The following is a 139,681-nucleotide window of genomic DNA, read 5'->3' as shown; positions in this document are numbered from 1 at the left end:
CGGTGTGCACACCCGATGGACACGCACCCCACGGGCACCCACGCCGTGGTAACGGGGGCACAGTGGGGAAGGGTTCAGGTAGCAGCGACCCCAAGGCTTCTGCTCTCTGAAATCTGGCTCCAGGCATCCCGTGAAGAGCGCCCTTTGCCCTGAGGTTGCAGAGGCAGCGGTAGGATGTAGGGCCCTTTGGGTCCCTGCTTCCCAGCCTGCCAGTCATCCCAGCCTTTTGCTTCCCTGACCTGCTTCTCCGCTCTTCTCCTAAAGACACTGCAGAATAACTTTGCAGAAAAATCATTTCTAAGCAAAAGCCAAAAGAGAAGGATCCTTTCAATGCATCTTCCATTGAGCTTCAAAGCTCCTCCCCAGAGATGCATTTGCAGTTCAGCCCAACAGATGTTTCTCATCCTTCAGGAACCCCCTGAGCTCTGAAAGTCCTTGACATCCCCAGAGATTTCAGCTCCTTTCAGCATTGTGCTCATCCAGCTTTCCCCACTGGCGCAGAGCTCTGAGCACGGCTGGTACCCGCGCAGCGGCATCAGGTGCTCGAGCACTCAGCAGCCTTTGGACCTGCAACTTCCAGAGCTGGGTGTTTTCGTGTCAGAGGGACTCGCTCCTCCGGTGGCCACTTCCCTGCAGCCGGGACCAGCGACAGCCTCCAGAGGTGGATGGAGGAGATTTCAAGTTCAGCCCTGGGTTGCAAAAGCCCCGCGGTGCCGACCCCAAGGTCGGCCCTGTAGCAATCCAGACAAGGTTTATTCTTGCCGATAGCTCACGCTGGTTGAGATAGGAAACTATTTTAAAGCAGCTCTAGTCATAAAATAAGAAAAATGAGGAAAAATCAACAAGAAGTTGAGTCAAATGACTCTGCATAAAGCAAATTCTCATCCCCTACCAGCCATTCTAATCTCCTGTTAGCTTTCCAGTGGGACGATTCAATTTGCATTTAAATAAAAACCTCAAGCGCAGGGCCAATCTAACATTAAGATGTTCATTACAAACGCATTCACCTCTTAAGAAATTTTAAAACACCCCATCAAACTGGATTTTAACAGGGGGGCTATTAGCAGTCTGGCATTATTGGACACTTACTATTCATAAGTTATTGTTATTTACCAGACTGTTTACAGATGAGTCCAGGCAGCTCTGAACAAAGGTTTCCAGCAAACTTGCAAGCTCTCCACTTACAATCCAGGAGGTAAAAGAAACATCACGAAAGGTCTTCTCAAGGCACTGAAGAGCTGACTGCAGGCGTGGGGAGGCACGGGGAAGGAAAGGGGAGAAGGCAGGAGACAGCCGAGGGCAGGCTGGCGAGACGGGCTGCTGCTCAAGCCGCAGGGTTGGCAGCTCCCCTCCGTCCCCACATTAAACCACGGGGCTCCTTTGTGGATGATGGTGGAGAAGGGGCTGTGACAGATTGCAGCTGGCCCTTGCAATCCCATTACACAGCGGTTTCCATTTTAAAACTGGTGATAAACTGTGGTTTACAAAACCCACTGATATAAAACAGCAGGCTGGTGTTTCAAACCATTTGGGAACTCCTGCTGTGTGGGCTGGGGTCCAAGCAGGACCTTGGCTCAGGACACCAGGTTTGGTCCCAGGTGGGTTCTTTGGTTGGTTGGTTTAGATTTTTTTGTTTTGGTTGGTTTGTGGGGTTTCTTTTTTTTAGCATTGCTCTTTGATCTTGAGCCCTTTGTCTCCTTTTCATTTTCCTTCCTGCTTTTTGTCTGCTGGTTTCACCCGGTGTTCCGTGGCTGCGGTTGGGCTCCCCGTGCTGTGTACAGCACCTGGGTCAGTCAGGGCCTCTGGCCAGTAGCAGAAATGTGATGAATTGTGATAAAATAGGGAGTGGAGACAGTATGACGCAGACCAGGGCCCTGGCAGAGCTCTGCCAGGAAGCCTTGATAATCCTCATCCTCATAGTCCTACATATCTGATGCTAATAACGTATTAAAACAAACACTCTTTCATCTTCCTAAGCATTTAATTTACCCAATTAAACACAAAACAACAAAGTAACTCCAAAAAACCCCTTGATGACCTTTCGCTGGCCAGCCTCATTTCTTAGATCAACGCATGCAGCCTTACCTTCCCACGACGAACGGTCTGCACCACATCCACACCTGCAAAAGAGAAATGAGATAAAGGTGGGGGAAGAGGGCGAGTTTAAATTGGACAAAAGCACGCAGACAAGTACGGCAGCTTGGCCGTACAGCCCCAGGTGCTCAGTCTGGTGGATGAGTCAGACCCCACAGGCTGGAAAATAACTGTCTGTCTCGGAAGGACGGAGCTTATGCGATGCACTGCAGAGACCCGAGCCCTGGTACGAAGGCAGGTGCTGGCTTCGCTCAGCAGATGCTTTTTGAACAGTGCAAATCGCACAGCACTACGCCTCGGTGGCCAGCGAGCCCTTCCCGTGGTACAGGGCTTGTGCTGGGAAGGAAGGGGGGATGCACTCTGCTACCCACCGACGGCTGGGGAAACAAACCCACCAGCTAACGGCACGAGGAATACGGAGTTTACTCCCCTCCCGATGGCATCTTTTCCTGGCAGTGCCTCGCTTGCTGCCAAGGGGACCTCTTGAGATACCTTGAGGAACTTGTAAGACAAGGAGGAGCCAGGGACACTCCAGATTTGTGCCTTGAAAAAGGAGAAGAACTTTTCCAGGCTGCTTGGAAATGATAAAGGAGGTGTCACTGTTAAAGGAAAAAAAAATAATAGTCCCGAAAACCTGTAGCAGTTCCCTGCAATTCAACATCTGTTTCCATGGGAACAGCAGGAGAGCTGCAGGAATTCCTGCAAATTACACAAACATTTTATTTTCTTCTTTCTTACCTGCATCACTTCAGGTTGAGCCAACTCAACCCAACAAGCACTCTTGACCAGACCACTTCTCCTAAGTGTTTGCAGAAGGTGTGTTGAACTGCAGTTAGCAGGCCAGGAGGTAAGAAAATAGGGAAACAGCAGCAAAACCCACCCCCAGAAGCCTAGTAAAAGGCTTTTCTTTTAGAAGAGCTCAGGATCTTGTAGATAAAGGGGAAAACCATGCAAGAGGACCAAGACCTGCCCATGCACGTGTCTGTGCCAGCAGTGGCTGCAGCACACAGCCCCTGGCACTGCTGACCATGCTTTGGCACAAGCAGTGGAGAACAATGCAGAGGGACCTGAGACAGCATTCAGTCCTCCCCGTCATTTTTTCCAGAGATTTGGTGACCTGACAGTTAATTAACTAGTTAATTAATTCTCCCTCCTGCAGGGCCCTGAGCTGGTTGCAGCACAGATAGTCACCTTAATACATAGAGACAGGAGCCAAGAGCTTCAGGATATCTCAATCAGAATATTTAACCCCCAGGGAGAAGTCCACCAGCTGTGTCTGCCCATTTGACAAACAGAGACACATCATTTCAGGACAGACAGGCACTTTGAAAAGACAGTTGCTGGGAAAAAAAAAAGAAAAACAAAACCACCCACATGCACAGTAGCATTACAAAATTAGCTACAGTTAGCAGAATTTCAGCAGCAGCATGAAAGAGCTTTAAGCTGTCTAACTAGTTCGGCTATGGATGCATCTGGCTTTGCATGCTTTTTACAAAAACAAAACATAAGTCCATGTTTATATACAACTGGGAAAAAAAAAAGCCATTTGTTCCCAGGAAGAGGGTTTATGCAAGACATAGCAGGGCTGGGAATGGCTGATCTCCACACACGGTTACCGGAATACCGAAATAAAGGAGTGATTTGCTGGTATCACCAGCTGCATCTCTCCTGTTTTCACTGAGAGTGTCTGTTAGAATGGCAGATCACATCCAGCGAGAGTCAAGCTATTCCAGCACAGGGTACAAAGTGTCTTGGGTTTTCTGCAGACCACGTCTAGCTCCGAGAGCTGAATGCCTGAGCAAGAAAAGGGACTTCGAACGGCGGCGTTTTGTTCTCTGGTCTTCAAAGGAAGCGAGGGTTAATCATTCATGGACCAGGCAGTGATAAGAGACAAGAGCAGACTGTGTAAAGAATGGATGTGAAAAGGGGATGTGGGTAAAAACCATCAGTGTATAATTCTGATTTCCTATAAAAGTAAGATTTTTAATAGATATTGGTGAATTAACTCCTAATCTGCTCCCAATTTTTTTCATTTAAACTGCAGAGAATGTTGTTTTTCTTTTCTTTGGGGATTAAATGTTGAAGGATTTTGTGCTTTAAAAAGAAAAAAGACCAGTTTGAAAATGAAATGCTTTCAGAACTCAAGATGCTTTGTTTCAGAGGTTGCCATAATGAAACACTTCCATTTCTCAGAATTTTTCTCTTTGTTTTGCTGATCCCCAAAGCTAAGTTCATGGGCAAACACATTAATCTGTAACAATGTTCTTTCGCCCAGTTCCCCCTGGATGAAAAAGTTCTATTCTGGGCTCTGTCACATGAGGCTTTTGTGAGGAGTCCCTGAAACTCTCCATGTGTCCATCCACAGTAATTCATTTCCAGCTTGGCTGGACCATGACCACTTGGCAAGCGCCTCTGACCAGCATCTCCCTTATATGTTCCCCTGCTCCTTACAGATGGGCTGCAAATTGCTTCTGCACCTGCAAGATCTTAAGCACTTTTGCATGTAGCTAAAGGCCAGTAAAGCCAAGGGAGGCACCGAGTGGATCCTGAGCTGCTCGGATCACCGCAGTAGTGAAGAAAACCCATCCCCAGGAAGATCGAGACAGATGAGATTGTCTCACCCATCTAGGCAAGGCTTGTCTTCTGTAGCTTCCACTCTCCAGACATCTCCCAGCCCCAGCTGCTGCCCATCCCAGGGTATCTCTGAGAAGAGAGATGTGTCACAGGCAAGTTGATTATAATTGACCTCACTGCTACAGCACTTGTGCTATTCCCCATTTAGCATCCATTTTGCTGTCATTACTCTCCCAGAGCTATTTCTGCCAGGCATAGATCCTTGCTGACAGGTCTCTAGTGAAGAGGGCTGCAGTGCATAAAATTAGAGACATGGGGGAGACAGCTTCCGACAGCGGCCTGCCAGCCATCCGCGGGGGCTCCGAGCGGCAGGGAAGGTGCTAGATGCCCTGGTGCACCCTAGATGCGGGGCAGGGGTTTGCTGTTAATCTGGAAGAGGTGGGTGGTCAAGGGATGTAATCCTGGCCACACTTTCAAGGGAACTTAGCAAAGCAGGGTAAAAGGGGCTGGGGGCAAAGACTGAGGAGCAAGATAGTTCAGGAAGAGGAAAAAGAGCTCAAGAAGAAGAAAAAACTGCAGAGCAGGAACCAGAACAAGTATTTTCTCTGCTGCCATCTGAGAAGGGTGCCAAGTCCTATTCTCCTTTAGATCTAGAGATGCTGCACGTGGAGGGCACAAATCCCCGTGAGCGATGTGCTCCTTAAATCCCACCCTACTGGAGTTTTCTTTTGTGGGGAAGAACAGAAATACACGTGGGTTTTCTACCTCCTGGATAAAAAGGAAATCCCAGACCAAACCATTTAACTTAAATCCCTCCTTTAGGGTACGGTCTTCTAGCTCAGTTTTAAGTATCACCATCTTTCCTCAGCAGATGATGCCACATGCAGATTTTGTCCTAAATGCCAGCAGCTGGAACTGGGTTAAGACACACAGCAGTCCCCACTCCAGTCCCACAGGGATACAAGCAACCTTCGCCAAGTTTAGCAAATCTACTGCTGGAAGTTCCTACCAGCAACGTGACCCATTAACGCTCCTTACATTCACCATAAGGATTCAAAGCCCTGTCAAACAGGTTTAAAAGAAAAGCCTATCAGTGCTCTCAGGCACTACCATTTTATTAAACACAAACCTTTTATGGTTTCGACTACTGTAACATCTGAATTTCTGAGTGCTGACAGTCTCAGGCAGCGAGTCCACGCCTACGACAGCAAGGTTGCTTCCCAAGGAGGGGTAAAGCCTTCAGCAGTCCAGGAAAAGGGCACCCTCTTTCTTTTTCTCCTCTAAATTCCCAGATACAGCAAGAGCTACTTGAGGTTGCACAGACCTGAGCTAGATTTGTTTGCCAAATCAATTGATCTCATACACCTCAGGCTCAACAGCAAACATCTGCGATCCCTGGCATTAAGCAGGGGCCAGCAATGCTGGTGATGTCTTAAATCACAGTATGCTGCAAGTGTAAAGTAATTTCACATTAAAAAAAAAGAATCAACCCAATCACCTAACATAATACCTTGCCTCCACACCAATTTTAGAGCAGAACAGTTAATAACTGTTCGTTACCTCTGTCAAAATAAAGTGGATCCAGACCTCACATTTGCCAGCTAAAGTCTGTAACCTCTGGGGAGGCAGCAGTGCCCTCTCCCATGTGTCTCCCAAACAGCAAATAGAGCCAAAGCCAGCAGGAAGAGCTGCTCTAGCAAGGGATGCTGTAGGAAACAGGAGCACCCAGCTAGAAGAGGGCAAGAGTTCTTTCAACATCTACACTTCCAAATGAATTAATGGATGTTTTCTAGATGGCAAAGTACACTGTACAGGGTTTTACTTATGGAGAAAAATCGCTGTATTTGGAAGTGTCCCACTGTATCACACGGTGACCTGTGCCTTTATCACTAGCAGTCCAGTGCACCCCTCGATATCCCCTTTTATACACAGCAGGCAAGAACAGAACAGCACCGCATCCTCATTTTCTTACCTTGCATCTTAGCTACTGCTGTTAGCCAAGAAAACATTTAGTATCATATATGTTAAAGATAGCCCCCCAAAAAGTAGGTACTCCCACTAACTGTAATTTTCAATGGCTGGGATTGCAGCTAACTGGGAGCAGAGGTGTGAGATGGGGTGGAATGGGACACAACTTGTCTGTGCTGGGAGAAGGCAATACCTACACGGTGTTTATTTGTTTTGCCGATCGGTTCAATAAGTGAACAAGCACAGTATGTGCTAAGCTCGCCCCCCAGGGAAGGAGGATTGGTTCCTACTCCGTTCTGGCAAGATCGCGACGCTGCCTCACTCATTTCCACTGAGCTGGAGGAGTCTTGGCACAAACTGAACTTCTCTGGGGCGGAGGAAGCTGTTTGTGTCTCCCCATTTTGAGTTAAGAACGCATTTTTAATTCAAACCCAATATTATTGAGACTTACAGCTCACTACAACTTTCTTGAAGGTCAGGCAGCAGCAGGGTTGGTACCACCACCTGAGGGTGGGAGGAAACCAGGGATAATTGACATTTTTGGCAAACCCAGCAAGCCTACCTCCTGCGCTACGCCAGAGCAGGAGTTTCTTTTCCAAGCACGGCTTAAGTTGCAGCACCTAATGTGCCCAGGAGCCTGGTCTAATTTTCCATCTCTTAAATTTAATATATGTTATTAGGAAAATTTGCCCTCTAAGCATTTACATCAAAGAAAAGACCCAATAAAACAGCATTGGGCAGTAACACGCTTAGTTCATATAACGTATCAGAACAGCACATGTCCTTCAACACGAGCACACACACCCCTAGCATGTTGAACAGCAGGAGATTAATGTTTTTGTTATCCATTGCCAGGAGGATTTCAAAAATCCTCATCCCTTGAGCCAATGCTTTGCCATCCTCAATTGAAAGGAGGGACTAGATAATTCACTAAAATCAGGATAGAAAAAACAAAGAGGGAGAACAGCTGTTGGGTCCCCCCCAGTGCCCTCAGCTGAGAGAGCTGATGCTAAGGAGGTGGAATTCCACCTCATTTCATACATGTTCAAATGAAAAGAATAAACGATAACTTTGCTCCCCAATAAGAACAAGGGTCCCAAGTTAGTTAGGAGGGATGGCATGACTACAACAGCCCTTCTCCACCCCGAGTAACCAGACCAAAGCTACGACACATCCGCTGGATGATTCAAGACAAGGTTTTACAGAGGAAGAGCAAGACGGCTGGACTGCGCAGGGGCACGCAAGCAAAGAGCAAAGCCTCCAAGCGTGAAGTAGAACTGATGGGGTCTATCAGCTACTCAACAGGGAAGCAACAGTATTTGCATAGCAATTTGAAGCAGCTAAAAATTATTTTCCTGTGAATGCAACATCAAGTAAAAACAGCACATTCCAGCTTTCATCACACTTGCTAAACTGGAAAGTGAGCTTCACAAAGCAGGAAAGGGAGAATAGAAAGCTAACGCCACACCTTGGTGGAGAGCCAGCTACCTTAATTCCACTTACTCAGACTGTTACAGGAGTCAGACTCCCCTTTTTCACTTATTACTGTTTCTCTTAGAAAAAGAGGTAACCTCTTACCTCCCATTAAAGCCATCCCCACAATTTGAGGTAAAAATTACAAAGCGCACACACCTTCAAGAAGCAAAATATCTTAGAAGTTTTAAGGAAACCATTTGGTATCTCATACCACTAGCTTGCTGTGTTATGACTTACACAGGGAGGATTTTCCTCTAAAACCAAACAATAACAAATCTAAGGATTACAAGTTTTGGCAAAGTGGGCAGAGACAACAGGAGAAAAACTGCAGTTTTTAAATCGAATGCCTTCAGCAATTTTAGGGTGCTGCAGTGCTGTTCTTCAGATTACGTGCCAGGCTGAGAGGTCTGTACTTCTCCTGTGAAAAGATACTAAAAGGCCTCAGCTTGATCTTAACCCACCGGTTTAAATTTAGTGTTACGACTTATGAGAACATTGCCCACAAAATTAGGTCCCCTTCACCTGAAGAGTGGCAGGCCAACAGTGGGAGACCCTCACTTCCACCATTCCCCCCTTTCCAATCACATATATAGACTAGAAGAGACAAGAATGTTTTTCTAGAAGTGGTTAAGATATAGTAACTCCTCCCTCGATGCCTCATGGCTTGCATCATGCTACACCCATTACCTGTCTTGCCAGATTGGCAAGCAAGTTGTTCCCTCAATTTATAGCCGGTGTAAGATAACCAGAGCTCAGAGAAGCTGCAAGCTCTCAACGGTGCAGTAATCCCCGCCACGGGCACCTTAGGAAAACCCAGGCTGTGCAGAACTCCAAACACCTCCGAGTGAATAAACACATCTAGCTGGAGCACAAAATGCGCTAACTTGGCTTCAGCAAAGGAGAAACAGCATAGTAAGTCCCATTTCCAACAATTAGGAGCTACTGTATACAGTGAATGCCAGGCAAAGACAAGTCACAGGCTGTTTTCATCTTCCTACTAGCCTTTTAATTCACTGCCTGAAGAGCTTGTTCACAAGTAGCAGGGAGAAAAGAGTGCATTCTTCAGTTTTGTAGTCACCGCTAAACACTGCTTATGTCATCAGGACAGTGCTTTTATTTGCTTGCCAGGATAAGGTTTGTGAACAGACTGCTTGTATTAGCCTCCATTAATTATGTGCATGAAGATCACAAAGACAAAGATGGCAAATATCACGATCCTCACAGGCATGGGTATCAAGCTTTGAGTGGTCTCTTCCTGGGCTACTTCTGCTTGGTTCTTCCCATTTTCCAGCATCAATGTGTCTTTTTCCACTTCAGCTGTCTTACTATTCTTCCAAGCTGGTGACTGACTCCTCTCTTTCTTTGGCCTTTTTCTGCTGGAGCTATGAGGGAAAAATAAAGAGTTGTTTCAGGTAACCTGAGTTCTCATCACTGACCCTACAGAGCCAACATCTGTTATCTTTTAGATATAGAAACCTACCATTAAGTGAGAAAGGAATCTTGCAATTAGGGCAATATAAAAAAACCAATAAAACCCCACAAACCATAAAGCAAATCTGGTTATAGAACAACAAACTTTTGAAATTAACCCAAGTACCACCTTCCTGCAACTGGCACAGAGGGATAACCCAGTGCTGCTCCACTCTCAGACCAGACACCTCTTACCTAGGTAAAGACGTGCAAGATAGAGCATGCACGGAATTCACAAGCATGGCGTTCTGCGACACGCTTGCTATTTGCTGCTGTAGAATCAATAATGGAGTAGCATTAGAAGCATACTTTTCTGGTTAGCCTCTAGCTGAAGCAAGATCTACAGGTCAGGACCCCATTTGATTCATGTATTCCCATGCAACAAAAAATACACTTTCATGATTCTTCTAACAGCAGCAGGAGAATCTCTCCCAGGGTTCCCTCTTCTGTCCATGCAAAACTCTGAAGAACAGGAGCGTATTTTTACAAAGCTGTAAAAAGGAGCTCAAACCTGAGAGAGACTCTGAGGAATCTGTGGAGACTCCTCTGCTTTCAGCCTCTAAGCAGGAAGCTAAAAAGGCCACCCACACTGAACCATCCTGAAGTTCATCCATTAAAGGAAGTGGTCTCTTCCCCCCACACCCCTCAATTGTTACTATCTCACTTTAACTCACTCTTGAAACAGGTTTATTGAAATGCTGTCCACTCAGACAATGCCTTTATGAAAAACCAGTTTTTTCTGAGCATCAAGAAGTGCTGTTACAGCTCCGCAAGCGTGACTTTTGCTCAGAGGCAGAGAAGGGCAGAAGCTGCTGACTGGCTGGGCAGATTCAGTACTGCATTGCAGTTTTGCTGTTTTAATCACGTGGCAGTGGGCTCACAGGAATCCCAGGTAAAACACAAACGTTGCACTTAAGGCACTCTTCAACTTCAGAAAGTCTTTTTTTATCTAGTTCCAGAAATTTCTCGGTTCATTCTTTTCTAAGCAAGAATTTCCACAAACCCTGTGCTGTCAAAGATGTTATTCTGCAGATAACCATGAAGGAACTTCTCAAAAATAGGAAAAAAGCCAAAGGAAAGGTGGTTGATGACAAGAAGAAACAGGTTAAGTGCATGGTACCTGATTCCTCCTGGAGGTAGAGAGTCAGAAAAGCACATTTCACCTTGGTCATCTTCATCAGGTCCATCACTAAATATTTCACTCATCTGATGGAGAAAGTATAGCAAGAGATTCAGTGAGTTGAATGCATTAGCTTTTCATTTCTAGCAAGCAAATCTACCAAACAACCTGCAGATTACTAGAGCAAGGCCACCCTAATTTCAAGGGGGAGGATGCTTCATCTTTTGAGGTCCTGGTGTTATCAGAACAAGACTAATGAGAAAGAATAAGGGCATGTCAATGATCACAGAAGTCTAATAGGGATGGTGAATAAGACATAAGAAACACCACCATACTTCTTGAAGAGAACTCATTCAGTGAATGGAAGCTGCCTTGAAATAATCTCATTTAAAGTGGATTGTTGTTCTGCAGACAAAAAAAGTCTTTGGGAAATACTTAAAATCACCAAGAGATTAAGTTAAAATAAAGGCTGTTTGCTCATGGTCTACTCTGCCTAACATGGATGCCTCTGGAATATTAATTGGTGTTCAGTATATCATTGTACTTGTCCACTATTTTCTCATCCTGCTGGAAAAAGAAATACTACTTTAAACTGATTTATTGGACAAGGCAGTAATGCACAATAAATGGTATTTTGCCTCTGGACACATCATCTAATCACAGCAGCTCAAACTCATCTGCATGCAAGGAAAAGAGTGCTATAATCAACATCCCCATTACATTAATGCTCCAAGTCCTCACTTGGGACCAGAGTCCCATGTGCTGGGTGTCACCGAGCGAGAGAAATCTTGTGCCAAAGAGACTGATGGCCATGCCCTGCAAAGATTTAGCCACCATCTTTAACATTGTGCAAAGTCCATTTCTAGGGCTGAAGCCCACATGCTGCGCTTTTCAACAGCTTGCTTATGTTTAACATTACACATGTAAGTGCTCGGGCAAAAAGTTCCACTCAGAATCACCCGTTTCAAGATGATCCACGGCTGAATTTTAAATGCTAAGTGGAATTTATCCTACATCAAAAAGCTCTTCTAAATATTCTTTTCAAAAGGGGATACCATCTTCTTTCAGATAGCCATCTCCTAGGCTACACGCTATGCTGAGAAGGAAGTGGAATGCCTCGAGGGGAACATCTGGCCACGGCGCCAGAATTCCTCTGCTATGAGCAAGCTCATTTGCTCAGAGTTGACTCAGGATCAGGATCCTCACACTGCAAAGTGCACACTAGATAATTCAGATAAGATGGAAGACTTCTAAGCTGAAGACCAAGAGACACGCTTCTGTACTGCTGTATTATAAGTGAAATGAGATTGCGGGACTCCTCGTATCATTTGGATGGGGCACCAGTCTGAGGGCTGTACCTTGGAAGCATTTTATGCCCAGAGAGGTGACTATTCTAAGTTAACAATCCCATAATACCCTTTTCCTGCAGACAGCCTTGAGACTGCCATGGGGACTGCTGCCAGTTGATATCTCTTGTCCCTGTGTCTGGTCTATCGGCAATTCATCCTCCGGCAATATTTGTTCTACCTGTTAATATTTCAAGACACTCATTAATGCAGGCTGTGGGCATGTAACTAAAGCCTCTCATCATGAGTTACCACAAGTCCTGAATGCCATACACCACAGACCATGTTCTCGTTATTCATACTGATTTAAATGAGAAACTTCTTACAATTTTTCCACCTGTGACAAAGCAATCCTCAAGATGGCTTGTACTTTATCACTAATTAGTCATCTGATATGTACTCTATTCTCAATTAGCAATCCTTTATCTATTTCTTTTAGATTCAAAAATCTATTATATGTGGGAGGGATGGCCCATCATGAAGTGGCAACAACTTTCATTTCTGTTAGCTACTACTTTCGCAATTATTTATGAACATATCTAGTACACATGGAAAGCTACTAGATGGTCAAAACAGGGTACAAGTAACTCCCGTTTAACATTCTGTTGCCACAGACAGACCTGACTTTCTTTAATAGTCATTGCTAGAAAGTCAGAATTAGGAGACAACAAACCATGATGGAAGTCCAATTTAAGTTCACTTCTAGATTTAGGGATTACTAGATGCAAAGGCATAACAGAATTAGTGTTTAACAAGTACAAATACTTTCCTTTGCTATTATCTCAGCAAGAGTGTAATCTGCATCAGGCAGCAGAAGCTTCAAATGATATTCAGACATTTCCGGGTGTGAAGACTATAAATAAAAGAAAGCAGCAAGATGGACTCAGGAAACACAAATGACTTTTGCTATGGTATTAAAAGTCAATATATTTTGCAATAGCATAACAAGAAAGTGCTTCAGTGAAGCAGCTATAGAAGAACCGAGTTTAACAAATGCTCACTCCTCTTACAAAACAAAGCTCAAAGTGGAAGCAGGCCATAGAAGGATGCTATAATTAACTGATTGGAGGTAATTGCTGCATTTGTCATGAGCTAATACAAAGAACATCAGTTTATATCAACTTGCAATTTCCTTCATTTAGCTGTAGATACATAAAATATTCATGCATTAGCAGATTACTTACTTCAGTATAGCCAGAGGCACAGGCTGCTGTCACTTTGAAGTCTTTTGTTTCAAAGGTTACTCCAGTACTTCTGTCTGAGTGAGAAGAAAGGGGAAAAAAAGGGCCTTAAAATACGAGCGAATTAGCCTGAAATATCTATACCAGGTTGCATAATTTGATACTTAAACTACAGTTCAGGGTACCTTTACAAATCGCATTGCTTAATTATCCTCTTGTGCATTCACTGGAGCATTCTTTGATTACAGATGTGGTTTGCGTACACGTTGCAATGGCTTTGCCACCAACCCAGCAGCGTCCAGGCAGGCACCTACCCAACGCGGGTCCAGAAACACAGCGGGGCTGCAGACAAAGCCAGCAGCGAGAAACAGAGCTGAGTATTGAGACACAGTTGAGTCTCTAAGCTAAAGGAGCGGTTAAGAGCCCATTCATCTGTTGGGGATCACATACCAAAAACAAGTGAACAGTCACTTATCCAGCCCCACAGCCCAACGCAGTAGAACCAGTAAATAATCTTTTCCTTTAAATCATTTTCAATCACTATACAAAGGAGCTGTGTTTGAACCAGCTCTGCTTTTGTTATGACAGCTGCTATACTGTCAGATTAGTCCAATGCACAGCTGTTGGCTTCGTGTTTTTTCAAAACATGTCTAAACTACTCAGGATTTTAGAACTTTTTTTTTTAAACAGCAACAGAAATCACCCCACCAAGCTAATTGCTTAAACAAAGCTGGATATTCATTACAGTCTGTAGAATAAATGGGAAGTTTGGCTTCATCTTTGAAGAGCACTTCAAAGGACATAACAATAAAGAAAAGGTGGGGGCAAAACAGCTTTTAGTGCTAAAGGAACTCCCCAAAAGGCTTTTTGAGATTAAAACACAAGACATTCTACTTGAGTAAAAAGAATAAAAATCCCTTTCAGCTCAGATTTTCCAGAATATTATAAGAAATGGTCCCCCCACTTCATTTTCTTTATCCCGCCTCCTTTATCTGTTCATCCAGAATGCTTCCGCAGCAGGATTTGATTTTTATTTCCTTACAACTCCCTGCTGCAGCCTTTATTTAGTTTATGCTTCAGTGCTGAAGGTATTGCATTCAGATATGTCAGTTTAAAAGAAGCATAAACATACAGATTAAGTTCCACCAAGTAATGCTACCTAACTAAAAGGTAGATTGCCTAAGTTTATTTCACATATCATAAAAGGGAAAAGGCACATAAAATCCACAACTCAAAGATCAGCTTTCTCAGGGCTGCGTAAATACAATAGGTTATTTTCGGCAATGCTCCTGCAGCACATTTCCATATATATTACACAGACTAAATGAATCATTTCTAGCACAGAAATATTGTGCATGACTGCATGCAACAGCTGCTCCTTCATGCATTGGTCTCTAGTGACCTGATTTGATTATAACATTTGCCATCCCGATTAGGGGGGAAGAGAATAAACTCCAGAGATCAGAGACTGTTTTAAGGAGCAAAATTGCCTAAAGCCACACCTCATTTGCTTCCCCTGAAAAGGACAGAGGCTTCAGACCTGCTCTTTAATGCCTTTCTAGATTGTTTTCTGGAACAATGCTCTTTCCTTACTCTGTGTTAGTAAGTAAAGCAATTGGGACAAGATAAAATGAAATGACCTCAGTGACATTCACATGGTCTTTGTATTTCTGTGAGCCACAGATAGGTACCTGTCCCACAGGACACAAAATCCAAGCCTGGGCATAGACAAACATCGCTAGCAAATACTCAGATGAAAGGTGGTTTAGAAAGATGAGGTTTCATATAAACAGAGCCCCTCCAGCATCAGCACTCCCTTCATTAGAGCCTCAGACAAATATTGGCAATTTTCCCATTTAATTTCTCAACATCCCCTAACAAAAGTCAGAAGGAAGCCTCAGGAGCAGCCCAGGGAAGGCTGGCAGGCGAGCCCGTGTCACAGCGGCGAAGCCGTTCACCCCCGGCACCGGTTCTGGGACCTCTTATTTATCCGCCAACAAAATGTGGGAGGAAAGAAGAAAGATGGGCACTGCCCCCCACAGATCACGGCAGGAACAGACCACGTGGATCCCAGGAGATGCTGTTGCAGTCTGTATTTACTATATTTACCTTTACATTTAATTTTTTCCTCTGATGAGACTAAAGAAAAAAATCTCATAGCATGGTACATTTGACTTCCACAAGAAGTTCCATCCCACCGGTGCCATTCTTTTCCAGAATATTTAGACCTTACCAAGCTTAATCACATCACCACTCTCCAGAAAGACCACTTCAGCCCCAAGCACTCACGAGTTTGCCCCGACCAGCGGGGAAAGTCCATCACCACCGCCGCAGCTCCGCTCCAATGGCCCGCGGACCTCATCACAGGTAGGGACATTTATGCAAAATAAAGGGTTCCAGTATTTCAGAGGAAGCCACTTACCTCCTCACATGATCAGCTCGAGTCCCGATTGCTAATTAAAGCAGTGAGAGAGGGTGCTGGAAGGGTGTCCTTTCCCTTACCCCGCTGTTCAGTGTTAGCGACTACTCTGTGATGTCATAACTTCCCACGGCAACCAGTGGTGAAGTCAATCAGAAAGAAATTTCACTTAGATGGTGGTCTGGTTTTCCTTCTTCTGGAAGAGCAAGAGTTGGAAGTGTGATCAGTATCATACGACCTTAAATATAAAAGTTACAATACAATTTAAACAAGTTTAAGAAAAAGCTAATCCTCGTCTCTTATGGGAGCAAAATTGGAAAGACACAACCAGCAATTTCTGGAAGTAGTCCAATGTGATGTATCAATAGGCAAAAGCAACATAAATACTTATTTTTTTCTTGTTTGAGGTTTGCTTTGGGTTTTGGGGGGTTTTGTTTGTTTTGGTGGGGTTTTTTAATGACAAAAAGAAAAATGCCATTCTGTGGGTGAGGGAGAAGTAAGCCTGTATGACACCACAAGGAATCTGGAATATGAGGTGGTTCCAGAGCTGCAGCTACCAGGACCCCGCCTGGCTGGCAAGGGCAGGGTGCAGTAGAGACACAGGGAATGCAAGAACACATCGAAAATAATTAACAATCTAGAGGGATTTATTAAGGTGGCAAGGTGGAGGGAGGTGAGTAGGAACAGGATGACTGTAAATAAATTCTTTCAGACTGATTACACTATAAAAACTAGTCTTTCCAAAAAAGAGCAAGAGACCCTGTGCTTGAAACCTGTAAGGAATAAGACCAATTCCTGAAGATCACACGAGAGGGAAGATGTTTGCACCATCATACTCTCAGACACCATTAGCTGATGGAATAAAAAAAAAGTCACAGCAACGCTGTATACCTATTCAATTTAAAACATTAAAAGACAGGAAATAGAGCATGGAAAGCCATTCTGAAGCACTGATATTCCCTCAGCTGCGTACTACCCAAGCACACTGGAGCTAGCTCAATTTAGAACAGCTTTAAGTGAGGAAATCCTGGGAAGAGATAAATTCTGCAGAATTTATTAGAGGTACTTTTACCCTGACACAGATGTAATTTCTAAACAGGGGGGAAAAACCATTTACCAAGCACCTGGCATTAACAAGTACATGCACACAGAAGCCTTTTCATTGTAATTGTATTTTTAAGTACTGAGTAGATAATTTTCATTTGCCATTGTATTAAGTCATCCTGTTCAGTCAGCACTGACCACTTCAGTGAAGACCTCAGCCAAAGACACAGCAGCTCCAGAACACTCCTTGTTTCACAAACACATGCGTAGAACATGCAAACAAGAGCCAGGTATTTTGGTATCACATGTGGTATTTAGAGCAAGACAAATGTTAATCATGAAGCCACAAACAATATCTTCCTCAGGAAATTCTCATTAAACAAGCATCTTCCCTTTAAAAAAAAACCAGTTGCCTCAAAGGAAAAAAAAAACAAAAACATTTAACAGCAACCTGAGTAGCTTTTTTTAAAAAAAAGCAACAAAAAACACCAAACAACAAACCTTACTTACTAAATAGTAACAGAACTCCGAGAAGATAGAAGACAAATACTCAAGTTCTACAAGTTATCCTTTCAAGGGGTTCCACTTAGTTGCTTTAAGCCCATCTATCCTTTCCCACAGCACAGTTAAGTCCCAAACCAATTACACATGTTGTAATTAGTAGCCACCTAGTGAACACATGCAATATATTTATTCAAGCTTCCAGAGTGAGGGTTAAACATATCCCGCTGTCACCCTGCGAAGGGCTTTAACATTGCACGTTTCAGGGAGCACATCACTGTGGATGTATACTTCCAGGTATGAGGTTATTTTTTGCCCAGCCATTTTTCCTTAATTAAAATTGTGTCAGTGAAGGCGGTGCAGGGCAATAAAGACTCAATTTCTATTTCTTTTAGTCCAGTGCTATTTTTCAACATAAAGATAATCTTTGTGGCAACAGAAGCTCAAAGCATCGTTCCTATGCGCTATTACAAAGAAATGAGGTTCAAAAGAAAAGCTAGTCAAGACAAAAGCCATTTAATAGAAAGAGATCAAGACTACAGGAACTCAGGTGTACACAACCCATCATCTGCCAAACAGGTTAAAGCAGTTAATCACCACTGCGAAGCTTTATCCATCCTGCAGATTAGACTCGGCTTTATTGTTCCTTCCAAACGTAAAATAGTTTAAATAACAAAGCGCAGGTCTGCTTCAAAGCTAGAGCTACTTCTACCGTCACAAAGGCAGGAGAAAAGTAATGTATTGAGCACTATGTGTTATATTTAATTCTAAAAAGTATCCAATTCAGCTACTGCTGGGGTTTCTTAGCAGGAAGAAAGGCACTACTTACTTCACGCAGCATCACAGGAGACAGACATCGGCACCCAGGACTGTTGCTCCCGTTACTGGTGGTTCGGTTTCATTCACGTGCTCTGTACAACACAAGCGCCTGAAGACAAAAACATTCCTAAAAATATTCCTTACCCCAGCAGGAGGATCCCAGCTGATGCCATCTCTGCGGATCACTCCTCACCCGCGCGTACGGGACCTCAGCATCCCCCGGGACCAAACACCGCTCACATCGCCCAAGCACTTTGGGGTGACACCTGTGCAGGATTGGTGCACTGAAGGGACTGGGTATCTCCCAATGGTATCAAAGCAGTTGAACTCTGCCATCTTTGAAAAATTATTCTGTCTAAAATTGTTTTCCTACGCTGTCCTTGAGAGTAGTGCCTGCAGTTGGAAAAAATAAAAATAGTGAAATAGTTCTGTCATCCAAAGTTGCTTTACTTATGCCCCTAGTAGCAGCACTTAGTAATTTTTACTGGTTTCCCCTGTATCTGGGGTTGGTTTCTGTCACTAAACTCTTTGCTACCTTTTACCAAAAGGACGCACTTTTAAAGCTGCCCAAATGGGCCAAGGAACCGGAGGGTTGGGACACCTGGATGCCACCTTCGCTCTGCAGCCAACTCCTCTCACGGGTGACGCCCGGCCTGCGGCTCGGGCTGGTGGGGGGGGGCACTGTGGGAACCCCCTGACCCCACAGAGGCTGCCCCGCTCCCCTTCCCCCCCCCCCCGGCTGCAGCACCCGCTTGGCTTCAGCAAGGTGAAGCACAAAAACTTTTCGGTTTCGTTAATTCTGGGCGAGGGTCCGCCAGGCCCCTCCGCCGGGCTGCAGCACCCCGGGAGGTCGTGGGGCACCTCACACCCCCCCACAGCAAGAAATAGAGCCCAGGAGGGGCCCTCACGGCCGGCTCTCCTCGTCCCCCGGGCCTGTACCTTCCCCACCCCGGTACCCCACGGCTTCGCGGCCCGCTGCCCCCCGGGCTGCCCAAGGCCAGGCCTGCTCTGCCCGCACAGCTATAAAAGGGAACCCCGCAGGGAGCCGTGACCCCGACGTGATTCGAACACGCAGCCTTCTGATCTGGAGTCAGACGCGCTACCGTTGCGCCACGAGGTCTCGGCAACAACACCGTCGGCCTGCCTGCAAGAGTCTGCGCTCCGCCCCGCGCATGCGCGCTCGGGCGAGCCCGCCTCCCTCCTCACGCAGGCGCCCGGTACTCCCCGGTACCCGGGGCTCCCCCCCAGGCCGATCCCGGTGGCGGCGGAGCGAGTGACAGCCCCTCACGCCAGGCCGCCGAACGGCTTTTAAGCCTCCCGCCCGCCTCGGTCGGCCACGCCCCCCGTGGGCTGTACCACCGCCCGGGGAGGGGTTTCCCCGCGCCACCTTGCAGAGCCCACCTGCGCCCCCCCCCTCACCCCGGCGGTGGTATGGCCCAACCCGCGCTTAAAGGGCCCCACCCCCGTGACATGCGCTGAGTTGGGCCGGGCAGCCGTCCTCAGCTGACGGGCTGCCCACGGCCGCAGCGGTAAAGCGGTGTATATGTTGGTGTGTATGTTGCCATTACGCTGCGGTGTGCTCGTGCTGCCCGAGTCCCGTGACCGCCCCACATTCCCACGTGCATCCGTTAAAAGTTCGAACAATTCTGACTGCCCTTGCGAGCGTCACCTCGGGGCTTGGGAGCCCATCCCAACAGCCGCTTTATTGCGTATTGCTAGAGCTGCCACCGCTGGATTTTACTGCTTTGCACGGGCTCTGTGCGCGTGTAAATGAATGACTTCGCAGCGCCGACGTTCTGGCTGCGCACGGGGCTCGGTGGGAGGGCAGCGGGGTTGGGGAAGTCCATCTGCCCCCGTAACCACACCAAACCCACCTCCCCTTCTGCTCCCGCCCCAGCTCAGGGCTGCCAGCAGCACCCACGAAATGAAACCCGTCTCTCAAGGGGGGGTACGGTAAAGCCGGTTTATTACAGCAGCTGCCGTAGCTGCTTCCCCGCGTGCTCGTACAGTCGGGCCGGGAAAGTGCTTGCTCTGAGTGCAGACGGAGAGACGTACAAATGACCCAAACCAGCGCGCTGCTTCCGAAAGCAGGGCCGTGGCAGTCCCGAGTGTTAACCAGCAGGAGACGGATCAATAGGCGAGTCTCTCAGTGCAAACCGCAGTCATGATATGCATCTATAATTTATAGTACAATCTTGTAAACTAGATACGTTACAGCAAAAGCCGTCGGGCTCGGTGTATTTACAGCTCCAGGATACCTGGCAAGCATTAAAAGGAGACGTTCTCCATCGTCTCCGCTCGGCAGAGGTTTGCTGATCCCTTCCCACGGCGCTCCCCGAGGACGCGGTGCCGGCCGGGATGCTCCCGCACCCCCAGGAGCTGCCCCAGCACTTGTACCCCCACGGAGGGCAGGGAGCAGCTGGGGAAATGCCCCCGTGGGCCGGATTCTGCCGCAGGACAGCCAGGAAGGGGGAACATCCCGGGAGACGATGGGTGTTGTAAGAAAACCCCCCAGGAGAACGCTGCTCTGCCCCAGCTCCCTTCCCTCGCGCTGAATTACCCAGCCAGCGCTGCTCATTAGCGTGTAGCCTAATAATTACTCAGACAAATGTGTTTTTCCATCTGACTTCAAAAGCCTTTGGCTGTGAGTCTTACTGATATCCCAGGAATGAAAGGCATTGTTGTGGGGCGGATTTATGCTTTAAGTACCACCGTGCCCTTACCCGCATTGATTGCATTTCTAAACACTGGTAATTTGTATTACCGGGGCTTTTGAAGAACCGGCTCAGAAAAGGAGGAAGCTTGTCATGTACCAAAACCCCTGATCTCCAAACGTCTATAAAACCCATGCTCTAAAAATTCTTATAAATATTTTCTCCAGCGTAGGAAATACCATAGGAAGCGATCGGCTCTGTGCGTAGATATGTGTGCTTATTTACAAATGCCACATTTATTTTCTCAAACGTACAGTACGGGAGAGGACGCCTGCCTTGCCGGAGATGCTCATTTACCATCCGCCAGCACGCAAGGCTGACCTGGTCTTCTGTCTCTCCAAAGTAGAGAAAAAGTCATTTACTGGCATCATGAAAACAGACTAAAAATAGCCAGTTTCTATGGCTACTGGGGCTGGGAGACTCCTGAGGAACATGTCTGGGTAGGTCCCTTCGTGATGAAATCCAGACAGTGGGATAAAAGAAAAGGACAATAAAAAGAGGTTTAATGCTTTGATCCTCGTTAGGCGACATTAGGGAGATGCCGCAAGGACGGTTCTGTGCCTTTCCCCCTGCTTGGTCGTTGCGCACTTCTGCAGGGATCAATAGAGGTTTATTAGGGGGAAATTAGGCAAATTTATCGGATCGAGCGAAATCCCAAAGCAAACACTTAAATTTCAGCAGGGCTTTGTTGAGTCAGGGCTTCCTTAGCGTGTGCCCGCTGCGAGCCTGTCCTTGCCTCCTTGTGCTTGTCGTTTACGTGCTTTTGCATAGGGATGGGGCTGAGACACATCTAGGAGAAATCTGAGGGCACTGGGGTCCAGTCCAAGCTCATCTCCATATAATTAATGTTTTTGTAGACATCTCAGTATACAGACTGTCTCTCTGGATTTATACCGGCATAAAATGAAGGTTGATTTTGACCCGTATCTTTACACTTGTAATAAACTCCAGCGCAGTGATTAATCCCTAGTGGTTTAAGTCCACGAGTGTGTTACTGGTGCGGTCACCACGCGTTACAGGGGGGGCTGTGCAAAAAATAAAGTTACATTCAGGAAATACACTTTGTGTTTCACCAACTTTCTTTTTTTTTTTTTTTTTTTGGCCCAGAGATCGATCCAAAGGTCCTTGCCAAGGACAGCACTGGGGCTGCAAACCCTGAATTCGGGAGGCTGTGCTGATGTGCAAAAATAGGAACGAAACAAGATCAGCATTTTCCCAAAACAACGTGAGCTTCCCTGTGCCCACCTGGAGCTGCCTGCACTTTGTCCTCAGAGTAACCTTCTGAAAAACGTGGTGTTTTGGGGCAGCCACAAAGACCGGTTGGTTTTTGAACTATGGGAAAACAGACGCATGGGGAGGCGAGCGGGCACGGGCTGGGAGGACTGAGCCTGACCATGAACTGCAGATTTTATCAAGCTGCCCAAGATATTTCTCTGTGCAATCCCCCAGCGCTCGCTAGCAGGAGGGCAGCAGGTCAGCACGGGAACGTCAAGCAGCTGGAAGAAAGCCCTGCCTGCGCGAGGGAGAAAGGGCGGCTTTGACCAGGTGATTTCTGGAAAAAAAGAGAAACAAAAAAAAAAGAAAAAAGGTAAAAAAGAAAAAAGAAAAAAAGAAAGAAAAAGAAAAAAAAAGAGAAACAAAAAGGTGTTTTTCTCTGGTTACCACCTGGGATGCAGAAATTGCCCTGCCTGTAGCAAACACAGCACTCGTCTTAAATCCAACGCGCTACGTCAAGCCGATGCTCGCGGGGCGTTTGGGTGGAAGCCGTCTGTCCTGCTGCAGAGCATCTGCCGTGGCATCGCCTGGGTTAGTCCTTGGTCCTTCTTCACATCTCCAGCAAAAGGACGTGTTACAAGAGGAGAGTTCAAGCTGCAGCTTTTTTTTCCTTGGCTTGCCTCCTACAATTTGTGCGCGTACGCTTCCAGCTCGCTGCACAAACATTTCTTCATCTCAAACCCGCGCGGCGCGGGCTCCCCTGACAGGACCACCTCCGTCACCAGCCCGTCTGCCCACGGAGGCTGCGCCCCGCGCCCCCACACACACATGTTTTGGTCCCCAACCCGGCTATTGTCATGCAAAGAAACATCTGTAGGCTCCCTCGCTCCCGAGTAAGCCAATATTTACAAAGAGGCTACACTGCCTATCTCGGAAGTGAGCCTGAGGCGATGCTCTGGTTATTTTGATCATTAAATCTGATTTTTCCCAACGCTCCAGCATCAGCTCCAGACCCTGAAGCCTTGGTACAGGCAGCTCCTCATTTCAGACGATGTTTCTGCTCCATCCTCAGGGCTGGTGCATGGGTGTCGCTGGCTCCTGCCAGCTTCAGCCTTTTGGCACTGCAGGAAAAGTTTGGGGTGCACGGGAAGGGGCCGAGCCGTGGTCCGTCCACCCCCAAAGCCCCGGCAGGGACCTGGCCAGGCCAGACACCGGCTGCAGCCCTCCTCCGTGCGTCCCGCCATCTGCTTCGAGGGAAGTTGGATGCTTTCCTTAGTGTAATAGGATTAAAGAAGGATTATTGCTGGGGGGAACAAATGCATCTTTTGGGAGCACCGCTCTCCTCTTCCTGAGGAGGGACAGAGGTGGGGGGTCTCTCTGTAAACCCTGGGAGCCCAGGGTGCAGATAAGGCTTGTGTTGTAACGGGGGGTCGGGGAGAGCCCAGCTGTACGCTGAGCCAGCTGTGTGACGGAGAGGACGAGTTCCATCTCGCACCCTTCTCCTGCACCCCTCACCCCAAGGATGCCCGCGAGCAGCCAGGACACGGGCGATTTTACAGCCTCAGCTTCAGGCTCACTGCTCAGCCGTGAGGGGTCCCTGCGCCTCCATTCCTCTCTCCAGAGGATGGAAAACCCTCGGAAAAGCACTTGGAAAGCACTGGACAGACAACTCCAGCTTATAGCTCGTTGCCACCAATATTTGTAAGATTTAGCTACTATGGTGTCCCTCCGGTGCGGTTGCTTGTGAAGTGGAGAAGCAAAGGCCGGGTGAACGAGTCAAAGGCAGGGTGTCTGTCACTCGGGAGAGCAAGAGGAAATCCTGAACAATAAGCAAACTCCTGGTTTATAAAATTGCCAGGAGCTGTGGAAACGTGTGGGGGAGAAACACAGAGAGTGTTTGTACCGTGACAAGAGCTGTCAACTTCCCAGCCTTCGCAGTCTCAGAAGCATATGCTGCCCTATTAAAATGCTGCCGCTGGAAAGGCAGAAAAAAAAAAACCCAAAAAACCAATGTTCACTTTTGCCCGCTGCAAATTCGTCAGTGGAAGCTGGCTGGGCAGCTCGGAGGGGCGAGCGGCATGGGGCTCAGCTCTTGGCAGGTTTGCTACAGAAAAGCAGCAGGCTGGAGTCTGGTGGGAAATAGTGTGCAGATGAAAGGACCTTCAGCCATAAATCTAGAGGTCAAGTCATTATGATGGGGGAATCAAAAAGCACCACAAGCCATTTATGAACACAATAGAGGTCAATCCAGGAGCAAACCATTTTGCTCGGAGCCATGGTGAAAAACATATTGTTGCTTTGAGAGCTACATCCATCCAGGGAGGTGGGAAGTTCTCTTTAAAAATAACTGTAGCTCGAGCGCTTTAACATTCATACTGCACTTGGTTCATTTATTGTCTTTTCAAATGCACATATAATGGTGTGGGTGAGTGTCTGCCTGTCTCGATTTTATGTGCTACATTCATTAAGCACCTGACTTGGGAACCCCTCACTGGAGACAGGAATATTCGAGACAGGGAAAACCTGGACAGGCACAGAGCTGGCACACACGCCCAGCGTGCAGCGAGTCCAGAAGGTGCACAGTGTGTGTATGGTGTGTGCGATGCGTGTGCAGCCTGTGCATAGTGTGTGCACAGCGTGCCACGTGCACCATGTACAGCGTGTGCACTGTGTGTGCACTGTGTGCAGTCTGTGCATAGTGTGTGCACAGTGCGCTGCGTGCACCATGTACAGCGTGTGCATTGTGTGTGCAGTGTGTGCAGCCTGTGCATAGTGTGTGCACAGCGTGCCGCGTGCACCATGTACAGCGTGTGCATTGTGTGTGCACTGTGTGCAGCCTGTGCATAGTGTGTGCACAGTGCGCTGCGTGCACCATGTACAGCGTGTGCACTGTGTGTGCAGTGTGTGCAGCCTGTGCATAGTGTGTGCACAGCGTGCCGCGTGCACCATGTACAGCGTGTGCACTGTGTGTGCAGTGTGTGCAGCCTGTGCATAGTGTGTGCACAGCGTGCCGCGTGCACCATGTACAGCGTGTGCACTGTGTGTGCACTGTGTGCAGCCTGTGCATAGTGTGTGCACAGCGTGCCGCGTGCACCATGTACAGCGTGTGCACTGTGTGTGCACTGTGTGCAGCCTGTGCATAGTGTGTGCACAGCGTGCCGCGTGCACCATGTACAGCGTGTGCATTGTGTGTGCACTGTGTGCAGCCTGTGCATAGTGTGTGCACAGTGCGCCGCGTGCACCATGTACAGCGTGTGCACTGTGTGTGCAGTGTGTGCAGCCTGTGCATAGTGTGTGCACAGTGCGCCGCATGCACCATGTACAGCGTGTGCACTGTGTGTGCAGTGTGTGCAGCCTGTGCATAGTGTGTGCACAGCGTGCCACGTGCACCATGTACAGCGTGTGCACTGTGTGTGCACCACATACGGTGTCTGTGCTGTGCACTGTGCGTGCATCAGGTACAACTTGTGCACAGCACGAGCACAGGGTGTTTCCAGCAGAGCTCCCAGCTCATCCCAGACCAGTCTGGGGGACGCCCACCACGACCGGGAGCCCCTGAAGCACCATCCACCCTGTCGTGCACCAGCCTCATCTCCAGGGCTGCTCTCAGTGCAACGCCACCTCGACACAAAACCTCGGGGCGGCCGTTAGCTGCACATCTTTAAGTGCCAAACCGTGATGGATGTGTAATCCAAGAGGTTTAGCAGCGCAGGTTATACGGTAATGAACTGGGCCAGCCTTTGCAACCCCACGGTAATAATTTAGCTTCTGTAAAGCCTGAGTGAGTGAAGCTGCCCATGATTTTCCCCAAATCTCTGCTTTTGATGGTCTCCGCAGAACACACGCCCGCTGCCAGCACAGCCCCAGCTCTCCACGCCGCACTCACAGGGGTGATCCCTGCCCAGATCATCATTAGCAGGGACCCAGTTTGTGTCCCCCCGGGAGCGGGGCACCTTCAAGCAAGCCAAAACGTGGGTGCATCAGCATTAACCTCAGCCACGCTCGGTGCCTTGGCAAAGCAGCTCCTTGTGCGCTGCTTAAGTAAAAGGTTGGTGCAGCCCCAGAGGTCCCAGAGGAGACGTTACCGCTGGCACTAACCACGGTGTTTTCCACCGACCTGTGCACATCAGGCTGAAATCTGCTGAGCTCGATGGGGACAAATGACAGGGAAGCCAGGCTGCTCTCCTGGCCGGCCCCTCGCAGGGCACCTCACGTGCCACTGCCTGTCCCCTCCTGTGCCGAAACCTGGAGCCCAGCTAGGAAATACCTGGCTGGGAACGCTGCCCGTGGGCTGCACCGCTGGATCCCACAGCTCACATCACTTGGGTTTAAAGAGGGGAAAAAGCAAAGTGCCACGAGCCTCCCGACCCCGGGGTCTGACACATGGAGACCACGCACAGTCTGTGCCCCCGTACCCGCTCCCAGCTGGCTGCCACCTCCGGTCCGGCTCCAAGCAGCACATCTGACACCAGTCAGCTGCTCCCCACTGCAGCCCGGACAACCGGCACCCAGCAGAGAGGATTTAAAGCTCCTCAGCTGCACCTCGTGTTATTGGTGCTCCTGGCCAGGCTCAGGTTTTTGTGCTAAATCCTTTGGACGAGAAAATAAAATAATAGCCTTGTTGGTTCTGGATGTTGGCTGAGCCAACAAATCTCCTCCGAAGGGGAGCTGTCAGTGGCACGTACAGCTCTGTTTGCAGAGTGCGAATCTGGTCTGGAGCGCTGGGTGAACCCGGGAAAGGTGGAGCCAGTTAATCACGGGGGGGAGGATTTGTTCTCTGAGTGTGCTTGTCCCCCTCGGTGGGGCATCCTCGGGGGTGTCAACCTGCTCAAGTCAATACCCCCCCCGTGCCGACGGGCATCGGGCACGGCTGCCCCTGAGCGTTTACCCTTTCCCAGGGGCTGTCCCTGCTGCTCTCCAGCACGTCTTGCAAACGGGAGCACCGGGGCCATTGCAGCTGCTGGTGCCTGAAATGAGATCTCGAATGCCGGGTGCATTCAGGGACGGGGAACCGGGCACCAAGACCCAAGCAGTGGGGAAGGCACGGCACGCAGGGAGCTCCCGTATGGCTTCAGCGGTGGGTGGGAAGGACGCACAGACAGGGTGGGGGAGAGAAGGGGACCATGGGGACGGCCACGTGGCACAAGGTGCTTGACCGCTGCAGGAGGAGACCATGGCAGGAGCAGGACTAACCCTGGGCGTTAGACCCCCCAGGCTCAGGGGGTCTCCATATTGAGAAGGGAAGCGCGGTATGGAAGAATAAAAGGATTTCTACTCCGGAGGACACATTTGTGCTAGAAATGTCCCTGGAATGCATCTCAGGTGCCCCAAGCTCAGGGATTTTGACCCGTTTGCCAAACAAGAACAACCTCCTGCTGAGCCATGTGGCTCAGGTGTGCAGGGGGTGGGGGGTCAGGCACCGAGGTGTCCCCCCTGCCCAGGGCGCGAGAGTTCTCGGTCCACACCAGTGAGAAAGGGAGCAGCGTCCGAGCAGGGTCCATGGGTCCGGTGCCTGCGAAACGCTCCAGTGTGCTGCACCCATGGGACCAGGCAGGGCAGAGGCACGGAGAATGGCTTCTTGGAGTCACAGACATTTGCTTGAGACAGACTTAAAAAAAACCCCAAACCCCAAACCAGCTTGTTTTTACGTTCAGCCAACTCTGCAGCAGCAGGACAACTTACCAGCCAGGGGCCAACCTCTCCGGCACTATGACTCCAGGAAGGACAAAATCTGGCCCCGGCTTTTGAAAACCCCTCCAGGTTCTGTCTCTTGAGACTTTCTGGAGCAAGGGCAGGTCGGCTCGCTCAGGAGGGAAATCTCTATGCCGCTGGGATGCAGGGTCCCTCCAACACCAGCTGCTCAGGTGCCAAGGGCTCAGTGCCCAGCCGGGCTGGGGATCCGGGCAGAATTGCTGCAGCACCTGGATAATGGCCGCAGCATCTGCTTCCGCCTCTCGACAAGGTCATTCCAGTGCTTCGGATCTCCCCTCGCCAGACAAGCCTGTGGGGGAGAGAAAGGGGAGAGAAAGTGAGAGAAGCTGCAGGATAAGTGTGTTCGAGCAGATTAACCGGCTCCCTCCACGCTTTTCCCAGCCCACTGCTGCTATCGATGAGTAAAACCGTTGCTCAGCCCTGGGCTCCCCTTCCCCTGCCAAGCACCATCCCAGGCACAACAGCTCGGCCGAGCAGCCCCCCCAGCCCCCCGAGACACCCCGAGACGGAGGGTGATGCCCAGGGCGGGAGCTGATCCTTGGAGAGGCGAGAAGAAAGGAGGCAGCAAGTATCTTCCCCCGCAGCCCCAGCGTACCGAGGGGAAGGGGATGGGGTCTCGAGGCACGGCTCAGCGGGGCACACACGAGTCTGCTCCTCACACTGCTGTCTCCTGCTCTGCGCTGGACTCTTCTTTCTTCCTCTTCATCTTGCAGAAGCCATGGAGCCCGCAGAAGCAAGCAAAGGTGAACTGGGGCATCACCTGGAGCAGGAGAGACGTGGGAGCACCCCCGGGAGACCTGGATGGGGACAGGGAGAGGAGTCAGGGCAGCTCCTGCAGATGCACGGGCAGGATGGAGGGTGTAGGACAGATCCCCCAAACTGAACCATCACCCTGCACCGGCACACATCTCCCTTCCCCCTCTTTTCCCACATCCAAGGCCCCCAGCCATGCACTCCCAAACTCCCCACCCAGTGAAAGACAAGGAGATTAAAACTCCCCCCCCAGCCCCTCTCCTCAAAAGCAGTGAACAATCGGGACAGACGCGGGGACAGCTTGCAGCGCCTAATGCATATTCGAGGGCCCGGGAGGTGAGGTGCCCTGGGAGCACCCCGGTGCAGAGGCAGCACCAGCGGTTACGGCACAATGAGGCACAGCTGAGAGCAGAGTTCACCCTCTTTGTGTCCGTTTTCAACGGATAAAATAATGCCCCAAAGCACAGCCCACATTATGGCCCAACAGCTGCAAAATGTAATTATGCAAATGAAAGGCTGGGATTTTTTTTTTTTAAATAAATAACAAATACTTGCAGAAATACTATCTGAAGTGAAACCTTCATTTTCTCCCTATTTTAATTTTTAGCTGTTGTACAGTTTGCAGATGACCAGCTCTAACTCTGCCCCAAAGAGGTGACGCCAGTGTTCAGAGGCAGCTGTGCCCAGCCCACGCGGCGCTGCCCTGCCCAGCAAGCCACATCCTCACCACCACAACTGTGCCAACCTCCGGCCATGCAGAGAGCAGAGGAACCACAGCACCCACAGCACAGTCACTGCCTGGGGCTCCCTGCAGAGCCTGGACTCTGCGTCTGTTCCCCGTCAGCATCAGCACGGACAGGGAACAGCTCAGGGCCTCAGTTTACCCATCTGTGAAATGGGCGTGATGCTCCAGCTGTCTGAGGACCGAGTGGCAATCTCAGTGTAAGAGGCACTGTCACTTCCTGAGGCTCACAGTCACCGGCAGTAGCGAGCAAAGTGTGACACCCCCCCCTCATCCCCCCACCACGCCAACAGCCAGGCACTGCTGAGCACCCCCAGCCCGCTGCCTGCAGCCCGCAACCCCGGCAGAGTTTGGAGCGGCCCTAATTCGCAGCAGGGACAGCTGGTAGAAAATTAACCAATAAGCTAAAGCAGGTGGGGCCCATGGCCCCCCATCTCCACACGCTCTTCACCAGCGGTGATGTTGCAGGGGGGTGATGCCACATCCCTGCCTTCCCGATTTCCCCCTTTCCAAGGGGCCCAGCTGCAGCACAAAGTGAGCGGCAGCAGCGAGCGCCATCCCGTTTAATTCACTTCTGCCGCTGCCCCCCCTCCCCAGCCATCTGCGTACCTGCCTAGTAGCTCCCAAATTAAATAAGGCTACCTCTGGAGCTCACAAATAACGACAACAGGCTCTTTAATGAGTCTCTCGTTCTGAATGGCTTCTCAGCATAGCGGCAGGTCTCCGCGTCTCTCTTTGTGCTGCAGCTTTTTGTTACCAGTCTGAGAATGGGATTCTGGAGGGAACGGCTGGTGCGGAGGGGCTGCGCGGGGGCCAGCCACTGGGGTGGGGGGCCGCTCACCTCCCGGCCCCTGCGCCCTCCCGGCTTTGCACCGCTCCAGCGGAGAAGGGATGACGGGAAGGGAGAAGCCTCTGAGAGCCAGCACCCCAGTTTGGCCAGCACCGCCAAACCCAGGTTCGGCAAACCCCTTCCTCACCCGTGCTGGGCTCCCACCCAGCACCGGACCCCTCCGTTTAACACTCTCCGCATTAACCAGGCGAACACGTCTGCACCAGACCTCCCAGGCAGCCCGGGCTGAGCAGCTCTCGGTCCCCGTGGGTGCCCGTCCCCGCTGCCCCGTGCCACCCCACGTCCCCTGCTCCGTGCCCGTCCCGGCCGTCCCCCCCTTGCAGACACAAAGCCGCCCCGAGAGCCTGGGCGGTCCGGCTGGGACCCCAGCGTCCATTAGGGAGCTATTGATATATTTAGAGGAGCTTGTAACGCCGAGGCTTTTCAGGCTGACCCTCTGCCTCCCATTCAGGCAGCAGACAATGATGAATGAGCCCCGGAGAATAGAGGCAGCCCAGCTGAGGCTGACGCTCCTGTTCTTCTTGAAAAGGTAGAAAAAGGATCCTGAAGGAGCAAGGAATAATTAAAAAATAAATGAACTGGCTTGGGCAGTGATGACAGAAGCCCTGCCTGATTTGCAAGGGCTGGGCATGCTTCGCAGACCCGTGCTGCCCTTTCTATTCACGGGAGAAGATCCTTTGGATAAAACTCCACTGCAGCAGAGAAAATGCGAGGAGCATTAAAAATGTAAAGCTAGAGAATTCTCTTTAGTCAACTGCATAACCCCGGGCCGTGTTTGTCACTGTCACAGTGATGAATTGGGAGCTGTCTGAAATCAGCATGCTCACTTTAATAATGTCACTTTCCCTGAGCCCTAAAAAATGTCTTTCTGAACCAGCTGGACGGAGTCTATTCCTTAGCCCAGCAATTACCCATTTCCCCGGGCTGCGCTCTCAGCAGCACGGCCGGCAGCTGAAACGGGACAGCTTCAGCAGGGGAGGTGCTGGGCAGGGAGAGCCCTGGGTGCAGGCAGGGGTGCAGGCAGGGGTGCAGGCAGGGGTCAGCACATCCTTGCTGCAAGGACAGGCTGGGGCTGCCGGGTGATGCCGGTGGCCGCTGGACCCGGGACGGGGTGCTCAGGCATCAGGAGCTCTCGTTTCGGTTGGTTTTCTTACCCTGCCCCAGCTTTTCTATTTCTGAGAAACGCTGTTGAATTAACTTTTAGCTACTTGGTTGGAAAAAACAACATTAAGTTTTGCATTTTAATCCCTGAATTTCAAAGCTGCCTTTTGCCACCAGCGTGTCGGGTTTTTTTTCCTGGGAAATGGGATCATTTGCAAGGGAAATGGGTCCCATATTTTTGCAGGGAACCGAATGGAATTAAATCATTTGCAATGAAATGTAGAAAAGTTCCCAGAAATTTCATTGCATTTGCCTTTCATGATAGCTAGTCTCTCCATCTCTACAGCCAAGATTTTCAGGAGTGACTGATGATTTGGGGATCACCAGCCTGGTTTTCTAAAATCCGCTGAGCAGACACCCTCGGAAAAGTCCCCGGAGAAGCGGCTGGGGCCGCAGCGCTCTGCTCGCGGGACTGGCAGAGACGTTCTCCTGCAGCACGGCAGCTCTGTGCGATGCAGACGCTCCCTGCACGGAGGGATCCTTACCCGGGACTTTCGGTCCTTTCTTTTTTACGCATCAGAGATGCGGGTCCCACATCCCCAGCGCTCGCTGCCTGTCACACGGAGGGGACATAACCGCTTTCCCACACTCCCTATCCCCCTCCTCCTCCCAGCCACAGGATCCATCCAATTTAGCTATTTTTCAGCCAAGCTTCCAAACCCATTATTTCCTAGGGTTGCTTTTTTTTTTTCCTCCCCCCTCCAAAACTTGGACATCTCGCTGCTTACAACCAGACCCAAGATAAAACCAACTTCAAAGCAGTTTCTATAATGAGCAGCAGTGCATTAGAAACCCAACAATAGAGGAGACGAGACCGGGATAAAACTAACCTGAAAAGAAGCACCATCCCTTTAAGGAGAGATAATGAACGAAGAAGCTGTTGCTTGGCATGTTTGCAGAGAATCGCTAATTAAAACATCGCTTCTGTAAAGTATGCTGATCCCATTGATTCTTCCCCCCACACAGTTAATTTGCTGCTAGGAAGGCAAAGTCGCAAGGGTCCTCATTATAAAAATTTCACTGGCTGCAGCTAATGGTTGTAATTAATAGGTGCAATAAATTTCAAATGGGCAGCCAGGGTGTTCATTAGCTGTGGGCTGACTCAGCAGCAGTGGCCTCACCAGTTACTAAATAACCCATTTCCAAGCAGACGGGAGGAGGAAGGTGCTCTGTGGCACAACCGGCACATCCGTAATTCCCCGCCGAGAGCAGAGCTGAATAAATAATTCCCGGCAAGTCCCAGATTTGTCTCTTTTTGTCCTGTTGGTGAATTGTCCGTGCAAACCTCCTCCAGCTCTTGGCCAGCTCACTGGGGGCAGGTTTTCTCAAAAGCGCTGGGGCAGCCCAGTGACCTGGATTTCGTGTGGGCTCAGCACTCGAGGAATCGAACCCTCTGATGCAAAGGGCGGGTGAATACCCAACGACAATATCACGCAGCCAGGCACGGATCAAACCCCGGGCAAGCCGTTCATGCAAAGCACAGACCCACACTTGGGTGGGTCTGCCTGTTGGGGACGTGGGCTGCAGCGCGATTTTTAACGCCCTCATCCTCCTCTGGGAATCCTATGCAAGAGCTGAGCTTTAAAATCCCCCCAGGCTCCCGCTGAGCATCGTCCCCTCCATAGGAGGTCCCGGTGCCGCAGCCCCATGTGTGCACCAACCCTCCCGGGGGCTGGGTGCTGCCAGCGAGGCGCTGGGCATCCTGCTAGGGCTGGGTGCTGTCACGGCTTTGATTAAAAACCCCAAGCTTTTCAGTTCATTATCATCTGGCTGTAATTAAAATATTAATAATTGGCAATCTCTCCCTGAGTCCTCTTCTGGGAACAGCATCCATGGGGCCGGGCGACCCAGCAAGACGCTGGTGCTGCTTCTGCTGCTCTTCCAGCGCACCATCAACGCTGCACGGAGGCAAACCCCATCCCGAGCCCTGCGCGGGCAGCAGCGGGCAGCGACCCCAGCCCGTGGGCTGTGATGTGGGAAGCAACCCCCGCTCGCCCCGGTGGGATTCGGGACCTGGTGTCCTGTGCACGAGTCGGGTGGCCCTTGCGTGCTTGAAGCCAAATTTACGGCCGCTGCCACGAGGGATGTCGGGGGGACGAGACGGCAGCGCGGGGGCTCGGTGTCGGGGCACGCGGCTGCCATTTCCCCTCCCTGCAGGGCAGTGCGGGACGAGGCTGTGCCTCACCCACTGGCACCTTTGGGATACGGGAGCTCCACGCCCGGCTCCCGGAGGAAACCGGGGACGATGGATGCCTCACTCATAAATGGCAGTTATTATCTGCAATTAGGGACTTGTCCTGCTCTGCACATTCGCTCCTGGGAGCTCAGGAAGGACCAGGCACTGCTGGAGGGGTCCGACTGCTCCAGCATCTTTCCTTTACCGGGCACTTTTGGAGACGGAGCTGCCCAGGAGCACCCGTGCAGCGGCTCTTCTTCGAGCTCGTCTGGATCAGGGATGGGATTTTAAAAATAGGCATGTGTCTAAGTTCTTTAAGATGCTTTGAAAATGCCAACCTGATCTACTGTTTTATTTAATGCTGTGAATGTTTTATAAGCACGGCAGCTGAGGGTTTTTGCTTTGCCTGGCCCTGGACGTGGGCAGTAATTGCAGCTGCACGGGGCCGCAGGCAGAGCTGCGCTAATTGAAAGGTGACTGGAGCTGCTGCTGGGAGGCGGATGCCAGACAAGCCGAGAGCTCACCTGGCGCTGGCAGCATCTCCTCTCCACCATGGACCTTTTCCAGGGGTCTCTGCCAATGCCTTCTGCACGGCAGGGCTTTCATAGGAACACATGTCCCGTGCATGTCTGCCCCCTCGCCTCCTGCAAGCCCCGGTCGGGTGTCCCCCCGAGGATCCAACAGACTGAAAACCACAAGTCAAATCTCGCTGCTTAAGCCCTTGTGCATTGCCAGGGAGTGCTGGAGCTGGGCAAACAAGGGCAAGAAAGAGATTTGGCAGAAAGTCACCAGCCCTGGCTCCTGACCACCAGACACCCCGACCAACGTGCCCACTCGGTTTCCTCCTGTCCCGGCTGCTCTTCAACACAGCACCGCAGAAACACGGTGGCTTGTGCTCCCTCCATTTCTTTCCTGCTTAATGCCTGCCTTGCTAAAAGAAAAATCAATAGCATAAAGGGTAGTGAGAGCAAGTCTCAGGGGTGGAGTATCTCGTCGGCGTAGCGCAGACAGGCTGCCAATAATCCTGCGCTGAGCCGCTTTGCCCAGCCGCCACCAAAATATTAATGGGTGCTGCTGCCGCTCCAGCGTGGGTGTTTGCATCCCTCTGCGGTCTCTCGATGAGAGGCAATCGCCGCTCAGGGATGGGCTCCATACCCCTGCACCAGCATCCCCGCTCCCCTGCGGCTCTTTCCCCCAGTGCTTGCCGGAATGCTTGCGGCGATGGCAGGGGCTTTGCCAGGGGGCTCAGGGCTGTGCCCCCCTTGGGGAGCCACCGCAGCGCCCACCAACCCACCAGGACCATCCAGAGAGGACTTTGCTCATCACTTCCCCAACACAACATCTTGGGTTGCAACGAAGTGAATGGCAAAAATGGCACCCCTCGTGTACTTTCGGTTAATTTGCCCTGTTCTCCCCTTCCTGGCGGTTAACGGCACCCTCGGTCCGGGCTCCCCATCCCTGGCCTCGCGCCGGGGCCAAGCCGTGCGTGTCTGCCACAGGGACGGGCCCTGCTCGGCGTGAATGGCTCGGGGCGGCCATTGTCGGGGGTGAATTTTCTGAATGAGCAAATCCTCATTAAAAAATAATTAAAACAGCCTGGTGAGATTGGCTTAATTCCTTTCATTTTGACTGATGGTGTTTAGTTTTGATGATTTATGTGCCACAGTCTTGCCAGCTCTCATGCTTTCATTGTTGGAACTCATGGGATTTCATGATTTTCTTCCTTCCACACCTCCTTGAGTCATGGGATTACAGCTGAATCTCAGCTTTCATTTTTTTCAATGACTATTATTTTTAAAGATGCATTCCAGGCTGGTGAAATAAAGCCTGACACCTAATGACTCAAAGCTCAGGAAGTGAGAAAAAAAAGAATAGAGAAATTGCTCACTTCCTGCTTGGGGAGGGCAGTTTGCAACCCCCTGACGTTGTTCAGGTGTTGACGAAGGCAGCGGGGTCTGGGGTGGTGGGGTCTGGGGTGGTGGGATCTGGGGTGGCGGGGTCTGCGGTGGTGGGGTCTGCGGTGGTGGGATCTGCGGTGGTAGGGTCTGGGGCGGTGGGGTCTGGGGTAGTAGGATCTGCAGTGATGGGGGCTGCACCCCCCTCTCCCACCCCTCCCAGCCCAGCTCTGCCAGGCTGCCATGCTCGCAGGCGTTGCCTTTGCACATTTAAAAAGTGCAAATTTGCCGAGTCCTGCTGTATAATGAAACCTGTCCTTCTCACGTGCTCCTGGCCACCACCTCCCCTCCGACGTCCTCGTGGCTCCGGGCTGGCCATGACCCCGTGGGTGCTGTGGGCACAAATCCTGCCTGATGCAAACTGGGAGACTCCAGGCTCTGCACATCCCGCGGGGTCGGCAGTGTCCCCGGAAGGGGCACGGTGCGGTGGGGAGACGGGGCTGGAGGTGCCTGGGCTTTTCTCAGCCCCCTGCTCATCCCCGCTCGGGAGAGCCGACAAGAGCAGACAGGGCTCCTGCCATCACCTGGCAGCCGTTTCGGTGCCGGGTTAAGGCAGCAGCCGCAGCCCTTGGAAATGCCCTTGGTCTCCGCCTGACGCTTTTGTTCTGTGGGGCTGCAGGTGGGGATGCTTTGAACCGTGTGAGAAAAGCTCGCTGCCAAAGAAAAGCCGCTCCCGCCGCCCTCGCAGCCCCCTTCGCCGGCACCCGGCGCCGCTGAGCGCCCTTTCAGCTCTGAATGGGGACGACGGCGCCTGAAAGGCCGTGCCCCCCGCCATCCCCGTCCCCCTTTGTCTCTCCCTCTGCTCGCCACCCCCTGCCCCATCCGTCTTGCTAAACCTCTAAGGCCCTGCAAGGCTTCAATGCCCCCTTTCACTTATTATTTGTTACCAAATAAATATGGGTGATTAAAAAGGGATCAGGAGTCCGTGCGGTTTGCAGAGGTGCCTGGAAGGTGGAGTCCCTCCTCTGTGTAGCCCATGGCTTTTCGCCCTACATGAGTTAGGAAAAGCAATCACATAGGAATAAAAAGCCATAGACCACAGCAGAGGGCTTACCCAGGATAAGCCAGCAGTCTTTGGGAAAAGAAAAGGAAAAAGGGAAAGGAGGGGAAAAACCCAAAGTAACCCCTCCGTCTAAGTTGTCCTCCCTCCCCGTGCCCAGCTGGGTGCATGACCTGCTCCCTCCCCAATGGGGACCGCAGCCCCCCAGCTCGACCCTACAAAAATAAGGGAACCTCCCACCCAAAACACCCCTCAGCACCACGGCATCGCAGGGTGGTTTCTCCTGGGCTGCTCCTGTGTCAGGAAGGAGAGAGCCAAACCCACCGTGTCTGTCCCCTCAGCAGTAACCTGCCAGCGTGGTGGCCCGACCCGGGGAGGAGGACTCAGCACCCGGCCGTTTCTGCTCCGAACGCCGCAATGAACTGTGAGTGCAGGGACAACAGTCTCTTGCAGCAGAGGTGATGCTTAAGAGACAACATGCCATAGCCTGAATCAATGGCAGCGTGCCCAAGGAGCAGGCAATGAAATGGTTTATTTTCACTCTCCCAGTGTCCTGGCCACAGCTACACCTTATCTCTGTCAGTAAGATGGTATTCCCCGTCACATCTTTCTGTGCTGCTTTTAAGGATCCCAATAAACCAGATAAACCTCGGGTTATAAACCAGGTAGTGGCTCTGGTTGCAAAAGGAGCAGCACAAATTTACACCCGCAGACCAAGCGTCCCTTTCCGTAGAGGACCACCTCGCTGCTCGGCAGCCCAGGAGCCCACAGGGTAAATCCCTTTTGCAAGCAAGGGGGGAAGATGCTCACCTTGGGGTATAGCTGCACCCTGTCCTGTAGCTGTTTTGAAAACCTGAGCCTTCGGGCCACTGTGGCACTTGCCCACAGTCACAGAGTTGCTCGGCGGCAGAACTGGGAACAGAAAACCTTACCCTGGCGCCAGCCCCTCTGCCCCCGCAGCTCACCTGGCTGCAGAGGCGGCGGATGGATGCTCAGCGGCGAGAGGTGCATCCAACAGACCCGCCTTTGTCGGCTGAGACAAAGGGCTAAAGAAAGGTCTGGCTGCAAACCCGCCTCCCGCTCGCTTCCCCCGCTGCTGCCTTCCCCTGCCGCCTTTTCGGGGGAGCCTCCGTCTCCGTACCCACAAAAGAGGCAGCTCAGGACAAGGTGACGTGTTTCATGGGGAGCAGCTGCTCCAGCAGCTCCCCTGAGAGCGGAACACAGACCTTATTCTTTAGCAAAAGCCTCTGCACCTCCCTGCACCTGCGGGAGCTCCTCCGGTGGCACCAAAACTGCCCAGGTCGTCCCTGGGAAAGCGCTGGCCTCTGCCTTTATTCCCTTCCCCTGCCAGGACGCCGGCTTGTTCAGCAACAGTGATTGCTAATTGCCGGGAGCTGATGAGGTCAGCTCTGCTATTGAGTCTAGGAAACTCCCTTTCTTGTTGCCCTAGCAAGAATCCTTGGGAAATTCAATGTTTCTAAAACTATACAGCAACCAGGTTTGGAAGAAGGAAGGATTTTGCACCCTGCAGTTCGTAATAGCAGTGAACGTGACTTTGACCTACAAAGCAAACTTCTGAAGCACACAGGTAGCTCTGAAGCGGTGTTTTCCCAAAGTCTTTCCTCTTATATGAATGGTGAGAAAAAAAGGCCGCCGTGTGCCCCACCTTCTGACACACTCACACTCCCTTCCCGGCCCTTTTGCTCTGCGGGAGGCAGCCGCAGGACGGTGCAGCCGCGGGCAGCCCGAGGCACCGAGCTCTGCAGGAGCATCGTTTGGTGCCGGCGTTCTGCCCTTGGGTGCGGGCGTTGCACTGGGGAGCTCTGCCGGCAAATACCCCAGAGCGTGCCCGTGGGCGCTGCGTGCACACCAGGAGCCCTGCATGGGTCTCTGCCCTCCCGGCTCCGGCACCAACCCACCCCCTGGTCCTGGGGGTGCTCTAAGGAGACAGCCCCAATTTCAATGCGCGTCGCACGTTCGAGGGGTAAATCTGTCGAGCCGGACTTACTGGCTCTTTGGGATATGGCCCTGCAGCTCTGCTTCGGCACCCAAGACCTTCCCAAGGAGGTTGCACCCAACGCAGGGCAGCTCCAGTGCCAGGCTGCTCGCCCCAGCATCGGAGCACGAGGGCACGTGCCTGTCCGAGAGCCGCCAGCCCCACACCACACCGCGGGGACCCGAGGACAGCCCGGAGCCGCCGGCCGAGCGCAGCTGACCTCACCTTTGGCAGCACGGCATCCTCTCCGCGGGAAGGGCACTACGCCAGCGGGCACGGGCCTTGGGATGGCAGCCGCCGCGGCATCGCCTGCACCGTCCTCTCCTCCCCGCTCCGCCCTGGCCCCTGCCAGCAAAACCTGGGCAACCGCAGGGATGCTCGGGGAAGCGGGTGCTCGGCGCTGCCCGGGGTGGCTGCCCCCACCGCCTCCGAGCCCCGGCCGGCTGCGGGGGGGGAGGGTGTCTTATTTTTGAAGCCCTGACCCCTCCCTTGGCGGCTGCTCCCGCTGCCGTCCCCAGCGCCCCGTCCCCACGTCCCCGCCGAGCCTCGCTGCGCGGTCGCATACTTGAAATGGTTGTGCACCAAGGGGCCGGGAGCGGAGGGAGGGAGCGAGGGGTCAGGTATTTCTCCATCCCCAGCTCCGGAGAGCCGGTAACAAAGGCGCTATTGAACTGCAGCCTCTCTGGTCTGTGAAGCAGAAACCTCTTGTATCTACTTCACTGCCTTTGATCTAACTCCCCCAGTGGGATGGATATTACTCATGTCCTGCTGCTCGGGTACTGCTGCCAGAGCAGGACGGGGGGGACAAGCCCCCGCTCGTCACCCTGGGTTTGGGAAGCGTCCCGCCGGCACCGGGCAGGGGCACCCAGCACCCGCCTCTGCTGCTGCCCTTCCCTCTGCCCCCCCCCCCCAACTCCGACACCCTCCCAGACCCCAAACTTTGGGGGATACGTGCGGGCGCCCAGCGCTCAGCCAAGCGTAGAGGCGGGAGGAGCAGGGCTCTGCGCCTCGCATTCCTCTCCTGTAATTAAAGCCGGTGCACTGGGTGGAGGGGGAATTTCCCAAAGGGTTTTACTGGCATCTGGACAAGGGTCAGACAATGAGAACATTTGACAGGGTGCCCAAATCCGCTGTATCTTGGATACGCTCAAAGCCTCCCCCGTGCTGTTCGTCCCAGGCGCTGGTTTGCCAGAGGTGGGGGCCGTTTGGCCAGGTTGGGCGGTGGGGAAGGCGGGGGGGAGCTTGGGGACTCTCTCACAACGTCCCCGCAGCCAGGCTGTCCCAAAAGTGCAAACGTTTGAGCAGCACCAGCTTGCTCTGAAACCACATCCCCACCGGGATCCCCCAGAAAATCCTGGGTAAAGGCATCGAAAGCACCTTAGAGACTCACAGGACTTAGAGCGGTGCTTTAAAAAGTACTTTGCTGCCTTCAGCAAGCTCCCTGCTGTGCTCCCCGGGGAGCCAGGGGCGCTCGGGGCTTAGCCTGGTTTTGGCAGTCCCAGAGGGCACCGGGATGCTGTGACAACCTGGCTGGAAACCATCCCAGCTACCCAAAAGCGCTTGAGTGCTTTTGGAAATCTTATTCTTTGGCCTTTCCAGCTGGGTTGCAGAAATCCCTGCGCCTGGCAGCTCCCACCGGCACCCAGAGAGGTGCGTGTGGGCATCGCCTTTGGAGCAGGCAGGTCCCCGGGGTGCCCACATGACAGTACCCAAAATGAGAGTACCCAAAATTACAGCTCAAGAGGAAGCCTCCCTGCAGCCAAGGGCTCTCAGCGCTGCTTCGCCTTCTCCCAGGGCTCGTCCCCTCTTTCCTCAGCTCCCTGCCCGTGTCTCGGTGCGGGGAGAGCAGAGACGTGCCCAGAGCCTCTCCTGGCTGCCTCCGTCCCGGCTGCAAGGTGGAGAGCAATAAAACATACCCGACAACTGAAACGGAAAGGATGGACGGACAGATGGATGGACGGATGGATAGATACGCAAGAACAGACACCAGCCAAGCTGGGTACACCTGAAGGATTTTGTTTTCCGCAGAGATCCATACTAGTTGCAGCCCCAGAAGGTGCAATCAGCCTTTCTTTTAGGGGTTCATCTGCAGTTCCCCCCAGCCCTTCTCTCCCCAGCTACAGGCTGGCTCGTGCCCCAGGGCAGGGTGTGCAGGACCCGACTCTTGTTTAGTTTTTAAACATTAACTCTTAGAACTTGGGGAGCAGTTGAAGTCAGAGTTGGGCAATGATCCATTTTTGAAGCTGTCTTGACAACTGGCTCCAGCACAGCAAGATTAGATCTACTAATCACATTTATAAGGCGCCCAGGATCATGAATTCGGTATTCGGAGAATATTTGTCATTGTAACAATGTCATTTCCCAGCCTTCAGCGTGCATTACCTTGTCCTCTGAGTTGTTACGGTTGGAGTTTTTGGCTTCACAGAAACATCTACTTGGGGCAGAGGAGGCTGAAATGCATTTGTTGTATCGGTGCTCTGTGCAGGTAAAGGTGCACGCTGTCTGTCACTTGTACGGCCCATGGATAGGGTAATACTGCGGTTATTTATGGATTTTAATCAGCTTTCTCATCACCTGATTTTGTATTGATAGCTGCTTTGACAAAGCAGATATAACCTAAATCTTTCCAGAATGCTATATAAATCCCCCAACCCTTACAGGCAATAAAAAGGGGGGGCAGGTAAGCTGAGCAACACCCCAGATCAGGCAGCGCATCCTTAACGGTGAGCTCAGGAAAGCGACGCAGAGCTGTTTCCCCGTCGCTCCCTAAGCAGGCGTCTGACGATGAGACCACGCTGTCTGCAACACCCTTATCAAGACATGCTGGAGAGATGTGTTCAACAAATCCATGTTTGCAGCAACAACGGCAATCGCAGCATCGCAGCCTGTGCACAGCAGCTGCTGCTCGGCTTCAAGCGCTGCAGCATTGCACTAAGGAGGGACCAGACGGAGCCCAGGCTCCCTTCACAGGATGCTCTGGCAGCCACAGAAAATCCACAAGCCCAGGAAGGGCCAAAATAGTCCTAATTTTGCAGGTGCACACGCAATCACACGCTCCTTCCAAACCACAGAATACAGCATAAAACTGGTCTCATTTGTTTTAAGGAGAGAAAATACATCCTTTCATTTTCTGGCTACTTTTGCACTTTGCTTTATGCCCATAAGGATGCTCAGACCACCTCTCTCCAGGACAGCAGACATTGCTCGTGCAGCCTCTCCCCGACACCCTGGCAGCCCATGAGATGCGTTTTCCCCTTCCAGCAGGTACCCGTGCTCCAGGGCTTGGCTTTCCCTGCCTCAGGGATGTGTGCAGGAAAACGGGGGCTGGCAAGGTGCCGAGGGGGCCGGGGCATGCAGAGCCCCGGCACAGCTCAGCCCAGAGCCAGGCTCTGCAGGACTGGCTTTTCCATGGGTACCTGGGGTTGCTTTGGAGAGCAGAAATGTTCTCGCTGGAACAGGTAAGTTTGAGCCAGGAGGAATGTTTTACAAATCCAGTTAGTTTGTACTAGTTGGCATTGGGTACAAAACCAGCTCTGAGAAGTTGTAATCTTCCCTTCCCTTCCCTTCCCTTCCCTTCCCATCCCTCCCCTTCCCACTTTTCCATTTGGAACAGCTTTTCTTTGCTTTTACCAAAAATACGTATTTTAGGTGACTGGAAATGTAACTAAAGGTTTTTTCTCCGGATGTTCTCCAACCCTAGATGATTTTGTTTCTCAGCTTGTCGAAAAAAGAATAAATTCATTTTGGCTTGACCCCTCGGTGCTTCTGTGCTCTGCAAACCGACAAATCGGTCCTCAGCAGAGGACCTGCACCTGAACCAAGCGACCCTTGGAGAGGCACGTCTGGCCCCAGGACCCCAAGACCATTACTTGTGTGTCCCGGGTCAGAGCCCGTATGATCCTGCTGAACCCCAAACCCCTCTGCTCTGCCTCTGCTCAGCCCCACTGCACGCTGAAAAGCATTGCTGTCTCCTCTGGCTTTTTTTTCAAGGTGGAGGACTGAGAGAGGCAGAGAGGGAAGGGACGAGATAATGACCCAGATCTGTTCCTGCAAACTAGCCATCAATTTGCCACACAGCCCATTAAGAGAGGGCAAATGCAACTCAGGAATCCAGGTAAGTCACTCGCTAACAAGATCCTCCCGGGCCTTTTAGCACATTCCTGGTCACAGATATTTCAGCTCCCGCAGCCCCAGCTGTAATTAAGTCTGGGCTGCGAGGCAGGAGACGCTGCAGCAGCCAGGAGGGAATTTGTCTAGATTTGCCGGAGGAGCGCACAGGGCTGGTGAGCAACGGGGCTGGGGGGGGTGGGCTGCAGCCCCAGCATCCTGCACGGCGCAGGGGCCGGTCCCTCGCTGGGACGCGTGCGAGGAGGGCGAGCAACTTGGACCTGGTAATGGAGGGAGAGGGAAATCGCCAGGCTGAAGGGTACGGTTCAGCGATCAGGAGTGACTGGAGCAGAAGGAACAAAGAGATGGAGGAATTAGAGGGGGAAGGTGAGGAAAGAACCCCGTGAGGGTACGGGGGCACTTTGTGCAGAGGTAGAAAGCGAAGGCAGGAAAACCATCACCTCTGCACCAGCGTGGCCCCTTCGACTCCCCTGGGGAGCCGCTTCCCCGGGCTCAAACCTGCCTCAGGTGACTCCAGTGACTTCAGGGCATCACCCTGGGCACAAGCTTGGGAAGAAAAGAGATCAACCCAAGTCCCACCATCATAAATTGGGGCTGAAGCCACTGACAACAGGCAGTGCTGGGGGAAGCAGACCCACAAAGGTGCCCTTCCCCTTCCCTCGCAGACCAGACCCCAAACCCCCTTTGCACGTGGCTTCACCATCACGCGCACAAGCTCAAACAGCTCCTATAAAGCCACAGACCCAGCTCCCTCCTGGGACAGGAGCAGAGACCCCCACCAGCGCTCAGCTAGAATTCACACCACAGCTTCACACCACGTTTGAAGAGGGTTTAACCACCCATATCCACTGAGACTCCTTCTCCCCGCTGGTGTGGGGGATTTGCACTGGCACAGACAAGGGAAATTGCACCCTCCTTTACAAACGCCGCTGCCCCACTCTGTGCTCCCTCCTCCTGCACAGCGGCTGCACTGAACCCCCAGACCCCCCCTGACTTAACCTGCACAGGCGAAGGAGGATTCCTGTAGATACACCTATCCAGGCTGTCCTGTGCAACCCCGTCTGGCTGCAACACAGGACGCTGGCGTGCTTCCCGCTGGAGATTCCCCTCTGGATGCACGGGCGAGGCCGGTGGGGCAAGGAGAGGTGGCGGATGAAGGCAGGGATGCAGGCAGAGCCGTGGGGCTGGGGCCGGGCCGACCCTCCCCACGTGCCCGCGCTGATGCTCCCCATTGCTGGCTAGAGAGGATTAGCCAGCACGGGGGTGACTTGGATGGAAACGGGACGGGTTGATGGTCTACCCACACGGGAGCTGCTGATGTGTGCCTGTGCAAGGCAGAAGGGTGGTTAAGCCCCACACAGCTATTCACACCCACCCGGGGTTTGGTGAACCTTGTCTAGGCACCGAGAGGTCAAGCTTGCTCTTGCTTTGAGCTTTGTGGGGTCTCTGCCCTGGTCACGCTGAGCTAGCAGCCCCAGAGGGAAGATCTCCTGAAAGCCAAGCTTGGGCCGACCCCGGCTCATGGGCTGTCCTCTGCTGCGGTCGGTAGCTCGGTGCGACAGGCAGTGTGCAAGGGCAGCGCACCCTGTGAGTAGGGAACGTGGGGCTGGAATGAGAGGCTGCACATGGGTTAGCCCCTGGAAAGGGAACGGTGGCATCCGTGCCTAGAGGCTGGTTTGTATGGCTTGAGTGGCAGGGTTTGGGGAGCATCGTGGATGCATCCTCCGTGTCAGGTCCAAGGTGATGCAGACATGAGATATTTGTGTTTCGTCTGCTGCTGGCCCTGTTATTCACTGTTACTAGTGATTTGTCATGTTCTGCTGACAAGTCATCGGGGACGCGTGACATAATGTGACACCTATTAGCACGAGGAGAAATTCTGGTGGAGAAAGTGTCTCTTTTCCACTTTGGAGACCTTTCCTCCATTGCTCACCCTGCTGAACAGAGCACCGGGGCCCCACCGCTCCCTCCCAAGGGACAGCCACACCTGGGGGGAAGACGAACCCCACAGGGAGACCCATAAGCACAGTGTGAAGGTGCCCACACCCGTACCTGAGCCTCTTCCCTCTGCCTGGAGCTGTCCCAGCCCTGGTCCCACCCAGCCCTGCTGCTGAAGGTCCCCACCGCTCCCTGGGGACGCACAGACCTCTGCAAAACCCAGGAGGGGACATCCCTTGGGTCCCTCCGGGCACCCCCAGCCCGCTCCTTGGAGGGGGGCTCGGGGGACTCTGCCGCCCTCCCTCTCCTCGCTGTCGCTGAAGCTTCCAGCAGAGAAAAATTATTATTCTGTTTAACGGGCTATCACAGCCCAGACAGAGGAGTGCGCCCAGGCACTTGCGTGCATGCACACGCGTGCCCCCAAATCACTGCACAAGCCATTGGGAACCGTTCGGCCTCCCCAGACCCTGTCAGCCCCCAGGACCCCATCGACAGAGTCCTTGTGGTTTCACACCCTGGCACGGCAGGAAGCAAATGACACCGAAATCAAGGCAATTCCTATCTCAAAGCAATTAATTTCCTTTCCTCTCGCTGACATCACCGTTCAGGTTACTACATGCACCACTTCCCTTATCTTTCTTCGGGATTACCTCATCGGAGAGAACCCGGAGAGCCTCCCTCTCCGCTGTGCCGAACACCGGCACGGGTGCTGGAGCTGCAAGTTTGCAGCCGGAGGAAGGATTGCTCAAATGCGGTTCCGCCAGCACGCCCAGCTCTGCCGAGCACACCAACACTTCGTGCTGTTTTCTTACAGGATTCAGTGATATTCAGCAAGGCACAAGCGCTAACAAATCTCCTGCTCTCCGCCCTTCGGTTCACACTCATGAGGAAGAAAAATACACTTGTGCACCAGGCAGAGTTTCTCTTTGCAATCGGGGGTGACGCACGGATTTTGTACACATTACGAACAATGCAGAAGTGTTTGCACACACACAGGCATGCCCAGTCCTTCACAAACACCCCCACTTCACGTGCGGTACCCGAGTACGACGGAAAACTTATCATATATGTACACGAACTTACATTCATACACAGGAACACTCATACAAGCGCACGCTTCATACTGAAATCCAACAGTTAAAAAGCTCACGTGTAATTTAGCTGATAAGTACGTTAACATGTGTTGCATGGAATTGTGTGTCAACATAAGTAACGTATATACACGTGAAAATATATATATCCACACAGCTTCACAAACATTCATATACTGATGAATTTTGTCTATTTGGTGATTGTTCTCACCTAAAACAAAGAGAATTATTTTTTTCAGCTAATCACATACATATCGACGAGAATACAACTACCGCAAGCAAACGCCGCGCGGTAGCTACAACAGAGCGTGAGCAGATGTAAATATATATATTCACATTCGCATACATAAACACCTTTTCAACAGACACAATAAACAGATAAAAGGACTTGAATTTCTTTGGGAGAGAAATACGCGGGCATCGCGGGCAGAGTCGAAGTCCCCGGGGGAGCTGCGCAGGTAAGGCATGCACGGGGGAGCTGAGGGATGCAGGTGTCTGCGTGTGGTTTGCGTGTGCTCATTACCGATGCCCATCGTACACCGAGCGTGCAGCCCGTGCTCCCGCTCCTATTCACCGCCTCGCTCTCTCACACACACAACTCCTCCAGGCAAGACTTCAAACAAAGAAAGAAAGAGAAAAATGCCGTCTTACTTTTTTTTTTTTTCCTCCTTTTTTTTTTTTTTTTTTCCTCCTCTCTCCTCCCCGCCGCCTCAATCGCGGGACTTCAGCGGGACCGCAATTCTTTGGTGGAGATTATGAAAAGCAACTTAACAAACCGCCGAGCGCTGCACACAGCCGTGCGGAGGGGAAGAAGAGCTTTGCCGGCAGAGAAGAGAAGGAACAAAAGCCCAGCAATGCCAGAGCGGTGCTGAATAGGTGTCTTCCTAATTGTAAGGGGATTGTGTGGCTGTGTGTGGTTGCAGGGCGGGAGGAGGCGGGTGGAAGGGGTGATGGGAAGAGGCCTCCCTCCCACGCCGGCTGGGGACGGCCGCCCGCAACCCCAATCTGAGGTTAGTGCATAAATTATCTCCCGGCTCTCGCGCTCTCCACATTGGGTCGCGGAGCCGCGCGCACGTCTGCATCCCTCTGCTCCGCTCCGCCGACAGCTTCCCGTTCCCCACACAGCCCGATCCGGATGCTCGGTACCCACGGGGCACGGCCCCCCGCGTGCCCCCCGCCCGGGGCAGGGGTGCCAGCTCTCCCCATCTCCCCTCTCTCCCGCTTTCTCCCTTTTCCGCTTTGTCTTCGGCCCCATCTCCCAGCCAGGCAGACACAAAAGAGCCTCTGACCTGAGAGGAGAAATACCCGTTTCTAGGGAAAAAAAAAACAAAAAACAAAAAACACCAAAAACCACCTGAATGTGCCGGTGTGTGCTTTCAGCAGGCAGGGAAATTAAAAATAGCTGGTATAGCTTGAAATCAGAGGCAGCATTCCTTCTGTAATGAGTGTAATTAGCGGAGTGAGGATGGAAGCGTGTTTCCCTGGCTGTTCCCTGCATCTTTCCGTGTCTCCGAGTGCCAGCCTGCCTGTGCTCTTCCACGGGCTTTTGGGAAACGGCGTTTTTCCACTTCCAGGAGCTGTCGGGGCAGGAGCTGTGCTTGGATGCAGCTATCGACAGGCACTTCAGCTACCTTAAGCTTTCCCTCCACCTCTGTCTCAAAATAGAGGGGTTCAGACAGGATTAAATCCCCAAACACACATCCTGAGTCCTCTGTGGCTTGCAGAAGCAACGACGAGTCAGATTTGGGAGCTTTTTCTTTTTTTTTTTCCCCCTGCTCATTGCTATCCATCCACTTTAGCTCTCATAAATCCCGAGCTGTCAGTGTAACAACGGGTGATTCAGTGGGGATTTAGCCAGGCTTCAGACCCGTGGAGCGAGCCAGATCCTCCTCCCGTGGCAGCGCCTGACCCAGGATGAGCACGGCATTACCTCACCCCGTGCCGGGACACGGGGCGTCGGGCTGCTCTCCTGTGGGGAGCCGGGAGGTCCCTCGCAGGGGACAAGGACCCTCTCTGCTCTCTGCCTCGTGGGTAGCTCCCTCAGCAACCCTGTAAATCCGAGTTGTGCCTGGGATTAGTCTGACCATCAGTTTTGACCACATTGGTGTAGGTGAGAGCACTGAGTGCCCGCGAGGGGATGAGGATGCAGCAGGGTCCACCGCGCGCATCCTTCCCCCGAACAGGGAAGGGGCAGCAGACGAAGCCCCATGGGAGGGCAGCGCTCTGGGAGACGCGTTGGGCAGCTCATTAACTGATGGGCCTAATGACCTGCTCGGTTGGGTTGGCTGCACAAGCCGGAGGAGGAGCGGGAGCAGCTGGACAGGGCGACACGTTGGATTTGGGCATGGGGCTGCCTGAGCAGGAGGTCCAGCCGTGCCGCCGGGCTGCGGCAGGCCAGGAGCGGCCGGGGAGGGCTGCGTCGTCTCTCAGCATCTGCTCGGCTCTGACATTGTGCTCACTTGGGCTTTTTTTTAATTGTCTTGATGTCCCTCATTTGCATAATCCCCATAATGCAGCGCAGCAGGACTTTTGCTCTGAGCTAATAAATAGATGACAAAAATAAATGTGTCATGTAAGATTTGCTTCCATTTCTTTCCTTTGTGAGCGAGCAATCACCAAGAAATGATGCTCGCGGGGCTGATCTCACAGGAACTGTCAGCCTGGCCTGCCATAAGCAGTGATGTTCGCTTTGCCCGTGGTACGCAACTTTGCCAGATGTTAGGCTGAAGTCGTGAGCTGGGAGCAGGAGGAAAAGGTTGCTGTGAAACACGAGGATGCGCTCCTCACTGCCTGGGGTTTGGTCGCCGTCAGCCCTCCAAAGCTCTTCCCCAAAAGTCATCCCAAATGCAGGCTGGTGAAGTGCCGGTGGAAGGACTGCAGACCGCAAAAAGGTTCATCGTTGTGTTTGTAGTATGTTTGCATCCAGTAATAGCCAGGTAAGTATCTGATGTGCCCTATTTTTAGGTGTATTTTCTTCAAAATTACACAGTGCTGTGGTTTCCTCTGCTCCCTAACGCCGTGGCCAGCTCTCCGCTTGCGGTGGAGTTGCACTGCTTATGAAATTAGTTCTCTTAGCGGAGAGAAAGAGTAATCACTCTGCCGTGAATATCCAAGGGGACTCATGAGGCTGGAAGGGTGCCACATGTTTGCTACGGGATGATTTCCCCCTTGGTTTTACAAGAATTTATTTATCACCTCAAAGACCTTGGCTGGATGGTGCAGGGACATCGATGGGAACGCCAGCGATCCCTCCCCAAAACAGCCTGAACAGGCTCAAAGTTTTAAAACAGAGGCTGCAGTTGTCACTGGGGCTCTGTATCCCGGGAAATCTTCACTCCAGGACTGGGGGTTTTCCTAGGCTGGAGCTCAGCTGGAAGCAAGGGAGCTGCTGAGCATCATCCCCGCTTCGGATCAGGCCAGAGGATCCCTTCTGGACATCAGGTTTGTGAAGCGACGGGGTCTGGATCTGATGGAAGATAGCGGTCAGACTCGCTAGGTGTCTGAGGATGCAGCAGGAGATGGTTACTTTGCAGAGGGTGCTGGCAGCTCTGGAGATTGTATCTCGTGCATTACAGCAGTTGGTATTTTTTTTCCTTCCCGCAGCCCTGTGATTCTGGAGGATTCTCAGCTCTTATATAAAAACGCTTTAGCATTTCTAACTGTGGTGTTTGTCGAGAAAAGCCTGAAAACATGAATCCTAAAGGGTAAAAGCTACAAGAGAAATAAAGATCTGATAATATATGAGCTTTCTTTTTTTTTTAAAAAACCCTGACCAATTTTAAATCATGTTTATGACTGTACAAAACTGCCTTCTGGCATGCAAATGCTTGAGCGTGGTGTTACCATAAAGACGGATTCACAACTGCTGGTCAGCGGAGGAGAAATCACTGCCTGCGGTTTCCAACCCGCTCAGATCAGGCTGTGAAAGGAGCTCATCAACCTCATAGAGCTGCACTTAATTGACAATTAACAGGTCCCGGGATGAGGCTTTCGGCTCACGCACAGGGCTTCCCAGCGGGGCCGCTCTGCGGAGGTCTCCCCCCGTGCTGGATGCGGGATGCGTGTGCAGGAGGTTGGGCTGGCAGCCGGGCGCTCGGGACCGTGGGGCTGCCTCACGCACGGCAGCAGCCCCGAGGAGGAGACGCACGTGCAGGTGGGCGCTTACGGCGGGGAGCAAAGGCAGGGGGTGAAGAACAAGGGACAGGGAACGAAAGCAGAGGAGCAGGGAGAGGTGAGCTGTGGTGTGAGGCTGGATCATGACTCTGGCTGCGGTGAGCCCCGGCGGGAGAGTTTCCCACCATGGGCAGCCAAGATCTGCAACAAGTCCCCTCTCAGCTCGTCCCAGCAGTGAGGTCTGCACCCCAAATGGTCTGGCCCAAGCTCCCAGCATGAGCACCACGTCCCCCTCCCGGTGCCTGCTGAGATGGTGGGGTGCTGGGACAAGGGAAGGCAGAGAGCCATAAGGATGGAAAGAAGAAAAAAAAAACCAGCGACAGAGGTGGAAATTAGATGAGGTACAGTAGCGAGGCATGGAGGATGGCGGAGCATCCCTCCAGGATGTGGCAAATAATTTTCCCCTTCCCCAAAGCATCGCGGCGAGGGGACGGGATCATCCGTCTTCATTACATCACCAGAATAGGCTCTGTCAGGTTACACTGTAAAACTAATCAATATTCCCTGCAGCCTTGCTGGCCGCAGCTCCCACCACACCGGCAGGCAGCCGCGCAGCCGGGGCGGGCACCGGGGCACCCACACGCCGGGTCGTGTGGCACACACGTGTGCTGGCACACCCAGGCACGGCTTCCCTGGGCAGCACGGGTCCCCGTGGTATGGGGGGCGGGCAGAGACACCCAGTTATTGCCACACACTGTCTACACATGCTTGATGATTTTTTAAACAAGTTCACACTCTTTCTCATCCCGCTACCCAGGTATTTTATTTTCCCCTTGCCGTAATATCCTGGCATCTGGCTGTTTATTTTCTGCAGACAACTGAACAAACCTCCTCCAACAAAATCCCACAGAAGTGCATCTACTCAGGAAGCAAAAATTACCACGGAAAGCCTTATTTGCCCAGTTGCAATCACAGAACCCCACTTAGGCAAACCTAACTCACACGCAGTGTCCTAGAGCCCGTGCACAGAGGAAGGCACTTCAGTGACATTCCTCTAGAGCAGAGAGAAGCGAAGGGTTCTGCTATGAGCATTGCTCAGCTCCTCAACGCAGTTTGGACCAGCTTGACCAAAGTACTTAGTACCCAGCACCTGCCCTTGTGCCCAACGCACCCAGCCCTCGCACCCAGCCCTCGCACCCAGCCCAGCTGGGTGCTGCTTCTCCCTGGTGCAAACTCCCAGCAGTCCCGAGGCAGCACTGGAAATGCTCCTTGTCTCATCGCTGCCTGGCCCTGCTCAGTCCACACGTACAGGGGCAGGGAGTTAATAAACCCAGGAAATAAAGGTCAGGATTCAATCATCGGGTGCTGCTGAGAGCAGAGCAAAGATGCTAAGGCTTTCAATTGCCTGTGGTTGAAAAATGATAGAGGGGTGCAGGGAACACGCCTGTGCAAGCAGAGCTGTCGGAGAGTGAGGTGGTGTGTGGTGCAGAGGGGTTAACCTTATCAGTGCTGCCTGGACCGGCTTCAGGGATCCCCGGAGGGTGCCCTTCCAGGGGGAGCGCCTGGCTGCACCGAGAGCCAGAACTCAGCAGCATTCCTGCTGTCCGATTGCTCCCAAGAAATACCGGGGAGAAGACAGACCCCCGGGATGGAAGACCCTCAGGGCGGACGAGACCCTGACCACTACACGGGGCTTTGGATTTTACCGGGGGATGCTGCGAGCAAACTGTATTGGGGTCCCTCGTTGGAGGTAACCGCAGCAGCAGGCAGCCTGCACCAACTCATACCGGCCTCACGCCCAGCACGGCCCGGTCCATGCCCACCCTACGGACCGTTCTCGGGGCAGGAACTGGGACCTGGTGAGCTCCCTGCTCTGCCCCAGGGTGCTTCACCCCAGCTGTTTTCAAGGCAGCTTTCAAAGCAGTCGCTCCCACCCCGTGCCTGGGCTCCTACTGCAAGCAAAAGTCGTCGCCCAAGACAAGACCCATCCATCTTGCTCTCAACCTGGCCGCGCAGCTAAAAATAAGCCAATAAAGTAGCAATCACCTTGGAGCAGCAGCAGCTCTATTAAAGCGGAGCGAGCTGCGGCACCTGTGCCCCAGCTCCACGGCGCGTGAGAGCCGGAACCCCAGGAGCCTCCACCTGCCCCACTCTGCCCCACTCTGCCCCGCTGACATGGGGTGACGGTGGCAGGAGCCGGCATGGCAGCACCCGGTGCTGCCCAACGGTCCCACGTTCCAGCCAGGCTCCGGCTCTGCCTCGCTGGGCTTCTTCAGAGATGCTCCTCGCTGTCCCGTGGCACAGGCAGAGCTACACGTGCCGGCAGAGGATGCAGGCAGCTCTCCGCCTCTGGCAGCCCTCCTGCCTGCTGGGAGGAGGAGAGGAGAGGGGCTTATTGCAGCAGCCGAGTGGCAGCGATCGCTTCGCACCCCTCCCCTGTCCCAGCAGCTCTCATGGCCCAAATTGCCCGTCGGGGCTCCTCCACCCGCCACGTGCCCTGGCTGCAGGGAACCCACGCTCGCTGGCGTTGCTCGTGTGCCTCTTCCCATGCAAATGTTGGCCAAGGGGCAGATCCATACTGATCTGATGCGCTGGATGTTTGCATCAGTTTCCGTTGCAAATGCTCATTTGTCATGTAGATCTCCTGGCATTTTTTTAAAGGGTAGATTAATTTAGGGGAGCTCTCAGATCCAATTTCCTCTGGCAATGGCTCTATTAGGCTGTGCACAGCAGAGATACAGGCTCCCGTCCTCCTGCTGCTACTGATGGAATTTGATTCCGCGCTGCCAAATCTGCAGGGCTGCAAACACATTCTCACTCTTGATTAATGTGAGTAATTTCTGCTTGAAAGAAGGTTGAAATGAGCAGCCAAGGGGAAGCGAACGGTGAGGGTTCCCCCCACTACCCCTCCTCCTCCCCCATCCCTCGCTGCTGTTTGCATTTTACCAGCTCTGGCATGGGCTAACAGATAAACAGAATCGCTGGCCCCGTTTCAAGAGCAGCAGAAGGTGCGGGAGGCGGGGGCCATCTCGGCGCAGGCGGGATGCTGCTGTGCTATGGCTCCCGGAACGCAACGGGAGAGGGACGGGGTCGGCCGGAGGCCCCAGGCGGGGATCGGCCCCCCCACACCCCCGGAGCCTGCTGGGGCAGGGAAGGGACCCCAGGCTTGGGTCAGCGCTGCCCCGGGGGGCACCCCACACGTGTCCGTGCGTGGCAGGGAGGGGGGCTGCACGGGGGGTCAGGACGGGTGTTACATGCGGGGTGCACGCGAGGTGCACGCAGGAGGCACGAGGGCATTGCATGGGGCCATTGCACGAGGGCGTTGCACAAGGCGTTGCACGCAGGGCTGCACGCGGCAGGGGGGTGCGCGAGGGCGGCAGGTGAGTCTGAAGGCAGGGGTGAGGGGGCCATGAGGGGCAGGGGGGTGGAAACGGGACGGGAAGGGGGGGTCCTGCCTGGCCCGGGTGGGTCCGTGCGTGGGGAGGGGGGTCCCCAGCGCCTGGCTGCAGCGGGGTGGGGGTGCCCTGCCTTCCCCTCCAGACACGGGGCACAGAGGTCCTGCCCGCAGCCTGGGTTCGGTCCCTCCCGCTCTGAGAAGCGATGCCATCCGTCTGCGGGGCCGCTCCGAGGCCAAGATGTTGAACATCTCCCAGGCTTTCCGTCCTGCCCCACCCACGGGTCCCCGTGGGTCCAACCTGCGCCCCGTGGGCCAGCCGCTGCAGGGACTCCCCGTTTCCCTGCGGAGCATTCACACCGTCTGCTTTTGATTCCTTCAGGCACATCGCCTGGGGCTGGTGTGGGGACCGGAGATGCCTACACAGCTCTCTGCTTGGTTTTGGAGAGGGAGAACCAGCTGCCACATGCCAACAAAGAGTCCCCCCTCCCTCAGCATCCCTGTGGCGCCTACCACACGAAAACCTGCCCGCAGTCAGGGCCTTTGTAGGACACCGTTGTAGCAGCAGCAATAATGGGAGTTTTTCCCCAGCTAAACCCCGTCCCCTACGTCCTCTCCCTCAGGAGCAGTGGTGGCTTTGCATCTCCTTTCCAATTTATTTTTATAAGGAAGGAGGGAGAGAGAGAGTCACATCCTAATCTGGCAAAATGTCAGGGAGTGATTCAGAGAAGAGGCGAGCAGCAGAGAGAGGCAGCCCACACAGGAGAGTTGTTTCTGATTTCCAAATGTCAGCATGTCCTTTAATTAAATGCTGATTAACAGGGGACGTGCTCCCTTGCGCTGGAACCGGGGCTGCTGCTGGTAACATCGCACTCCGCAGAGAGCCCGGGCGGTGCCGCCAGCCTGCTCGCACCCATGGGATGAGCTGCCTGGCACGCCGGAGACGTGGGAGAGCCATGAGAGCCGGCCCTGCCTGAGCAAGGCAGCCTTGCCCCGTGGTTTGCACCGCACTGAGGGCACCAAAAGGTGCCGGTTCAGCTGCCGCACGGCTCGGTCATGGCAGGCAAGCCTTTTGCGCCCAGGTGCCCACCGTCTTGTCTAGCCTCTGAGCAGGGATTGCGCCTGTGATTTTTTGTCTCCAAGTGGAAGTGGCGTTGGATCTAGTTTAGTTAAAAGTGGATGCAAACCCTGATGTGGATGCTCTTACTTTAGTTTGAGCAGCTCTTTTCCTCAGCTTCTCTCTGTTCTCTATACACTTAAGCTAGGCTGCAAAAATGCTATTGCCTTTGAGATCTCCAAAACCAACTTATGTACCCAATAATGTATGCCTAATAATGCATGTACCTCTCAAGCACACCTTGTCTTTGGAGTCAGTGGAAGGTTATCCTTGAGGTTAGGAGGGCTGTGCTGTGCTCTGGGCTGTGCCTGTGTCCCGGGGGGACAGCAAACCCTCACTGACCCTGGAAGCGGCGAGCAGCACCGTACAGAGATAGCCACACTGGAAGGTGGCCAGCTGCTTCGGTCCTGGCTGCCACCCAGCTGCCTCTGCCTGATGCTGTCCCCAAGCACCGGGGTCGATTCTCTCCCGTGGTGTGGGGAGGTGGCACGTGGGATGGAGCAGGTACGTCCGGGCAGCACTGTGTCTCGCTGCGTGCTCCCACAGCCGGTCCTGCCCTGGGGAGCTTTGCGTGGGACCTTGCTATGTGTGGACCCTCCTGGCGGACTTCGCTACGTGCCCTGGGACGGGTGGTTGCCCAAGCCCAGCTCTGCTTTGGCCTTTGGGGTGGTTCGGGCTGGCCCAGCTGCAGGTTTTGTTCTGGGCGTTCCAGGGTTGGGCAGCCCCACTCCAGGAGCAGCAGGTTTATGGAGACAAAAGAGGTACGTTCTGCTCTGCACCGCATGCATCTGGCTGACCGTAAAAGTGTTCCCGAGTGTACAAAAGCTCTCGAGACTGCACAGAAACTTTTACCTTCAGAGACCTGTGTCACACTGCGTGCATGGAACCACTCGCACAAGCAAAGCCTGCCAAGGAGGTTACAGGGCTGAAGTCGCATGCCAAGGCTAAACCTGAAGAAATAGTCTATAATTAAAATCACGCTTTTCAGTGTGAGAGCTGAGAGAAAAAGCTTTTCACGCTTATCCTCCCATCTCCACAGCCACGACTTCTCCACATATCCCTCCCAGCGCCTGCAGAAAGTCTTTCCTCCCTCTCAGCAGTCGGCGGGGCTGGAGGCGTAGGCTTGGGTGGCCAGCGGCTCTGGGTGCCACGTTTCCCCGTGCCCCGTGCAATGTGCAGCTCACAGCAACAAGTGTTTGCTCTCCGGACTCCCACAGCGACGCTGCCTATTCCCAAGCGCCACCTGACGGCATCATCTCCAGAAAGGGTTTGTTAGACAATATTTATACCAGCACAGCCACAGAAACCAGCTCCGGCACCAGGGAGGGTGGAAAAGGACAATAGGGCCGCTGGCTGAGAGCTGCCCTGGTCTCAGCACCCTGCCCTGCACCCGTCTCCGGGATGGGACAGACCAAAGCTGAGTTCAGCGAATGCACGTTCCAGCTGCTCTCATCTTCTCAAGACCACAAAAGTTCTTCCACACTACCCAGGAGCCAGGCAGACCCTGCTAACCCTGGTCAGGAGATCCCCACAACTCCCCCCTTTTTAATTCTCCTTGACATGCCTGAGAAAACAGCTCTGTGTTTAAAAACGTGAGACCGAATTACACAGAAAGCCCGGGGGCAGCAAGCCCTGAACACCTCCCACACAGCAATGGCAGAGGAGTCACTTTCTTCTACCGCCAGACAAGGGATTTTGCCACGCCGGTGTCATCTCCACCTCCCTCTGCCTCCCCAGGAGGTGCCACCCAGACGTTTGTCGGGGGCCTGAATTTCGGCTGCAATAGCCAAGCAGGAGGTCGGATACTCTCCCACCTGAAAGGAGAGGGTCTCCCCTGACTTGGCAAACAGCAGCCCTGGCTCGCACCGCCAGCAATAGTGTGTCGAAGAGTCATCCTGCAGTCAGGCCTCTCTTCCTCCCCTCTCCCCAAACTGGTGCCCGTTCAGGGCAGGGGCCTTAGGTGACATGAACACGGCGCTGGCTCAGGGTCCTCCTCGGGCGTAAAGCCCCAGGAGGGGGGACCCTAACTCTGCCGATGTCCCTGCGTCGCTGCCTCCCCTCCCAACCCTCCCCTCCGCCCCGCTGGGAGCACCGGGCGCCTGACGTTTGTCGGGGGAAAGGCACCCGTTTGGGTGAGCCCCTCGTTGCATCCCGAGCGCCCGCGTGCTGAGCGGGGCAGTGCCTGGCTCCCCAAGGACGGTTCTTACCAGCCGGGATCCCTGCTCAGCGTCTGGCACAAGCCAACCTGCCAGCGCCCCGGGTATCAACCCCGCGGGTACCACCCGTTCTCTCCCGCGGCTCTCCCCAGGTCTCGCTTAGCCTCCGCTCCCGACTTCGGCACACGCGGGAACACCAAGACGCCCAACATTGAGGCACCCAGATGGAGAGGCTGCAGCGAAGTGTTTTGTGCTGGGAGGGATGGGGAGAGGACGCAGGGGGAGGGGAGGTGGCGGTGGTGGGAAGGGGGGATGAATCATTTTGAGGGAGCCAGATTTCCATATTCCCCCTGCTGGAAAATTAAAGTCTGCTCTGAGTTTGCATCCCAAATGTGATTGCTTTCGGATCCCTGCCTTGGAAGGCACGTACCTCTCTCAGCAGCCGGCCCTGCCGGGATCAGTGTCCATGCTGTCTACCTGTCAGCAGGCTCTTCCTTCTGTTCACGCTGAGCATCATATTTTCTTTGAACACTGAGGTAGTTAAAAGCTGCAACTTAAGGACTCGAGGGGGGGTGGAGGTGGACGGACTCACTGAGCATGAAAAGCAGCTATTGGCTCTGCCTCTCCGGCTGCTCTGCCACTGGGTTGGGCTGAACATGTGTCATCCTTCCCCTCGGTTCCCCTTATTTCCCCGTCACTGTCCTTCCCTGCTCGGTGCCGGGAAGGCGGGGGAGGGAGGCGAGTTACTGCCGGGTTATGAACCCCCCCGCCGCAGCAGCGTGCATCGCACCTGCCCCCTCACGGGGCTGCTCGGGCAGATGCAAACGCTGCTCGAGACGCCCCGCTCCCTGTGCCGCGCGGCATATGGTGCGTGATTTTTAATTTCCTCGGGACGGTGGTTCGTATGGCGACTGGCAGGTTTCTCATCGCGCTTTAGCAGGCCTTTGATTAACCCCCGGTAGATCCTTACGTGCCAACTGTCCGTATGGGCTGAACAAAGCACTTCTCGATTCCACCGCTCCCTACTTCCTCCTCGTTAATGGGGAGCTCTTTGTTTGAGCCCCAGCCAGGACAACGAGATCACCATCCTGCCCTTAAAGCTGCCACTCCCCATGTTATGGCAGGTGAGATCTGTTGCTGGGAAGAGGAGCCCGGCTATAATCCTCCTTCAAACCCTGCCTACCTGTTACATGTCGGCCCCGTGCAGGACCGATCTTGCCAGGTGCAATAGCTGAACGTTTAAATGAGCGGCAACGTGAGAATCCAGGTTTTCTGCAGGGCTGCTCTCTCAGGCTCTCTGCAAACACAGGCGGAGTCGCTGAGTTCCCCTCGGGTCCTGCTGGGAAAGCTTCCTCTGCAGCTCTAGCCACTTCTCTTGCAAAATTTGAGGTCCTTAATAACATAAGAAGTTAGTCCAGCCCTTTGACAAATCCCTGCGTGATTACAAGGAGCTGTGCTATGTCTCTTGGGTAACAGACACCATTTCCAACAGTGTACAGTGTGCTTGCGGATCACCCGCAGGTTTGTTCACTCTTCTGCATTAATTACTGATTCCTCACGGGAACAGCTTTCACTCTGCAGACTGTTCAAACTGAGACTGGGCCGGGGATCGGGTGTTTGAGGCAAGGAGCAGCCTGGTTGTCTCTTCTGCTGAAAGGTCTCTAACACGTGCTGCGTTGGCTGTGACGGCAGGAGTGTCACTGCTTTGTGTCCATCTCCTACCAGCAAGGCCCTACCGCTTCTGCGTGTGGTCCTGGGTGCAGCGGCAGCACGGGGAGCCCCTCACCCGGTGGGTTGTGGTCGATGAACAGTGGAGAAGCAGCTTCTGCCTCTTCCCACCTCTAATCCAGCTCTGCCGTCTCACTGCAGCATCGCCATGGCACTCCGGTCCTCTCGCTGGCACTAGAAGGAACAATCACGTTGCTTTTTGCACATAAGGAGCATGGCAAATGGATTTGCCATCTTCATGGACTTTGTTTTTTAACAGAAGCAAAAACTACTAAAAATGTAATCACTTTAGGCTGCTGCTGTTACAAAACAAAGCTGAGTCTCGCTCGTGCCTAGCAAACACTCATTCACCTTTGTTCGGGCAGAGAGGGGATCGTTAGGACAGCAGATGCCATCAGGGAAATCCTTCTATTTGTTTTGTTCTTCAGTAGACCCCAAGGTTGCAAGAGCTGCGTGGGAACTAAGGGCTTTGCTGTTTGTTTGATGCACAGGATGAAGATTCCGGCAGCACATCTGGACCTGGGACACTGCTTCCTGGAGTTAAAGACCTTGGTGCCCTGGTTAGAGGTGAACTTCCAAGAACAGGTAAAGCTGCCGACAAACCGGCATTTCTGATGCTGCTCGTGAGGGGCAGATCACATTAGCACAGCACTTGGATGAGCGGTATGGTGAGTTCCCACAAAATTGCAGTGTAGTGCAAGAAATCCGGTAACTCACGCGATCAGAAATATGGCTAGACTGTGTTTGCTGCTGGACAGGCACAGTCCAACAATGCATCCCTGGCTGCAAAAGTGTTACAGCCTTGCAAGCTACAGGAGAATTGCAGCTCAGCTGTAGTTAATGTTGAGAAAACTGTTTTAAAAGAGTGGTTACATCCTCCAAAATACACATATTGAGCTGGTTTTGTATAGCACTTGCTGAGCTGCACAGAGGGCAGAAATGAGGGATAGCGGTCCATCCTTGGGGATATTTCAGGGAGATACAGCTGCCCTAAACCACGGTGTTCTCACAAAGGCCCACCTGGTTCCTGTAGCAGCACGTGGGGGAAAGCGCTGCCAGGTTTTTAAGTCTTTTTCAAAAATCCACCCTCTAGCGAGCAGCAGGATGGGATGCTCTTTATGGAGAAATGAGATGTTGCCTGAGAATTGCAAAAGATGGATCGTTTGTCTTAAAAACATCTAATGTGAAGTGTAACGGTTGTGGCCCAGAAGAAAGATGCAGATGTTTCACCCTGATCCTGTGCAATAACCACCCAAAACCTGCGTCCTAATGGGAAATCTGTGTGCAAGCTGAAGTTTTTTCCCTGGAGCATTAAAGCCCAGGTAGCTCCCGCGGCGGAGCAGAAGTGACTTGCCCAGCGTTTCAGGCAGCGTTGGTGGCAGAAGCGGGATGGGGACCCACACAGGGGTGTGACCCCCGCTCCCTGCAGCGTTTCCCATGGGCCAGAGAAGATCTCATGGTGAAACCCTAAATGTCGCAAGGTGCCCGGCGCTTACCACCGTGCGCTCCAGGCTTTTCCGCTCCTTCCCCACCCCCTGCGCAGGCAGATTTTGGAGGGGAACCAGGAGTGGCGGATGCTGTCCCCCGGCAGAACGGGTTTGGCAGCACCGGTGCCTCGGGCTGAGCTTTTGCAAGCACTTGTGTGTCTGCATGTGTGCACACGTGGGCTGGGAGGACGGTGTTTTAACAGACCGAGGGCTGCTTTAACTCCTCCTCAGCCCTGCAGCAGCAGGGCAGCCCTGGAGAAGTTCGTGCCTATCCTATGGGATGCTGGTCCCCGCACGCTGGGAAGCCTGGGCTCTGCTGCCTGCAGCCTGGCTGGTGTGTGCATCGCTGGCAGGGTGGTCTGCGCTGCCGGCAGCACCCGGGCAGCGCCAGGGCTGAGCAAGAGGTACTGGGCACCCCAGTTCAGCCTGGATGAAGGCGGTGGAGTGAGCGGAGAAGATGGCATGGCCTTGTTTCTGTCTGTCCTAGCTGGGTTGCATGGGTGCAGCCTGGCATTTCCCAGCCAGTCAGTTCTCCAGAGGGCCACGAGGTGGAAGCATTTTCCAAAAACTCCTGCGATGCCCTGGGAGCGTGGGGCTGCCTGCAGCACAGCCGAGGAGCTGAGGGGTGCCTGTGTCGTGGAGAAAAGAGCTGAGAAGGGATCGAATAGAGGCACAGGTCACAAGGGCAAAAGCTCCTTCTCCAGGAAAAGGCTCCTGCAGTTATCCATGATGTTAGCTGCCTGCTACCTGGAGGAAAATGTCTTGTATTCTGCACCTCAGAGGCTGAAATGCCCGAGCACACGCTGCAGAAGGGCTGTGCACCATGCTCTGGACCCCCCCATGCTTGCTCCACGCAGATGGCCTGCCCGGTAGGCATTTGTGTGTAACTTCTGGACCCCAGATGCTGAGCCCAGATATCCTGGACGGATGACTGGGTTCATCTTTTGCCTCCTCTAAGGAGAACTCCTGGACACCTGGATTTGTGGCAGCTCTGTGCAGCCCTCTCCCCTTTCACAGGAGGGCCAACACAGACATCCCGAGCCAGCAAGTCCAACCAGTAGCCCCACGGCCACAAGCCTGGCAGGACCTGCCTCTGCCTGCTTGGGAGAACAACTGCTTTCCCGTGGGCTCTGCCAGGGCCAGGTAACACAGCCAGGAGCAGGGTTTGCCATTTGGCATGGCGTTGCGCTCAGCCCTTGTTCATCACGTTTGACACAGGCTCGGGGTGCTGAGTCACGGCCGATCAGCTGTGCCTTATCTACCCCAGTGAGCAGACAGCTGCTCCGTCCCGCTCAGCCCTCCCGGCCGGGCAGGAATCACTGGCACGCTGCTGAATGCCAGGCACCAGCTCACAAGAGGTTGTCTCAGCTCACGGGAGACGCCGGGTCAGAAAGTTTGGCTGCTGTGAGCCACGGTCCAGCACAAAGCAGGCAGAGCCCCCGTAAATGTCATTCCCTGTGGCCGTCAGCCTATGCGATAATACTCTGCTCTCCTGCAAAACCTCAGTGCCTGTGCTGAAAGCACACATTTCCCTGAAATATTTTGTAAGAGAGGCACTGAGGCTAAAGGGCTTAGCAGCAGTGAAATGGCACAGAGATTCGCCTGTCGTAGAGGGCTCCTGGTCCGTGCTCTGCTCCACCACGCGATCCCATCAGCCTTGGGCAAGTCCTTTCACCTCTTCTCCGCTTGTGACACTGGAGTTGGACGTTTCCTTGTTAGCTGCGGGTGTGGAGGGGTTAAATATGGTGAAAACCTGGGAGGAGATCATCCATAGAGCCAGCTAAATGGGTATGGCACTCCTTTGACAGATGATCCCGCAGTCAGGAGGTGCTTGGCTTCCAGATGTTGGCAGGGGGGATTACAAGCAGCACCAGCTTCTAGGCAGGACCCACATTCCTTGGCTGGCCCTGCTCCACCCCCAGCTCCAGAGCAGAGAAGTAGTTTGGTCCAGCATCCCTGTATGTGACTAAATAAATGTGCAGAATCTAGCTCAGTATGCAAAAATGCCTTGACATTTAGCCTTCCCTTGTGTTTGTTTAATAAGTAAACAGCTAAAAATAAGTTGGTTATACCCAAGGGGCTTTTGAGTAGCACTAAACCAAGAGAGTAAAGGCTGTATGCTGGGTAACAGAACTGGTATTTTCCTCTCACTCTCAGTTCTACATCAAAGTAGTTTTATGGACTTTATTTATTCCTGACTTGAATCAGCATGAGCACAAGGAGAATCAGCCTCAGCATCTGCAAACGCAGACTTCTTCTGTGGTGCTAATTGATTGAATCTGTGAGACAACAACAAGAGAGCAGATTTATCCAGAACAGTCCAGCCTTAAACCTGCATTTTGCTTTTTTTTTACTTTTTTCTTTTTTTTTTCTTTTTTTTTTTTTTTTTTACAGAAGTGCCTTACTTAGTCAAAAGTAGTGGCATCAGTGGCTGGCCTCCAGGAATGCCTGTGCTGGCAGATGGTGGGTCGGTGCCAGATCTCTCCAAGGCATGGCACAGGGGAGGCGAGAGCAAAGCGCAGCACCGGGGTTGCTCTGATTTCCGAAGCCTCCTGAGGGTTGCGCTGGCAGTGTGCCCTTACGGGGTCACACACGTACCACCCCATCCGCCACTTCCAGCCCGCTCCATCTGGCAGAGGAGATGTGGGGCCCTTTGAAGTCCTGCTGTGAGACATCTTGGATGCTGCTGGAGCCTGGGGAGAGGTGATCTCTTTGCCTGTTTTGCTGGGCTTTAAATGACCAAGTGCAGCCTCCAGTCCTAGGACATCCTGCTCTGGTTCAGAGCAGCTGGATTGTATGAAGCACCATGACTGGATGAGCCTCCAGAGTCCTTTTTCTGAGCTTCAGGATTCTGGTCAAGTTATTTGATACACAGGGATGGTACGCAACGGAGCGACCTCATGCTTTACCCCAGAGCTAGAAATGACTGCGAAGACAGTGTTTCCCTGCAGCTACAAGCGGAGCATCAACAGTCCTGGGAACCCTTTGGCGATGCTGTGGATGGGATGCCGAGGTGAGGAGCCCTGGCTCCCAGGCGTGCTGTGCAGACACCGGGGATTTCACTGTGCTGTGGAGGCTCAGCGCTCACAAAACGAGACCGACCGAGGGCAGGATCAGGCTGAGACTCACGGAGCGTGCTGGGCTGCAGCCGCCCCGTCCACAGAGCGCTCAGCATCTGTCAGAATGGATCTTGAGCCTCTTCCAGACAGAAGAAGTCAGCGGGAAAGTTGCTCTGCAGCCTGTCAGGGAAGATGATTTCAGGCTGTGTTTATAGCAGGTGTGCAGCATGTGAGCAGAAGAGGAGACTCAACATGCCATTAGAGCACTTATTGGCTGGGGAATTACAGCGCTAATGAAATAATAGGTGCATTCAGCTAGGAAGAGGCTTGTGTTGTAGATTCTCCCCAGAGACTGCCTCGCAGGGAGCTGCCTGCCACCAGCCCACTGGTGGTTTTCTCCTGGGCAGATGCCTCAGCACCAGTTAGAGCAGGTTCTGGGCCGCACCCTGAAAGCCCTTTCCCGGCGGGGAAGGCAGCCCATCTCCCCTCCCCTGCACAGCGTGCAGCAGGACCTGGGCCGTGCCTGCACAGTGGCGTGTGCCGTCCCTGGGATGCCCGGGGTTTTCCCTGGGGCACAGGCTGTCCTGCAAGGCTTTGCCACCGAGTCTCACCTCCAGGAATTTCTCTCTGCCCATCGTAACCTTTGCTGCCGGTGCACGTGTGTTTGCTAACTGGGAAGGAGGGGGCAAGGTCCTTGACTGCCCTGCCTGCGCCAGCCAGTTTTGTTTTTGCCCAGGGGAAAAGCAGCACAGAGCAGCGTGCAAATGTTTATTGTGGAGGCAGAAGACTGGAGCAGTGCTGTATTCAAGCGCAGGTTTCCTTAAAGCCTGCTGGGACAAAGGAGCTGACACTGAGGTGCAGGGACCTGCAGGAGCTCACACAGCCCCTCGGGGCAGCAAGGAAGAGGGAGACGGGGGCTTCCTCGGTCCCACGGGTGCCCTGTTCCTGACCATGCTGTGGTTCACACCCCGTGCCCGAGGTGTTTGGGCTGGCCTCCCAGCAGCCCCCAGCCCCCAGCTGGGAGCCTTTGGGGGATGTTGTCACTGCAGCACCCTGCCCCAGCATCTCCCCGCCCCATCACAGGAGCTGTCATCCTCCTGACTTGCCGAAGAGGGAAGGACTTGCTCACAGCAAGTAGCAGCTGTGTATGAGATTTTCCTCTTTTCAGCTAACTCTGCTGCCATCTGCTCCAGTTCCCTAATTATAACAGCAGAGGTGGGGGATGTCAGACTGGTTAGCAGGAGATGTGGGGTGAACATCAGCTCCCACGGCCTCGATAGACCCTTGTGGGCCGGAGCAGCTCCCAGACGAAGGGAACTCGGCTGGCACAAGCATGTGCCTGAAGGTGGGACTGCGCCCACACCACTCCCAGCTAAGCCAAGCATCTTTCCTGGGCATATCCCTACCACTCCTGCCCTCTCAGGGATGCTTTGCTCTGTGCCATGTGTCCAGCACTGCAGTTCAAGCCCTTTCTTGGCTCTCTTTTTTGGAAATGTTCTCGCATTTATCATCCCTCTAACGCCCGCTGAAGTTTCTTCCTGCATCAATGTTTTGGGAAGCCAAAGCTGGGTTGGATTCCTCATTCGGGCTGAAAATAGCTAACAGACTGCGAGGCAAGCAGCAAATCCTGGCTTAGCATCCTGAGGCTGTCATAGTCAGCAGCGAGGGAGTCCCTTTCTGGTGCCACCCAAGCTGTTCTCGCTGAATAGTGCCAGCCCGCTGCCACGGCTCCTCCCTTTCCATCCATCCATCCATCCATCCATCCATCCATCCCTGTGGATAGGAGAGTCCTTATTATTCTCTAGCCAGACCTCCTGCACTGCCTAGGCCAAAGGATTGCGTCCTGCTCATAGAGCTCTTACTGGTTTGGGCTGGAAACCCCTGTCTGATGCTCTGTTCTTAATCACTGGGTATTTCTTGTACAGCTGGTCTCAGTCCAAGTAGGGGCTCCCACTTTCTGTCAGCAGGAAAGCAACAGGCACTTTGCCGGTGTTTCTGGTGTACACTGGCAAAGAGAAGCATCTGGTCTGCTGGGTTTGCCCAGGCAGCTCCCCTGTGGTACTTTAACCCCGGTGCTCCTTGCTCCCAAGAGGAAGCAGAGATTGGAGCCCTTGCTGCGCTTACTCACCTCTTCCCAGTGAAGAGGACTGACTGTTCAGCCTACAGCTCACCCCATCAGCTGCCGTGGAAAGGGGAAGCTTGTCAGTGACTCAGTGGGAGAGACATGGATTGTTCTCTGAAAAAAATAACTTATCTCCTCCCTGCACTTGCTTCACACATGGCGATGAGGGACAAGGTCCGCTCACAGGAGCAAACTCCTTTAGGGACGGCTTTTGAACTGCAGCGCTAGCGCCTGGGCTCCTCTCTGCAGAGCTGAGATGCTTTAACCCCTGTGAAGCAACTGCTAACCCCCCCTGGAAACCTTCAAGCAGAGCAGTCTTGCTCGGTTTCTCCAGGTCCCATGGCTGGGTGAAGATCAGTGGCGTTCAGGAGTGTCAGCCCTGATTCTGCATGCCGGCCTTCCCTTTGCGTTGAGGCTCCCTCTCTCTGCTGTGCAACAGGGAGGAGGGTGCACGCAGCCCTAAGTGAAATGCCAAAACCAAAAGGCCAAACTCACCTTCCAGTGGCACCACTGGCAGGGCAATGGATGCTTTTGTTCCAGAGCTACTTGCTGGGGGAGAAGTTCTGTTACCTGTTGCTCTCTGTGCATTTTTCTGGCTTCGCCCATCGTGCTGCTGGAGTTTTGTACGCTTACAGTAGGATCGTGGAGGAAATACTTTGTGCATATTTTTTACTTTTTTTATAATTTGGCAGCTTCCGGTTGCTAAGTGCTTGAATCTCTGGTGTGGATTGGTGGATCTGTTGTTATGGTGATGCTCCATGGGCAAAATTAAGAGGACATGCTGCTGGATTCACCAGTTCTTAATTGGCCTGATGGTTGCCATGCTCAGCGGTGTTTCGGCCAACTGTACTTTGTGGATGGTGACTTTATTTTGCATGCGGCAGACTGACTTATGCAGTGATTTACACTGAGTCTAGTTTCAGGGTGACTGGTGTTCACAGGGAGTCAATTCTTGTGTGGGACAAGAGTAGGTTGCAGTTCATCTGGGCTCAGTTATGAATGTTGTTAGAGATCTGCAGCGGGACCCTGAGGAACTCCCTCAGCTCTGGGAACAAGCACTAGTCTGTGTTAACAAAGAGATCTGAACTTGTCTTCATTTCTCCTGCTCCTCAGTTCACCTGCCTGTAAAATGGGAATAAGAATATTCCTTTCACCTTGCCCATTTACATTTTCAGAGTCAGTGGAGTTGCAGATGCCCAACAGAGATGTGGCTTGTTGGGGATGCTGATAAATGGGGTGACCTGCAGGCATTGCACCCCTTGCCAGCACCGTGCACGGTCACAGGCACTCTGAGCTTTGTGATGCGGCAGCAGCCACCGTTCCAGGGACAGCATTTGGCCTCTCCAGCACTTGGGATGAGCAGATCCTGACATGCCAGGCTGGGCAGTTAAGCATGGGGCCCATTTGCCAGTTTTCCTTGACTTAGCAGCCAGCCTTTAAACTAAAGCACTCCGATTGTTGCTGAAATGCAGCGCTGGTCTCCGGGCAATGATTTCCGCATGCCTGCGTGTGCACAAGGGAGAGCTGTCCACGGGCAGGGGAGGCATTGAACACATTTTCTTTCCATGACTCGGTGCCTGCGTTACTATTGAATGTCAGGGCAGCAGGGAAGGGAACTGCTGCCTGGATGCAGTGACTGTAAAATATTCCCTGCAGACCTACACACAGCCGCTTGCCTTGGAGCAGCACACATGCATGTCCATGTGAGTTTAGTAGTGGAGAAAACGTGCCTGCGAGCTTCTGGGGATCTGGAGGGATCTGCAACTCCAACACTGCCCTGTGCAGGAGGGGAATGAGGCCAGAGGAGCTGCAGGAAGAAAACAGGTGAAACCCCCCTGGAGCTGACCTGCGTTTCCTTGAGAAGTCAAACACATTCACGTTGCTGCCGTTTCTCTAATGCTCCGGTCTAGGCTGTCGGGTTTAATATACTTCCCACATTTACTGGGATTGCCAAGCCTCTTATGTGAGAGCGCTGGGATGCAGATTGGAGCTCCGGACCTCTCTCTAGGGAGACAGTGATGCCTACTTGGTAGACCACTGTTCGGTGGCCGTATCTTTCTTAAGTGTCTCTTACCGGGCCTGGGACATCATTGCTTAGTGCGTTTTGACATCTTCATTCCATTCAGCTCCCTGCTAAGCACATCCAAATGACTCCAGTCCCCCCGGAGACGTGGTAGGTGAGCTCCCGCCTCTCCGCAGGGTGCTGCACAGGGCACGTGCAGTGGGACAGGCGGGCAGGGCTGCCCCCCAGTCTGGGGACAGGTCCTGAATGGGGGCTAGCAGCTTACAGCAAAAATTACGTGTTCGTACACCAAAGGATGCTTCGCACGGCTGTAGCAGAGGACAGGCTGCTTCCTCCCTCTTTTATGCATTTGGGGACTGCTATCACCTCTGCCCAGCACTTTGCCCTCGAGGCTAAACAGCCCGAACTGCCTTGGTCTGCTCCTAAGGCAGGTCCACCAGCCCTCTGGCTGGCCCCCGCAAGCTGCCCTGGTCCCTCTCCCTCCTCTCTCCCGAAGCTGGGTGGAGTGTCCCCGCCGGGGCCTCACCGTGCGAGGGAGAATCGGGAGGATGCGATGTGTCAGGCCAGGAGCCACGCAGGGCGCATGCCTGCGGCAGGGTGCAGCTTTACAAGACCGGCACTGCCTGGGCTCCAACTCCGTGTCAGTCCAAGCGCTGCTCCCCTAGCCCCGTCCTTGGACAGGTTTGCACAGGAACAAGGGGTGCACAGCGGAGTCTTGCACCCCGTGCTTGCTCTTGTGTCAGCCATGGGGCTGGGACTGCTCTCCCCACCGCCCCGAGGCTGTGCTGACCCCTCGGCATCCCGCGGTCCCTCTCTCACATCTCTGCAGTGGTGTTTGCTGACAAGGAAGGTTCTGGAGAGGAGCAGCCCTAGCAAACCCCTTGGGTCTGTGATTAAAATGCTGCTCAGGATGCCGCAGCCTTCCCTGCTGCTCCTGAAAATCACTCCAGCCTGCGAGCCGCTTGCAGCCTGTGAAACAGAGGCAACATTTTCCCCTGGCCTAGCAAAGGGGCCCATCAGCAGCTGTGGCTGGGGTGCTTCTGCGGGTGGCTTTGCAGGAGGGGTGAAGGGGGTGCCTGATCTCCTGGTGTACAGCAGAAACCGGATTGCTTCTACCTGGAGGAAGTCCTAGGACCGTGCCAATGGCACGAACAGCTCAGAGCCGTCATCCCGGGTTATATGCATCACAGCCCTGCTTGGTTACAGCATCCAGCCAGCCGTGCCCCTTTGGACAGAGGCAGACACGAGCGTGCAAGTCTCTGTCAGGCCTGATTCTCCGCTTGCTGCAGCCCTCTCTCCTTCACACCTTCCCCTTCTTTCCTCTCTTTGGCCAAATGTGCAGCTGGGCTGAGGTGCTGTTTGCAGGAAGGTGACAGCAGACGGGGTCAGGAAGCACAGCCCCTGTATCTTCAGAGATGCAATTTATATCAAAAGGGAGAGCAGCTGTATGCCGCAACCCAGCACTCCCCAGCACCAGGCGAGGGACACCCTAGGATTTGCGCAAGCGGAGGAGGAGGACAAAGGAGAGTCTCCCCCAGCATGAGCTGAGGTGATCACAACCATGGACTTACACAAAGTCTTGTAGTTTCCCAGCCAGACCCTTTTTTTTTTATAAAACACTCCTAACTACAATGAGCCCATTTTCACACCTGATTTCCCCTGGAACTCCATGAGGCTATGTGATTTCACTGTGACAATACAAAAGGAAAAAAATAACCAACACCAGAACCCAAAGTAATTTCAGAAAAAAAAAAAATCACAAAAAGCAAGCACGCCTGCCTTTTGCTCAGCCATTAAGTTGGCATGTTTGAAAAACGCCCTGCAGGCGCTGCCTTGCAAATGCACTGCTCAGTATTGCAGAGGCATCCGCCGGTGGGTGCCAAGTTCAACACCAGCGACCTCAGCCCATGTCACCCTTCACAGAGCGCACATTAAGGGACAGTTTGCTTTGGGCTATTATTGGTGGAATGGACCCAGCCCCCGTTACACAGTGTAGTCTCTCGTTAGTACCATGTCAGTCTGCCAGGGAGATGTACCGTGTTCTTGTCCCACGTGCTGGTGAACATCCATCACACCGTAACGCAGCTCGTCTCCCATACAGTCTTTGAACATCCACGTCTAGGACTCCCTGCTGGCTGCAGCAGCGGGGTGGTCTCCCTCTCCACATCCTCCTCCCAAAGCCATCCCCGTCAGGCTTTCAGCAATCCCTTCCTTGGCATGTTGATTATTGTAATTTATGTTTATGAGGAATGTTACGCACTAATAAGCAGCTTGTGTGACACAGCCACTGAGCTCGTGTCTCAGTCCACTAATTGCTTATAACATTCTTGCCCCTTGCATGTCGCTGTTTCTCTTAGAGCTGGTTTCTCTGTCCATGTCCAGTTTGGGGGCTTCCTCTCCCCTAGTAGCCACAGTTTTTGCTGGGGATCTCCTTTGCTTTCTGTTTTAAAATGGACTTACAGTGCCAGCTGGTCTCATAGCTGTGGTATGGAGCGTGTGGCAGCAGTTGTTACGCTTGAGGGCTGCACTGTGCTGGGAACGGCACATAAGTGTTCGAGACATCTCCCCGCCTGGAGACATCTCCTCTTTAAATAGAGGGGATGGTTGAGGATGGAAATCAGGAGCGTGCCAGAGCCTGGCTGGACCGCGGGGCTATGGAAAATGTGCCAGTTTCTGCAGCCAGTGGCGTAAAGGGAGCGTGATGGCTAACATCACACGGAGCTGCCGCTGACTTTGCAGCCCACATGACCAGGTACTCATTGACCAGGGGTTAGGGGAGGGCAGTCGTTCACGCGAGCCAGGAGCCAGCCTGCATGTTGTGCCTCTGGGTCTTATCTTTTGCTGCTCCTCCCCGAGCCCTGCAGAGCAAAGGATGCAAATCCCCACGATGCAAGTGAGAAACAGGCTGCTCAGGGCAGTGAGAAACAAGCTGCTCACCCTGTGTCACAGAGGACTGGGTCTTACCTCTGCTGCAAAGTCATCATGCCCCAACTGGGGCAATGTGCCTCAAGCCTGAACTCCACGTCTGCTCCTGCAGGGGCAGTTCCAGTTCAGAGCCCGTTTCCAGTTCAGAGCCCGTTCGTTCAGCCCTGCGTGCTCAGACGAGTCCTAGCTCACGTGCTCACTAGATGAGCTGACTGAAGAGCTGGTGTCGAATGTTTTACCCCACTCACAGAGCAAACCAGCATTACTAAGGGCTTCATGTCTTGGCTGGGTGTTGCCATGGGACAAGCTAAAGTGAACAAACAAAACGGAGCCTGGTAAAACATTGCTTTCCTCCATGGGGGCTCAGCTTTTACGCTTCTGCAATGCCATCTGTGAACCACTGCCCTGTTTCTTGCAGCATCTCCCAGCAAACTCGATGGTTCTAATAGAAGAAATGAGAGTCAGCAAGTCTCCCAAGACTCCCACGCTCAAAAAGGAAAAGGGGAAAAGGAGTTCTGTCAGCAGCAGAAGTGAGGCAGCCTGCATTTGTGTTTTCTGGACAGTCTTCCTTGTGGAATCTCAGATATCTGGAAAGGAGATCCTATATGCTTCCCCCCAGGAATTCCCCCCACAGAGCTCGTGCGCCCTTTCCTCCTCCTCACCAGCTCTGCAGTGTCCTCTGGGTTCCCACTCCCCACACTCTGCGTAGACGGATTTTGTTCCTTCCCAGCCCAGGTGTCCTGCCGGCATCCCTCTGCCTTCCCCCGCCACGTTAAACCTCCTGCGCATCCCCCAGATTTAGGCATAATACCCACTAATTACAAAAACTCTACTGACGGACAGGATGGTCTGTAGAGGGAGGGCGAGGATTAATATAGCCGGGGATATAAGAAATTAATTAGTTTCAGTCAGACAATGTTGGCACCTCCAGTCGGCCTGATTTATTTCCATGGCTGGTCTATTTTTGGCAAACTGAGAATGTTTGGCTAAATATAAGACAATAAATAGCTGGAATGGATGGTGAAGCTGCTGCTAAATACATAACCCCACTTGGAGTGACAGAGGCTGAAATTTCCGAGGCAGCCCATGGGAAGCAGGCAGCCCACGGTCCCTGCCGGGTCCCGAGTGTGCCCCCCATTTCACGGGCTGCCCCCGCTCCGTCGCATCTGCCAGGAGCCTCAAGGACGAGTAGGAAGAGCTACGGAAGGGAACTCCCCCGACTTGTGTGCTGAGGCTGGGATCCGTGTCGGTGTGTGCGCGGCTCCCCAGCCTGCAGAGCAGCTCGGCTCCCCGCCCCGCAGCCTGAGCAGGGCCGGCTCCCGCCCGCAGCGCTCCCGGCCGTCCCAGCGCGGCCCCGGGCCGGCTGCGAGGGCAGCGGAACCGAGCGGGCTCCTTATCCCGGGGCTGCGGCGGGGAGGAGCCAGCGCCGCACCGAGCGAAGCGCCGGCACCGCGCCGGGTCCCGCACCAGCACCGCACCCGCACCGTCTCCGGCACCGCTCCAGCCCCTTCCACCTCCGGCACCGCTTCTGCTCCGGCATCGGCACCGCTCCGGCGCTAGTACCGGCCCAGACCCTCTCCGGCACCGGCACCGCTTCTGCTCCGGCACCCGCTCCGGCCCCGGTGCGGCTCCGCTCCCACACCCCGACCCCGGTGCGGCCCCGCGGCGCCCGGAGCGCCGCCCCTGCTCTTCCCCGGGACCCGGCGTGGCGGCGGCAGGAAGGAGGAAGGAGGGAGAGCGACCTGCTCGGCGGCCGGTGAGTGCCGGGGTAAACACCGCGGCGGGCCCCTGCCCTCCCCTCCCGCAGCCCCGGCGGCCGGGCAGCGCTTGGCCGGGGACTGTCGCTGCCTTTGGGACTGTTTGGGCAGAAAGTGCTAGGGGAGGGGATAGCTAAAGTTGGAGATACGGTGAGGGAGGGTTCAGCTCTATACCAAGCTCAGCAGGAGTGTATACCTGTCAGTTCCCTGATGGAGGAGATCCCTGCGCATGTTTTGGTCCTAAACGTGGTTTGGGGAGCCCTGGTCAACCCTTCACTCACTATTGACTTCTCCAACATGCACCGTTTGGTAGACACCCCTGGCATGGGTCCCTCTGTGAAGGACCTGGGGGGTCCCTTCTGTCTGCAGTGTGAAAGTTTCCAGGGTGGCTCACGGGGAGGGGGCTGACACCTGGGTCTGTCTGGGACGTTCCCCTGCTCAGGCTGGAGTCCTGCTGCTGGCTGGCCGGCAGCATGGCATTCTCCTTGCGCTGCATTTTTCTGTGGCTGTTGTATCAGCTGCATCTCTCCAACATGCCTGTTGCTCTGACGAGTTCCCGGGGGTGTGGAGAACTTGCCCCCAGAACGCCTGGTCCCCTCCTCGCTGGCAAGGAGATCCTCAGGCAAGACTGCCCGTTGAGAGCTGGTCTCCCTGTCGTGCCAGCGCTAGCTCCTGAAAAGTCAGGCTGTAATAAACTGGCTCTTCTCTTCATGAAAACAAACTGGAATGAGCATGCTGGCTGGTGGGCACAGTGATGGCATTAGCTCTGAAAAGAAGAAAGCAACAGGGTCAGGCCTGGGGCTGCTGGCATTGGGTTTTTTGTGCTCTGCATCAACCAAATGAATGGTGCAATATGTGCGTGCGGGGGATTGGAGAAGGGGAAGGGCTTTGAACAAGCAGCGGGCAGAAAGTTAGTGCCTCCGGATGAGATTTGTCAAAGGGCAAGTGCCTTCGGACAGGACCCTCTTCTTGCAAGGAAATAGGATTAATTTCCTCCTCAGTGGTAATGGGGCAGCATGTAGATCTGCAACATGTGCTAACACACAGAGCTGAAATGTGGTAAATGCAAGCAGAGTCTTGTTTTCCAGCCTTACGAGGCATTGACAGGGCATCTGGGTCACCCCGTCTGTGGAGAGGTCGTAAAAACCAGTTCCCATGATCCTGAAAAGATTCCCTTGATACAAACACCAGGCCGTCAGATAATTGGTCAGTTAGTGTCAGCGGGAACGCGTCAGTGGTGGCATGCTGAGATCTCAAAGTGCATTTGTAGTCTAGAGCATCCTTTCCTCCCTTGAGAAGATACATCGATGGGATGTGACATGTCCAAGAGCCTGATGTGAAGAAGGAACAGAGGCAGGAATAGGAGGAGGGCACCTGGTTCACCAGCTGGCACCCCATCCATGAAACTTCAGCTGTGTGTGTGTATGTGTGAGGCATCCAGCTCATGGTTTGCTGATTTTTAGACTCTCTTTGTCATGCCAGAAGACTTCTGTGCAAGTTTTGGTGCCCATTCTCCAGGCGGGACCACTTTGGATGGGAGGTTTTGCAGATTTCACAGATTTGTTTCCAAGTGCTCAGGCTTATTCACTAATGCAGGAAAGTATTTGCCCCATGTCCAAATGAGGGCAATTAATAAATGAGTAGTGGAACAAACTCCCCAGCAATGACTGGGAGTTCCTCCTCTCTTATCCTGCTTGGAAAAGAGAGGAAATTTTGTAACCGAAGAACAGGACCCTGGAGATCTGACCCTGTCCTTGGCGTTGCCACAGATTCTGTCTGACCTTGGACACGTCACCGTATCCCCATGTCTGAGTTCCCCCGTCTATTAACACTTGACCTTGCTTTGTTCTCAGAGGTTTGCTCCCTGAGATCTATAGAGCTTTGGGATGCTGGCAGAGATAGGCGTGGAAGCACTAAAATACTTGTCTCGGTGCTGCGAAGGCCCCTTTCACGAAACAAGCACTCTTTGTGGTCCCTTGAATGGACCCTTCAGACAGGCTTCGCTGGCAAGCGAGGGACAAAGAGTGAAGCGGTGGTGTCACATATTCGTACGTTACAGGTGACTGTGATGCGGCTGACGTGCCCGGCTGCTTTTTACTGGCTTCCAAACTAGCTGCTTTAAATCTTTAGCTGCTGCCTTTCGTAGGCATTTATTGCCGCTGTTGCTGTCTGGTTTATCGCGGGTAGGCACGGGCTGGGGTGCACGGGTGCGGGGGGACAGAGGTTTTGCCTTCTGTTGCTGCCGCTGTAACTAGACAAGATAGATGGAGGCAGCTTCATTTTGCATATGGGAAAGTGGAGAGACAAAATGGCTCGCTCAAGGTGCTACAGGGAGCCTGCGGTAGCCCAGGGAATTGAGTTTTGGTCTCCCAAGTCCATGCGCATCCCTCCCTTCCTTCTGTCCTTTATGCTGCACCCTGCCAAGAAAGGGTGAGGCCGAAACCTGTGTATGTACTTTCCGTGTGTTGTGCATGCATTAAAATATCCACGTTGCAGTTTCCACTGAGACCATCCCCTTGGTCTGGCCTTCTGGAGAGAAATGAATGTTTGGTCAGTCCTTGTAAACCCTGAGACATTCCTCTGGCTTCCATACAGACCTGAGGTTTGGGCCAGAAGGTCTGAGAATCTCCAGAAAATCTGGGAGACATGTTTGGAGTCCTGTCCAAGTAATAGCAAGAGTTTCCAGGAAGGTTTATACTCAGTAAGAGCCTCCCAAATTCTCCTTCCATGCTGAGGGAAATTGAGGCAAACTTAAAGCAGCTTCTCCAGGCAACAGGACAGGGGATCTTGACTCTGCGGTCAGCTTCAGAGTTCAGAAAAGATCCCAACCCAGCCTGGAGTGAGTTCCGCTCTGCGTAATTACAGTACTGAAACCCTGAAAGGTCAGCTCTAGTTGATGACACAGTCTCAGTTTACATCTTTACAGGTAGAAGAACAATAAAAGGTCTTTATTTTAAAAAGGCTCTTCAATGGCTTTCAGCAAACTCTGTCCATGCAGAGGTTTGACTTGTTGGGTTTGCTTTTCTCTGAATTAAATTGCTTGTGCTGTTTGTAAAGGGAAAACTGATAGCAGAAAGCAACCTGTTGATTAATGTAGATGTGAAAGCCCAGATTACAATCTGGTGAACAATTAACTTTGCAGAGTCGATCTGTAATCAGAAGGAGCATCTCTTGCTCTCTCTTTACATTTCTAATGAAGGTTTCTTTTCAGGTAGCATTTTGCCTGCAGCCGATGTTGCTCATCTGCTGCTTGCTTGCTCAGTCGCTCACAATCTTAGCTCGTATCTTCGTCTAGGCAGCCTGGCTGGAAAAGAAGCTGGTGTGAAATTATTTTCAAGCCGCAGAACAGAGCTAGCAAGCCTTCAGAGATGGCTGGGGTTCATCTGTGCTTCTGACACCACTGCAATCTCTCATCTCTCTTCTTTCTTTGCCTCCCTCCTTTCGTGTGGCTTATTCTTGTTGGATCTCCAGTCACAACTTGAGATCTGTATTCTCTTGCCTTCTGGGTTTCCTCACTGTTTTAGGGATGAGCTCCAAGCCACCACAATTAAGGCTAGATTTTTGCAGGCAGGCTAGGCACGCCGCATTCCCACTGGGAAATGTCCACATATATTCAGAACAGCATGCCTGCCCACCGGGCTGATCTCTGCTGAAAATCTGACCGTTTCTTTTCACACCTGAGCAGCAGCTGGGCTCTTGTTAAAATTCTCACCCGTGTGCTGAATGCATAATGCGCCACAGTTTGAAGTGTAGGCAGGACCCGCGGGAATACAGCTCATGAAGCGGAAGGATGCTCCACGCTTTGGGGCACTTGCTTCAGAGAGTTGGGTTCAGATGCCAGCACCAGCTCTCCTGGTTTTGTTTGCGGCTTTTCTGTGCTCCCATCTTACATCAGGTACCGTCCCTGCCACACCGGGGTGCTGGGAGGATAAATGACTCTAAAAGTGTTCACACTGTGGAACAGGGGGGGATGTTTGACCTGGCGTTTTCAAAGATGGATGCTCATTGCTTTTTTGGGGAACCAGGTCTCCCAGAGCAGCTCAGGTGGAGCCATTTCAGAGCAGTTCAGGCTGTGTACAGACAGCCTGGGTCTGACGCCGACCCGCTGTGAGCCTGGCCCAGTATTCTGCTTCCCTTTTATCTTCCTTTGTGGGTTTAAATCAGGGGCGTTTTGAAGCAGAGACAATTTCTCATCGCTGCCTTTTGCACAGCGAGTCCTCAATCTCCGGGGCCAGCAGGCACTACCGTAACAAAAATAATAAATTATTTGAGTAGCATATTTCTGATACAGAGCTGTCAGTGCCTGGCACCAGCGTTGCAGGGACACATGGTATCATCAGAGCTATTACTGCTTGTGATGCAAACGGGATGGAGCCGTGTTGGGTTTACTGCCCTTTCGTTAGTGCACGGGGAAGGGAAAGTGTGCAGCTTCTGTGTGCGCCTGGAAGGGAGGGCACTGCAGATGAAGACACTTCATTGCCCGTTAGTGGCACATTCAATCCAATTAGTTTGTTACTTTTTAATTTTATTCATCACGCCTGAACAATTCACCCTCAGAACACCCTTGAGCTAATACTGTCATCTGCATTTATCAGGGGGGAAACTGAGGCAAGGAGCACATTCCTGGTGTTAGCAAGGTCCCGCGACTGGTGGCACTGGATGCCAAACCCGAGGGCTCGTACCCTCTCCAACGTGTGCTGCTTTGTGCTGGTCTGCAGCTAAGAGCCCGGCTCTCGCTGTGGTCTGGGGTGACATGGATTTTATTTGTCTTTTGAGCACCCTTTCAGTTTTTGCTCATGACCTGCCATACGGTAATGTTTTTATTAATGAAGACTTCTACATGAACTCCAAACCCCCGCCTTTCTTCCCAACCTCTGAAACGCTGAGGTGTTTCCTTTAAAACAACCCAAATTTCCCCAGCCAGGGGCTTTGGAGTGGGGTCGGGGGCTGGATTTGACCGGTTTCATGGAGCGCTGCTGCTGTTTTGACGACTTTTAATTGAATTGCTGAATTAAGAAGAAGAGGCTGTTGAAGCTGACCATAAACACTGCAACCTCGGAACAAATTGAAATGTGCCTTTTTTGGGAAGCAGAAACATTCCAAACGTTCCGTTTATTTCTGCTACTTCTCTATTTTTATTTAAATAGTTTATTTTTACTCAGTAAGTGTTAATTATTTGGTAAGTGTTAATTTTGCCGGTCACTCAGGGGTTATGATTCATGATCCCAGTTAGATTTGGTTGCAAACCCCCCCCCTCCCCGCTGTCGCTTCTCCCTCGCACTCGCTTCCCCCCAGCACTGCCCACTCTTGAAGCCGCATCTTTTTTTAGTTGCTAAACCTGACAGGGTTTATGAACAGGAGCCTTAACTCTGCGCTTGTGAACATGCACATGCATATAAATTCATGGGTGGATTATTTTCTGTATTCCAGCATGGAACATAACCTGGAGCTTGGGTTTATGCCTTCTAGCATGACTTGAATTATTTGGTGGAAAGCCTCTTAGGCTGGCAGCTTACGCACTGAGCCTGTGCTGGAGCAAACGCTGCTGATCTATAGATACCCAGAGATGCGGCCAGGGACCGACAGGGATCTTCAATAGCACTTGGGGGTTTTTTTTGTATTTTAGACTTTAAAAATCCGGTTTGAATGATGTAATAGCAGCCAAAGTCATCTCTTTTCACCCTGAAAATGCATCCTCCTATTGCATCTGCCCGTATCAGTAGGTTAAATTCCACTTCCTGCCTTACTTCACCAGATGCTCAAGTGGTGTAAATCAGCATTGCTCCCTGAAGTCAGTGGACCCACAGCAGCGCGAGACACGGCAATTTTGTCACCAGCCAAGGCTGCCAGTGTCACAAATCCTCTCTAGTTTTGTAGTAGGATCTCTTCTGTCATGTGTGCTTGTGTCGTCTCTGCTGTCACCAGATAACCCAGAGAACTAGAAAGTGCCACTCATTTCTGCAGCACCAGCATCGCCAGAGACCTGGCAGAGTGTGTGCTTCAGAAATCCAGGATCCAGTCCTGGTACAGCAGATCTGGGCAGCGGTGATCTATAAGCAACAGACCGAAGGAAACGGTGCTGCAGCAGTGGTTTGGAGGTAGGACCCAGGGCCAGATCTCCTGGACTCTTTTCCTGGCTGTGCCATTGACTTGTTATTTGACCCTGGGTGATTCCCATCCCGTCTCTGTATTTCCTGCCTCGGTGGGGGGGATAATAGCCAAATTCACGGCTGAGCTACGGTTCGTATTAGCGAAATGCTTGGCTATCCTTAAACAAACAGTGATCACAGGAGGGTGAGGAACCGTCCCTGTGTTACTGTCGGCATAATAACCTTTCTGGCATCTGTTCTCCATGCCTCAAATTGGAGCAGTGATTTAAGTGCAAGGGAGAAGCAGTAAGGAAAATCTGCATTCAGCCTAAAGCATATATTGCTCCTTCTGCTACAGATATTCCTGAGGGTTGGTCGGCTTGTAATTATTAACTTACTACTGCGCAGTAATCACTGCGCCACAGGATACAGGAAGTGTAGGCAGTCGGGAGCAAACCGTATCTCACAAATCCCAGGCTTTTCTTATTCGTCCTTTGTATTTTGCCCATCGTGGTGGTATCTGACTTACAGCCCTGCCCATCAAGCTCTCAGAAGAGACATAATGAGCCAGCCTGTGGCTGGAGACCTCTGTGCGCTGTTTGCTTTTCACGTTTGCAATTAGGGGACTGAAGGCCAGTGTTAGTCCGGAACAGGGAACAGCGACGTCCTGGCCTGTGGCTGCAAGGAGGACCTCTTCTGCAGGTCTGCCAATGTTCCCCCTCCTGCTTGGAGAAGACCACATCTAGGGGCGAGCCTTTGCAGCCCTCGCGACCTGCCTCTACAGTGAAGGCATTGATACTGCCTATGTCCTGAGCGTGGCACTGGCCAGAGGAGGTGAATTACCAGCCCTGGAGACTGAAAGCCTCTGTTTATCCCAGGAGCAGGTTCGGCACGGACGGGGAGCCGCGCTGCCAGGATGCGATGGAGTCGGTCCCCATGGCCTGCTCGGGATGGGTGTGCCGAGCAGAGCTGCCTGTCGCAGGGGGGACCTGGGGGACAGCGCAGAGCCCATGTCACCCCTCTCAGCATCCTCAGACGGAGCAGGGGCAGAACCTGTGCAGCACCTTAGTCCATCAGCTGGCAAAACCCTGGCATGTTTTCTTTTTCGAGGAAGAGCTAGAGTCTGAAATGCTGCCCAGTGCGGAGGAAGCCTCTGCAGGGCCAAGTCTCACTGTAAGCTTGTGTGGTCGAGGCAAGAAACCTCTAAGGGATGCCTCCGACTGCCCTGGTCAGAGGAGCCAAGGGGTTTGTTTTTCCGCTGGTTTGTTTTTTGATTCAAGGCAGAAAACGTCTCTAATGTGGGTCTGCGGTGAGGGAGGATGGGCTGTCAGGGCCACCACAAATCATCGTCAGCATCAGGAGCTGCTGCTGTGCCCGTAGCCGAAGGGAGATGGGGACGCAGGGACCTGAAGCTGCAGGGGCACGGAGTTTGAGCCCCGTGGTCCTTGTGTTGACCAGGCGCCTCGGAGCCGTTTCAGCTCTTTGGAAGGGTCCCAGAGAGGCTGTGGATGGTCTGGAGGCACCTGGGCAGCCTTCCTAGTACTGGGGTTTTAGGGAAGAATTTACAAACACCATTTGCAATGTAAATTGGTGTGTGAGGGACAGAGAAGCAATATTACCTGGCTGGGAGTCTGAGGGGGAGGCAGAACTAGCAGTTTTAATGCTCTTTTTTTGTTATACCGAGGAGTTGTGTTGCCTCTCGTCCAAAAGACAATTAAAAATGCAAAGAGTCTGTCTGTCCCCCAGACTGCTCTTTCCATAGCACCCCAGCACGCACCTCCCAGTACCACCGTCACATCCCTCCCTTCCACCATGATCCTGCTTTAGCAATAAATCTCAAAGCCCCTGGAAAGAGCAAGAGCATTGAGGAGCTTTCCCGGCACTCTTGTTGCTGCCCTGTCCCTGGAGAGCCGGGGCTGGGATGTGCAGAGGTGCCCGTCACGCTGTCGAATTCCTCTCAGACCCCGGTTGCAGCTCTGCAGCGATGGAAACGGGTATTTCCTCTGTGCAGGAGGTGCAGAGAAGATCCGATTGAGTCATTTTAATTCCAGGAAAACATGACACAGTATCTGAGGGAGAAGGCGTGTTTTTATAAATTACCATTAGCAGCATGTGTTCTATTTAAGTACTTAATCCCTTTCAATCCCTTCTTATTAACGATTAATTGTGCAACTAATCGCACTATGATAGCAGCATTGCCGGTGCAGTTAGTTGCGGTGTGTACAAGCAACCCCCGCCAGTATTAAACCAGATAAGAATTTGGTGCGGTGCTGAGAGGGGGGCACCTCAGCTCGGCTGATGCTCTGCTGTGTGAACGGGGGCCAAATCTCTCGTCTCTTTGGGTCTCAGGATTATAATCCTTCCTTATCTCGAGCGTTTCCTATGAAGCATACAGCTTATCAGCTTGCGAGGCAGGAGAGGAGTAGAATTGAATACAACCAAGCAAGCTTTGAACAGCCCTGCTTGATGTAGTCCCTTTTCATCTCACTTTCTGAGCTTTGAGTCTCCTTGACTCTCACGGCCTCTTACTGAAAACCACATGGAAATATGTCTGTGTTTTGATTTGGGGGGCCGGGGGGGGGGCTATATTTGAAATTATTTCCAGATGTGCTTCTGATATCTCACAAACGGGCGGTGGACTGCAGGCCACGGGTCACCGCATGTTGCAGCCCAGCACCTATCTCTTCCTAACAGTGTCCAAGGACCGGCGAGTCCAACCATATGTTTTCCTGCAAGAGATCGCTCTCCCTCACTCTCTTTGACTCTGTTTATCTCCCGCTGGGCTCTCTTATCTCCCCCAGTTTCCAAGGCTCGTGCAGAAACCCATCCAGCTTGTCAAGGACACCAGAGCTGCGGGCAGCTGTGTGGGGGACTCAACCAGTACGCGATGAGAGTTGCGATGGTTGTTAAAGCGCAGGGGGGAGGTGGGCTGGGAGTGAAGAGAGAAGTGGAAAAATGAGTTTAAAAAAAAAAAGAAAAAAAAAAAGAGATACATTCTTTATTTTAAAACCCACCAAATATACTTGCTTTGTCTGCCATTCCCATGACTGACATTGCAACTTTCAGGACACCGAGTGGCAAGCTGGGGCTTGGCTTGGCTTGGCAAAACAGATGTTATTTACAGTTTAACAAGGAACAAGGTTTATCTAAACAATGTGTTCTCGCCGAGTGCCCAGATATGCATGAAATGTTGCCCTCCATAGGGAAGTGAGCAAAGGTTCGCAGGCACTGCGGCATGCTTAATCTGTTTATACATGTTTCATCTGGGATACCTCTGTTTGGTATCCAGACGTGTCCGTGTTTGGTTTAACATGAAAATGTCGTAGTCATGGTGGTGCTTAGCTGTGGTGGGGTAGGGATATTAGGGAGGTAGGTGTCCCCAGGCAGTGCAGAAGGATGGCGGAGGATGTCCTGGAAGCGTGCGCTGCTCCCAGGCACAGAGGTTTCCTGGAAGGCAGCATCTCACTGGGTTTGGGATCCTGGAGAGATTGCACCATCACAGGGCCTGGGCTGGGCTCTTGGGCAATCCCACAGCCTCCTTGTGGCATCCCTGTGTTTAAGGAAAATGGTGGTGCTGGTGCAGAATACCTGATAAAGAGCTTCCTGAGCAGAGGAGGTACAGCACGGACGTACTGGGAGAGTCTGATCTGCAAGCACATCCCTGTCCTGGGCTGCCCACGGGTGGGAGGTGCCCCTGAGGACGTCAGGGTGAGGAGCAAAGGGAAGGATGTGTCTGCATCTCAGACCAGTCTCCTGCTTTCTTCTCTCCCAGCTCTTTCTAAGGAAGCTGGTGGAGGAGGCAAGACAGTTACTGAGAAGGTTTTTGCAATATGGGCACGCGTCCAACCCGGTTGGCATTCCCAGATTTCAGGCGTGCGAAGCTGCCGCACATCTGGGGGAGGCCCCCACGTAATGTTCATTGTACTAGTCAGATCCTAAGCGGAGCGGGACTATTTAAGGATCTGCTTCATTTGCTTTCACTAGTTGTTCCCTGAGACATTTGCTACTGTGAAAATCTCTTTTGGAGTTTGTTTCTGCACTATTCCTTCCCTGCACGTGGCCCAGACAATGTCTGGTTTTCACCGTGCTGCCCAACCCCTGGCTCTCTGCAAAGTGGAAATGCTTCACGTGCAAAAATAAGGAGTGTAGTGTTATTGGCGGTGGTATCAGCGCTGAGATCGGAGAAGCCAGAGAAGGAATAGCAGGGACACTCGGCTCCCTTCAGATCACAGAGAAAAACTTGGGATGTTGAAATGGGGAGAGGGAGAGAGCACAGGGGACAGCGGAGCAGGCGAAATCCTTCTGTACAGGAGCAGCTTTAAGAGTTTGCACAGCAGGGCACAAGTCGTGTGTCCCCCGAGGCAGGCAAAGCACTGTCGGCTTTCGGGGTGGTGCATGTGCACGGGCCAGGGGCAAGGGAGAACCATCCCTGGAGGCTGTTCGTGCTGATGCAAGAGTGTCTCAAAGCCTGGCGTCTAGGCAGCAACGCGCAGCTCTTGCCAAGTTTGCTGCCTCAAAACAGTGCTCCTATCGCACTGGGATCCCTGGCAGCCACCTCTTGGTTCAGGAGGCTTTTTAAATCTCCTGCCTTCCTCCAGCCTTGATGGCAGCTTAGTAGAGGAGATGTCCCTGAGCACCAGCTGGAGCGAGGAATTGAGCAATCCCTTCTCTCAGCGTGAGGACAAAGTGGGGGCTCGGGGTCTGGGAAGCAAAGCCAAGCCAGGAAGATCACATGGATGCCCACCCGCACGTCTCACCCCCGGCTGGGGCTCCAAGCACCACTGCGGTAATCGTGATAAGGAAGGGTCTGGATAAAAGACATCGCAGCATTACTCTTCCCATTATGGGGGAGATGGGGATGCCAAAAGTAATTACAGTTTGTGCTGTGCTTTGAAATCCTCTGGTTCCTCAAGCGTTGGCTCGTTCTGCTCCCTACCTGTGGGGCTGCATTTCCCTCACATCTGAGGGAGAAATCCATACACACACGTGCGCAAAGCCCTCCAAGGATGGGTGCACAACTGGTTTAAGATTAAATACCAGATTAGTGCAATCCTTGGCAGAGTAGACTTGCAGTGTTTGCTCACTACCTTACTACCATGTGACTATTCCAGAGCTTTAAATAAAACAGATTTGAAACCCTGCTGCAAAGAGTTTTATGTGCCTAATGCCAAACAGTGGTACCGCTGCTCCAGAGCACGGTCCTGGGGAGAAACCCCGTCCGTAGCTGGTACTGTAAACTGTGCCGGGGTGGGGAGCAGCAGGTCGGGAGCACCGTCCCCTTTCATTCCTTTCTTTTCCTATTGCTGCAGAAAGATCCGTCCGAGGGCAGCGGGGGCTGGTTCATTAGCGGTGTGGGCTCCGAAGAGCTGCTGGATCTGAGCTGGGAGCTTGCCGGGGGAGGAAGGGGTGTTAATCCCGTACGAAGCTGGTTGTACAGTCTCTCCAGCTCCTCCTCCCGTTGCCAGGTATTTACCGATGGCAGAGCACAACTGGCAGGAGTCTCGGCCCTGTTGTAAGTGCGGTTTATCAGGGTAGAGCAAGGCAAGCTGGACTCCGTGCATTGCAACTCTCCCAGAAAATGCATGGCGAAATGCCGAGCTCTTAATTGCTTTGAGTGCTTGTGGTGGTGCTGCTTCTTATAAATGTTGTGCTTCTGTTTATATTAAAACCATTTTCTGTTTTTCTGGGAAATTAGGTCCTGACAAGATCCTTTGATACCAGGTTCCCTCTGGTAAGACTTTTCGCGATGCTCTGGGTTTCATTTCTTCCCTTCACCTTTCCATTGTGCGCTGGTTGCTGCCCCCCTCCTTTTCTTTGCACCAGAGGTAGCCGCGTTTCACAAATTCCACGTGACTATTGGGTGTACAGGATGTAATTTCTGTTTCTTTAAATACCCTCCCTAGGAATGCTTTCAGAAAGGGGACCCGGGCAGCAGGACTGTGCGATCCCTCTGCTCAGCTGTCCCCGTGGAGCTGAGGCAGCGTGGTGCCAGCTGAGCTGTGATCGCACCCCTGGGCAGCAGGTCAAAGCCGAAGAAACCCATTTCAGTCCTCATTTTGCACTGATACCATCCTTTCAGCCTTGTTCTCACGTGCCAGAAAGAGAGGTCTTAGGTGGAAGGTGAAATCATGGGTCACAGGAGGAAAATTCCAGTATTTTCTGTTGGAGAGAGGAGGAGGCAACTTATCCTGGCTCGTCCTGACCACTGCAGGGAACGTGAAGCCTGGCTTTCCACGAGCTCTTGTCTGCACAGCAGTCGCAGACCAGCTTGCAGCTCTGGGAGCTCTACGTGGGCTGGGGAAAGAAGGAAAGCTCTAATTAAAAAAAAAAAAAAAAAGGAAAAGGAGGAAAGAAAATAGCAATTAAGAAGCCAGCAGAGCTTACATATGCCATGCTGTGGGAGCGTGGGGATGAGAGCGTTGCACAGCTTCATCCAGCCGGACGGAGCTGCAGGCGTGGTGGGGACGTCGCTGGGGGACTTGGTCGCTCAGTGGGACTTGGTCTCTCCTGCACCAGGGATCTTCTCCTGCAACGTAGATCCTCCTTCCCATCTAGCAATAAGAGAAGGGCAGGTGCTGACAGCCTCAGCTACAGGTTAAACACTCCTGGGAGAGAAAATAAGAGGTTTTGTGTTACTGAGAATGTCTGTCTTTGGCAGCTGGAAGCTGGCACCCTCTTTGCTGTCTCTCCCAGCCACCTGGGAAAGCTGGCTGCCCGCCGTGGGGATGACAGGGCTTGGGTTGTGTTTCTGGAGTGTCTTTCATTCAGCAGGATCCACCAACGCTTTCTTGGTTGTGCTTGTATATTCAGGAGCCTCCGTCACTTTTGGGGTGTGACATGACAGCCAGGTAACGGGGAGGTGATGCTGGGAGAGGGAAACACGGGACAAAAGGTCTCCAAGGAGCTCATGAAGAGCACGCAGGCTTCACAGCGAGGTCCCTGCGGTGTAGCAAGAAGAGCCAATCTGCCTCGGATCCAGCTTGGATTGTGTTAGTTAATTGTCAGTCAATAATCGGTTGAGTGTCATAAAAGGCAAGGACCAGGCTGGCCTTTGCTGGTAACGTTCCTCTTCAGTAATTACTTGTGTTGATATTGCAGTAGCTACTCACTGCGTTAGGAGCTTGGTGTACACATAGCGTGATGCTTGTTGTGAAGGACGCGGCTGCTGCGTAGTAAAAGGATGAAAGGAGAAAGTGAGTCATGGAAAAGGGCAGAGAACGGCCAAATGTCGTGAAGCGGATCAGCAGCACCTCCAGGAGCATACCTGAGCTGGAAAGCGGTGCTGCCCCAGCAATCCCAGCACAGCTCTTTGCTCCCAAGCGTCACATCACAGCCCGGGTCTCCTGGGTCGTGGTCTAGCACCGCCGTACGAGCGAGACAGTGCTGCTGTCACGGCGAATGCTGCCAGTGGGACGCGCACCCTGAGCTCCCGAGCGACCATAAATTAAGTCTCAGTAACTTAGATAGCTGCCGTAGCAAAACTGAGTCTCGAAGGGAGCGTCTCTGTCTCAGAGCCAAACGCAGTTGCGTTGGGCTCCAGGGGAAAGCCATGCACTTTTCCTGAGACTCATTTCCCGCTGCCTGCCCTTCCACTGGTGCAAACCAGCAGTGATGGATGGGTTGGAGCAGGGGATCTGCTGATCTACAGCGGCTGCGAGTCCGGACCGCTCATCCCCTGAAGACGATGGACGTACCATAGAAACACTGACACGACCACCTTGAGGGCTCCCAGACAATGTGAGCACTGAGCTCCCACCCGTGGCTGGGATGGCTGTGGTGGACAAACTGGCTGTTAGCAGTCTATTGTTGTTCCAGCCGAACACTGGACACTTTTCTCAGGTTAGCCTCGGCTGAGGAATAAGTGCCTAGTGTTTTGAGGCTGCTGGAATAATGACCGTCATTTTAATGCCTTCCTCGGAGCTGCCCTGATCTCACCAAGAGCCGGGAAGAGCCAAGTGAGAACTGCTGACTGCACCGCACAGGGCTGCGGACACAGAGAAAGGCAAAATACACAAAGGCAGAACAACCCTCCTTTGTGTGCTCTTGTTACTGGGCTCATTGTCAGGACTGGGACAAACGAGAGTGGAAATGCGCATCTAGCGAAACGGCTTTCCTTCCCACTCTCACCCGTGCATCAAGTACAGGTTATAAAGTCTCCGAAGTCTGGGCTTGCAGGAAGTTTTCCGTAGCATTCACCCTTCCCAGGCTATCTTCGTGTCTGTTTGAGTCTCAGAGGTCTGTACGTGCTCCATGCGGCTTGTGCTTTGCCTGCGTCATTGTCTCTTAACAACAACTTACCGAGGAGTAATTGCAATGCTGCAAATGAGGGATGGAAACGCGGTCGTGCTGGGTGCTGTGCACCCCCCAAACCAGGCTTCTGCCTGCAAGGGTCTCACAACCGAGGAAAATGCAAACAAACTGGAAGGGAGGAAGGTTGTGTCGTCATTCTTGATTTATAGCTGGGGAAACCGAGGCACGCCGAGAGGGTCAGAGCCAGAGTGGAAGCCAGTCTTGTGCATTTGCTACAGGATCATTTTTCCTCCCAAGCCTCCTCCAAACTGCAGACATGAGAAGGGGCGACAGTGATCTCCTGGCTGCCGTAATCACGTTCCTAGTGCAGTGCATTTGCTGTAATCATGGAAGCCAGTAGTACAGGAGGAAAAAAAATTGCAACGCGAGGCTGGACTGACTCCCTGGAGACCCAAAGTTCCCTTTTCAATCATGCCCAGCAGCCGCTGCCCTGGGATGACGGTCTGGCTGTTTGCTACAGGCCTCCTGTAGATTAATATGAATTGATTGCACTCCCTTCCCCGCAGGACCTTGACCTCCTGGCGTGGGCTTTGCTCCCCGTGTAGGAGGGAAATGTCGGGCCCCCTGAATAGCGGAGCTGAGTGGCGGGAGGCAGATGTGGAGGGAGGAGAGCTGGCCTGGCTCTCTCCCCTCATCACTCACCTTTTGGGGACAATAATTGTGCAAATCGCTCTATCTGATGGGCAAGGTCCTCTGCCCAACGCGGAGGCTCTCCAGGGCCATGCCGGTCCTCGCTGCAGCTCAGAGCAGCCTGTGTCCATCTGAACTAATCTACCCCGGCACTCGGACCGTGCCTTGCAGCGTGTGTCGTCGGGAGGGAGCATCTGGGAGCTTGTTACCCCAGGGAGGATTTCATCCCGACAGCTGAGCAGCCGAGGAGACGTTCATTTGGTGGTCGGGGGCTGATATCCCTCCCTGCCCCTCCGACCTTGCCCCGGTAGGATTCCCAGCTGCTGCAGGAAATTCAGCATCGCCCCTAGGGTATGTTAGAGTAATCCCCAGCGTGCTGTAATTTCCCTCTGACTCCCCAGAACAGCCCCAAATCTCTCCCCATGCCCTTCATACACCTCCAGAGGACCTGGCTCTGGCGCTGCCGAGGAAATTCAGAGCGGAGGAGGAATTCGAGTTGTGCTGAGCTCCTGTTTGCACAGGAATGCGCACCATGGAAGGGATGAAATCTTTCCCATCGCTTGCACGCAGCGATCTTGGCAGCTCATGCTACCTTCCTCTGCCCCTCCTCTGTGCTGGAGCCTGGCAGGGAGCACATCAGCCGGGCAAAGCAGAGACCTGCTGCTGGCCGGAGGAGAGGACTGCTTGGCACATGGGCTGCGCTGGTGAGCTTTTGTCGGGTCTGACTTTTGTCTCCGTGCCTTGCCATGTGAGGAGGGGCACGTATTCAAGTGGTGCCTCCATTCCCTGTTTGTTTAGCCCTGTAACCACATGCAGCGTTGCATGATAGCCGTGTTTGCAGAGCAAATAAGGCTCTACAAGCAGAATTCACCATTTCTCTGATACTTGCAGGAATGAATCAATGCTACCTAATAGCTAGAAGCGTGAGCCGTAACTGCTGAATAGGACTGTTCATTTTGCCCTGTAAACACAACTGTTAATCTCTCTGGGGATAAAAAAAAAAAAAGCTTAAAAAAAGCATACTATTTCCTCCAAGCCTTCTACCCTTTCAGCTGGGAAATGGGGACAGGAGTCTGTTAAAATGGTAAGAAAAAAATGGAGCCACTTATCATTTGTGAAAAGCAATAAAGTGGTTATTGCTTGAAAGCCTTGCTTCCGAGTCCCTGCAGTATGCTGAAGGAGAAAGGGGACAGTTTCATACGCTGATGAGGGCTTGTCTGTGCCTAAAATACCTGTCTCTTGAATTCCACAGCAGAGAGCCAGAGGGTTTTGCTGTACAAATGCAAGAGAGATTCATGTGGACAGTGACAGCCCGAATGCCTATGGGAATAGTGCACTGAAAAATAGTGAGCGCGGTTATTGCTAGTGCAGCGGATACGGCTTTGAATGCAGTGTTTAAAGAATCGTTAACATCTTGTCTTGATCATGTGATGAGCTTTCCTGATGGGATTCAGCTTTGGGCTCTTTGAAGTGTTTTAGCCAAGTATTTACTATCTGACTATATTACAGTAAATGCAGATCATTCACACTGCTGGCTTTAATCCCTGTTCCTTGGCCAAATACCATCCTGAGAGATTTCATTTTTGCCCGTTGATGCCTAAATTCCTTATTGCCATTTTAGACTGCTTCTGCCTTTCATGTCCTACCATGCAACGTCATGTTTCTGCATGTCGTTAATCAGCCGGCTTCTTCCATCCCAGAGATGACTACAGTTCAGAGGTTGCTGTAATTCCCTTTGAGATCCTTCAGGCTGTAAAACAAGTGATGTCATTGCTTTGCTTAGCAAGTGTCACTTTCTCTCAGAAAGTCAATAAATGCCTCCACTTCCTTTAGTACACTAAATGTGGTGGAAACAAGAGGCGGTCGCTAGCAGTTCTTCCTTTGAAATTTGTGCCGGGGGAGAGGGCTGGGCTGCTCCGTTTAGCTGTAAAAGGGGACGCCTTCTCTCTGAGGAAATGCAGCTGGAGGGAGGATGAAGCCCCTCACACCCCGGGGTGCTGCCCAGGGCAGCGTTTAGGGAGGGGTGCGCGCCGGGGACCCCGTACCACCTGCCCCACACGACGTGCTGCAGCCTTCTAGCACGCAGGTTGTGGGAGGGGAACAAATCCCAGCTTTAGGGCACCTGGATCCCAATGGTCAGTCAGGACAGGCTGGATTCCTCTCCGGGAGGAGTGGAAGGCTGAGAACAAGAGCAATCCCAGAAATTCCAGCTGACAAATACATTAATGTAAACCCCGTCACCAGCTGCCGAGTAGGTCCAGGTCTAGCTGGAAAAAACGGCCACAATTGCGCAGAGCCGTAAAGATAATGAGCACAGGGCAGGCTTGTGCATAGCAGGAGAGGTAGCTAGCGATGTCGGTGCTATTTTTACCCCCACCCCACTTCCTCTCCAAGGAGGTTTATATTTAGCAGCCTGTAGCTGCTGGCATTGCAGTGGGTGGCAAGGAGGGGAAGGATTCAGACTGCAATTTGTGGAGCACAAATTTTTGTTGGCGCTAAGGCGTTTGCCTTCTAAACCATTCGCACTGTTTTGAGAAGGGTGAGTGTACGGGAAGGAATCTTCCCCTCATCCGCTTCTTCATTCACCTGCACGTGGAGTATCTTTTATATTCCCTGTATCTTTCCGGTCCTGGAGTCGAGGGCCGTTACGGATTGGCGGGGTGGGGGATTGTCAGAGCGGGGATTGTCAGAGCGGGGATTGCTGAGCATCTTTCTGCGGCCGCCTGGTCCTGCGCTGTGGCTTGCTCTCTTGACCATCCCGTGCCACTCCCTGCCAGGGTGGAACTGTGTCCCCAGCGCGGCAGGGTCACTGCTGTCCTTAGGGCATGGCAGGCGTGGGGGGGTTGAGCAGCTCTGCAGCAGCCCCCAGCCCTCCAGCCCAGTCCCTCCCAGTCCCAGGCAGGGTGCCCTTTCCAAAAGGGCAGGAAAGGGGATGGTGCTCAGAGTTGAGATTTGTCCTCCTTGGTCCCGCGAGTGGGTTATCCAGGATTTGGATACACTTCTCTCATCCACTGTAAGGGCTGCACAGCATTGCTAACTCTCTCGAAACACCAAGCCTTCCTCTCCCAGCTGTGATTTAAGCATCTTGGGGGACTGGTGAGGGGCCATCTCGTGCAACTCTTGCTCTCTTCCCCAGTTTCTAGTGAGGGCAGCCCGGTATCTTCAGGTGGGTTTGAAGTCAGGTAATTGCAGCACTTGCTGCTGCCAGCGTGTCCTTGCACTTCCAGTGTTACGGACACGTGCAAGGGTCGCTCAGGATGCTGCCAGAGTGCAGTTCATTAGTGTAACCTTCACCAGAGATGTGTGGAAACTTGCTTATGCCCTCATTTGAAAGAATAATCACTGGGGCTTATCTGAACATTAATGTGGAAAGATTGTCTTCTGTTTGAGCCTCTGATGTACCTGCTGGGAGCATCATGGATTTCCCCTGAGCTCCTGTTTCCTGTTTGGGAGTAAAACAGTGCCTAGCACGGGAGCCTCTGTAGCTTTTACTGGTGCCACTTTAGCAGTGTCAGCTCGCACAGCCGGAGCAAAACGCTTCAGGTCCGTTTAGTTCCTTGGGTGCCTGCAACACTAGCGGCATTTCCTGCAACACTAGCGGCATTTCCACGCACCGGCAGTGCCTCGGTCAAAACTTGCTTAGCTTGCAAGGTAGGGAGCCAGGTCAGAGCCATGGGCTGGGAAATGGTGTCCAAAGCAAGTGTCAAGCTCTGCTGTCCCCTCAGAAGGAACAGCACTGCTTGGAGACTTTATTCCTGGCCGTGAGGAAAGCACCAGCATGGAGACTTTGTTAATGCAGCACTCACTAGTGCCAGCATCTTTGTTGTCAAAGCATGTTTCTGTAGCGCTGAGAAGACATTTGAATGTCTGAAGCCTGAATTGAATGTGTCTGGCATCCTCCTGCCTGCTTTGCAACTCAAAGCAGCCTCCAGCCTCCCTTCCCACCCCCGGCCAGATACCCCAGCCATGATTCCAGGTACACAAGCATTCCTGGCGAGCCTTCAGCTTTAGGTTTTTGCAGCATTAAAGGTGGGAGATGAGTGGGGATAGTTGAGGGGTGTGAGTCCCCAGCATTCAGGTGTATCCCAGGGATTTTCAGGGGATTGCACCCACAGAGGGTGCCACGGCTCACAGCAGAGCATGGCAGACACACAAACAGAGTGTTTATATTGCTGACAGATAATCTTTTAAGCTTTCAGATGCAGGCATGTCAACCCAAGTGTTTCCGTTGCCCTGGCGACGCGATGCATTAGCCCCGGATGCTATGTCTGATCGCATCAGTCTGGAATGTGATCACCGTTTGTTTGTGCTGATAAGCCCCAGAGGGGGCTGGGAAGGAGTGGGGAGAGCCAGGGAAGGGGGCTGGCTGCTCAGCTGCAGGGGGGACACCCAGGAGTAGGGGGGACAACCTGCTCCAGGGGTGTAGGAGAAGTCATGGTATGTGTCTGTCGGTGCAGGAAAAAACGGCTCTGTGTAGCTTTCGATGCCTGTTTGGTACCAAGGGATGATTTTCCCCTTAAGATCCTCCCTTGGGCTGGTGGATGAGAGTAGCATTAAAGGAGTCCGGTGCTGCCCAGTGGAAATCCCCCCCAGACAGGGTAGAGGAGGGTTGAGACGATAAAGGCTGGTGGAGGAGCAGCCCTACGCTCCTCAGACTGGGAAGGGGAGAGGGGCAGACCCAAACCTCCTCGGGCCTGGGACTGGGAGGGGCAGAGCTGTGCCTGGGTGGGGGTGAGACACTGATGTTCGCAGGTCCGGGGCGCAGGGAGCGTTGGCTGTTTGCTAGGTCTGTGCTGGGCAGGAGGAATAACACCGAGTGCCGCAGGGCTGGTGCTAACGGCCAAACCGTGCACAGACGGCGCTTGCAGCCCGGTCCCGTCTGAGCTGCCGAGCTACAGACAGGCCTGGCAAGAGCCGGAGTAGGAAAGGCAAAGCGGCGTGTGGCTCCAGGATGCCCGGAGTGAGCTCCCTCAGCCTGCTTGTGTGGCTGCTCAGACCCAGCACGCTTCGCCATGTGCCCCTTGAGGGTTTTCTTCGTTTAAGGGTTTTATTGCTTTAATCAGATCCCTGGCTAAGGCAATTCTAATGCCCGTACAGGGTGAGTCATTCAAGAGCTTGTGAGCGAGCTGTGAGCTCAAAGCATCTCCCCTCGCTGTGGCTCTCAGGGATCCCCCCTGGCCGGTACTGGCTCCGCTCAGCGTTTTGCTGCGGGCTCAGGAAGTCTTTCTTGCAAGGGCAAAGCAGAGCCCAAACTGCCGGGGGAGAGGTGCCTCCTTGTACAGGGATGAGCGCGGTATTGAATCTTTTCCGTCACCGTTTACTTTTTCTTGCTTTCCTTCTAGTTCTACCCTGCTTTTCCCTGTTCCAGGCATTCCTGGACTTTCCAAGCATGCTGTAAGGCACAGCCTGTGTTGGTTTTCATGGGTTTGGGCTCATCTCCGGTAACTCACTCAGAAAAAGCCCCCTGCACCTCTTGACCACAGTCAGCTCTTAAATTCATGAAGAACCTGATTGCCCTGGTGACCACGTGGCTCCTCTTTTGCTCTGACACAGCAGCGGTGCCTCGGAGAAGAGGATGTCCCCAGGGACCCCTGCAGATTCCCAGCGGGGGAAGTTTGGATCGGGGTGCTGCCAGCCCCAAAGAGCAGGAGCTGTGGGGCTGGGGGCCCATCCTGTGCATCGTCCACCCCTCTCAGCCTGCTCTCTCCCCTTCCCCACAGGGCTCTGCCATCCCTCGCAGCACAAGGTAAAATGAACAAGATGAAAAATTTCAAGCGGAGGTTCTCACTCTCGGTTCCGCGGACAGAGACCATCGAGGAGTCACTGACGGAGTTCACGGAGCAGTTCAACCAGCTCAACAACCGGAGGAATGAAGGTAAGGAGCCCCCGGGCCCCTGCCACGGTGCTGGGGCTGGTCGGGAGCATCTGGGGTCAGCGCTGCCAGCAAGCATCTCCACGCCAGCCCCTCCAGCCTTTCTCTGGGTGTGTTGACGTGTGGAAAGTTACTGCCCCTTTGTCTGTGTTGCTTTCCCCATCTATCCAGCAGGATTAATAACACCTTGTCATTAAATCTGATCTGAAGAGAGATTTATACTTGCATAAGGAAAGCCTTAGAGGAGGGAAAGGTATTTGCACAAAATGGAGAGGAATGACGCATCTGCGGTTAAGGTCGGGAGGGGGAAAGCGTGGGATCTCCTCCTGCCCACCCAAAAGTAACAGCGGGGTTTGAGCCCTCTCCAGGGCTGACACTTCCACCACGCCAAAGGGGCTGCTCTCTCTGTTCAGGGCAGCGTCTGGGGCTCACTGAACCATCCTTTGCTCCCAACGCACAGCCTTCTCCTGCGGTTTTCAAGGTCCCAGGGAGCAGGGAGGTTTAGGGTTAACACCTCCGTGAGCTGAACAGGGCACATCCTTTGTGCAAACAAAGCAGCCGCCTCACTGCAGGCTGGGACAGGCTCTGCTGTCTCCGGCTGTGGGTATATCAAGGCAGAGCTGGGCATATCAAGGGAGAGGCAGTGCTCGAGGCATAAACTGGGAGCAGATCGCGCCAAGGTGGCCGTGCATGGACAAGCAGGCAGAGCCGCTGAGAGGCGGGCATTTGGAAACCTGATAAAGTTAGACTTGATTCATCCAGGGGTAAATTCGCTGCTGCGGGTGCAAGGCTGAACCGCTCCTGGTGATCACGTCGTGTGTTTGCTGGTGCCTCCTACCAAAACAACTCGCTTTGCCACAGGCCAGCCCGTTCATGTGTTGGTGCCCTCAGCTCCACTCAGGTCACGGTCAGGCTCTTTTTCCCCTCTCCCTGCGGCCACAGTTGCTAGAAACTTTTGCTGCAAGCAGGGGCTGAGGCCGTGATGTAATTGCCTGGCACTTGCACCTGCCCCAGCAGGGAGGGATCGTGTCGCTGCCAGCTAACCTGCCTGCAAGGAGAGATGCAGTAACCTAATTTAGACCTGTCTTTCCTCACTGCTGCAGCTCCTGACGCTCTTCTTCATCCCTCCAGACGCACAGGCTGCCCTGAACAGCATCCCTTCATGGCTTCCTTCCCCGTTCCCCCACACACACCTCCCCTCACACCCTAGCAAGCAGTGAGGGCTATAATTAGACTTGAGCCCTTAATTAGATGTGCAGAAGCTGTGGGGATAAAACGGTGCAAGGCCAAGAAAGTCCTGGGCACTGACAGCTGCTGCTGCTGTTGCCTTCCTTGGGAGACCTCTGCTCTGGGATGTCTGAGCCTGGGCTCGTTAGCTCCGCTGTGCAAACCAAGGCTTTGTCAGAGAGGTGATTTCCCCCTTCTGCTTTAATGAAGCTTCGGTCACGGTTCTTCGTTTGCCCTTGAATGGCAAGCCAATGCATGCAGCATCTGCCTATCCCCCCTGTCCCCGGCTTTTGGTCTCGCTCTGGAGGTAGCCGGGAAAGAGTAGGAGCAAAGTCAAAGTGGACTGAGCCTGGGGCCGGGACCGAGGACATTCCCAACCCTGTGGGTAGAGGCTGGACCAGTACCTAGACCGTGCCGTGGTATGAATGGTTAGGAGATCCTCCTGCCTGGACCCAGGAATGCATCAGGGGCACCCCGTGGGATACGGGACGTGCTGCTACGGGACGCCCCGGTGCCAGCCCCACCAGTCGCTACGTCCGTCCCCACCTGGCCCCTGCCACAGCTCCTGGTGCCCCCCCACCCTGGCGCGCGGTTCCCCGTTTGCACCCGAGCCCTCTCCCACGCAGCACGGGCAAAACGCGCTGCCCCTGCCGTACCCACCACCCCGAGCTGCTCGCTCCTGCCCAAGATCTCTTGATTACGTTTCCCTTGGGGATTGTAAACAACCCCGAGAAGTCACCTCCACAGCGCCCTTAATCTCCATCTCCTGCCGGCCGCGGCTGTTGTTTACGAAGAGCCCTGACAGCCACATTTGTCTGAGGGATCTCTTCGGCCGTTTAATAAACCCCTCGTGGCTGGGAGCTCTTTGCCCACAGCCCTGTGCCAAGAGGACTTGGCGGGGGCTCAGCGGAGGGAAGGTGGAGGCACCGGTGCCGGGGGGGGCGGGCAGAGCTGGGGGGGACACGCGAGCCCCAGCACCCCGGGGTGAGGAGGCATTAGGGAGCGTGATGCTTCAGATGTGTAGGGGGACGGGATCGTTTTGGCGGTGCTGGAGGGGATGAGAAGGGGGGGTTATGTGCAAGGTGCTATTTTGCAGGGTTTGGTGGTGAGGTTTGGACCTCCTGGGAGCTGCCTGGTCTGGAGAGGGCTCTGACTTCAGGGCAGCAGCAGTTACCTCTGAGGTGTTGGTCTCCTCCATTTCACAGATGGAGAAATCAAGGTGCAGAGAGGCAAAACGACTTTGCTACGGCCGTACAGGAAACTGGTAGCAGAGCTGAGACTAGAGCCATGGCACGCACTCTTGTGCTGCTTCTCTTCTCCATGAAACAGGGGAAGGCTTTGCTTCAGGTTTCACCTTCCTCGGTCAGGATCTCTGAACGTGCCCCTGGGGCTGTCTCTGCCGTCTGCGTGGCAGGCAGGCTCGCTGCAGTGAGCTTTTCCTCCATGTGAGCGGATGACCCACGACAGTTCGGGCACTGTGATCACTCGTTCCAGACAAGAGTGCTAATCACAGCAGAGATCAGCACATCATTTTTCCTTTCATCACCTCACACAGCTCCTCAGGCAATTGCTTGCAGTTTTTATTTTTCCTCCAGCGTCAGAAATCACAGGTTATCAGCATTCACAGGTCATGGCCGTCTGCAAATCCTACACCTGGGTGGCTGTGAGTGCCTGCGCCTGTCCTTGGGGAGGGCAGTGATGCAGAGACGAGAAGACCTTCTCATGAGATGCTCCAAGAGCATGTGCAGAGCTGCTCTGACTCTGGCAACGGGACAAGGCAAGGCCTTCTCGTGGGTAGAAACCTGCCTCGTCTGTTGGTGGTGCGGTGGGGAATCCCCAGCTCTGTCCTCTGCATCCCGTAATTCTCGTGACCTCACCCACAGAGGCTGATAAAATGAGGCCTGAGAGAAGCAAGAGCTGGCAAATGGAAAAGCAAACAGCTTTCCAGCCTGGACACTTCCCGTCCTGGGCAATGTCACCTTGATGGAGTCTGACAATGCAGAGAGACAAAGGGGGTGCCTCTGGTCGGAGCCTAACTTGCTCACAGCCCACCGTGGGGTGTCCGACACCCCCCCACCATGCCGTGCATCCCTCCCCGGGCAGCACAGCCTTTCCTCGGCCACGGCGGCTGCTCAGTTGCAGAGGCAGAGGTGGAAGGAAGCCCCTGGGTTAAGGAGAGCCCAGGCTGGGCACTGTGCAATATCTGATGTCCTTGACAGAGGCCAGCACCATCTCCACATCCTCGGAGACAGGGAACCTTCTCCATGGCTGCTCCAGCCTCACGTTAAGGGCTCTTTCCTTTCTTCCCAGGCTTCCCCAGTCACACATTCCTCTCTGTATTCCAGATTTTCAGAGGTATCAGGTCTTGGTGGCTCCCATTTGCTTTGATAAGAGCCGGTGGCATCCAGCGATAGCTCATATTTATGCCAAGGCTTCGCCCCAAACCAGCTACTGCCTGGTCTGTCCTCTGAAGCCAAATAAGGTCTCAGTGTTCGGGCTGCAAAGCCTGCGTAACTCCCAGTTTGCAATGGCATAAATCAGAGCCAAATCTGGCCTTTGGAGTCCAAGGCCACAAAGAAGTGATGATGAGGGGGAGGAAGGAGGATGAATAATCCAAGAGCTGAGTGCAGCCCTGCCTCGTGAGTGTAACAGAGCTTTGAGAGGAGAGTTCACACTTAGCAAAGTAATTAAAAGTTATAAGTCAGGCAAGCAGTGAAGGGTTCTGGCCCCTTTCCTTGGGAGATCAAAGCTTCTTTTGGCAGAGACAGTGTTTAAATATATTTATAAAAAAAGGCGGGAGGCTCGTCAAAGGCAGCCGCTGTGTCTGTGGTCTCACTTTAATTTGCTTTGATATCCCATGCAGCCTCATTATTTGCAGAGTGTCAGGGCTCACCATAATCCACATGAAATGCCGAGCAGAATCAAACAGGCCCTCACGTTTGCACGCCCACAGCTTCACGTCTCCTCCTGTGAGTACCCGACAAGGTTCTCCAAGCCCGGGGGCAACCCCAGCCCTGTGAGAGCATCTCTGCGGGACGGGGTATCCCCGGGTGCTGTGGGCACCTCACGGTGGCACAGGATGCGCTGGGCTGGCACATCCCGCCTGGCCCCAGGGCAGCCAAAACACCATTCCCCTCATCTCTGCAAGTCTTCTGTGTATTTTTATGCATTTGTCCCATCCTGTGCTAGTTCACGTCTTCTGCATACCCCATTCCCCCTTGCATGTGCTAGAATGTCCAGGTTGTCACCTTATGTCTGGCTTTACCTCTAATGCTCTTGCAGATGAGGAGGGATTGACACTGACCTGCCTGGGCTGCTGGTTCAGAGGCAGTGCTGCCGGTTTGCAGGTTTTGGGGACAGGCTGCATCTTTTTCCAAGACTCTGGGTTTGTTTACCTGTGGGAACCAGCACAAATTCGCCCGAACTATCATTTAAAGTGGATTAGTTGAACTCTGTTCACTCAGATTTTAAATGGCCTTTAAGGGGGTTTTTTCCGATAATTTGCTTAGGAAGTGAGCAAGATAAAAAGATTTGATTCAGTTTAATTGATCCACATTAATTTTATACCTGTGCTTAATTCAGGGTAAGTTTCCTAACTGTTCCTGCACAGACAGATGGCAGAAAGGGACAGGGACCAGAGTCCCACGGTGGTCCTGGGAGAAGGGGATGACTCTGTGCCTCATTCTTGTTTGTCTGCCCAAAAACTCCCGGCACTGTTTCAGATGCTCCCGAGCCCAGAGGCGTGGGCTGAACCCGTCCCTTAGGTGCGGGCTGTCTATTGAGGACACCCTGCATCCCTTAGCTCGCAGGTCCCCTGCTCCCCCAGTGACCATGGCACAAAACCGCATCTTTTCCCAGGTCACTTGCCTGCCACCTCTCATCCATCAGATGAGCAAACTGCGGCCAGGTCCCAGCCCTGCTCACTACCCCGTGAAAGCCAGCCCTCCCTCTCCAGTCTTTAGCAATGAGATCATCGCTGGCTGCCTGAGCACACTGGGATCCGTGCGCTGAAATCTGCGTTAGGCGTAGCAGGGGATTGTCTCCGTGCAGCTCAGGGAAAGGGCTTGGCAAGGGGCAGGACTCGGTGGCTCAGGCTGGGACATCGCAGGGCCTCCCTGGGGAGTTTCCCTGCTGCAATGTTCCTCCTTGCTCTGGGGAAGTCACTGCAGGGTGCCTGGACGCATGGAGGTGCTTTATGGCCGGGCCCCTGGACCCTGGAGGCCTTGCTAACTTGGAGGGTAGCTGCGAAGTTTGGATGAGAAGGGAGAGAACTGCATGGCCACCGGGAAGGGGACAAAACGGTTGTCCCTGCTCAGCCCCACACCTTTTCAGAGGGAGTCAGAGGGAGATGCATACCTCTCTTGGGGAGGTGATGCTCCTCCATCCCAGCACACCCAGTTAGCACTGCCTCCTCCATCCCAGCACAGCCAGTTAGCGCTGCCTCCTCCATCCCAGCACACCCAGTTAACGCTGCCTCCTCCATCCCAGCACACCCAGTTAGCGCTGCCTCCTCCATCCCAGCACACCCAGTTAGCGCTGCCTCCTCCATCCCAGCACAGCCAGTTAGCGTTGCCTCCTCCATCCCAGCACACCCAGTTAGCGTTGCCTCCTCCATCCCAGCACAGCCAGTTAGCGCTGCCTCCTCCATCCCAGCACACCCAGTTAGCGCTGCCTCCTCCATCCCAGCACACCCAGTTAGCGCTGCCTCCTCCATCCCAGCACACCCAGTTAGCGCTGCCTCCTTCTGAACAGCCCCTTGGAAACAGCACCCCTGTGTATCGGGGGAATCCACTTCGCCGGGGTACAGGCGACCTGCGTTGAACTCGTCAGTGTTTTTCTGTGCTGCTGTCAGAGTCTCTGCATGCCAGAATATTCCTACCAACCAGCTGTTAATTACAGAGTGAGGAGGTTTAAGTGCGAGCCTCAAACTGGAGACCAGAAGGAGCTCAATGGCTTATTTTGTTCTGATTTCTTGCTCCTTTCAGGGTTTCTTGGGTTTGGTGAGGCTTCACACCTGGAGTCCCAAGAGTAGAGTTATTTTTCTGAGCTGCTTTGGTTTTCAAGAGAGCTTTTGTGCTTCTCGGGACTGTGTGTTTGGCTAAGTGCTGCAGGTTGGGGCAGGAAAGCCTGGAGTGTTTTGTTTTGCAGTAAGTGACTCTGCAGCCTTTAATCCCAAACACCTCCTTCTGAGAAATGGTCACATCCTTGGAGGAAAGTACCCTGACGTCTGTTAGTTTTGGTGGTTCCTGAAGCAGATTAGGGACGTGTGCTTGGAAGCTCCCCAGAGGCAGGGCGCTCTGTTTTACTTTTGTACAGACCTAGCACAGAGGAATCCAGAGCCGCGGTCAGGCGCCTCGGTGTTCCTAAAGCGCAAATCGTGTTTTGTCTAATGTGATGTTAGTGAAGATAAGGCGGGGAAGGTAAGACGAACAGTCACCTGTGCAAAACCCCGTGTTGCTGCTGCGGAGGGGCAATGCTGCCACGGGGGGCTGAGCACGGGGTTGGGATGTGGGACGTCTGGGTGGCCCTTGGGTTGCAGCAGTTCCCCTCTCTGCTCCCTCCTCCCCCCCGTCTGTCAAATGAGACCTTCATTGCCGGGGGCTGCATCAGGGTGCTTTGGGGGTGCTGCTGAGCAGAGCTGTGTGGGTGGCGATGCACCAGAAGTCTGGAGCAAAAAGCGGGTGTTCCCTCTGCCTCCTGGATGCAGAGAAGGAAGAAGAGTTTGCCACCGCCCCAGAGCATCTCTGGACCTTCCTGCCCTCCTCTTTCTTTTCTCCAAAGCAAGTGCCTTGGGCCTTGGCACTTCTGCTACCACTCCAGCAGCTCACTCTCCTTTCTTTTTGTCCTCAGACCTGGCTCAAGGGCACCTGCAGCTGGGACACCTGGGCAGGGACTTCCGAGCAGACACCAGCCCCATCTCCCCCTCCGAGGTGGAAGGCCAGTCCCCGATGGCTGTATGCTACCGCAACAACAACCAGCGTCGCTTCTCCATGGAGGCAAGTACCGCTGCAGGCTGGAGCAGGCAGAAGGGACGTGGCAAGTTCTGGCTGTCACCTGCCTGCTGGCTGGAAGAGCCGGTGTTTGATTCACGGGGACCTGGCAGTCTCAGACACGAGCCCTCTTGGGTGCACTGAACATGACTCCCATGGTACCCGACGAAGCCCAGTGCATGTCCCCGTGCACACACACACACCCGCCTTCCCTTTCCTTTAGCTGAGGGTCCCACAGATGCTGCCCCCGTTGCTTTGCCATTAATACCGGCTCTGGTTAGAGAGCACTTCCCCTCGAGTGTCTCTGTACAGTCCTCCTTTCGTCACATGTGTTCACCACCCGCTCTTTGGGCCCTCTCCGCAGGACGTCAGCAAGCGTCTCTCCCTGCCCATGGACATCCGCCTGCCCCCTGAATTCTTGGAGAAGCTGCAGATGGAGAGCCCGGAGTTCCCCAAGCCCCTCAGCAGGATGTCCCGACGGGCTTCCCTTGTAAGTCTGACCGTGCAGAGCGAGCAGCGCCAGGCACAGCATCTCGCTTCCTGCATGCAAGTCCCAGCCAGCAGACGCACGTGCTGATTGCCACCCACCCATGCAGTTGTGCCCTGCTGTGCAAGCTCCCTTGTTCCCCTGCATGTCACTGAGATACACACACACATCCCTGCCCGTGCAAATCCCTTTCTGCACGCTCCCGGTGGCACGCATTCCCCCCACCATGCACATATGCGTCTCTTCCCCATGTCGCGCCTACACACACACACTTGCATACTGCTGCGCAAATCCCCAGACCTGCACATTCCTCCACTCACCTCTGCACATCCCTGACTTTCCTCTTGGCCTGGCTCCTTCCAGATGGGAGGAGGCGGAAAAGCCTCCTGCGGTTTAGCAAGTGCTGGAACCTCTGCTAGTTGAAATGCAAATGCCGATAAATAATGAATTAGCCTTTGCATTAGCGTTGGCATTTCAGTTTCTTTACTGCAGAGCATCAGCATATGTAGGAGCAAAAACCCGGTGCCCTGTTTACAAATGTGCAAGCATGTGTCCTGCTGCCCAGAAGCGCTCAGTGCTACACAGATACAACAGCGAGGTCTCAGCAGGCGTCTTCAGATCTGCCATGCCTGTTCAGGGGGAGGGAGGAGGAAAGGAGAGCTTGCATTTACTTGCCTGTTTCTGTCTAATCAATAAAATAGACACAGCCAGAGCAATGTGCTTTTAATATTCATGGTCTCCTCCATGAATAAGACATGTTCCTGCAGAACTTGCAGTATGGTTCTTGAGGGGGTGTACTGCACCTCAGATTGCAGCAGCCACTTCATTTCCCTGCTCAGGACACGTCTGTTCCCGGGGTATGCAGAGGGTTTGGGGAAGCCGAAACGGAGTAAAAACCACTATGTTCCCCTGGGATTTGCTGGTCCAAATCCAGCCTGCGTGAGCAAGAAAACAGCTTCCTCGCTGCGTGCGGCAGCTTGTGAGAGCTTGGTGGTCTGGGCAGTGCCTGTAGCAAGGAAGAAGCCTTCCTCTGGGGAGCAGGGGAGGCTGCAAGAGCCCCCCGGACCTGGGGCTGCTGGTTCTCCAGGCAGAGCTCTTGGGCACAGCGCAGGGGACTCCTGCAGTGCCTCCCCCAAGGGACCCTTTCCCTGCACAGCCCTTGTCTTTGCCTGCTGATTGACAGCTGTCCATCCAGCTCCATCTGCTGATGGCGAGCGGCATGGCAGGAGCCCGTGGCTCAGGACGGGGGGCAGCGCTGCGGGGCTGGGGGGGCTTTAGCTGGGCTGGAGTCAGAGCTGGCTGCTGGCCTGGGACTGCACCGATGCGAATGTGTTTTCTAGGAGAGCGACAGCGGTTTATTAAGCTTAAGGAGCAATGATTTGCCCTGGGCCTGCTGTGCTGGGCACCACCCCCTGCCCTGGCACACAGATAATGCAAACGAACCGAGGAGGTGTCTCTGTCCCCACAGAAAACTGCAATTTAAATCTGTGGCTTTGCAGCGGTTGCCCTTCTTTCACTGGGTACACGAGAGCAGGTCTCAGCAATACATTGAAGACTTACTGTTCCAAATGGGAAAATGTCCCTTTCACGCTTGATTTGAACAGCACACAGAGAAATGAACGGAGTCACAGTAAAGACCAGGACGTAGGAAAGCACTCGAGAAAGCACTCGAGAAAGCGCTGGGCATCGGCAGTAGAATCCCGTGAGGCTTTTCTGACAAAAAGGGCATCGGCTTTTTGCAAGTCACAGCTCGGCCGCTGCTGGTGGCGTGTCAGGGTGGTGGGTGAGAGGAGAAGGGATTTGCAGGGGCGGCAGCGGGACGGGGCAGCCGTGCAGGATGCAGCTGCCCTGGGGTTCGGGGTGTAGGTGCCGTCCGTTTCGCTTCAAGCAGCCAGTCAGTTGTGGAGATTTCGTGATCGATTGCCTGGTCGCCTGCACGGCTTCTCCAGGAAAGTAATGGACTTTATGTGCTTAGATTAGTTGGGCTGCTGCATGCAAACACCTGCCTTGATTGATGTGCCCCCAAAGCTCTTACTGTCCAGGGTCCTTGACCTTCCTCCCCAGCGGTGAGGCCATCTCTGGATGAGATCCCCCCCAGTGACGTTTTCCTTTCTCTCTTACAGTCAGATATCGGGTTTGGGAAGCTGGAAACTTACGTTAAACTGGATAAACTGGGAGAGGTGAGTAGACTACGAAACCCCTGTAAGGATTTAAATCAAGTTAGAAGGGCAGCTTGCAGTGCAAAGGGCAGACTGTAGCCAAATTTCTTCAATATCTAGCAATTTTTAGACCAGGTCTTTCTATGGACTTCAGACTTGGCCCACTAGCTTCAAATCATCCTTCCCGCGAACATTATGGAGTATATCGGCATTGTTGCACCCTGATAAATGGTCTGCATGGCTTGTATTTCCTCTCTCCCCCCAGGGCACTTACGCCACTGTCTTCAAGGGACGCAGCAAGCTGACCGAAAACCTCGTTGCCCTGAAGGAAATCCGCCTGGAGCACGAGGAAGGGGCACCTTGCACGGCCATACGGGAAGGTGAGGGCAGGAGGGGCTTTTGCCATCACAGCTCTCATGAGCAGTGCTGGGTCACAGGCAGATTTGGGATGGATGGTGCAGGCGGACACGTGTCCCTGCAGTCCCACCAGCAGATCCTGCTGCCCCAACCCACCATGTCCTCGTCTTGCAGTGTCGCTGCTGAAGAACCTGAAACACGCCAACATCGTGACCCTGCATGACATCATCCACACGGAGCGCTCCCTCACCCTCGTCTTCGAGTACCTGGTGGGTTTGGGGGGCTTTCTGTGGGAACGGGGGGATGGCTGCCTTTCTGCAAGCGGGTGATGGGGGCCAAGGGAAGGAGAGGCTGACGTGTGCTTCCCACTGCAGGACAATGACCTCAAACAGTACCTCGATAACTGTGGGAACCTGATGAGCGTGCACAACGTGAAGGTAAGACAGTGCTGCCTGGCAGCCTGTACTCCTGCCTCTCCCCACGTGCGGGGAGCGCACCCTCAGTGCAGTCCAGGGTGTTGCAGGGCTGGGTGAAGCTGGATATTCCTCCTCTCTTCAGTTCAGCTTTCTTACTCTTCCTTGACCTTTGTCAGCCTGCTCTGATGTTCCACCAGCTTTTCTCAAGTCACTGCCACCCTAAATAAAATTACCATGCATGCAGACTTTGTTCATCCCCTTTTCTGGATTGCTGGTGATGGGCTTGAATACTTGTCTACAATGCTTCCCACCCCAGGCCAGCTTCGAGGGGTCTTTCCTGGCCATGAGTTTGAGGCAGACTCATTTTTGGTGCCCGTGTTAAATGCAAACCTCTTCTTCTCCCTACAGATCTTCATGTTCCAGCTGCTGCGTGGCCTGGCATACTGTCATGGGAGAAAGATCCTGCACCGAGACCTCAAACCCCAGAACCTGCTCATCAATGAGAGAGGAGAGCTCAAGCTGGCTGACTTTGGTAGGTGGGCCTCGCTGGGGAAGATGCAGCATTGCGAGGAGGTGCAGCTAGGTGCAGCTCCTTCATGCCCATCCCTTTCCCCCTCAGGACTAGCCAGAGCCAAGTCAGTCCCTACGAAAACGTATTCCAATGAGGTGGTCACACTGTGGTACCGGCCCCCCGACGTCCTGCTGGGATCTACCGAGTATTCCACACCCATTGACATGTGGTGAGCTTCCCGGGGTCTCCGAGACGGTGGATTGGGCATTTCCATCCATCTGCCAGTGCAGCACCACACATGCCCACGGTGTTGGTTACACCAAAGGGTGGTGGGCTCTCCCAGAGGCCGTGCTGTTTTCCATGTCCCCTGGGGCTCAGGGTCTTTGGAGCACACTGTCCACATCAGGGGTGGATAGTTACCTGTAGCAGAGAAGGGACACAGCTCCTGGAGCTCATTTCCCTCTCCAGGAACCTCAGCCCTGGCCAAGGGGTGGTGGGGCATCCATAGGGCTTCTCCCTCACTAATCCCAAGGTCTCTGCTGCTGCTGTAGGGGTGTTGGGTGCATCCACTACGAGATGGTCACCGGACGGCCCATGTTCCCCGGCTCCACGGTGAAAGAAGAGCTGCATTTGATCTTCAGGCTGCTGGGTGAGTCTTCTGCTGTCCCCCAAATCCCCACGCGAGGGCAGTGGCTGACTGCAGGAGCCGTCACTAAGCGCAGCCTCGGCAGCCCGGAGGGAGCCTGCTGGCAAAGCCTTGCAGTGGCGTGGGCAGGCGTGGGCAGGCGTGGGCAGGCGTGGGCAGAGGCTGCCCGCAGCCCCCCCCCAGGCTTGCAGTCAGTGAGGGCGAGGAGCTCCTCGCCGGCTGCCCGGTGGGATGCGCAGGTGAGTCCCAGCCTGACGGGGAAATGGGTGCCCTCTCTGCTGGGAGGACACCGGTGCTCCCATGCATGACGTGCTTCTCTCTGCACCAAATGAGCATGACAGGTTTCCCTCTCTCCCACTCGCAGGAACCCCAACAGAAGACACCTGGCCTGGAATAACATCCAACGAGGAGTTTAAGGCTTACAATTTCACGCAGTACCGAGCCCAGCCGTTAATTAATCATGCCCCAAGGTACCTAATCAAGCGGGGACACATAAGCACGGTGGGCTTGCGCTGGTTGTAAACGGGAACCTGGGGTCACCAGTTTCATTTCCTGCTTGTGGTGCTGGCAGCTTCTGCACGCAGCTGTGCACTGGAGGTCCCAGCTGCCACTTGTCCCTTGCATTGACTATTGCAATGTCTCCTGGGTGCAATAATGCTCCGGTTTTTATTTCCTCCTTCTCTCAGGCTGGACTCAGAAGGCATTGACCTGCTGATGAACCTCCTTCTGGTGAGTGATAGAGAAGTCCAGGTGGATGGCAAAGGGATTTGCTGAAGTGAAGGTACTCTGGCTGCCCTCACACTGATTCTGGAGCCAGGCAGGAGAGGAGCTGTGACTGCAGAATAAGCCACGGCCCTGCAGCTACAGCCTTGTAGATGCTATTCCAAACCACCTCCCATTAAGGACGGTGAACCATCCTTCACCCTGTGTCCTCTCACACCAAGTGCGAGGATACAAACCTGATGATCCGTAAGGTACAACATGGCCGGTGCACTCTTATGGTCACGCAGTGTGTGCTGTCCCTTCTGCACATGCCAACGGCACCGGTAATTGCCTGCACACTCCCATGGTGTGCACAGTGTTTGGACACGCTGTCACCCGCGCAGCATATGAGATTGCTTGGGCACTTACATGTGCAAAGGTGCACAGATGCACACGCACCCTGTACGGGGCCTCTGTGGCGTCTCGCACATGCAGACTGTGTCTCATTGCCTTTCTCTGCGGCTTTGTGCAGTACGAAGCCAAAGGCCGGATTTCGGCGGAGGCAGCCTTGCGGCACGCTTACTTCAAGAGCCTGGGAGAGCGGGTGCATCTCCTGCCTGACAGTAAGTGCTCGCTGTCCTCTCGCCTGGGGGGTGTGGAGCACAGAGCTTCTGTGCAGCCGAGGGTGGGGGTTTGCAGCCAGGTCTCTTCGGGTGCCTCTTGTCTTTGCTCACTCAGAGGTGCTCCTGCAGCAGCGTGGGGTGGGAGCGTGGTGGCTGTGAGAGCAAGAAACAATTTGGGTAGGACAATGTAGTGCAAGAGAAAAGCTCTGATGAGGTGCAGTGCCGCACTTGGGCACTGCCGTCCCTCCCGGCTCTGGGTTTGCAGACCGCTGCAGACAGCTGGACTGACCTCTCTTTCTCTGCCCCCTCTGCCTAGACGTCTCCATCTTCTCCCTGAAGGAGATCCAGCTTCAAAAGGACCCTGGCTACAGAGGCTCGGCCTTTCAGCAGTCAGGTAGGACTGGGGAAAATCATGCTGACCTCTCCCAGGTGGTGCCACGGACCGTGCTGGTACTGAGGTTACTCCCAGTGGGTCCTGCCTAGGAAAAAGCCAAACCTGCTCCCTGCTTTATTCCACAAATCACCCCTGGGGCATCCTTGTCACCTACTGTGGTAGCAAAGTCACATCTAGGTGCCCTGAGGCGCAGCTCCCTCCTGACTGCCGTGGGCTTGTAACCTCCTAACCCAGAGCACCGCAGGGCTCAGCTTCTCTGCGAAGCACCGGTCTGACCTCTCTGACCCATCTCTCTCTCTCTCTTCCTCAGCCCGAGGGAAGAACAGGAGGCAGAGTATATTTTAAACTTGGATCTCGTGTTCCCCTTGTCACCATGGAGATCAAAGCACTGAGAAAGGAGATGGCGACACACTCCCACCCGACCCACCACAGAATTACCGACTCGAGCAGGATGATGCTGAAGCGCCCTCAGCCGCAGGCTCTCCCCTGCCCGTGCCCACAACCACAGCCCCTACCAGCTGCTCTTGATGGACCTGTGGCCTTTTTCTCCTCTTATTTTCATGTTGCCCAAATCAGACGTGAGCTGCCACTCTCTGTGCCGGTGCTCTAGCGAGCAGCTGCCCTGGGCACTGCCCGGAGCGAAGGATCCTGTGCTGGCCCAGGGAACCGCTCGCTGCCCTCGGGGGGTGAGCGAGGCACAAGGAGGTTTTGTGAGCAGAGGGTCGTATCTCCAAAGCTGGGCTGTGGATTGTAGCATTTGGCCCAGGCAGGCATTTCTGAAAATGTACCTTTGCTCAGACAACCTGCTCTGCACCCCCTATTTCTTGGGGACACACTTTGCAGCCACGTTACGAGTTGGGGCATGACCCAGCCTGGCTCTGGAGAGACTGCACCTGAAGCACAAAAACCAGGGCAGCTCTCCCTTATTTGCCCTTGCCTCTGCTTACATAACCCCTTTTTCTCTCCCCAACTTTGGTACCTGAATCCTGACAAGGATGGAGCAGCTGGGAGGAGGGGGCTTCCCATTGCTTCCCCCAGCATCTCCCCCTCCTTGCCACCAGTGCGTTTCCAAATTCGGTCAGCTGGCTGCTCCCTGGGGATGTCCTCAGCTGAGAGCAAGAGCTGGCTTAGCCCGCCCGGGTGCAGGTACCTGCTGGTAGAGCTGTGCAGAAGTGGGGCCGAACGAGCATCAGCTCTGTGCTGCCTCCCGTTGCTGCCCGAGCCCTTCAGCCAGCCTTTCCCAGGCACCGATGGAGCAGCTCCTTTCTCATCACCGAGCCTGCTGTCCCCCCAGCCCACAACCCTCTCTGCCATCGTCACAAGGGGCAGGACGCGGTTCCCAGCCGGAGTCTCAGCAGCGCATCGCCCCCCGTCCCGTCGCTGAGCCCCGCGCGATGTGGGGGCGAGCCGTGCAGCATCTCCGTACCGAAGCGTTGCGCACACCCACCTCAGTGCATTTCTACCCAGAGGAAGGGGGAGAGGTGCCAAACCTCCCACAGCTCAGCTGTGGGGACCAGAAATAGACCCGGAGAGAAGCAAATCATCCCTCAAACCTCATCGCCTGGCCTCTACATTTGTAGCCAGTGCCAGATCGTACCAGCCCTGACTCAGATCGATGCTGCGGGACTGAGGTGCGTGCTTAGATCTGAGCCTGCGTTGCTGGCCGAGGACTGCTCCTGGTGCGTTTTCCCCTCCGTACACTTCAGGAACGTGCCAAATCCATCCTGAGCGAAGAGGCCCTGCTGCACCTCTCCCCCACAGCCTGCAAACAGCCTGAAACGTCTTCAAGCGTGTGAGCGTTACAAGATGTCTCTCTACTGTATAATATTCACATCCTTTTCTTGGCTGTCCCGGATGACTAGTCCTCTCGCCCACCGGTCCTCCAGCCCACGGATGTGGCCAGGACACCCTGGACTTGGCAGGTGCTGGGACTGTCACCTGGCTCTGGGACTGGCAGGACATGCTGATGTCTTAACCCGTCACGCTCCCAGCCTGGGAGGCATTGCTCAGGGGACGGTAACTCTCCATGCCGCTGTTTCCCCATCGAGCCAGGAGTGAGGGCTCTGTTTTCTGCTTTGCTGTGCAGCATTTCTTCTGTGATCCTCAGAAAATGCAAAGCATGAGGATAAACGAGGAGACCCTGGAGCTCCCGAAAGCTTCTGGGCCGACTGCTGCCTGTGCCAGTGCTCGATGCGATGCGCCCTCTGAGCTTCCCCCATCAGACCAAAGCTGTTAATTCGGGTTTGTCCTAGACAAGCATCCAGACGTCTGCATTGTTTGAGGTTTGCCCATCCCTGCTCCGTTCCCTTCTCGGTATGTCCAGCATACAGCAGGCTGAATAGTTCATTAATTGTTTCCATTTGATAGGGAAGTGCATGAATAGCCATCAGCCACCAGTGACGCATTTCACCCTGATGCCAGGGCAGTGTTTTGCCTGGTTTCCTACACCCGGCTCCTGCTGCATGGGGCTTTTCAGTGGGGAGGTTCTCCAAGGGAGGTGTTGGCCGGAGTAAGTCTGAACTCTTACACTGTCATCTTTTCTTTCACAAAGGCATTTTAGACAAGAATTTTCTTGGCATGGGAGGGATCCGTGGTGCAGACTTGCACTTCCCAGGGCAGCCAGCTCCCGTCAGGAATTAGCAGCTCAGCAGGCAGGCCAGCTCACGGACGCAGCATCTCCTGTACCCCCACGGCAGCACCCGCAGGTACACGGGGTGAAGGGTGCCGGCGTGCCCAGGGGACCAAAGCCCCCGCTGCGGTCTGTGAGCACAGATCGGACCAGGGGGAGCAGGAACCCCTTCCACCAGCTCCTGGGAAGCCCATTCAGGACACGTTTGACCTGGTTTTGTGCAGTTTTCTTGCTCGGCGTTACCAGCGCCGTGCACTGAGATTGCCTTGGGCGTAGAGCTCGCTGGGGCAGAGGGTGCCCAGCTGAACCATCCCACTTTCACGCCAGCGGGCAGATCACAGCAGAGCACCCGATCCGGTGTGGTCTCAGCTCTCCCCACATAAGGGAGGTATTCCTGCTGAAGGTCAGGGTCACCTACGGAAACTGCTGGGGCGAAAGGTTGGGAAAAGACCTAGCAATGACCGCGTAGACGGGACTGCTTTGCCCGGGATCAGATAGCAAAGACAAAGGGCCTGTTAGCTGCTGTTTATTCTTTCGTAGCCTTTGCCTTTCCTCCTACAAATCCTTCCTAAAGGAGACACTATTATTTATTAGCCCTGTGCGCTACTAACAGCCCCAATTTAAGATAACCCCTTTTGTTCCACTGCATTTAGTGGATGTTTGATTCCTATTCAGGAGGGCGATAGTGTGTGTAAATATTTGGTGCCCCGCTGAGCCGGGTTTGATTTACAAGCTCCCGTCGCTGCTGCGCTAGCACGTGCTGGCTGGCAGAGCCCCGGGCGTCTGATCTCCCGCGGCACGCTGCCCACCAAAGCCTTCCTGGCTGCGAAGAAAAGGAGCTGCAGGTCGGCAGAGATTAGAGCCCAGAGCCAAATCCCCCTTCTCCGTCTCCTGGATAGTGTTACGTGGGGTCCGGCTGGGTTTAGAGGACAAGAGATCCTTTGGGTGCTCTGGTTTATAAAAGCCCCGAGCCCTCCCGGCATGCAGGGGGAGGAAATCTGCAGCAAAGCTCCCGCTGCCGATGGCATCGCTCCCTGCCTGCTCCGGCAGCTCATCCCCAGGCAGGCTTTCCCCAGCTTTTGGAGCACCAGCCAGCTCCCAAGTTGGATTTTTTTAAAGTAGCACTAATGAAAATGCTGGGAATGTCTGTGGCTCTCCGGCATTTTTTTCATTTTGTGGGTTCTCCCATCCACCGCTTTGCGGAGTAGCTGGCACTCCTCGCAGATGGGGAGTTTTGACAAAAGGAAACTGTTGCTTTGTCTTCCAGACATTTTTCTTGCAATTTTTTTTTTTTTTTTTATACCAGTTCTGGTGGAAAATGGAGTTTTGGCTGTGCCCTCAGGAGAGGCTGTATTCTTTCATCTCTCCAGCTGATAGCTAGTTACAGAAATGTAAGTAAATAATGTGTAAAGCAAGGTCCATGTTACAGGACAACAATAAAACTTGTAGGCAGAGCTATTTAATTTCACCCTCTCCATACACACATGCACACGCCTTTCCTGGCCCAGCCGGTTGCCAGATCTATGTTAAGATTTTAAATAACAGAACTACATTGTGTCTTGGAGACTAAGGACAAAATAAGTAGATTTTTTCCTCTCCCTTACACACATTGAAAAAAAAAAACAACAAAAAAACAATTAGAAAGCCATTTTCCCAAGCTTCTCAAATGTTTTGTTTGGTTTTTTCCCATGACTTATCTTCAGTCAGAAATCAGGCTGGCATAAAACGGGAGCCCAGAGCTCCCGGGAGCAGGCTAGGAACAGGCAGGTGGGAAAACATTAGAGAAACAGTCTGACCCGCTGGGTTGAGTAACATAACGCGTTTAGTGCGTGTGTCCCGGGGCATGGGGCAGGGACCGGCCCTGGGGCTGGGAGCCTGCCCAGCCTTACGTGGCCAAACCGCTTGCACCCGTGTCAGTCTGGTGTCTCGCAGCCCCGCAAGCCCGGGTTTGCTCAGAGCACGGAGCCAGCGATGGCTGAGCGGGTGCTGCAAGGGCCGTCGGGTCTTGATCCCGAAATACCTGGGGTTAAAAGTGACGGGATGTCACCTGCCGAAAGCCGAGGTTCTCTGCCTGACCGTGCTGCTCCGGCCATGCCGCGCCGCTGTCCTGTCCCTGTGTGCTTGAGTCTTGTAAGAAATACGTTCGGATGTGCCCTTAGCACCCCCCCACTAGCGATTTCTGGGCACAAACACTGAGAAACCCACTTTCTGGTTTCTTCATTGCCTTCTTTCTTCCCCAGCATCGTGCTTGTCCTACAGCAAGAAAAACAGATCCAAGCGGCCAGGATACGCATACTGTGAATGTTCTCTGATGTGATTCATTTGCAGAATACCGATAATATATTTAACTAGTGTTGTACAAATGAAAGATGCGTTTTAAAAGAAGTGATTTTAAAGATTTATTCCAAAAGAAGCAATGATTTTTTTTATAGAAAGTTTTTCTGGAATAAATGGAAAGGTAAAAAAAAAAAAAAAAAGAATAAAAGATTGTATCCATCTATCAATCTTGTGTCTGAATGTTTTATAAGAATATTTCAATTTTTGTATTTCAGATGTGACATGGGCTATTTTGTGGATGTGCTCATTTTATCGCTAAGGCTGATATTACAGTTGTATTGTGAACGCTCCAAAGCCAAGATTGGACAATAAACTTTATTGAATACAGGATAGTTTTGTACAGGATATAATTTTTCTCTCTTTTTTTTTTTTTTTTTTTTTTTTTTTTTAGTAGGAGAAGGATCCGCTTTGGTTTTCAATTTCAGATAGGTAGCACTGATGTCTTGGGCACGCAGGTCCCTTGGCAGGATCCCAGGTGGTGAGTTGCTCCGTGGTGGGCATGCAGGGGAGGCAGGCTGCCGTGCCGTGCTGTGCCGTGCCGTGCCGTGCTGTGCCGTGCTGTGCTGTGCCATCTTTGTGCCTTCCCTCTGTCATTCCCCACAGCTGCCTTCTGTGCAGCTCCAGGACTCCTTTCGTTTTCACTCCTGCTAGCGGGATGTTTTTTGGCTAGCTCTAGTAAACTCCCAGGCGCAGACTTAGTGCAAAAGGAGTTTCCCTGAGTTACCTGACCTTTGCAGGGAGTTGAAACCCAAGACCTCAGAAACTCGTGTGCAATAGGAAAATGGTTCTATGGGCCCTTGCATGGATCCTAAGGCCCTAAACAAATATTGCCATAAGCCTATCAGGCAAATAAAGCACAGAGCTGACGTGCCCAGCCCATGGTTGCAAAGCAACTCAAGGGCAGAGCTGGGGAAGGGACAGGGGAGCCCTGTTTCCTGCAGCTCTAGCAGCTAAAAACCTCGCTGAGCTCGGGGCTATTCAGCCCAGCAGTGCCCTTTGCATCCCTGCTCTCTGGCCCATCAGTGCTGAAGAGAAGCTACGGCCACCCGCGTCGGGGGGACCTGGGGAGAGCCAGGGACGGATTCCGGGGGGGGACCTGTGGGATCTTTGGGGCCGGACCCGTGGCGTGAGCCCACGGACAATGGGCGGCTGGTTTAGGGAGGGGAGCGATGCCCTTCATCCCCCGCCCCAGGCTGCACCTCCAGCCAGCGCCCAGCCTGCCTGAGTCACGTTCAGGCACTGGTGTGGGCAGATCCCCAGTAACAAGCTGTTTGCCAAACCAGTTCCTCCATCTGCTGCTCTCATTCCTCCAGTCTCGCGGCGGTGGCGGCTGCCTGCGCTGGGTCCGGGGGAATGCGGCCAAGCAGCCCCAGCCTGCATCCCTCATGACCGGCATCCAGATGTTCCCAGCTGCCCAAATAGCCGTGCCCTCCCCGCTCCGTGTCGCTTCGGGGCATCCTCCTGCCTCACGTGGATGCTCAAGCCAGGTCACCCATCGCTCCCCGGGTCTCTCAGCGTATCTGCAAAGCGGGGACGATACTTGCTGCCCTCATCGAGATTATTTGTGTGTCATTAAATTCCAGGTGCGTTTCGGGAGGCTCAGCCTGGTCGTTTCATCGCAGCCCGCCCTCCCCTGCTGCAGTTTTAGTGCAGTAAAAGAGGAAGCACATTGATTCCAGCTAAATCGGAGTAGGTGTGTGGATTATTTCAGTTGGACGGTAGGAAAACGTGTAGGTGAGCGCTTCCTCCTTTTAGACAAGCGTTACAGGATCTGTAATAACTGGGCCAAGATCTCAGGCTAATGTTTGACCTAGAAGTGGAGCCAAGCTTTCCAAATCACACGGCGTGTTTTGAAACTCTTGACCCCGAAATACATGAGGTGAACACCTCTCGTGTGCTGCCGTTCCAGCTGCCCAGCACATTCATGCTGGGTTGCTGAGCATCTTACATGCAGCCTAGAATAATTCAACCCATCGTATGGAGAGTTTACCCGGTGTTGTAAGAAGCATCGTGTCTTTTCTCAGTAAGGTTCAGGGGTTCAGGGTAGTTGTTTTCTTATCTGCCCAACCTTGCTTGGTGGTGGGTTTTTTGGGCTGAGTTACAACTGTTGAAAGGCATCGGCGCTCCCGCCTCCAAATCTGTGTGTAGCTCTTCGGCCCGTCACACTGGTGCACGTGGTTGCTGGGATAACGTGTGGGGGTTTCTGAGGGTGTCAGCCCAGATTTGCCCTTGGTGGTCTCTTGGCAAAAGAGGGACAGAGGGAAAACTGTTGGACAGTATCTCAGTCCCAGGCCCTCGGCCACAGCTGCCAACCCAAACACTGGTGAAAGCCTTGAAGGAGCCTGTCCCCAGGCACCTGCTGTCCCACCCCCCCGTGGGGCCTCAGCTGGAGCCACCCCTGGGAAACCTTTAGAAAAACCACTACTAGAATTGAATTTTCCCACTGTGTTGAGTCTGGGCTAGGAGAAGTGATGCCAGCATCACAACAGCAAATCTGAACAAAATCTGGCTCCTGGGTTGAAACTCTATAGAGTAGTCACTGCAAGGGTGGATCGATCATGTTAAAGAAGCAATTGCTCCACTGGCTGAAAAGATTAACTGATATAGTCTGAAAAAACCTGCTGTGCCTCTTGCTGCCCCAGGAATGTGTCAGGGCACAGGAAGCAAAAGGAAGGTGTTTCTCAAATGCTTGTCAGATCTTTTTGAGCAGCAATGGCATGCACCAACTGACGCTGCTGGCTGTGATCATGCTTCTCTGCTGTTCCTTCATTCATGATTTCACTTTGCAGTTTGCAGCAAGTGCAAAAATGTGGGTGTTTAATTCATTGCAAGTACAACATTGATTTCAGTTTGGAAAACAGCCTAAAGTGCCTCCTCGTGAAGCTAATTCTGGTATTGCATATACTCATAGTCCTGTGGCTTGCATTTTTATGAGCTACCTCTGAGGATCTGGGTTTCAGTATATGGAGCCAGAAAGGATCTGTGTGTTCTTATGCTGACTAACCCACCTACGCTTCATTTCTTATTTGCAAGCATATCTTGCACGATTTGTGTTATCCCTCATAAAATGGCTTTATATTCCTGGAAGCAAGTGTACTGGCATTTAGGCCATTGCTGAGCAACGTGGGGTCAGCTGTTGTAGCTGGGGTAGGGGTTGTACTAACATTTGTAACCTCTGCTGCCTGGATGCTGCCTTTTCATCTGGCAGTGGATGCAGTGAACCTGCAAAGGTGGGGAAAGCATTGCTCAGCCATTTTATAGTTGGGGAAGCGAAGGCCCAGAGAGATGATGCTATCCAGTGATGGTGATGCAGTAATGGAAGCCAGGACTAGAGTGCAGGTCTCCTGACTCTCTGCCTGGTAAAGGGAGAACCAAGATCAAGATTTAGATCAAGAATGTGGTCCAGGGGAACCACAGGTAAAGCCCCGTCAGCCCTTTTCTTGCGGCATGGCACCTGGTGTGTGGAAGATAAGGATCTGCTGTTTCATTAAGTAACTCTGGCTCCATGCACAAGGAGATGTATGGACAAAGAGGGGCAGGAGATGACCTTCCTAGCAGCGTTTTGATGGAAAGGCCTTCACTGTCATGATCCTTCCTCCCTTGTGTCGTTTTGTCCCCACTTATGGATGAGGAAAGAGAAACTGAGGTAGTCTGCAGTGGCGTGGCCTCTCAAAGCTAGTTATCGCCTGGCGGGGAGAGCCTGAGGCTGTGGCTCACAGGCCTGTGCGTCAGCCTCCCCCTCTCCTCCATCCTGCCATCCAGGCTATTAAGGATGATGGTTTATCATGTAATGATAAAACCCAGTTTCCGGCCATGCTGTTGACTCACTCCGTGTCCGTAAGCAAAGCACTTCATTCCTTTCTGGCCCTCAGTTTCCCCATCAGTAAAACAGGATAACGACATTGCTCTGTCCCTCCAGGCACCTGAGCTGTTTCTCTGATTGCTTAATGGCTTCAGGTGCAGGACAATCCCCCCTGCCCCCAGCAGGGCTTTATTGCCCACCTGGTCTGTGCTCTTGCCTACCCTTTGTTCACCTTGGTGGTGGAAGAGGATATAACCCTCTTCTCCTTACTCTGAGAAGACTCCAGTGGATGCCACAGGCAGAAGAACAAGGACTCGGATGCAATTTGGATTAGCTAAACATTAAGCTATGTCCAGGTGGAAATGAGTACCTACAGCCCTGGAGCAGCATTCCTGAGGTACAGGTCACAGGACACGTGAGTACGTGTGTGGGGTCTGCAGGCATGGGAAGGGACCTGGTGTGCAAGCCTGGAGCCAGCCCTCTGTCGTGGCTGAACTCCATCGATTCTGGTTTGCCTGGAAAGAGTGTTCTAAAAATTGCTAGTCTTTCCTAGCTAAAGTAGGTGAAATATTTATAAATCCATCCTCTAGTGGAGACCTTTTGCGTAAGCATCAACCACTCTGACTTTAAAACATGCACCACCATCACCACCCCCCAAGCCATCTTGTGCTTCTCATCCAGAGAAGGGGCAGCTTTAATTGCATTTGTCTGGAACGGTTGCACCTATTTATGGGTACAGAGACCGCAGAGATGGCCGTCAGCAGAAAAAAAAAAAAGGGATTTCTGGGCTTCCTTGCTTTGCTCTGCTCCCTGTTGTATCACGTTTGCTGCTGTGGCTGTAGTTCAGTGTCACTCGTGCCGTGAGGTGTGCACCACGCAGCGGGGTCCCAGCCGGGGGCTGCCCCACTTTTGGCAAGATGATGCAAACCCGGGTGGGGGGGCGGCGGTGCGCTCGGGCTCCTTTCGGCCCCGGAGGGATGCGCTGAAGTGCGGCCGCCTCGGGCGGAGCGGGGTCCGCCGGGGGATGGAGGGGGGCTCCGCCCCGGTCCCGCTCCGCGCAGCCCCGGCCCCGGGAGGCGGCGGCGGCGGCCCCCGGTCCCGGAGGCGGAGCCAGCGCCCGGCGCGGCGCCGCGGGCTCCGGAGCCACATCCTGCAAAGGAGGAGCGGGGCGGCGGCGGGACCGGGACCGGGGCCGGGCGGCGAGGGAGCCGCATCGCCGTGGCCGCCCCGCGCCGCCGCCCAGGATGTGGTGGGACGAGCGGGTGTCGGCGCGGTTCCGGAGGAACCTGCAGCCCACCCTCACCTACTGGAGCGTCTTCTTCAGCTTCGGCCTCTGCATCGCCTTCCTGGGGCCCACGCTGCTGGACCTGCGCTGCCAGACCCAGAGCTCCCTCTCCCAAATCACCTGGGTCTTCTTCTCCCAGCAGTTCTGCCTCCTGCTCGGCAGCTGCCTCGGAGGGGTCTTCAAGAGGACGTAAGGCGCCTGGCAAACTCATCGCACCTCCCGCGGGTGGGCTTAGCTCTCCGCAGCCCCCCCCCGCTTTCCTCCCGGAGGGGGATGGGCGACCCCAGCCACCCCCTTCCCCCCCCACCCCCGGCTTTGCCTCCCTCCCTCCCGCGTTCTCCCGCGGGTTTGCATGGATGTGGGATGCTGCGGTCCGCGTGGGAAAACCCTGCCCGAGTGGAGCGTGTGCGTGTCCCGGAGGGGCTGCAGCCCTCTCGCCGGAGTGGCTTGGAGGGGGGGGGGCTTCCAGGAGATGTGGGGTGGGAGCTGCTCTGCTGCTCTCCTCTTCTGCACGGCTTCCACCCTTGGAGAGAAGCTGCCAGCTCCCCTGGAGCTCAGGGCAGAGAGAGCCTTAGTGTGAAGTTACAGCCAGAACTTCCTGGAGGGTATTTTCTTTAACCTGATTGTTTATCACAAAAATATTGTTGGAAGCCTGTTTTAATAACCTCAGTGTCAGAAATCCAAGCGTTGTCGTGCTCCCCAAGGAGTTTGGGCAAACACGAGGCGAGATGCGAGTTAGTCCTCGCAGTCTTACTGCTGCTGGGGACGTGGGCAGAGGCAGTGCCTCGGCTGCGCGGGGTGGCCGGGCACAGCCACGTACTTCATGGGCCAGCAGGAAAACTGGGTGCAGCCAGATGGGGATTTGCACTGAGCCTTCTGTCCAGGATGTGTTTTAAAATAAATAATACACGATGGCTCAACCCTAAAGATCGCCACATAGGCATTTGATTTGAGGCTCGATGACAGCAATGCTCTGCTGAGAATCAGCTGGCTGTCACTAATTCTTCAGGTAGTGATGCAACACGTCAGGTCTGTGTGTGTCTCATACACGTCATGTATATGTTTAACATGTATATGAGAGACCTTTGCATTAATCCTTTGCTGCTTTAAAATGCCCATTTAAAAATGTTTTGTTAAACTCTCGTCTTGTGAATTGTGGAGAGTGCTGGCTAACGAAGATGGCATTAGAGCACCTGTTAAGTTACCAGCCTGGTGCAGCAGACTGTCCCACTCCCCCTATCCATACAGAGCCCAGAGGGCTGATGGAGCAGCCGGAGCCGCTCTCTGTCAAGCTCTGCTGGGAGAGGAGGTGTGAGGTGGGGTGCACGGGAATGGGGATGGCACGTGGGAACCTTGCCCTGGGTCTGACACAGATCTGAGACTGCTGGGTCAGCAGGCAGCTGCCAGCCCCCAGTCTGCTTCACGTGTGTTTGAAGGAGCGATGAAGGAAAATGCGGAATTCTTTCCTCCTGACAGGTTCCTGCCCTTGGCCAGAGGGTTACGCAGACTCGTTTGGGGTTTTGTGCTCAGACCCGCAAACTTTTAACTTTCTGCAACAGCACGTTGGGGAAAAGAGTGTTTGTTGCTCGCTATGGTTACAAACCAGGATGTGTTTGTGATCGCAGCCTCTTGGAGCAACGTGCTTTTGCAAAGTGTCCACAAGCCCCACTGGGGAGCGGCAGCCCTGCCAGGCAGGCGGGTGTATTTTGGATAGTTGTAGCTTGCGAACGTTGTGGGGGGGTTACTCGGAGCAGTACGGTGTACAAACATGTGGGTTTGGATGAGAATATTAACTGCTCAGACTCTGAGAGCTCCTATACTATCTCCTCTTCAGGGATGGGTAGATCAAGCTGTCCTGCTAAGGATTTCTACTTCTGGGCCATGCTGCAGGTTAATAAAGCAAATTGTGCTGGGCAGGGAGGAGTGCTAGACAGGTCATCTTTTCTGGTTAGGAGATGGAGAGCTGCTGGTAGAGGGTCCCAAAGCGTGACCTGCCTGCAAGCCAGCCAAGCCGAGGTCTGGCTGCAAGCTCTGTTTAGTTCCTAATGCCTGAGGAACATAGACTTTGCTTGCTTTCGATTAAAATGCGTATTGGGCTGAGCTGTGCTCTGAGTGATGGTCTCACAAGGGAAAGCAGTGTTGTTACTGGGTTTTGTGGTGGGGCCTAAATAATGGTTTGGTTCCTCTCACCAGAGAAGTTGCTGAATGCTGGGTCGTCATCTCTGTCTCTCAGCCCAGCTGGAGTCCTGGAGCACCACGATAGCACCCATCCCCTCTGTAACTCAGCGCAAGCCTGAACTGCCAGAACTAGCTCTAGAATTCCCTCTCGTGTGAGATTTCAGGGAAGAAGAAAGTTTGCTGTTGCGAGTTTCCCTGAGTGATGTAGAAACGCAGTTGTTGCCTGCAGTGCTGTGCACCGGAGACCCGTGTTTGCTGCGTGGTCCCTTCCCTGGCTTCTCAGGAGGCGCAAAGCCGGAGCTGGGGGGTGAGCAGCTCTCCACGTAGCTGCAAGGCACACGAAGCTCACGGTCAGGTTCACGACAGGCTGCTGCTCTCTGGTAACTTGGGGCTTGCCGAGTTGTCATTACAAGCTCTGCTTGAGATGAATACAACTTTTTACAGGGTATTTGTGTGAGTGGGGTTTGGGTTTAGGTAGAGCGTGTGCCCTGGCTCAAGCCCTGGCGCTGCTGTGGTGTTGGTAGGGGTTCCTCAAGTAAAGACAGCCCTGGCACCTTTGTGTGAAGCACACTGAAGACTTCTTTCCTGATATTACCTGGACTAGATGCTCAGAAGTGCCTGACATGTGAGACTGCAAATCCAGCCAGCAGTGTTGGGGTGGGAGTGCTGAAAGGACTTGAAACCCTGCCTAGACTCAGAAACCCAAGTGGGAGGTGAGCTGTTTGGTAAATCCACCGCTGAGCACCTGGCACTGCAAACTCCAGGGGTGAGGTCTGTGCACCTGCATCCCCCACTGCTCTCCCTCTTGCTCCCTTTTCCTTTCCCATTTTGCTGGATTTTAAGCTTGCATTGTGAAGTTAGTCATGTTCCCTCTCTGCTGCTGTTACACACATTAGTGACAGAAGCACCAGAGTAACTGAGTGCCCATGCCCCAGTGTGCTGCTTTTTGTTTTTACATTCAGAAACTGCATTTTTGTGTCCTCCTGTATTTTTTCTTTTGCTCCCAGCGTTTGGGTCAGCCCTGGGCTAGTCCTGCTGGTGTTAGGAGAGGAGGGGGCTGGTAGGTCTGTTGCTGTGTTGGAGCCCTGAGCAGGCTCCGCTCAAAGGAGCGATCCACACCGGGACCTGGAGGGCTGGTGAGATGGGACCCTTTAACCCCTCTTTCCTCTTTACCCCTGGGCACCTGTGCAGGTCACAGCACATCAGCTGAGAGCAGATGATCCTGTTCTCTCCCTGCCCTTCAGACTCCCATCTTCTGAAGGTTTTTGTTGAAGCATGTGGCTGGCGTGTGCAGGACTTCTTCCCGCAAAGGAAAGCAAAGCCTTCTGTTGCTGAGAGAGCAGAGAGCACAGTGACTTGAGCATGAGCTCCTTGGGGGAGGCGATGCTCCTCAAGCCTGGCTGGTGCTTCCTGTTGGGGACAAGGGTACCCGAAGGCAGATGTGGGATAATCCATGCCTCCTTCTTCCATGTCCTCACCTCATTCCCTTAGGGCTTTGGGTTTTTAATTATCAGTTTTGCAAGTCTGAATTAGCCTGATTATAATTTTTCTTCTTGATGTGAGGGACTTAGAAAATGCTCCCTGGGGTGGGGAAAAACATACTTGAAGCTGAAGAGCACCTGCTGCAACGGGAACCCCAAGGTGGGAGTTTATATATGCTGTGTGGGAAGGAGAGCGGAAGCTTTGCTGGCTGTGACTACAGGATAGCATTAACCATCCTAATCCTAAAGAGGAGATCAGTCTAAACCTTTTGAGGGGAGCTGCAGACCTTCCCTCAAGCCTTGTGATGGAGCCAGGACATGCTCTAGGTGGTCCTGAAGCAGAGACAAGACTTGTTTTATGTACTGCTGAAGCAGTGTATGAATCCCTCGGCTGGCTGTTCAGTGCCCCCCCTGGGTGCTGAGCAGTGTCCTTCAGCTAGATCTGGGGGATCTGGCATGGGAAGCCAGCAATTTCTTGGTCCCCCCTAATGCCAGAGCCAGGGAAGGGGGCAGCAGGGCTGTGGGCTGCTGGTGTTTGGTGTGTGTGGGGGTGCAGTTGTGTTGTTAACATCTTATGGCTGGAGGCAGGAATCTTTGCTCACTGGGGAAAAATGAGGTGATCCTTTCAGTGCTTTTTAAGGATATAACATCATCTGCAATTAATGTTTAACTCTAGTAAGGAACATGCTCCCCAGCCAAGCACAAGCAGAGCTGTGGTTGTTTTGCTAGGGCTGCAGAAGAGAAGAGGCGTTTCTGGGATGTCTCCGTGTGCGTTTCCCCGTCGCTCCCGGCTGGGGATTCGCCAGCTGCTGGTGCCTCTGCCTCTCTCCCTCCTGCTGTACCCTGGAGAGTGCTGCCTCGTCTCTCCAGGCTCGAAGCTGCTTCTCTCTCATTTGCTGGTTGTTTTCCTGCCATGACTGTGCACGTCTCGCTTTGCTCCCTCCTGCCCCCCCCCCAAATCTCACGCTGGCTCCCCACTTTGCTGTCAGAGGAAGATCAGTAGTTACAGCTTTAACCTTGGCTCCTCCAGCGTGGTCTGGTTGATGGGCGAGCGAGGCTGGGCTGGGAGATGGGAGCACACCGAGGTGCTGGCACAGCAAAGCTTGTGCCACCAGGCAGGAGAGTAAAGGAGAGGTGCCCTTGGCCCTTTTTTTTTTTTCTCCCCGGTGCTGTTGGAGTGCAGTGTAAGCAACAAGCAGGATGTGGAAGGCTAAATCATTCTGGGTTTGCAGATGACTGAGGGCCATGCAGAAACGCAGTGACATGCCCAAGGCCAGGCCGTTCTGGACAAGCAGTCAGGGCAGGAGTGCTGGCCGCGTGGTGCCCAGCAGCCACAGAGACTCTGCTGTGGCTCCAGCCTGTGCCTCCTCGTAGCCTTCTCCTCCCTCTTTGGGCAGAGCATGAAGCTGTGTTTCGCTTACGGGTTACGCGTCTGCAGGGAACGTACGTGTGCATTGCCAGCCCTTTGCTGTGGCCAGGCGGCTGCACCCCATGTCCCCCAGCAGCAGACCCCAATTGCTAATTAGCAACTCCTTGTAGTAAGCTGGGCATTGCTGTGGGCTTCTGCCAGGGCTGGGAGGGGGTGTGCCTGTGCTACTTACTCTCTGCTGTGACTTTACAGTCCCATCTTTCTGCTAGTTTCAGTGTTTCGCTGTCTGGTCCCTGTTTCCTTCCTTCCTTCCTGCCTTTCAACTTGGCAGCTCCGGAGCAGCGCGGTGCCAGCCTGGGCGCCGTTCTCCAGCGAGCTGGCTAGCGCTCGCCTCGCACCGAGAGCAGCCTCCCAGCTCAGCCAGGCAGGCCTGCCTGTGCCGCTGCCAGACTCGAGATGTGATGTACCAGCTTTACCTCTGCCACACACATCCCTTGGGCTTCTCCGGTGGAACGCGTGGGTTGGAAAGCGGCTGCCCGCACCAGGAAGGGCAGCAGTGCTGCATCCTGCCCCACCATGCTGGGGGACGGGATGATGCTGCCAGAACAGGCGACACAGGGCACGGAGAGGGAACTGCAGCGGCTCCTCAGTGCTCCCTGGGAGGCAGGACAGGACAGGACATGCAGGCAGGTCTGGGATGACACGGTGATGTGGATGCCGGCAGCTCTCTCGCTGTCGGGAACTGGGATTGCCCAGCAGCTCTCATGCCTGCTCGTGCAGTACAGCCCTGCATGAGAAATGCCCTGGAGCCACTCAAAAGTCATGACACGGCCTCCCCTGCGTGTACCAGTGTCCCCTTCTGTTCCCAGATCTGCCCAGTTAACAAGGGAAGGTTCTCAGGTCTTATTCTGCCATGAAATATGCAGAGCTTGGGTTGAAGGGGTGGTTACTCTTCCCATGAAAGCTGGGTGGAAGATCTGCCTCTGAGGCATCCCCCTCCACGCAGGAGATGGCAGTGCCCTAGGCTGGCTACGGCTGCGACGTGGGGGTGCAGGGTGTGTGGCATCTCCCTCGTCAGAAGAGCCAGCGCTGGAGCTGCGTTAGGCTGCTAATGCCCACGCCACCGACTGATGTGGGGCTGAAACCGGGAGGCGGGGCTGTGTTGTGGATGCTGCTCTCGTGGTAGTAATTCTGTCCTGTCTTTCCTCTTTCCCTGTCCCAGGTTGGCTCAGTCCTTGTTTGCACTCTTTGCCTCGTCACTGGCGATCTCCTTGGTCTTTGCCATCATCCCTCTGTGCCACAATGTGGTGGTCCTGGCTGTGGTCATGGCTGTGGCAGGACTGGCCATGGGTTGCATCGACACCATCTCTAACATGCAGCTGGTGAAGATCTACCAGAAGGACTCGGCCATCTTCCTGCAGGTGAGCATGGAGCCTGTGTCTCCCCTCTGGCTGTGCTTCCTCCTCTGAGGAAGAGGAGTGAGGATCTTGGCCAGCCTCCCTGCAGAAAAGAGCAGTAAACCCCCCCGGTCTACTTGCGTGTCTCGTCTCTTGCAGGCCCTTCACTTCTTCGTGGGCTTTGGAGCGCTGCTAAGCCCACTGATAGCTGACCCCTTCCTCTCGGACACCAACTGCATCCTCTCAAACTCCACGGCCAATGCTTCCAGCAACCTCCCTCACATCCGCAAGTCCCTGGTCCCGCACCATCCAGGCAACTTGTCTCATTACGACCTGCCGATGAAAGGCATGGTGGTCACCCGTGTCTCCTACGCCTTCTGGATCATGGCCCTCATCAATGTAAGTGCTGCAGCTGGAGTGGCCCAGGCTGTTGCTGGGGATGTCCTTGCTTCTCTGCTTCGCAGGCAGTTGTGGTGTTTGGGGGGTGTCGGGGTGTTAGGTGATCCCAGGGATGGAAGGAGGCATGAGGATGGCTGTGCTGGTCCACAGTGAAGGTTTGTTTTTGCCAAGTGCCCAGTTTCCAGCAGGTGCCTGGGGCAGGAGGACAGGACTCTGAAGCCGAACCAGCGGTCACCGCACTGTCTGATGCGATAGGGTCAATGTACCGTCCTGCGGGGATTTGTCTGATCCCTCTGGAAGGGGGTCGTGCCCCCAGCATCCCCCCGGGGTGGGAGTTATACAAGATAACAGAGCTGCAAGGTTGTCCTCTGTGGTCGGTCTGGGGAGGAGCTCGGTGGTGTGGGGAAGGCTTGGCGGGAGGGTGCTGTGCAGTGCCCGTGGGTGACCCGAGTTATCGGGGCCGAAAGCTTGATCGGGGTGGCCCTGCCTATTTGTTACGCTTCCCCGGAGACTTGCAGCAGATGGAAAAGCCCCGTGGCCCTTTCCTTGAGAGAGGTGGGGTTCAGTGCCCACCTTTGGTGCCCTGCTGAGTCCCAAAGCTGATCTCCAGCAAGCTGCTCTCACCTGTGGGCTGTGGGCTCTCTTTGAAGTGTAACCCTGTTCCTTACCCTCCCAGTTAATACCCGGATCCCAGCTTGGCTAAATAGAGCTGGTCCCTCGCGGGGCTGCGGCCACCGTCGTGCCCGTCCCTCTGCAGCGGAGTAGCTAAGCTGCCGCTGTCGTTTCCCTGGTGGCAGGAGCCCTGCGAGCCTGTGTGTAATTGTCCGCGTAGATTTGGAGCGATAAGGGCAGAGCGTGTTGTCGCAAGCGAGTGTCGGCCCTGTGGAGTGGTGCTGTGCGTGCCAGGATCGATGCCGAGGGCAGCTCCGCTCAAAACCCACAGAGCACACGGTTATGCTGCGTGCGTGGGAATTCCTGCTGGTGGGGGGGGGCTGGGGTCTTGATCTTCCACCGCTCCGTCCGCACTAGGCAAAAGGAACAAGTTTCTTTGTGTTCTTGGTCTTCCCGTTTGCTGGGTAACTAACACGTACCCCAGCGCACCTCTTCCCGGGCTCTCGTTAGACCGAGGCCAGCGCAGCGCGCTGACGCAAGGAGAACAACAGGTAACCCAAACAGCCGGGCAGGTGCCGTAACGAGTTTCTTGTGCAGAAGTACCAGAGGAACGCGCTCTGCCTAGGAGGAGAAGCCAGCTGTAATTACCTCTGGCTGCGTGTGCCATGGGAAATGCGCTTTTAATTACACCGCAGCGTTATCTATTTTCCCAGTCAATTCTGAGCAAACTAATTTAGTTTTGAAGGCAGCGTTTAATATCTGCTTCAAATATGACGATGTGTCTGATGGGAGGGTGGTTGCCAGACCCCTCTCTGTTCCTAGCAATGTCCCGTGGACACTTTGGGAGCAGGATGGGACCCTAGGCTGAGTCCTGCTGTGCCCAGTAGCCGATGCATGAGCTGGACTTGTGCATCGCTGCACACTCAAGTGTGGTTTGCACGTGTGTGCACATCCTGCGTAGGATCACTGGGAATACAGCAGGGAGTCCTGGGGTGCTGGGACAGTGATGGTTTTGGGGATGAGGGTTAGGTAACAAACATCAGAGGAGCGGGGAGTCGGACGTGTGCTGAGTAAGCTATAGAAATGGAAACCAGGACCAGCAACTTTGTTATAAAATGGTCAAAAACACAATTCCATCCCAGTTTTCACAGGGCTGTGTGTATTCTGACAAGTCACAAGCTGAAATGATTCATTTCAATTTCTTGCTTTGTTTAAAGTGGAAATGTCTCAATTTGACTCTGGCATAAATGCAATGTGTAAAGCTGACAGAATAGTCGTTTTGATGTTATTGAAGCAAAATGTTTTTGCTTTAGTAAAATTAAGTGGTTCAACATTATCAAAATGAAGTGCTTGGATGATTCCTGGCCAAAATTTTTCATTCTAAGAGAAAATTTTGGCTTTTCATCCAGATTTGGAACAAAAACATATTTTAAAATTCAGTTTCCCACAGAACGGAAATTTCATCATCCAGCCCGTTCCAAGGGGTTGGAAATCAGGAAAATGTTCCTCCGAGAGGGATGTGTTTGTCCGGAAGGTGGTTTCCCAGGGGAAGTGCGGGACGCTCCATTGTGCTTAGGTTGCTTAAAAGTAGCCTGGATACAATCGCAGGGATCCGTCCTGTGCTGCCGGGGGGAGAGACTGAAATAGAAACTGCAGGGAAGGAGCCTGGATTAGACCCACTCTTAACTGCGTGATGCAGCAACTTGTTGAGTTTATAATAATGGTTAAAAGCTGCCGGGGCAGGGGAACGTCCCCGGTGATTCGGTGAGCGGAGCTGGAGGGCTGGGTCCAGGCGGTGGGGGGTCTTGCCTTTCAGCCCGCGCAGGCTGCCAGCGGGATGCTCGGATGCCCCTCTCCTCCTTGAAAAAAGAAAAGCCCTCCACCGAAAAAGGCAAAACAGGGTTGCCCTGGGGCAGGGGGGGAAGCCCGTGAGCAAATGGTTATCGTACCAAAATCTCTGCCTGCTCCAGAGGGAGGGCTGGTCAGAGATGGGGACTGGAGGGGTCCAGCTTGGTGTGGCTGGGGGCTCTGTGGGGCAGGGCGGTGCTTTTATAAGGACCGGTGTCCTTGTTCCAGCAGCTGTGGCTGCGGCTCATCTCTGGTTCTTGCCCTTTGGGCTCCCTGCAGGGTGGGAAGGCTTTGATAGCTCTTTGCCCTGTGCCAAGCAGCCCGGGCAGCAGAGGTGTCAGTCCCAAGAACACTGAAGCTACTTTAGGAGCTGAGCAGCAGGATCCTGTTGTAAGCACGGTGGCCCTGCCCTGAGTGTCTTGGCAAGTGTCCTGGGGCCAGCGAGGCTCGTTGTCACCACCCAGCCTCTCCAGCTGGGGCACGTAGGAGCTGCGGATGGGGAGAGGGGCTCAGCACCCACCCGGCAGCTCGTGGCGGGGGCAGTGGAGGGGACAGTCCTTGAGCTGTCCTTGTCCTGTGGTCGGGGTAGACTGCTCCTCTGGGATGGATTTGTCCCTTTGCTTGGTGGAACGTGCCCTGGCAGGGCTCTGGTGTCTGGCTCTGCTCCTCTCCATCTGCCCGTGTAATAACTGATCTGGTTTTGTGGATGCTCCGTCCCCTGTATGCACCCCAGATTTGTGGCTGGCCCCTCCTGTGGGCTGGGTGGCCACAGGTGACTGTCCTCCAGGCCATGCGTCAGCCACGGGGCTGGCTCAGGATGGAGCCCTGGGAACCTGCTTTCTCTTGAGCTTGATCCTTCCCCACTTTCCTGAGCTTGCTTTGGAGTGGTGGCAGCCCGTAGGTGAGGGCTGTGCTTCTCCAAAAGCTGGAGACTCACCCATGGTCATTTCCTACCAGAAACAGCCAGCGCTGGCGAGCGGCTGATGGGGTCAGAGCACTTGTGCACCTGAGGCACTGCCAGCTTCAAGGTGGTACAGTCTGGATAAAGCAAAAGGGACCTGCTTGCTTTAGGGATGAGGATGTGGGGAGCAGGGATGTGCCTATGGTGTGACTGGGAATTGGGGGAGCCCAGAGCTTTTCTGCACAGGCACCGAGTGCTCCTTAAGGCTGGAAGTGCCCAGAGCTGTTATCTGTACAGCCAGTCCCTCTGTGTGGTGGTTTTTTTTGTTTTTTTTTTTTTGTGCAAAATCTGCAGTTTAGAAGAATAAAATCTGGTCCTGACCTCCGGAAGGATTAGAACTATCAAGCAAATGCGTTTTTCTTCCATGGGACCGAACTAACTGTTCCTATTCCCATTGTTCCCAGAACAATGAAGTCCTCATAAATGAATTCAGGCAAGAGAGGCAGGGCAGGGGGGGAATTCTCCATACATTTAAATCATACCATGAGCCAACAAAAGGCAGGAAATTTGGAGCTAGAGCTCACACTTGCTCACAGACATGTAGAAAACAAGCGCTCGGTGGCTGGAGAGTGAGCTGTCACTTAGGATTTCCTGGCTTTCTCCCCCAGTTTGTTGCAGAATAAACACCACTTGGTTGCGGTGGGAGGAGAAGGGAGGGCTGGCGAGGGGCAGACCCAGCTTCATTTGCTTCCCTCTGTTTTCTCTCCCAAAAGAAAAAAAAGAGTAAGTCTGTCTGGTCTTGGAGGCACCACCAAGTCGTGGGTGTGCGCAGGGAGTAGGCTTGTCCCCGGGCACGTGGCAGCGAGGGAGCAGGGTGCTGGGGGGCCTGATGCTGCGGCTGCTGCGTGATGGAGCTGATGGGCAGGTACCAGCCCGCGCTCCCCGGGTGCATTGGCACCAGGTGGAAAGCCCTGACTGCAGGGAATGGTGCTGGTGGGAATGTTGGGTGCTGGGAGCATCCCTGGGTGTGCGGAGGGCTCTAAGGCAGCGACAGCTGAGAGGGCAATGGCTGGAGGCTCCTTGCTCTTCAGCCTCTGCTGAGGGCTGTTTGAAGCAGCGTGGCTGTAGCGGTGCTGTGATCGTTGGCCTGGGAACCATGAGCTCATCTCTTATGAGATGCTGAGCAACCTCTGCTAATGGCTGGAGATGGGCAAAGAGGTCTTAGATCAGCTTGCTCTTCCCTCACAAAGAATTTCAGCCACAGAAGGTCTCCCATTAGAACTGTTCTGCTCTCCATAGGCAAAAGCTACTTTTTATTATTATTCGTTGGGCAGAATTGGCCAAATGCTTGGAAACCAGAACATTTTGGTTTTGAAGGGCTGCTATGGTGCTTCATGAGGTTTGTATTTAGGTGCCTTCTGTTCCAGTGTCCCTGTTCCCTGTCCTAGGTGAAGGGTCCCCAGCCCACCTGGCATCCCACAGGGACTGGCAGGAGATGCCCCAGCCATGCTCTGGATTGGGAGTCTTTGCTCCCAACTCAATTTTTTGGTTTTTTTTTTTTTTTTTTTTTCTCCCCTCCCTACCAGTTCTCCTAACAAGCCTCCGTCCCTCCTGCAGCGACTCCTACCCCATCGCCAGCCCCTCTCCTTGCTCTGAGGTCAGGGCAGCGCGAGGCTGCTCTTGGAGGTTAATTCAGGCACATCCATTGCAGATGCTGAATGCGGCTTCCTAAAAGGCCCTTGTGCCCAGGGAACCGGACTGTATTTTGTGTGACTTGTCGTGCTTACCTGCCCCTCTCTTCCTCCCCAGCTGCCGGTCCCCATCGCGGTGTTTTTCTTGCTCTACAAGGAGCGGATGGTGCCGTGCTTCAATGGCAGCAGCCACCCGCTGCTGTCTGCCGACGAGCTGGCGATGGAAACGCGTCCTGCAGAGAAGGAGGATCTCTCCACCACCGTGCAGAGACCCCGTGCAGCAGGAGGTGAGCTGGAGACACCTCTCTTATGGGTTTGGAGGAACGGGGAGTGAGCAGGGGGAGAAAAAGCTGTCTGTCTGAGTGTCTCCATTGAGTTTAACAACTGAGATCATCACTGCTGTCTAAGGAGGAGACTTTCCAAAAGGTACACGTGAACGTAATCCAGAAATACCCAAACCATCCAACCAGACAATTTGGTGCCCGATTTCCCTTGGATTGGATGGAACCACAACTGATTAGTATCCTGCTGGTGGGACTCCAGGCTACTCTTCTCCAAGCTGCCCTGAAATTAAACCTGGCCTCCCAAGTTGTTTGAAGCACGCATGAAAGTTGTGGCCCTTCGTTTCCTTCTGGGTTTCGGTCAGGTTTTGAGCTGGCTCTGACTGTTCAGTTTAAAAGTGGTCATCGTGCTGCAGAACGCTGATTTTTGTGAATCTGCAAGGAATAAGGACAGCGCCTTTGTTTGAGGGGAAAAGTTAAACTCCGGCAATAGTTTGCTCTTGAACTTGTGACTACACCCTGTTTTGGGGACAATAGTAACATTGTTCTTTGCTACCCAAGAGAAACGTATCAAAGTAAATTCTTCAGCTAAATAGTGAATCTCGGAAGTAATCATATTTTAGGGTTATTGGAGGAGCATTTAGTGTTATTATAGAAGAGGTGGATTTACCTGAACAATAAAAGGAAACTTTAGGGAATACTTGAAGGCGGAGGCAGTTAGAAGTGGTGAGGTGCTGCAGGGAAGCATCATAGGTGTCCCTAATGGTGTGGGTTCTCTGGTATCTGATAAGGTTGTGCTCATCTGATAACATTTCCCTCAGCTGAGACACTGATGGCTTCTTTCCTCAACCCAGCTGCCTGTTTTCATACAACCCATTGGAGCTTCATGTCCTTCAGATCTCTGTCTTCCTCTTAAATGCAGTTGAGATTAGTCCTTAGAGAAGCAGGAGGACTGTATGCTGACTGCTGCCATCTTTGACGGACGCCTCTGTGCTGCCAAAATCCCTCCTTCCCCATAGAAGTAGTGAGAATTTCATCTTTGTCGTGCAGGAGAAACTCTCATCTGCAGAGGACTCCAGGTGCCGTTACCTTTACACCAGCCCTTTGCACACCCCAGAGTGGTGTGATACAAGCGTGAGGATGGGACAGTAGGGAATTCCTGGGGTCCTGGCCCCCAGCTTTGGTGGGCTGTGGCTCCCAGTGGGCTATTCAGAGGAAGCAACACTAGCTGTGAGTCTCTCACCCTCTTTCCCAAAGTTGGTTTATTTTGATTAAATACCATTTAGCTGAGGAACGTGAGCTACCCTGGGCAGGACTCTCCTGTGTGGTGGTACCAAGGATGAGGGCTCTGAGCACGAGTGCTAGGGTCGAATGGGCTTGTTTCTATTGACCGCAAGAGTGGGGCCAGCAACGCGTTGTTCCTAAATGGGAAGAGGAGCACAAGCAGCTACAGTAAGAGAAGTAGCAAGTATCAAGGAGAGCTAGGAGCCCAGTCTGTGGACAGCAGCCCATAAGCATATTTGTTTTCTGAAAGTTTTATAGGTAGGTAAAGAAAGAGGTTGTGCCAGCAGAGGTTAGCAGTGCTTCACGTTGTTCACCGTCCTCTATGAATCTGTCTTGCAGCTGAGCACAAAACAAATCCCTGCCGCGGGCTGGCAACCACCCAGCCCCAGGGGGACGTTCCAGCTAAGTTTGCTTTGCATTGTTTTTCACCAGGTCATGATGACTTATTTAGCTGCTGCCAAAGCAAAAACTTCAGAGGGGCTTCTTACACCTACTTCGCAGTCCACATCACTGGGGCTCTTGTTCTCTTCATGACTGATGGGATTGTGGTGAGTTCAGCTGATGGAGGGATCTTGTCTGAGCAAAGCTATATGGCTTTACTTCCTTCCGAATCACTTGTAACAGCCCAAACCCAGCACATGTCCTCTGCGTGCAGTGGGCTGGACCGGAGGGTCTGCAGATGCAGCAGTCTGGTTCCCAAGGTAGCTCGTTCAATCCTAGTCAGGCTGATACATGCCCCACTTCTCGGGAGGGTTTTGTAGCTTCTCCTAGACTCTGTGTCGCAGCTAGATTGCCACTAACCTAGCCAGTTTGGAGCTGGAGTTGTGATGGTGTCTACTTGTATGCAGCGGAGGTCTCTTACTTCAGCCAAGAGGCAAGAACAGCTTCGTTTTATTTCAAAAGAAGCGGTGACTCTTTGTATGACGGGTCTCCTGAGCTCACAAAATCCAAGACAAGGGCATGCGGGATGGCGCAGTCTCGCTGTAGGTGCCTGGCAGCACGTCCCTGGCCGGCGCAGTCACAGGGGCTCGCCATGTGTAGCACTTCTGTCCGGGAGAGGAAGGCTCGCTCTTGGCTGGCGAGTTGCTGTTCTTTTTCTTTCAACAGTTTTGTCTCGGTCCCCTCATAGTAAAATACTGCTGGGTCTTCCTAGGGCGTAAGACAGGGTCCTGAGAGGCAAGCGGGGGTTACACAAAGCAGCTGTCAGACACAGGAACTTTCCAGGGCCTCCATCTTCAAGGATGACCAACTCCAGGTTCTTAATGTGATATGGTATACGAATACGCAATTCTAAAAGGACAAGACAGTCCCTAGGGAAGAGAGCATCGCTGCAGATAAGAGCCTAGCGTGCATTTTACCTAGCAATGCTGCTAAGCCTTGCCCTTTTAGGAGAGCTTGAGCCCTGTGTTCTACTTCTGGTGGAAGCCTGTCTCCAGCTGCAAACCCTGGGGAACAAGGTTCACTGAGGTTTGGTAGCAAATCTGTAGGTGGGCTCTCCAGCACTATCACAATATTGTGAACTTTGAGGGACAGGTTGAATTAAAGATGCAAAGCCTGTAAATCATCGTGGCAATGTGACATGCTGTTTGTTTTCCCCGCAGGGAGAGTACTCGGGCTTCATTTACAGCTACGCAGTGGAAGAGCCTCTCTCCGTAGTACATAAAGTGGCCGGCTACCTGCCCAGCCTCTTCTGGGGATTCATCACCCTGGGCAGGCTCATCTCCATCCCTGTGTCCTACCGCATGAAGCCGGCGACTATGGTCTTCATCAACGTGGTAAGGCTGGCTTTGCCATGTTTTCCTTCTGCTTGCCTCCAAGCTGTTGTCTAGTTCTGGTTTTGAAGTGCAGAACTGGTAGATCTGCACCAGGCTTTTCTCTGTGTGTTTGCAGCTGACTCCGATGCACGAGGAAGTGAAGACTTACAACTTGATTGCACTGCTTTTCCGAGCTTGCTCCTCAGTTAATCTAACTTTAGATTTGTGAAAGCACCTAGGGAAGCGTCTGCCAACTTTATTTACTTTGCACGCTGTCTTCTCTGGCGTTTACAGGGAATCCAATGCCCCTGTTAGCCATGGGGAAGGGAAGGCAAATAGTTCAGTAAAGTCTCTGCTCAGACTGTAGCAGCTGTCAAAGAAACCAACGTGATGGGAGGTTGCTGAAATTAATAAACCCATCCACTTGAAGAAAGAGGAAGGAGTCCTTTAAGGATATATAAGAAAGATGCATGTAAGGATGTGACAGACAACAGGGAGGGAGTTGTTCCTATTTACACTTTGTACGAAAAAAGAGAAGGAACAAGTGAGAAGGCAGTTAATTTACAACTTATTTAAACCAGATGTTATTTTGGTAGCAAGTTTCACAGTTAATATTGCAGGGCCAAGAATATATACGAGGGTGGTGAGAAAACAGGAGTGGCAGTTCACATTGGGACGCTTTGAAGATTTAGGCCGATGTCTTTCACAGACAACACAGTCATTTAAACAGACTTTTAAAACTGAACTTGGATACCAATAGCTTACAGCTAAATGAAATGCAATTATTTTAAAAATGAGCGTAATCTCCTACTATAGTCACTACTTACATAGGAGCAGGGAAAGCTCAGCATCAGCAGATCTGTCTCGGGTATCTGATACAGTCTCATGCACCTCCTTGATGCATACTACTGACTTACTCACTCGTCTGAACCCTGCAATGGCTCTATTAGCAAACCTGAGGACAGGATGACTCTAGCTGCTGCTAGTATTTGGAGAGAAGAGGGAAGAACCTCCAGCCTCGAATGGAAGCCTCCTCGCTTCCCCTTAAAGGCAGCAGTAGTAGTAGCATCCAAGGGCAAAAATTCCCTTGACTAACACTGAGCCCTTTGCACAACGCTTGCTTGTTGGTACTGCTATATGTAGTAAGATACACCAGCTCTTGCAAGCCACTTTGGCATTATAGCAAACTGCAGTTTGAACTCAATTCCTTTAGATTCCAAATTGCTCTGGTGCACATGCACACGCCCATAATCGGGGCCTAAACAATAAAAAATAATTGAGTTGGTATTGCAGAGCTCCCTCTGCTGACTCCATGCCATGGCTAACTGCATCTCAGATGGCTTTGCTATTACTTGTACACTACAACAAGCCTGAGGTGAGGGCAGGCTGGTTTAAGTTTAGTTGGTTCCCTGCCTTTACTCCTGTGATGGGTTTCTGAGCAGTTAGGGAGAGTGAGTTAATTTTTTAACGTGCTGAGTAAGATTTATTAGTGATTGAGACATGTAAATCCTACGGAAGCAGCAGTACTATTGTGTTCAAAGCTGCAGAGAATCAATCTTAAGTCTCTACCTAATGGAGGTGACAGATGACTTGTATGTAGTCACTTTAAGTCCTGTTATAAAAAGTAACAAAGTCTTTACAGTAAAGATAGGTGGATTTTTATTTGGCTAGTTACTTCAGTTTTTCAGAGACTGTGATCACTTTTCAGTATAGTTTTTCTTTTCCAAACTATTTTCTACCAAAAAAAAAAAAGATAAAATACCTAGAGTCTGTTGCAACTCCGCATCTACCTTCCTAGTGACTCTGTGTGTTGTTCACAGGTTGGCGTCCTGGTAACCTTCCTCCTGCTCCTGATTTTCTCCTACAGCGTTGTCTTCTTGTTTGTGGGGACGGCATCTCTGGGGCTGTTCCTCAGCAGCACCTTCCCCAGCATGCTGGCCTACACCGAGGACATCCTGCAGTACAAAGGTGAGCAGGGATTCGGGCACGCCTGGCAGACTTTGAAAGCAGGCGGGTGTTTGGGACTGGAGCTCAGATGCCATCACACCTGGCAAGGCCTTCCCTCTTCAGGGATGGGTGCCTGGAAGAGAGATCTACTTCTGAATGCAATGTTTATTCGTGCTTGTAGGCAGAAAACCAGCCTGCACAAATGCTGGCTTCGGTGTCCTAATGACTTCTACAGGCTGGGAGCCAGATGGGTTCGGGGACTGACAGGAATGTCTGCTTTAGAGGCTTACAGGGAGCTAGGTTTGAAAACATCATCCAGATTTTCAGTGAACTGAAAATCCTCAAGTTTGGCCAGCACCTACAGGAGATCTCTGCCAACCTCTGTCTCTGGGGCAGCGATACAGAAGAATGAAAATCTTTCCAGCAAGAAGCAACATCACCTCTGCCAGCAGAGCCAAGTGACAGAACAGGAGCTGGGTTTCTGGCTTAAACTTTTACCTCTCTGCACTACTGCAGGTTAAAGAGGCATTCCCAACACAGGATGGGAACATACATGAGTAGTTGTAGATCTGGTATGGACAGATCCATGAAAGAGCAGTTTAAAGAAGCTACAGGCTCATCCTGCCGGCTGTCTCACATGCTCCCTGCCACCATCACTTGCACTATTTCTTTGCAGGCTGTGCCACAACCGTGTTAGTGACTGGAGCTGGAATCGGAGAGATGGTACTACAGTTACTGGTGGGATCGGTAAGTGTAGACAAGGAGTGCCAAAAACTGATTGGAGCTTTTAAGTAGAAACCTTAGTCCTGGTTTTGGACAGCTGATGGGAAAAGCACTGTGTTACCCTGGAGCTATCAAAGAGTAGAGCTCTTACTGAATGCTAATTAGGTATTTGAGATGATGTCTATTTATGATGAGATGTCTGCTCCCTTGTTTTTTCCCCCCCTTCCTATTGCAGATTATACATGATCAGGGCAGCTACAGTTTCCTGGTCTGTGGGATGATCTTTGGAGGCTTGGCCTTTACCTTCTACGCTTTCCTCTTGTTTTTCCACAGGATGTACCCCAAGCCCTCATCAGGTAAGAAAGCACTAGCACTCAACCCTGCTCTATAATGAGAGGAAGAGTGGCACACGCATCAATACAGAACCAGGGTGCAGCACTTCAGCAAAATGCAAGGAAATGTTTATTTTACTGCTGCTTCCCGTCCCCTCTTCCTGCTTTGACTTGCCCACAAAGCCTTGGCAGCCACAGCTCAGGGTTTGCTTTCTTTGCTGTTGGAGAAGCGAGGGGAAAAAGTAGGAATGTGCTGTGGATCAGAGGGGAACAATAAACCACAGAGGCAGCTAGCTGTGAGAGCACTACTGTGCTGCTGCAGAGCTAGCAGGAGTAAGTCCTCCTAGCACAGACTGCACAAGCTTCCCGATGCTGTTCCCTGGCTAAAATCCAGGGACCAAGTTTCTGCCCTCCAAAGGCAGCTGTCAGGCACTGGAGAACAGCCTCACCGATAAGGAAATGGTCTCACCTATCACCTCTGTCTGCATCTGCTATTTGTTTTTATAAGCACCTTTTACAAAAGGAGCACTGCATGACAGGCAAAACGTTTGCCCAGGTTACTGGTGGGTGATAGAATAGCAACAGCCATGGTTGGGAGAGCTCATGCACCTCCCCTTAAAGCTCAACATCAGCCCCTTCAGATGAAGTATTAATGTCCATTTTGCAGATATGGATGGTGCCTCACCTGACAAACCAGCAGTAATGGATGACACTGGACAGTATCAGCGCTAAAGAAACAGCCAAGCCCTAGACAAGCAATAAAGCAACACAATTAAACATTACTATTAAGGATGATTTCACACTTAGTGACTGAATCATGCAAGTTTTCTGCAATCAAAAGCACGTTAGATTGGGTAAGTCAGAATCAAGAAAACATCCTACAACACTGCATCAAGCTAAGCCCAAGGTGCCAGTGTCACACGTACCAAAATGATGACTGCAAGCGTCAGACTGTCCTGGTGTCTGAAAGGCTACAGCCTAGGGCAGGGATGGTGGGAGAACAGTTACTCTGGCAAGTGAACTTTCTTCCCAATTCAGGATGGGGGGGGGGGGGGGGGAAGAAGAGGTTCTCTCTGTTCTGTATGTGAGACTGAACTTCTCCTGGCTTGGTCATTGAATGGAACAGATCTTTCTTTTGGCCTATAGCATACAGAAGCCCCTACAACTTACAGCACAATATGGGAGTTGAATTCATTTTTTGCACAGTATATCACCTCCATGTGTACTTCCAAAGGGGAAAAATTACACAATGGTAGAACCCACCAAGTGCATGGTGGGAGCAGGACCTATCAATATTTGCACAGTTGATTCTTGTATACTACACAGTATCAGACATCTTCACTAAGACACTAAGCATGCTAGGGCCTTGATTATTAAAATAATTTGCTCTTTTTTTTTTTTGTCAAGAATGAGTTGTGATGGTTTGTTTTGCTTTAAGTCACTAGTTTAGCTGCTACAGTTGCAGTGTCTTTTAGGGTGGTTTTATGTCTAGCTTCCAGTTGAAGCTTAAACAGAGGTATTTGGGAGCCAGCCTCCAGCTGCTTAATCTGTGCAATACTTACTCTACCAGGTGCCTTCTGTAAGGTACTCTCTAGCCCACGCATGACCTAGTCCATGCTATGAAGAAAGGACTGGCTTTAGATGAGTGTAAAGCTACATACATCTATTATCTCTTCAGTGAGTGATTGGATATGTACTTTTTGCTTTAACTGCTGTATGTGGATGTACATATGTATGGGTGTATATAAAGCAGTGTTTAATTAAAGATGATTGATTGCTAGATTCTCAGCATGACTGGACTCAGGTAACATAAGCTGTTTCTGGCCAAGATTCTCAGCTACTACCTTCACCAGCTCTGGCTTTCAAAGTCAGATTAAATCTGAGAGTTGTTTTTAACATTTCTATTTTTCTAAGCAGGAGATCTTACCTTCCATAACATATCTACAGGTGGTTCTGTAGAAAACTCCTCAAAAAGAATCGACTTGTTTAACTGACTTTATCTATCTAAAGCTGAGAATACATCTGGCCAGTGTAGGAAGGAGGTAAATGCAGTTGAATGTTGGGCTCAACTCATCATCTGTGGATGCCAGCAGCCCTCCTGCCTCACATCCAGCGCAGTATGTGCTGCAATTCTTCTCTAGCACCACAGGATGCCACTGTTACTCTCCTTGAGACACCCCCAATGAAAAGGGGTATACCACACAACCCTTTGCAGCAAAAAACCCCAATCTGTCACTAATAGAGCCCCTCCCACCATGACAACATTCTCCTCTCTGTACAGAGGAAATGAGCATGAAACCATACAATGAGGGAGTTTATTTTGAAAGAAATCTACTCAGATTACATATATCTCACACCAGGGACTGTCAGCTATTAAAAAAAAATCCAAAAAACTATCATCTTATGTCCTTGCAGATTGGTAATCGGTAGCTAAATGCTATTGCCAGAGTAACATTTCCTTTGTTAAAAGTGTATCTGTCAATTCAAATCTCCACTTTGCTGTCAGCACTATGGAGCTACTCAAAGGAAACTTTCACCAGAATAGTACCTGATTTGGCAAAAAGACTGTGCAGCACCACAAAGCCAGCAACAGCAACCCCATCTCTGTCTCCATTCAAGCAAGACAGGAGGGAGCCAGTGCTGCTGTGAAGGGACAGGTTAGCTCAAGGTCTGATGAACTCCCTCATTATCACAGAACAAGCTGTGACTTTCAATTTCCTCTGCTGAAGGGGAAAAAAAAAAAGGGGTCAAAAGAGCAGAAACTTTGTTAAAAATATTTATTTAAAAAAATACAATTGTTTTGCATGTCTGGTTGCACATAACTATCAACATTATGATTGACTTGAATAATTTGCTACAATGCTTTTTTAAAGCCAGCTTGCATTATACAAAGCAAATCCCTCTGTCAGTTCTTACATAAAATAGTTTTCTTTAACTATTCCCACCCCATTTTTAAAAAAGATTGCAATACATTGATTTTTTTTAAGGTTTTTTTTTGCACAAAAATTGAAGCAATAGAAAAGTCACCTGATTTCTCAGGAAAGACCTTCATTATGTTTGAACAACAACTGCAACTATACTGCTCTTTAAAAGCAGCATTTGAAACTTTGAAGTGTCATTGCAGTGCACTTCCTCCAAAGTAAGTTTTACATCTTAGAACTTTGTCTCCCAATTGTATTCAAACCTGAAATGTGTTCAAATAACTGCATATCTGCTATAATCATTGATCAGACTTTTTTTTCCCAATACAATAGCAACACGCTGAAGGTCTTCCTAATATGTTATCTTGAAAGGTTAAATAAAAGCAAATTTAGTAACACTGAACAATTACTGAAAACTTTGGCTATTTATGTACTTGCATTACATACCAGCATTTTTTTAAAACACAATGGCATTAAGATACTCTTATTATAAGGTATTAAATCTCCAAAAAAAAAAAGTTAGACTGAGAAGCTATTCTCTCCCAGGCAAATTTACACAGCTGTAATGAGAGCACCAAAGCAGCGTAAAATTACAGTTCTCTCTAAAAGACTGCATCTAGAAAAAGAGTCTCCAGTGTAGGAAGTTAAGACACTCACTACAATGTAACTTGCTTTGTCTCTTGGCTTGGTACTCATACATAAAATGCAATTCTGTTCTGGAAAGAGTAACTGAAATTGTTATCTCTGCTGCTTTCAATGTAATTTTTACCACCAATGGTTCTACTAAAATTACAGGGGAGTAAAACAGAATCATTCCCAAGTTAACTCTTTAACTGACACAGATGTCTGCTCAGTCTGCCCCAAGCAGAGATATCAGAGCTGCTGTAGTATAAAAACCACCCTGCAGGCATCATCTTGCCAATTTGCAGAGAACTCAGGTTAACCTTAAAATTCAGTCAAGGAGTAAACACTAAAAGGCATCAGAAAAGTCACTTTCCAAAACAGATTCACACTTTTAAAATAAACAGAACAACTGTCACACCTTACCACAGCTGATTAGGTTGCTTAAGTTCTCTAAAATTTAACTTAAACTTCCCTCCCCTGACTCTGAGCCACAGACAAAAAGCCACAAGGATCAGATTCTCAGCCGGTGTAAGTCAGACAGGCTGCAGCGAAGCCAACAGCCCTAGTCTGATTTACAGGCTTCTGGCATACGATTCCAATCTGCCATCAGCTCCCTTGAAGATTCTCAGAATTCCCAAGACAAAGTCTCATGCTGGTTAATGATCCCTATTCAGAGTCATTTCAGGCCCAGATTAATTCCAGCTGTCCTAATATACATTAGAGGAGACAACCACTATGCTTCCCATACATGTTGCTAGAATTTTCCCATTTATTCATCTCTACTATTAAGAATATACTTCTCAGCTTATAAAAACAGAGAGGGGGGAGATAAGCATTAAGTGTGCTACTGTACTTATCACAAAACACTGTGACGGTACATAAGGCCATCTGGTAACACTGCAACAGAGTACAAACAAGATTTTTAAAGGGAGTTTTAGAATACAACTTTTTTTTTTTTAACTACAATGAATAATCTCAACCCTGTTCACAGAGAATTAACATTAAAACTAGTACATCATATATATAAAACTCTGTGCAACTGAACAACAGCAGAACAAAAAGTCAACACAATTCTATAAAGCAGTTTCAAAGCCTGAAGATTTAAGACATGCTAGCCAAAAAAAACACAACACATCTCAAGGAGCCTAGAGCAAACCCAGGTATTGTAACCCCCCCAGCACACAGCACACACTAGGAACCATGCAGAGGCCATCCTCAAAGCCTTCCTGTGATCAAAGAAGAAAAAAAAAAACAAACAAAAAAATTAAAAACAACGGCTTCCAGTTATTAGTACAGCACTGCTGCATGTACTGCTCAAGGACTGCAATGGGCTCTGAACACAACGCCTTCCAACCTCTCCTCCCCGCTGCTTACAGTTCCTTCAGTGTCTCCATTAAAAGACCCCTGTTCTCTGAAGGTTCATAATTATCCTGTTACGCCCCCTGCCAAAATCCCTACTTTGAGATGAAAACCTTCTGCAATGCATGGTCTCAACAGAGAAGCAAGTGTTTTAAGTAAAAAAGTCCAAACTTTTGTTCCATGAACATAAAACTATTCAAAGACACATTTAAGACACTTTTTTTTAGAAGATGTGGCATACAACAATGTCCAAGATGTATTTAAAAATAACCTTTGGCAACTAATGAGTCCGCACTGTGGTATAATTGATTTGAGTACTAAAAAAAGAAAAAAGCCCCGAAAAGCCTCGCCGGCGTGTGCAAAACATTTAAAAGTGGCAACTGCATAGTGCAGCATTTGCTTTGAGTGTACACAGTAAGCATTACTTCTACGAATCTGGAAGCCAGACTACCTAATGAACACCCGCCCTCCCAGGCAGTGAGCGTGTGAGCACACGTATGTTCACGTGAAGAGAGCTGTTCCAGTCTCAGTTAAACCACGCATCCAAAAAACAAGTTTTCAGCTCTCAAAGTATGCTTTTTGTCAGACGTCTGGAATAGCTCCACAGTTAAAGTCTTCTACTACATTCTTTGGGAGGGGGTAAACAAAAATAAATTCTAGTCAGTTTTACTCTTTTTTTTTTTTTTGTAGAACAATTTCTGTGAAGCAGACATCTTGCTATCCCGAAAGGGAAATACATCAGCATACACATCTGAAAAGAAACACTGGGCCCTGCCCAACTTTCTTACCT

The 139,681-nt window shown here is 52.8% G+C and overlaps 3 protein-coding genes, 1 long non-coding RNA gene and 1 other non-coding gene across 9 annotated transcripts; 2 read left to right on the top strand and 3 right to left on the bottom strand.

The window, feature by feature from the left end:
* Positions 1-11,708: 11,708 nt before the first annotated feature.
* LOC129196478 (uncharacterized) lies at positions 11,709-15,833 on the bottom strand. The gene is made up of 5 exons (XR_008574167.1): positions 15,652-15,833; positions 13,415-13,571; positions 13,233-13,306; positions 12,814-12,901; positions 11,709-12,225 (listed from the first exon to the last, which is right to left on the bottom strand). It is a non-coding gene; the product is annotated as an uncharacterized LOC129196478 (long non-coding RNA).
* A 3,227-nt stretch (positions 15,834-19,060) lies between these two features.
* Positions 19,061-19,132, bottom strand: TRNAW-CCA (transfer RNA tryptophan (anticodon CCA)). Its single transcript has one exon. It is a non-coding gene; the product is annotated as a tRNA-Trp (tRNA).
* Positions 19,133-27,804: 8,672 nt separating this feature from the next.
* On the bottom strand, positions 27,805-56,717 carry BLACAT1 (BLACAT1 overlapping LEMD1 locus). 4 transcript variants are annotated; one of them, XM_054804182.1, is made up of 3 exons: positions 56,654-56,717; positions 28,249-28,450; positions 27,805-27,942 (listed from the first exon to the last, which is right to left on the bottom strand). In XM_054804182.1, exon 2 carries the CDS (start codon positions 28,408-28,410, stop codon positions 28,309-28,311), a length of 102 nt encoding a protein of 33 aa, XP_054660157.1. In that variant the 5' UTR covers positions 28,411-28,450; positions 56,654-56,717; the 3' UTR covers positions 27,805-27,942; positions 28,249-28,308. The 4 variants fall into 4 exon arrangements, with proteins under 4 accessions (XP_054660157.1, XP_054660156.1, XP_054660153.1 ...); XM_054804181.1 differs by lacking the exon at positions 56,654-56,717 and adding an exon at positions 45,003-45,212; XM_054804178.1 differs by lacking the exon at positions 56,654-56,717 and adding an exon at positions 38,512-38,797.
* A 13,809-nt stretch (positions 56,718-70,526) lies between these two features.
* Positions 70,527-110,866, top strand: CDK18 (cyclin dependent kinase 18). The gene is made up of 16 exons (XM_054804075.1): positions 70,527-71,323; positions 92,074-92,228; positions 99,303-99,448; positions 99,807-99,932; positions 102,053-102,109; positions 102,354-102,468; positions 102,620-102,714; positions 102,820-102,882; positions 103,270-103,393; positions 103,481-103,601; positions 103,924-104,021; positions 104,383-104,488; positions 104,705-104,747; positions 105,253-105,343; positions 105,660-105,737; positions 106,048-110,866. The coding sequence occupies exons 2-16, from the start codon at positions 92,105-92,107 to the stop codon at positions 106,080-106,082; spliced, it is 1,422 nt and encodes a 473-aa protein (XP_054660050.1). The 5' UTR covers positions 70,527-71,323; positions 92,074-92,104; the 3' UTR covers positions 106,083-110,866.
* Positions 110,867-115,509: 4,643 nt separating this feature from the next.
* On the top strand, positions 115,510-135,765 carry MFSD4A (major facilitator superfamily domain containing 4A). Of its 2 annotated transcripts, none has more exons than XM_054803613.1 (10): positions 115,510-115,979; positions 122,041-122,239; positions 122,375-122,614; positions 127,785-127,953; positions 129,664-129,779; positions 130,833-131,006; positions 132,806-132,953; positions 133,609-133,679; positions 133,989-134,011; positions 134,655-135,765. In XM_054803613.1, the coding sequence occupies exons 1-10, from the start codon at positions 115,750-115,752 to the stop codon at positions 134,674-134,676; spliced, it is 1,392 nt and encodes a 463-aa protein (XP_054659588.1). In that variant the 5' UTR covers positions 115,510-115,749; the 3' UTR covers positions 134,677-135,765. The 2 variants fall into 2 exon arrangements, with proteins under 2 accessions (XP_054659588.1, XP_054659587.1); XM_054803612.1 differs by having other exon boundaries at positions 115,513-115,979; positions 133,891-134,011.
* Positions 135,766-139,681: the final 3,916 nt, after the last annotated feature.

The sequence above is a fragment of the Grus americana genome, chromosome 25 (assembly GCF_028858705.1).
Source record: "Grus americana isolate bGruAme1 chromosome 25, bGruAme1.mat, whole genome shotgun sequence".
Taxonomy (NCBI): domain Eukaryota; kingdom Metazoa; phylum Chordata; class Aves; order Gruiformes; family Gruidae; genus Grus; species Grus americana.
This window is presented reverse-complemented; position numbering and strand designations above follow the sequence as displayed.

Bases quoted from the DNA above. Each gene is read 5' to 3' on its own strand.
- CDK18 (XM_054804075.1), top strand. From the start codon at position 92,105: ATGAACAAGATGAAAAATTTCAAGCGGAGGTTCTCACTCTCGGTTCCG. The intron at 99,933-102,052 runs GTAAGTCTGACC...TCTCTCTTACAG, and splicing joins TGTCCCGACGGGCTTCCCTT to TCAGATATCGGGTTTGGGAA. The intron at 103,602-103,923 runs GTGAGCTTCCCG...CTGCTGCTGTAG, and splicing joins TCCACACCCATTGACATGTG to GGGTGTTGGGTGCATCCACT.
- MFSD4A (XM_054803612.1), top strand. From the start codon at position 115,750: ATGTGGTGGGACGAGCGGGTGTCGGCGCGGTTCCGGAGGAACCTGCAG. The intron at 129,780-130,832 runs GTGAGTTCAGCT...TTTTCCCCGCAG, and splicing joins TCATGACTGATGGGATTGTG to GGAGAGTACTCGGGCTTCAT. The intron at 132,954-133,608 runs GTGAGCAGGGAT...ATTTCTTTGCAG, and splicing joins GGACATCCTGCAGTACAAAG to GCTGTGCCACAACCGTGTTA.